Here is a 124,373-nt window from a genome sequence, read left to right on the forward strand (position 1 = left end):
CATCTCTGGAGGGCAAAGGTGGAATGGGGCAAGCTGTGCTCAGGGAATGCTGCCTTTTGCCATGGTCTGCCCAGGGATGCCAGGGAGCCACGTCTGACACGGTGCCCCATTTGTAGGTGGTTACAGACCAGCAAGATGCATCCAGCTGAAATGAGTATTATTTAACATGTTAGGAGCCTCACTCTCCTTTGAACTAGAGACAGACTTATGATGGATTTAGCTCACTAAGTAGAGGCTAGAGCTGTGCAGTTGGACACAGTCTTTCAGCCATATGGCTTTGATACTCGTAACATTCCTCAAATTAAGGTTCAAGGAAAACTTCAAAGTCTACTATTACTTGGTGAAATTAATACTATTAGTGGCATTGATCTGTGGACTTCAGTTGGATTCTCCACCTGAGAAGAATAAGGAATTAGTCTTTTGTAATGATGTATAGTCACAAATTAAAATCCTTAAGAGCTGCTGGGAATTTGGTCCATCTTATTCAGAGGGGAAAAAAAAAAAAAGAAGAGCACAAAATATGGATGACTTCAGAATTTTTCTGTCATTTCAGAAAATAAAGGAATAATTACCTTGTCTCTGGGAAGTTAAAACACATTCTTTTTTCCATTTTTGTTTTATTTTATATTTTTGTTAAAGATGTGAAGATTTTCTGTTATAGATTTAAAAAACCAGAAGTATGTCTAACCATGCCTTACTACATGTGCATGCAAAAGTACAAACACAAGGAAAAAGCAAATAATTAAAGGGATGTTATGATATGAAATTTGATTCTCATTTTAACCTAGGAAATAACCAGCAATAAGTTTAAAAGCAGAACAACTCCAGAATTATAGCAGTTTAGACTTCAAAAAGAAAATTAACTTGTAGATATCAGATTTGTCCATTTGGTCCCAATTTGTAACTGAGAGCAGTGCAAACTACAGCAGTAGTGACAAGTCAATTGGACTTCTAAAGAGCGTTTTGCTTCTTATTCAAAGACAGTCAAACCACAGAAATAAACCACTGTTTACAGCATAAACTTCAGCTTTTGTCTGTTGATGTTATTTCCACATATTTAGATTCTGAATTATATTTACCTTCTCAAAATAATGGGATAGAAAAAAATAAATGGAAAAGAACTAGTGTGCTGAGAAAAAGCAGATTGCCTCTGGATGATAAAGGATCTACTTAAATATTGTTTCAGTAGACCAACTGATATGTCTAGTAAAAACAGACAAGCTTTGATGCATACAAGCCTGTTTTCAGATCTAATAAAAGATATTGCCCCTCTTTACAAGTTCTGGCTTGCTTACTGCCTTATACCATTCTGGCTACAAAGACAGAGCTATTGCTCAAACATTATTACTACTGTGAACCTTCCAGCTGAAATAACACTACTGCAGCAAAAGTCCTACTATGAGTTACTTCACATTTATCCAATGTACTTTAATGTAATCTCCCAGAAAGGCTACAGGGCTACATAAAATACAGCATGGCATGCAGTTAATTTGCATTGTGTTCTGAAGTGACCTGTCACAAAGAGATAATGGAATAACAGTAGCAGTTATCAAAATTCAGTCTTTACAAATCATCCATGTAAACTGACATTTGCTTACTGTACCCCTTCAACAAATGAGAAATAATGGGGGTTTTTTTTGACAATGGGAATTGTTCTTGCAGGTGACTGGCAATAAAATATAGATAGTTGAGAAAAACTTCTGAACAAAGAAAAAAAGGGAAGAACGGAGTGAAAACCCATCACTAAAGGTTCCAAAATCCTACTAGTCTGCATGCTACTCTATGAAATCCCTCTTTAGACTGAAAAAAGAAAATCTTTAGTCACATGAAAGAAAAAAACCCTGGCTTTACAAAATTGCAAACTTCCTTTCTGTAAATATTTTTAGATTTAAGCCTTTCTCAGAAGCTATTTTTAAAGCTCAGATAAAACCATTGATACAAGATCTGAAATGGATCTCTGTTTTAGTTCAAATCATGTTAGCATGTTTGTTTCAAATTTGTAGTTTACTCTTAAATAATGCTTTCCTATTGTTCCTGATCACACCTTTTTTTTTTTCTTTTTCCATTCCAAAAGTGTAGTGATAACCCTTCTATCAGACTACCCTGTTTTGAAGTTTTGAAACTTCTCATGGTTTCTTAACGACGCTGGTTTCACGTGATCCCATTGCCTGCCTGTGCCTCTGCCTATCGCTTGCCCTTGATCCTTTCAGCCAATTTCAGTAAACCCTGAATGAGGAAAAAGGGCTTTCAAAGAGATACTAACTCCTACAAAATTTTAGGAAGACTGCTAGCAAGAGGAGGAAGAAATGCCAAAGAAATACCCACTGTTGGAAAGGGAAGTACAACTCAGTTATTATTCCTCCTGCTTGCTATTAGCTAATTAAGATCCTGACTAGCCCAGCATATTCAACATAAACCAGGCACTCCAGCACATGAGAGATGTAATTCAGGGTTGGAGGAAGATCAGGGTTGGAAGGGTGTAGAATGCTCAGCCTTGGGAAAACCAGCTGCTGCTGTTCTGCTGTGCCCATAGCAACGCTCGTGTTTACAAACCCTACTGAGGAGAAAATGGCCATCGTATAACGTGTGATGGATGGGGTTTGTGCACAACAGGCTCCCTCAAATCCCTACCCATGCAATGACAAACACTCTGTGTGCAGAGAGGCATGCAGAAAAACTGAGGAAATTGCAGTAGTTCACAAATCTACAGAATTTCTTGCTTTTTTTTTGGACAATGTCCTCATCTAGCATATTTAGGAACAACATTGATAAGTTTTAAGAACAGTTTCCCTTCTTCCCTCACTCTACTCTTAAGGCTGGAAGGAAGTCAAACTTCTTCAAGGTTCATGTGGATGAAGAGGACCATATGGTTGTCAAATCAATTTTTTGAACTCTGTCCAAGTCCTACAAGACGGATGCTTTTCACATGGACACCACATGGTTTATCTGAGGACAGCTAGGAATGAACTAGACAGGAAAAATATTTTGAATTTCTCCCTCTCCAAAAGATAGACGAGATACTCTTTTAGGCCTGTAAACAGACTTTTTGACAAATGGTCTCTGCAACATCTTCTGGCCATTTGGTAGGCACAGTGAGAATTTCTATTTGTGCTGTTCATTTAACCCATATGTGCACAACTAAATGAATAACATGAAAATGCCACACCATGATTCTCTTATCACAAGAATTGCTCTTAATCAGATACCATCCTTTCCTCAATGTGAGAGACCACGGGTCCACACAAAATCTTTTTCTTATAAAATTTCTGTGATTTCTACCTAAGCAACCATTCTCTTGTACCTGTAAGTATGGAGCACAAACTTACAGAGATTTAACTGCTGCTATGAGTCTTTCAAGAGTGACATTATGCCCACTCCAACATCACTGTTAATATCTCTTACAGTCAGAAAACAGAAGTTGAAAGATGGAAAGTTACCACTATGAAGAGGAGTCTTACACTGATGTGAGGAATGGTAATTAAAGCAGTCACCTCAGGAGAAACTAAAATGAAATGTTTGTACTTGACCTTTATTTGCAGCAGAAAAGAGATAGAGCATCACTCCAGAAGAGTATTTGTAACTTTTTGGTATGTCATTATCATGGGAATTTTTCCCCTAATTTTAAATGTTAAATTATATGTAGGGTAAGTACTGCCACACAACCTGTTGTTTCCTGAGCATTGGTGGACAGTGTGTGATGCAGCATCCAAGGGGCTGAACCAGGAGAAAAAAAATGATCTTTTGTGGGGCTGTGGAAAAATTCTGCTTTCTCTCACCTGTTATTCCTCCTTTTGCTACCCCACTGCAAAGCTCCACAGCTTTACTCTGCATCAGCAGCATTATAAGTTTCATTTTTGTCTACTCATAGAGCAGTGCAGCGTCAACCAGAGTTTAAGAACTGGGGATAAACACACCCATTAACAGAAATTTTCTAAATTCTGAGTAATTCCCTCACCAGAATGTTTTGTTTTTCATTTTCAGCTAGTTCACCACTGGTTTCACTTTTTGTTTAATGGGCTGGCTGCAGTGCTGGAGCAGGGAAGCCTGCAGGGAAATGTTTCCCTTCCCCACATTTTCACACTGAATTAAAGATGTCAGAAAAGCATTTCTAATCGTACCAACAATTTCTAGTCATACCAACAGATGTGTACAGCGGGGAATTAACCAGAATTCTGTCACAGTTCTCTGTGTGGATGCTTACTTTGGAGCACTTAGTGAGATTTGTGAATGCTTACTGACTTCTGTCTCCATCTCAGGGGTGTTCTTTAATCAGCAATTTATCTCACTTGTATCCTTGTTTCCACAGCTGCTGCACAAAGACAAACCAGTAACGTTTACTTGCAGTGTTGGGGTGTGTGAACCTTTTCAGGCAGAAGAGTGTAGCACAAGGTGAGCCACAGCAATGCCCCCTCAGAACAGCAGAAGCCTGAGCAAAGAGGGGCTGGCATGGATTCTTGTTTGGGGGAGCAGGAAGAATTCCCCAGCCAGAAGTCAGTGTGCAATTCGCTGGTTCAGGAACCACACACTGCCATTGCAGACCCAGTATCTTCTTTTATTTGGTGCCATAAATAGCTGTGTGCTTCAGCCTATTGTGACCTTTGATTAGCATGGCTTCAAGCAACTGCTGGTCTGTCGAGGCACTCCAGAATACACCCTTAAACCAGGCAGGAGGTCAAATATAAACACCATTAGTTTTGGGGGTTTTTCCCATGCAAATGCAAAATTCCTCTAGTATTGCTGTGCTCCTGCAAAACATACATAAAGTAGAATCTAAAAACCTGAAAAATACCACCAAAGGTCCCAGGGAGTTGAAGGTGAATCGGTTCTTCACCTGTTCCAAGCCAAAGGTTTCAATTAAAATAACCAAAACTTCCACTCTTTCTCTTGGCTGAAGGAATGCTTCTTCACAAGAGGGAATACTTGCCACAAGTTGTACCACCATTGTTTCCACAACTATTGTTCAGATCTTTTTCTTCTTGTTGTTGTAGACTGTTACGTGAACTGACAGTCAATTTCTTGGTGGACAGTTGCCCACATTATAAAAATCCACTGATGTGTTACTCTTGGGCTCTGCCAAAAAAAGCCACGGTAGTTAGAAGGAACACAGTATTTGGCCTGTCATTAAAACAAAGGTCTACTTAACAATAAGAAGAAATGACCATCAACAAACACAGCAGCTTATTTTTAAAGATAAGTAAGTGTCAAAATATAGACAACTACAATTGTTTGAGAGGTCTGTAGGTTATCATAAACAGTGAAGGGCTTGAGGGAGAATACTGTGGTGGGGCAAGGGAAGGTAAAAGCATTATAGGTGCAGTAATTTAAAATGCTTTCCCTGGTAAACCAACTGGATAAATGGGAAATAGGAGGAAAAGCTGAAAGTAGTTGATAAGGGACAAAAAAGGAAGCCACAATAACATGCCCAGAAGCATGAAAATCAGGGAGATGAAAGGGCTGTTTTGATATGATTACATGTATTTCTAACCCAAACACGAAAGGCTTACACTTGCAGACTTTCACCATGGTTATGGCTTGTTTTTATTGTTGACGAAAATGCACATAAAGCTATTCCTTCAGTAAACAAACTGTTGCATTTGTACAGTGATGAAGCAGCTGCATCCCTTGTTTTGTTTACTGAGTGGCTAACGCAGAAAAGTACTTCAGATTTCCTTCCCAAATAATACCATCTAATGATCAGCAAAAAAAATTAGTAACTCTGCTAAATTAGGAAATATCAGAAGTTATCACCACTTGGTTTTGAGCTCTAGCTTTTTACTGAAAAACACCCACCCAGTTCCAATGTTGTTCCAACTCCTGCAATGAGCAATCGTTCTTTTAGTCTTTTGTCGCTGCATGGTCCAAAAGATAAAACATTTTGCACAAGAGTTATGGTTGTTGGCCTGAGCCTCTTGAGCAAATTTCAACCCATGGAGCCTAAATTCCTCCTGTGTTTTCAGCTCAGTACCGTATCTTTCACTTCCTTCTCCAAAATTCTTGAATGATGTTGTTAAAATAATACTTTGACCTTGGAATACGGACTAACAAAACTTTAAACACCACTTCAGGTACTCCTGAAGTCCGAGTTCCCCATATCTGCCAAACTTCTGTCCTTCCACAACTTCTGTCCCTCCACAACGCATCCTTCCTCGTTTTTTCAGGTTTTAAATTCAGGTTTAAACTCCTCCGAGTCACTACACAAAGCACGTACATAGACTGGGGTTCTACTGATCTCACGCTGTGCCCAAGTAAATGCAGATGTGTCAAAAAAAAAGGAAAAAGAACCAAAGAACCACAGAATACTGAGAGTTGGAAGGGACCCATCGAGATCATCGCGTCCAGCTCCTGGCTCTGCGCAGGGCACGCCAGGAGTCACCGCACGTGCCTGAGCGCCTTGTCCAAACGCATCCCCAGCTCCGCCAGGCTCCGTGCTGTGACCGCTGCCCTGGGCAGCCTGTAAGAGGAACAAAAGCTCCGTTTGGCTTCTAAAAAGCGCCGGTGTCCCCGAACCGGGCGCCAGTTCTGCTGGCGGTGAGGGACGGAGCCGCCGCCGCCCGCACCCCCGGGGTCCCATCCCGCTCCCGTCCCGGCCCCATCCCGCTCCCGTCCCCAGCGCGGCGGGAGGCGGCCTCGCTGACGTCATCATCGTCACCGTCCTGACGTCATCATCCGGGCCCCCGCGCGCGCCCGGCGGCGCGGGCCACAATGGAGAGCGCGCGCGCGCCCAACCGACGCGAAACAGGCCCCGCGCGCGCCCGCGCGCCGCCGGCCGTGTGTGTGTCTGTGCGTGTGTGTCCCCCCCACAGTCCTTGTCCATCCCCTCACCGCCGCCCCCGCCCCGCACACCGACACACAGGGGAGCCGGCCGTGAGCGGCAGCCCCGGGCGGGCACACGGGCAGCGCGTCACCGCCGCGCTCGGGTGGCCGAACCGCCGCCGCCGCCGCCGCGCTGGGCCGGGCGCGGAAGGCGCTGCCGGCGCCGCCATCTTGCCCACGGGGCCCCGCCAGACGCGGCTGCGCCGCCGCCGCCGGGAGCGCGAGGAGCCGCCGCCGCAGCCTCCCTCCGCGCTGCCTCCCCCGCACCGCCGAGCCCTGAGCGCGGTGCTCCCGCCGCCCGGCCCGGCCCGGCCACCCCCGCCCGGCCGAGCCCCGGGCGCGCGTCCGCCCACCCCCCCCCCCCGCGTGCGCCCGGTGCCCGGACGGGGCGGAGCGGAGCGCGCAGGCCCCGGCCCAGCCCCAGCCCGAGCCCAGGCAGGGCCGCCGCCGCCGCCGCCGGGCAGCAGCTGGTGACGCAGGAAAAACGCCCCAGAGAGAGAGAAGCGCTCAGGGCCGGCACCCGGAGCGCGGGCAGCGGCGCTGGATTTGCCCTCCCGCTTCCCGCCGCAGCGCAACCGAGTGGGAACCGGGGAAAGCGGAGCCGCCCCCTCAGAGCCGCGGCCTGGCATGAGACCGTGCCCCGCCGGCCGCCGGGCATGAGGCAGCGCCCAGGAGGGCTCTGGGCCGCCGCAGCAGCCGCCGCGGGACGAGGGGAAGCGGTGCGGGGGTGAGTGCGGAGCGGTGCCCGGGCGGGGCCGGGCAGCTGTTTGCGCTCCCCGGGGATGGGGCTCCGCGGGCCGGGGCGCGGCGGGGGGGGAAGGACGGAGCTCCCCGGGACCCGCGGGGCGTAAGGCGGCGGCAGCGCCTCCCTCGCAGCCCCGGCGTGTCGGCCCTGCACCGCCGTGTTTTGGAGGGCGAGGGAAAATGGCTGACGGCTCCTCATCCCTGGCTGCCGGCGGGGGGGAGCGCCCGGCGCCCTCGGGGGGCTCTGGCCGCCCCGCCGGGGCCCCTCTGGCCGGCCCCCCCCGGTGAGGAGGGCCCGGTGCGTCCCCACAGCGCTGCACCGGCATCGCCTCCCCTGGTTCTCGCTTCCCTTCTGCCCGAACGCCATTACTGAGGTGGAGTGATTGGGGCCGCGTAGGCCCGGGCGACGCCTGGAAATCAGGCCCTGCCGAGGCGCTTTCCCGACGGTCTCAATGAAATCCACCAGCACCAGCTCGTTCACGCCCGCTGTAAACACTGTTAACACGTAGGCCACTCCTCTGGCCTCGGCTTCCAGCGGCCCGGCTTCCATGTACGAAAAACGTTCGTGGCTTTTTCATCTAATTCCTCTAGTTCACCGCGCTGCTTCTCCTCGGAGTTGTGTCTTAGGGCTTGTCTGTAGCGATTTATTTTAGGCAGTACAGCCCTCTCCCCTTGCCCGACGTGTGCGGCAGGGGTAGTTGCGTGTATTTTGGCCGTAGATACTCTCTGTTATTGTCTTCGAGAAAACGGGATTTCAGCAGTTGGATGGGTTGTTGGGGTTTTTGTGTGTTAGTTACCACCGTGTTAACATGTGCCGTCCCACTTCGTGCAGCTTTGTTTGTATACAGTGGGAGTAGCTTTTGAAAATTATTTGTTTTGTTAAGTGATTTTTTTTTTTCTTGTAGAAGCATCCAAAAATGTTGGGGTAGTTTTTAAGATGCCATATTTCATTGTCAGGTTGCTCTTTCAGAAGTCCAGTTAGGTATTTTGAAAATTTGCAGTAGCTTGCAACTGTACAGGAAAAAAAGAACCTTTCAGAAAAGAGTTGTTCTAATTAAATGTTCAAGGGACTCCCAGGCTCACTGCAGACATATTGTGTCTGTCTCAGCTGTCTTCATGTTATCAGTACAACTCGGTTTATACTCACAGTTCTGCAGTTGTGTTCATATAACTGGACGTTTGTATCAGTCCAAAGACCCTCTCAAGTCGCAGGCTCAAAGCCAGCACAAGGCCTGCTTTTGCTGACCTACTTGCAGAACTGGGGCCTGTATTTTTATAAAAAGTTGTTGAATTGGGATACTATTATGCATTCTTCAGTATACTTGTGGCAACACTTGCTATGACAGGCAGACCACGTAACCTGTGTTTTTCAGCAGCTTCTCAGATGAATGACAAATGGGTGGTAAAATTGTTACGTTTAGGAAGGGCTATTGATGGGTGTTTGGGGGATTGACCTTTATTGATTGTGAAATTGAAACAGTGTGCCTAGTAAGAAAGACTTAGCGGTGACTGAAAGCTGTAGGCAGCTAACTTTATTATTCATATTCTACTTGGAATTTTCTTTTTCATATTTTACTTGAGAAATTGTCAGGCCTCCCCACTGAAAATGTTGCTGATCAAGTTGCATATTTATTTCAGCAAAACCCAAGTCATACATGAGGGAGTTGGGGTTTTTTTTTTGTTTTGTTTTCTAAAATAATGCTTTTGATTCTTGGAGTTGAAATAATGTTTATTCTTTAAACCAGCAAAGTACAGTAGCTAATACCAAGAACATATATTGATTATTCTGTTGCAATACCCTGGGCAACAGTGATGCTTAATGATAGCTGTGTACAGAACCCAAAAACATAATCATAAAGCTGCAGTGGAAGAAACTCAAATTATCAGCATGTTTTTGGGGAGGGAATTAACCAGAAATAAATGTAAGATTGTACCATAGTAACTTTTCCCTCTCCAGTGGGTCTTGTACTTTACTTTTGTGTAGTTTGTCTTCAGGATGTTATGTTTGGGAAGCTTTTGTCTTAATCTTGCCTGGCTGCTGCTTCATGTCTTGCAGAATTTGCCCTTGTGGCAATTCCTCTGCCCATGGAATTGACAGGAAGACTACATCTGGAGGTGGTAATCAATAAAGACAGTGGTAGCAAAACTGTTTTCTGTCTCTGTGGAACACTGTCACCCTTACATAAACGTTCATATTCCCCACATTGTGGTGCATTTGTACTCAGAAACAGACCAGTGCAACTCCTCTGTGTTCTAAAGGCACATGTTTATGTTTATGCGTTTTATTAATATTATGAAATTCATAGTTGAGACACTCAAACTAAAATAGTGATTAGTGTCTGTTTTGTAAAATTAAATAGACTTCTAAGAAATAAAGGTACCTTTAATACCTTTGTTCCAAGACATCTTATATTTGAGATTAAAATTAGTTTAGGACCTTCCAGTATGAATACAGTCTTGGGTAGGAATGGATAGGAATTAATTTATTTATTATTTTGAACAATTCATTTTTAAATGGCTTTGAAGTTCTGTTTCTGTCAGGCGTGTATTGAAAGTATATTAAATTCCATGGAAAGTATTTCTGCCCTTCCTGTTCTGTTTTAGACAAGTTCAGAACTTATTTCAGATATTTTAATGGAAAGTACTTTTGTGTTGGGCAATACTCTGAGTGTAGAGATATATCTATATATATATGTATATAAATATATATGTACATGCGTGTGTATGTATTTACTCACTTTTTTTTTTTTTAAGAAATACTGTTTTATCTATTCTAAGAGATCAACAGTAAGTATATTTTGAAAACATTTGGATCAGGATAGCCTCATTTGTGAAGTAGATGAATTAAAGGCATCCCTTACTGTTTTTGACTTAAATCAGGATTTTTTTTGAAGGCAGTGCTAACCCTTCAAAACCCTTGAAGCTGTGGCACTTACTTTAATTCCTTCTCTTATAATCACAAGAGCCTTGCTTATCCAGCACTTGCAGAGACCACTGTGAAGTGGTTGTCTGAAGATGTAAGAAGCTTCGCTGGATTTTTCGTTCCTTTGAAAAGTTGTACATGTGAAGGCTTTTGTGTCCTGTAGACAGTTGTTTCCTGGATGGTAGCATTAATCGTAATCTGAACGCGTGGACATGGTTTCTCTTGTGCAGGTATCTTAAGTTTTTCTTACGTGGATGTGTCTTCCCTTCAACCTCTGTGTAGCTGCACCCAGTTTTATTATCTGGATCACCCCTGTTTAAAATCAGAATTCTAAATTTAAAGCTGTGCTTCAAGGTGTGTTTTGGGAACACAGCTTGGTAATGTCTGTCTTGCATTGTAGTCCTTGTCTTTTGCAAAGGTGGCAATGTTGTGTGCTGTTCCTGTAGACTTGTCTTATATCACGCATGATATCTGTGATCTGTAAACACACAACATTATTTTTTACATTACTAAACGTTGTTCTGGTATTCCATAGCAGAGGTGAAGGAGGGAAAGGTCTTCTATAAGCATGTACTTGCATGCAGTGAGACTTGAATTTTTCTACCTGGGAAGTTTGAGCTACTTCAGATTCACGTGTTAGAAAAACACAGTGACTTTTTACCATGTATTAAATCTAGGTTTTGTTCTGTTACTAATGTAGGAATGTCTGAAAGTTCTCCCACTGTTATTATGAAACTGTAATTCATTGTAAGTTCCCTTTTTAGAACAGTTATGTTGTATTGGCTGGCTCTCATATGCTTCAGGCTAGAACATGACTTGAGAATGGTTAACAGAGGTTTCTCCTGCCCTTGGTGATTTAGATATTTGGTTAGAGTCTTCAGTAGATAGGCAGGGCAGAAAGCTGTTCTGTCATGACTTTGCACCCTCAAAATGTCAACTGCTGCCTTTCTGATACATTACAGTGTCCACCTGAGCCCATCAGTGCATTGAGCACATTCTGTAGATCTGGGTTGGTAAAGTAATTTAAAATGAGGTGTTGGTAACCTTACAGGAGAGCTGTTAATAACTGTCTGCACTGTAGAGGATAGGAGGAAAGTAAATAAGGTCTTAGAGTAGCCAGTTGTGACTTAATATGAAATCTTTTTGCTTCTCTTTTGGTTTTTGTGTTTTTTTTCTTAAGGGAGCTTGACAGCACAACCAATTTCTTTTGCATTTTCTGTTGTGAATTTTCTAGTATTGGCTTTGTTTTATAAGAAGCCATTAGCTATTCATTTTATTTGAGAGTTGAATTCAGTCTGCTTATTATCAAGGCTTTTTGTTTGCCAGTTGTTGATGTGTTTTCAAATAAAAATTATAATGCTGGGGATGAAAACCACTGGGACACAGGTATGTTCCCAAGCTTGCTTTTTAAAAGAACATTGTTGATGTATAGTTTTCTTAAAGGATTAGTTATTATTCACTATGAGAATGATTACTTACTTTTGGTTAACCTTGTGTTAGTACACACAAGAAAAAAAAAGAGATGCATGAAATGAGATCCATGGCATGTTGGTTTAAGATCTAGGTGTATTTTGAACGCTGCTGTTATCAACTCTTTTTCATGAAGTCAAATTGAAGACTGTTTTAGAAGTAATGGATAACTATCAGAAATGTAACTGTGGGAAGCTTTTATTTGTAGCATCCTTGATCTACTTACAAAATCACTATGTAACCCTGTTTAGTAATTTGGTTTTCCTTAACACATGTAGCTGCCAACAGAAAAATACGATTTTCTTGTGTGTAGATCTTTGCATGAACATCTCAGCAAATCCTACTGTTTGGTAGTTAGCATTTAGCTGTGGATTCAGTCAGAAGAGGGGAATTCCACATTGCATCATTCCTTAGATATGTGCTTTTTTTCCAAATTCCGTTTTTAAGCTGAGACTCAAGACTGTGTTGAAGGCAAGACATCCTTGTTACATGAGTTTCCTCATGTCCTCTCTGCTATAAATTGCAAAAGACTTTTTTTTAACAGAAGTGTTCAAATGACTGCTTCAAAGTAATGAAAAGTTTGCAGAGAGAATTTCAGGGCTGTCTTTTCATTAAGCTTTCATGTAAAATACCCAAAACTCAAGTAATAGAAAATTGTCCCTAGAAGACCCTTTAAGAGAAGTAGGACTTTTTTGTAACAATTGAATGGCAACACGGAATGACAGAAAAACGTATGTTCCAAATTCCATAGAGTTCAATCCTTAAGTCATTTAATTGCTGCTTAACCTTTTCTCGAGCTTCAGCAGGACTGGGTATGGGAGGAGGAAAAGGTTTGATTTTGTGTTAGGGTGGTCTTAGCTGTAACAACATGATATGGTGAAAGAATGAAAAAAAGATTGTTTAGAAGTGCATTGAGTAAGAAAAATGAGCAGTGATGTGCATCAATTATGATCTCTCTGTTACCAGAGAGGCTTTTTTGGTTGGAGGGGAGTGTGCTTGGTGACACTGTGGTGTGGGATAGTGGGGACAGGCCCATGTTGGCTGTGGGTGGAACTTCAGTTTTCTTGTCCAGAAATAAATTTGACAGTGAGGGGAGGAAAAGTCTCTTTTTTAATATAAGATGAGAATGAACATTGTTGTCAAAACATACTGGCATCTTGGTAAATGAGCCTTGAGTCATCTGTGGTTTTTGTTTTTCTGTTGTTTTAGCAATAGAATACTTCAGTGTGTTTTTTAGTAAATTTCAACAGGACAAGTCCATGAATTTGAAAGTTAAATAAGAAAGATGTATCCATTTAACTTAATTTTTAGGTGAATAGGTTGGTGAAAGACTACAATTTTGATAAACTAAAACCTTAAACTATAGTTTAAACTAAATTTTAGACTTTGTAGATCTCTGATTTAGAAATAGAATGTTAATTGTTTGATGATTTCTGATGTTTCCTTTTAATGTGTTTTCCTGAATCCTTTAGCTGTGAGGATTCTTCTTTTTTTTTTTTTTTTTAATATTCAATTGTGACAAATTCTCTGGAGCTTGAAGATATAACTCAAGTGGCTGGTTCTACAGTTTCAGGCTCCAGTTTTGCACAGCCCTCCATATGTCTTGACCTGTCTTTCAGACAGTGTTTTATTAGCCACAGTGGGACCTTAAAATCCCATGTGCTTTTCCTTGAATGCTTATAATGGTGGGTGTGCACACACTCATGCAATGGGACTTTTTCTAGGATGATGTACTGACTTTTTTCCCTAGGTGAAGTGGTAATGTCAGATCTGTAAAGTGCCTGATAGCTCTCTTGCTGTGTTGGGATGTCTTCATGATAGTTTTGGTAATTAGGCTGGAACACAACCTGAAAATGCTTCCAGTTTGTGTTCTTGTAGCAGTTCAGCCAGGTTGCTGTGGGTGACAGTTTGTTACATGTCTAGTGAAGATGTAGCTGAAAATGTTAATTCCCCTTGTGCCATTTGGGAAGCCATTATTTTTTTTCTCTTTCCTTCCATGTATAGGAGTGGAAAAATGAGGGGTTTTTTTTGCTTGGTTTTTTGAATATGGGGATGGATGCAGCAAGGTGAGTTCAGTGGTACTGAAACCTTGCTATAACCTAATGTGTTTTCAGCCATGAAAAAACCCCAATCAGTCCCAGCCTCTGGTTAGCAGGTGTCTGACTGGAATTTTCTACGTACCTGCACCACTCTGAGATTTTTGACTAGATGAAGGAAGGTTTGGTAATTCATCCTGTCATGAATGTTCCTTTTATTTTCTATCACTTTCCTGATAATGATATGAATATTTAGGACCAGCAGAACTCTGGATATGCTGGTCCTAAATATTGCCTGGAGGCAGCTGGAGGAGGATAGTGGTTAGTTTAGTTTCATTGTTGGCAACTAGGGGCTGATGCAAGAGTTTAATTGGAGGTTCCAGTGCGCTGTGTTGGTTGATCCTTACATGGTACTTCAGAAGATCATCTTTTTCTGAAGTTGAAATTGTACCTCTACTCAATGCATTGTTTGTTTATATGTGTCACACTTACTCAGGTACAAGTATCACACTGAAGGCTGAGGTGTTGTGCAGGTTATGGGCTTTATCTAGGCCAGCAGTGAATAACAGTTGAGAGCAGAGAATCAAAATCTCTCCTGCTTCATGCTTTCAAGAATGTGCTTACACCGTGCTACACCTGAAATACAGTTTGAGGATTTGGCTGTGTTGATGAGTCATTGCAGTTCTTTGTGGGTGTGAAAATACAATAAATAAGTAGTAGGTCACACTTAAAATGAAGACTAACCCTTTAGTTCTACTTTAAGTTAGCCTGACAGCAAAATTTGCTTTAAATGTGAGTTTATCATCGTGTGTCATTTAAGTTCTGAATTGCAGCTGTCCACTAGAATTCTTTATTCCATGTGTTTGACATAATCATTTTCTCTAGTGTGTTTGATCAATTTAAATTCTTGTCTTAGAACTTCGTTCCAGAAATAGAGGGGAGAGGGAGAAGCCTGAGCAGCCATGTTGACATTTAAACAGTTCAGTTGTAACAATTTTACTTTGATAGGAATTGTGAAGACATTACTTTGGGGATACATTTCTGTAGGTATAAAAAACTTTGCCTCTTACGCAGGCTGTGGAAGTGTTTGTTTTCTCTTAAGATACTTCATGATTTTTGTGGTGATTTTCTCATAATAAAAAAAATTTGTTAACATTTTTGTAGTTTGCTCCTACTTGCCTGCTTGGTTACGTGTTAGTAATCTGCTTTCAAGGAGAGTTGTCTTGTCTGTACTGAATAGCTAATGTTCTGTTTCCCCAGACTTGGTGATGCTGGGTGTATACTTTGGAGACACTTTCTCAGCTAGAAGCAACTTTACAAACAACAGCTTGTCACAGGGTGCATGTAATCAGTTGGGTTTTTTCTTTGCCTTGCTGCATTTGTAGATATGAGATTGATGTTTGAGGTGCCTTGTTCTGGCGCAGATTCTTGATAAATGGAAGTGAAAAGTTTGTTTTTTCCATATTATTTCATCAAGACATGGGATTTGTATTTCAGGGTGGATTTCTCAACAGAACTAAAAGCTTATTTTTAAAAGTGCCTCTATTATTAGTTTTTTAGTCAAATTGTCAGATGGCTCAGTGAAGTTGCTTTAAAATTGTGTGTGGTTAAAAACAAATGATGTAAAGAGCCTTGAGAAAAGATTGAGGATCATGGTCTGTTATATTTTACCATTTAGGGTTATGGTAATGGATCCTGTGATCCAGCCTGGCATCGAAAACTTCCAAGAATGCGACATCCACAACCCTGGGCAACCTGTTTGAGTGTTTCACCACCTTAACAGTAAAGATTTTTTTCCTAACAGCTCATCTAAACCTGTCCTCTTTCAGCTTAAAGCCATTCCCCCTTGTCCTGTCTCTACATGCCCTTGTCATAAGTCCCTCTCCAGCTTTTTTCTAAGTCCCCTTTATGTATGGGAAGGTGCTCTAAGGTCTGCCTAGAGCCTTCTCTCGTCTGGGCTGAACAACCCCAGTTCTCTCAGCCTGTCTTCATGGCAGAGTTGCTCTGGCCCTCTGGTCCTTTTCCTGATCTCCTCTGGACCTGCTCCAGCAGGTCCATATCTTTCTTGTGCTGAGGACCCCAGGGCTGGACACAGCACTGTGGGTAGGATGTCACCAGAGCAGAGTAGGTGAACAGAATCCCCTCCTTCACCTGCTGCCTACACAGCTTTGAATGCAGCCCACGACATGTTTGGCTCTCTGGGCTGTGAGTACACATTGCCTGGGTCATGTTGAGCTTCTTGTCCCCCAACACACCCAACTCCTTGTCCTCAGAGCTGCTCATTTCATCCTTCACCTGGCCTGTTCTTGTGTTTGGGATTGCTCTGAACCATGTGTAGGACCTTGCGCTAGGTCTTGAACTTCAGGTTCCTCTGAGTTTACATAAACATGGAAAATGGAGAAAGTGGAGAATGAAGCTTGTCATTAAACTAGTGTTTCCCCCACACCCCCCATTTAATTAGGAACTATTACTCCCATTGGATCCTTGACTCATTCAGTCAGATAGACTGGATTGTCATTCAGTATTTTATCCTTGGAATTCTTTCTGTAAATGCATGTGTGACATCAGTCTAAATACTGAGTAGAATTATTCCTCTGTTAATACGCTTGATAGGTTCTTTAGGTTCTTTCCATTCTCATCCTGTACGTTACCCAAACATAATCAAAAAGCTTGCGTTGTCTTTTGTGTTGTTGATGAAGAACTGAGACATAGAGGCTGTAAACTTCAAACCTACCTCGTGTCATAACTTTTCAGTGGGTTTTTGTTAGATAGTCAGGTGTTACACAGTTTTGTTGGCTTAAGTTGCTGTTGTACGTCCTCACTCTTCCTCAGTTTTCTCTTTCTCTCAATACCCAGAAGAATGAGAGGAGGATGAAAAGGTTAATCTGAAGAAGACCTGTGTGTTTTCCAGCAATGAACAAGACACAGAATTAACTTTTTGGTAGGTCTATATAGCTGCCTTGTAAGCCAGAGATTTCCCTTTTATTTCTGGAGTTATATTTCTTTCCTTATGAAACTTAATTTAACTTCTGTGACAAATAAGGAACGGACAATTTTTCTTCCTGGTGCCTCAGTTGATTACTGTTTACCCAGGGGACTCAGTTTGATGGAAATGAAATTACAGTGGAAACCAGATTACTCTGAAAATTCCAATTAGGTAGGAGAAAAATGACAAATTGAGCCCTTGACAAATACAGAGAGCGTGTTGTGTCTGTCTCTCATGCAGACTCAAAATTTTGTTAAATGAAAACTTGTGAAAAAGTCACAAGATGCTGACTGTCACAGTGCATGCAGCTATTGTATTCAGCTACTCATGCTCTGTCATCTCTAGCTCCATTTTTTTTAACCTGAGTTTCCAGGTAATGTTTGAATTGTAGAGTTTTGCTTACAGTTTTATAACTCTGGCCTTTTTTTTTTTTTTTTCAGTCATCAGAAGTAAAATTTTTGCCACCTTTCTGTGTTTTGCAACTTCTGTATTAGTTGCTGTAGCTTTGTCTGCTTGTAGTGAGATTATTCAAAGTATTACTGCCAAATAATTTTCCTGACTCATTGCGATCTGCTGAGTATTTCACTGGCTTTATCATAATTTCCAGGACAGTTTGTTGTCTTCACTTTCTGAGACTTCTTGCACTTGGCATTATTTGCTGTGGCTGCTTAATATTTCTTTCATGACTGAACTTGTGCTGTTGGTGAACTGACATTCCTGGCATTTATCATCTACTAAAAAGCTTTTTCTGTGTGCGTTTTCCTGTGATATCCATTATGCTTGGGAAAAATTTTGGTCTTTCTGACTTTGCTATGTTGTAAAGATTCATTTGTGCTATAATGTATGTGAACCTTGGTTATATATTAGTTAAATATGTGCTAATTGTAATGATCTGTATTATTTGCTTCCCTTTCCCTGCTCTTCTAGGGTGTATTTCATGCGAGATTTGCAGTGATGCTGAAAGAGTTGGTTCTATTCGTGGTTATGTGTTCTTCCTGTTTCTCCTGCCATTGTTAGTGTTCATATGGCATGTGATGCAGCTGAAAACTAAAATGATTTTATTCCTCCAGTTACTTTTCAGCCAGATTGGCTTCTTGGTCTGGCTGGTGATGTGGTGATGCAAGGGCTAATTCCATAGTGGTGAAAAAGTGGTTAGGATGGAAGCCAGCAGGATCACCATCCTTCCCTTCTTGTCCAGTGGAGAGTTCCCTGATTTTGAGCTAAGGCTTGTCCACATGCAGAAGTACAGTGAGACTTACTTTCTAAATGTATCAGGCTACAATACTTCTACTGGTGGATGAGATTGCTGTTTCACACTGAGATTCCAACAATAGAAGCAGTAGAGATCCACACACACACACTGTGGTGGCAAAACCACCTTATTAGAGTTCTGTCACTCTCATGTGGTGCTGATTTAAGCACTATTCCTGAGAAGAACAGGTCCAATGTTCATCTTGTGTCTTCTGGCCTGTTAGTAGGTTCAGCTGAGAAGTGGGATCTTTGTTGTCTGTTTTGTGACTGAAGGGAGGGCTCTTTAGCAAGGGGGCTTATGGGTTTGGCAGTTTATGGGATTATTTCAGTGCAGGGAGAACAGCAGTAGTGTGTGTTGTGGATTTTTTTATTTTGTGTATGGTGGGTTGTGGTTTTTTTGAATGACTTTCTGGTTTTCAGATAGCTGCAACAGAGTTCTTAAACCCATCCTCAGTCCTTAGGATATGGTAGTAGTCGATTGTTTCCTCCTGCATTTCTCGGTAAAGAAGGTTATGACGTGCCTTTTGATAGGCTTTATGGATCCAGGAGTAGTGTGTTTCTGGTACAGTGGTGGCACTTCTTGGTTCAGTGGGGGGGAGTGGATATAGTGGAAATAATTCTTCTGTTTCCAGCCCTGCTTTGTTCTTAGTGTACTTTCTAGGGGCTTCTTGTTCCTTTCCAACCTCCTCTGCTATTTATCTTTTTGCTTTTATATTAAACCTCAGCCTTCATTGAGTTGGCAGAATGAACATAAAGACAAAAGACAAAACTTCTGTTCTGTTGCCACTTCTTGCTTCCCTGTAGAGAGACCAAGATTTTTAAGGGGAGTTGTTACGCAAGTTCTCTGGAGCAGGTAGCTAGTTTTCAGGGATTTCTGGAGCAGTCTGCTTAGGAGGATGGGCTTGTATGAATTGGGTTGGAATGGAGCATGTTTAAGGCAGACAATATTAAAAGAAATTAGCTATCATCTTGTAGCACCTCTAGGGAGCTTGTGCAAGCTTGATTTTTCAGACAAGTATCTTCTTACTGAAATGGTTGTAAGGCAGCAGAAAATGTCAAAATGTTTACTTGCAGTTATCTGGCATGGAACAGTACAAAATCGCCAGCCTGAGTAGGCAGTTGATATGTTGAAACTAGTTGGAAGTTTGGCTGAGTTTGTTAAACAGTTGTGAAGGAGCTTATTGAAACATGAATTTTAATGCTGGTATCACTTTCTTCTGTATTAGAGACATTTAAATGACACTTGACAATGTTGATGGTAGAGTTTGGGTTCCTGTGCTTAGTTTGTGCTGATTGAACATTACAGGAAAAGCAGAGCTAAAAAAAAAAGTGAAATTAAAACTAGTACAGTAATGGGAATGCTTGCATTTCAAAATATCTAGGTATTTCACAAAGTCATTTTTGTCACGATTCAAGAATGTAATCTGCTTCCAGCTTAATATCTGTTAGGTGCTGTATCGTGCTTTAATTATTTACAATTAACAAGCAGGAAGTTGGGTTGGTTTTATACTTTGTGTGAAAATTTCCATAATGTGTTGATAATGCCACAGAATATTAGACATAAAGACTACTACTAATTAATAATTAATTTTCTTTAGTGCAGTGTTTAACATAGTTTAGAGAAGCCATTAAGTTTTCGATAGGGAACATGAAGGGAGCCAGAGGGGCTGAGCCTGATTTTTGCAGGCCAGTTTTAAACTCCACTTTTCTACTGGAATCCTTACAGTCCAGTTGCAGTATTGGCTTCAGGTGCTGCACGCCACAGTGACACATCAGGGGCGTGTAGGTAACATGTAAAAATAACGTTGTAGTAACATCCGTAATTCACTGGCTGAATGACTTTAGCTAACATTTCAAATATTTATAGTCCTGAGTTTTGCAAAGCCTTAAGTGCAGTATATATACTATAAATAAGGCCATGTTTTAAAGCTGCAAGTGGGACAAATCTGCAAGATGCCATTATCCTTCCTTTCAGGTACTTGAGGAAGAATGAAGGTAGCAAAAGCCATTCAGCACTTACCAGTGGCCTGGTAGAATGCATGAACCTCATCAGAAATCACAGAAGCCACAATGTGTTTGTGTATCTCAGGAAGAAACTAAGGCTAGGGATGCCACTGAACATCAGTGAGGATTTGGACCTCAGTATGGTTCGGCGCCATCTTCCAAGGATAAAATGTTGAACGGTTATTTCCTTTTTTCCCGTCGGTTCCTCTCCTTCCTTCCATAGGAAGAATTGAAGTTGTGAACAGTATCAAATGGCTCTAGTACCTCAGGGGGAGTGTTTTGATTTAAACTTTCCTAGTTAACTTTTTTAGATTTTTGTCTGCACTTAGTATTATCTGTAATCCTGAGGCAGTTGGACGAGATGATCGTTGGAGGTCCCTTGCAGATGAACAAAATAATTCTATTCCTCAATATTCCTGTAATTGGAGGAGGAAGAAGATATCTCATAGTTTTAGCTTCATCAGTCCTGCCTATGAAATTGTGTTTAAAAAAACCCTGAGCTTTCTTCCTGAGGCCTGCAGCAAAAGAAGAAAACAACACCTAAGGAAATTTCAGAGGTTTATCTTCCGTTTATCCTCTGCTAGAGTTAGGGTACAAAAGTTCTTAACAGTTATTAAGGGTTTGAGCCCCACTCATGAAAAGAAGTGAGATACTCTGTGGATGTTTTTTGGAATTTACAAAACCCATATTCTTTAGTTAAAAGTAGGACCTGACTTAGACATTGTAGACTCTAATGCAACCTAAAATAACAATAAAACCTTGCTGCATAAATTGCAGAACTGAAGTTTGGGATGTGTGCTATCAGTGGCTTCACCACTACTCTCACAATATTTCATACAAACCTCAACATATTTACCAAGTTAAAGGTCCAAGGATTTGATCATGAAGAAAGGAGCCTTGAACACTGGTGCCGTTGCCCAGGGTTGGGCATTTACAACCTCCCTGGGCAACGTGTTCCAGTGTCTCACCATCCTCAAACTAAAAAATTTTCCCTAATATTTAACCTGAATTTCCCCTCCTTCAGTTCGTGCCTATTACTCCTTTTCCTGTCACTAGCATTCCTCTTGAAGAGTTGCTCTCCAGTTTCCCTGCAAGCTCCCTTCAGATACTGGAAAGTTGCTGTGAGGTCTCCACTCAACCTTCTGTTCTCCAGGCTGAACAGCCCCAACTTTCTCAGCCTGTCTTCATTAGGGAGATGCTCCAATGCTCTTACCAGCTTTGTGGCCTCCTCTGGACTTGCTCCAACAGTTCCATACCCTTGTATCGGGGACACCAGAACTGTACACAGCACTCCCAAGTGGGGTCTCACCAGAGCAGAGTAGAGGAGGAGAATCGAAAGATGTTAGAGACTACCTGAATTTCTGTACTGCATTTTAACATGCTTGTCTGATTAAATTTACAGGAAAAAAAATAAAGGTTTAAAAAAAATGAATCTTTAGTGAGCGAAACCAGAATTATTAACATGATTTTAACAAGTAGGAACATATTCCTAGCCAAACCCTTCACCTAGCAATTCACAATTTCATACTATTAATATATTACCAATTACACAGATAAACCCATAAAATTACTAATAAATCTTGCACATGGCACCCAAACTAATGGGGTGACAGTGAGAACACATCACAGAGTAATGTGGGGTATCTGGTAAGCTTGGCACAACAAAATGTGCACTAACACAGCCAAGTGTCACGTCATTTACCTAGAAAAAGGGGCATACTGAAAACTTTGTATATATTGGTGAACATGACAAAAAGCACAGTTTCTTTACAAAAGCAACTGCCAGTGAACACCACAATTGTATGTTTGCAGCAAGAGTAACTCTCAGCACTTCTGTCTTTTTAATAGAAACATATCATTTTGGTCACAGAACTGATAAGAAACTTGTGAATTACAGACTTTTACATCTAGAAAAAAAGTAAGTAGCCAAAAAGTTAACCCTCCTCACAAATTAGCTACCCCAGTGAGATGAGAACGCAGTGGGATGAATCAAATATCTGAGCCCATTATAGAACATGAGAGACCATCCATTGCCAAGGCAGCCTCGCTGTTCTGGGGTTTGCAACTATTTGTCTACTCCCTTGCAGTTAGGGAATAAAGATGTCCTTTTAAAGATTGCTGTTTCTATTCTCTTTGACTTTTGGGCTTGTCAAACAAGAAAAAGAACTGAGAAATCAGCAGACAGCAACACAATCTGTACTTTTAACTGGCACTTTTTCTTTCAAAAAAATCAGAACTGCCAGTCAGGCACACAAACAAAATCAGGAAGAGCAGGGAGAACCTACCTTTTCCTCCAGCTTTTTAGAAGAGGTACACCATTTCCTAGACATGACATAGTATCTCCTCCTTAGTTCTGAAGCCCCAAATTATAAATACAGTAAGGCATTATTTCGTGCTAGGAGCTTTTAAGCTGTAGACTTCAAGAACAGAACCAATACGTCTAAAATGTGTGTTTTGCAGGTCTTTTAGCTTGTGATGCAATAAAACATTTCTCGACTTCTTGAATTAGCGCACAGAGTAAGAAAAGCAGCTGATACCACTACCACCTATATATATAGATACACTTTCAATTAAAAGTAGTGTACATACAGAGAAACCATCTTTAAACATAACTCCTAAAGCACAAATGATAAAGAGTAACATACTCAGTAAAAGTGTTCTGTGTACCAAGTGAAAAGGGAGGATGCTGAATGCATTCCCAGAACACTGGGAATGTTTTGTGCACAAGTGTATTGGATGGTCAACTTCGCACCATAGCTTGCAGAGGTGTAATTTGGATGAATTTTGAATTGGATGAAGTAAGGTAGTTCTTTGATGTAAAGTGTTTCCTTTCTTAAAGTCTTTCGGGAAGTTATTCCATGTGGAAACATCTCTGCTGTGAGGACACACTGAGAGGGTTGGGGCTGTTCAGCCTGAAGAAGAGAAGGCTCTAGGGAGACCATAGAACCCCTTCTAGTATTGAGAGGGAGCTTGCAGGAAAGCTGGAGGGGGACTTAGAGCAAGGGCATGTAGTGATAGGACAAGGAGAATGGCTTTAAACTGAGAGTAGGCTTAGATTAGATGTTAGGAAGAAATGATTTCCTGTCGTGAAGCACTGGCACAGGCTGCCCAGAGAAGTTGTGGATGCCCCATCCCTGGAAGTGTTCAAGGCCAGGTTGGATCAGAGGAGCAAGCTGGTCTAGTGGAAGGTGTCCCTTCTATGGCAGGGGTTTGGAACTGGATGATCACTGCGGTCCGTTCCAACCCAAACCATTTTGAGATGTCAGCTTTGTTGCCTTGATGTGCAGAGCCAAATACTGTTGTAAGCCTTGGCCTGAATACAGTTTGTTCTGATCATAATTTCTTGGGCTCCCAGTTTGGAAGTTCACTTCTATGCTCTTACTCTTGCTTAAACTCATGTGAGTGCTGCATGTAGGAGCATGTTGTATGAGGTGAAGTTGGGTACTGTTAAGTAGATGTTGAGACTAAGCTTAGTCTCAACACCAAGTTTTGAAATTAAGAAGAAAAGAATCCTCAAAGAACTGAAGTATGTTTCAGAGCAATCTCCCTTTATTTTGTTATATGAATTTGAGGGCAAATAGAATTATATGTTTACATAGATGTTCTCAGTGTTCCAGAAACTTTTGCTCCCAGTTGTCTTAATTTCAGGTATATGATGTAGAACAATGACTGAAAAAAGTTACTTGAAGTAACATATTTTTCAGAGAGAATAGTTTTAGTTTGTAACCATTACAGTTACTCAAATTCTGTCTTGTACTGTGATGTTAAGACATTTATTGCTTTGAACTAATGTTGGAACCTGATGCAGTTGACTAAGTCTCATATACACTCATTTGTTTAGGAGGAGAAGGAATTCAAAGGGGGTTTTTTTTTGTAATAAGTGCTATTTGAGATAACATTTTCTGATTGCTGCTTATCAGGTATTTTTTAAATGTTGAAAGATACTTCTTGCTCTATTGAATAGTAGCTTAATGACAGGTTTTGCATTAATCATTGAATGCATGTCACTCTCAGTGCATGTCAGTGTTAATGAGCAAAATGCTGCGACCTCCAGTTCTCTATTCTGATTATGTTAATAATTTCCTCCTTTCTGAAAGATACAAGGCACAGGGAGGAAAGAAAATGGAAAATGTGTGGGGGTGTGTATAGATTGTAACTACTGAATTAGGTCAGTGTTACAGATTTGGGGGAGGTGTTTCTAGTTGAGAAATCCTTCTGGTTGAAATAAAGGAATGGGGTAGAAGTCTAGAATTTTTAAACTAGAATCATATCATAATCCTTGTGATGGTTCAGTACTTACTGAGGTTTTAAGAATGCAGTTCCTAGAATCCTGTATGAAACAAATCAATGATACCTTTCAGCCCCAAATTTGTATTGCTGCTGTTAAGCCTTTTTGCAGTACAGCGCTTGTGATGAAGGAGCAGCACATCTGTGAGCTCCCATTTCATGGGAACATCATTCTGTAAATAAATTGCTTTATGGTTGTTAGAAAGCTCTGTTGTTACATGTTAAGCAGACTCTTAACTCTGGCATTCATTGTTACGACATGGCAAAGTAGATTTTGTGACATATGTCGTCACTTGTATATAACCAGAATACTTTAGTTAAAGGAAAAATAGGTCTGTCCCCCTAGATAGGGCTTAAGTAATGCTCATGAATAATAAACTGTATTTTGAGGTCTGCCTCGTGTCATCTGGCACCTTGCATTTGCTTTTTGCTGAGACTGTATTATAAGTAACTAATTTAGGGAAAAGGGCTGTATGTATTGGGGTATTTCAGTTACTTTTGAAGAGGAGACTTGGAGAAACTCAAATGAAGGCCGTTCGAGAAGTCAGCTGTATTAGAAAATTGTGTTTGTTCCTTTATCATTATATGGTAACATGCCTCTGTGTTTGCTGTGACATGTTATCCTGTAACAGACTATTGTGTACATATTTGCTTCTTACTTACCACTTATCTAGGAACCTACCTCTGAGTTTTTTCCCCCCTGACTTTTGAAAAGGTTCTTGATTTCTCCCCAAAACAAAATTAACCTATTCTGCCACATAGGCATGAGGTTGCAGACTGTGGAAGCTGAGGTGAGGTTCAGGTGTGCAGCTGTAATGGGTGGTTGAGCCTGGAAGCAGAGACCGCTCCCTCCTGGAGGCCAGTGCCGTGCCTGGTGTCCTCCATCTGGGCAGCTGGGGCTCTGTTGGAATGCTGCTCCCACTGGATGGTGCCTTCTAAAGGGGGCCATATGGAGTCAAAAAGTCTATAGTTGCCTTTTTCTGGTGCTGCTGAAATTCCAAGGAGTCAGGTGGAGCAAAAGCTGGCTTTCACGTACAATTCGTTGGTGGATCAGGGTGACATAAGGAGATGGCAAAAACATGGCAAATAGGAATTTTTTCAGTTGGCATCAAAAGCAAATGTTAGTGGGATTCATTTGATTCAGTCTTCATAGCCTCATACACTGCTTGATTAGCAGTCACTTAACAGGGATCTATCTGCACCTTGACCCTGTGTCCATTCAAAGCTTTGGATAAAGGTGATAATTTTTTTTAATGTGGCTTGCTCCTGGGATGGGGCAACCCTGGATATATGGACAGACTGGGGAATGAGGTGCTGGAAGGCAGTGCTGCAGAAAGGGACCTGGGAGTCCTGGTCAGTGGTGTGATTCCTGGGGATGGTTCTGTGCAGGGCCAGGAGTGGAACTTGATGATCCTTGTGGGGCCCTTCCAGTTCAGCGTATTTTGTGATAGTGTGCTGAATCCAAAATCAGAAATAGTAGAAATGAGATGTATATAAAAACTAACATAGAGTATCCATTAGAATTCAGCTGGATACAGGTAATTTGAATTGTTTATATTGGGCTGTCTGTACACTTAAAACCAATTATGTCACTGCATCAGTTTACATTTGTTTATAACTTATCAAATTAATTATAAATAGGTATAAAGGCTATTCTTGAGCTGAGCCAAACTGTGCCTTGGTGCATTGTAACTCTAAAAAATTGAAATTGAATAGTCTGAATTAAAGAAGTGATGGGAATTCAAAATTTCATGGTTAATTAGTTCTAGAGAGACTAAAGCAGTGGTGTGTTCTCCGTGGGCTTGCAGTTTGCTGTTTTCTCTGAAACATAAATGGTAAATGAATGACTGAAAACAGGACTGGTAAACCACTTCCTTCTAATACTGTTTAAATTGCATGAATTGGATAATGATTGCATTTACAAAAGTATGTTTGTATATTCTGTAATTAAAAGGAAAATACCTGAACAAGAATATCCCTGCAACTGAGAACATGCAGATACTACAAGAAGCAGTCAGATGATGTATTGGAGATGGAGTGTTTTTAGTTAGCTGCAGCATAACTTGAAGTTACTATTGTCTGTCTGAGGACATCATACAAATTTGGAGGGAGAGGCGATGAACTCACTTAAGAAGTTTGCCTTGTCTAATGCACGTGGCTAAGACAAGTAAAACTGTGGAAGCCCTGCCATACGCTTTCCTGGGAATGTAATTTAAGTAATATGCATAGAGAATCATGATTAGACTCTTAAGCAAACAATCCCTAAATAAGAGGAAGAAAAAACCAGGTTAGTCCTTCATGTAAATGTTTTGTATTTACTAGTATCTACAAAATTCATAATATTTTTCTTAGATTTTGTTTCATTTTGTGAATTTGCAAGATTTTGAGTAGGTTGGCTATTTCAGTATTAGCTTTCTTGTATCTCCTGGTTAAATCGTGTTACTTGCCTTGAGCAGAATGGAATTTACAAGAATGCTTTGCCCACATCCTTCAGCTAAGCACAGAAACAAAATCTGAGGGTAAATTCACACTAATGTCAGTCAGTGTGATAGGAGAGCTGCAGTTTGTCCTGGCTTCCTGGCTGGCATTAGGGTGATACTCTCTGGCCTTGCAGTGCTCCTCTTCAGATAATTAAAGAAACTGAAAAATAATCAGTCTTTGTACATTTGGTGGGGTTTTGTTGTTGTTTCCTTTGGTACTCTGAACCAGCTCACTTCATGATAAGTCAGCCCAAAGCATTAGAGTACGGAAGAGATGAGATCAAGCAGCTTGTCCTTGGTGTCAGCTATTGTGGAACTGCAGCTGCTGGTGGACACTTCTGCCTGCAGTTTAAGCCAGCCTGGACCAGGATTGCTGTTGAAATGAGCTGTTTTACCCCTTCCCTGCTTCTATGCTACCTTACTCCTTGTGCCAGCACAAGTTTTTTATGTGGCTGTTTCATGAACCAGCCCTGTTAAGGAAGAATAGTGGCGATTAAAGAAGGTTTATTGTGGTGGTGATGGTGGTTGGCTTAGGGCTGCAGAAGAGTGCCGTGTACGTTGGCAGCAGTTTGATTTCACTGGTACCTCGGAATCTCCATCAGGTAGTGCAGGGGAACTGACTGCATTGAACTGCAGTAGACTGCAGTGTGTGTATGTGTATATATATGTGGCAGGAAACTTACTCTTGCTAGTACTTTCTACTTAGTGATCTTTATAAACATCAGTAGAAAACAAATACTCTGCAGGGCATTTAAAAAACCCACAAATTAAATACCAAATATATTAATTTTAAAAATTGCATTTCAAAAATCAGTGTCTTCCTAAAGAAAGTTTTGAGTTGGTAATGCATTTTTTCTGGACTTAGGCTTACTAAGCCCTATGAATATGAATTATGAAAGCTACAGATGGATTGCAGTTGAGTGTTTTGAAACAATACAGTTTTATTCAAAAGTGAACATTATTTTAGTGACATTATTAAAGATCTCCAAGTTTGTTGGTGCTGTTAATATTGGAGACTGGGCAGAGGAGTTGGAGTGTATTCAGTCAATTTTTATTGTATATGTAATGCTGTGCAAATTCACACAATATAAGAAAAGATTTTAAAGTGTTTTGGAGAAAGATAACAGCATTGAAACTTAACTTGAGATGAGACATCATAATAAAACACTTAGGAATATGCATAGTGTTACAACAGAGATTTCACTCCAGTTGTTAACTTGAGGTTTTGGTGATTGGATCAGGAACACAGCACTGCCAAATGCATCTTGCTGGAAGCTCATACAGCTCTTTCTATCACCTTACTTGTCTTTTTAACTTTTCTGAGAACTGTTTTTCTTTTATGTGGTGCTTGGAAGTCTGAGTTGCTCTGGGAAATTACGTTTCAGCTTCTGTGGTTATACAATGCTTGGTGGTATTGAGTGGAATTGCTGTTTTACTTAATGCAACTGTTTTTGTCTGTATATGATACAGTGAAGTTGAAACACAGTGAATATTGAACTGTTGGTATACCATTACAATTTCAACAAATCTGATGTCACAATTTTCTTCATATAATCTGCTAAACCACTTATTGGGGGTGGGATCGGCTTCATAGTGGGGCCAAAAGGCCAGTGGACCCAGGCTTTCATAGGCACGTGCTGGATAAAGGGAATACAGATCAAATTCCCTGGGTGAATACTGATGTGCTAATAGTTTGGCTGCAGGGTCTCTGTTAGCCTCAGCTGAGATAGAATCAGTCTCTTAATTCTGTCTGACATCTGCAGTTAAGACAGTGTCAGGTGGAAAGTATTGGAAAAGATTACAAATTTGGCTTTTTAGGCTCTTAATCAGGTCATTACTACATAGACCTTGAGCAGCACCATGAATTCAGATGGAGAATTTACTGTGGCAATTCAGACACAAAAGAGTCAGAGTAAACCGCTGCATGCATTTATTCTGAACACAGAGTAAATAGCCACCCATTTTGGATGTGTGTCTGTTTCTCAATGGTATAAAGATGATTATAAGTGTAATTTTTACTTAGAACATTAAAATCATGGTAAATATTTCAAATGTGACATGGTCAATTGTATTCAATAAAATGAAACACTAAGTATAATATAGAAGATTCTCTGTAGCAGTGTATTTGTTTCTGTAATGTTCTTTTCCCAGTGTGGATTGTGTTTCCATGCATGTATTAATACAGGATACTGTCCTTTTATTCCCCTCCAGGTTATGCAATGGTCTCTGCAAGATGTTATGTTCTTGAGTTGGAGCTTTTTAAGGCAAGCATATGCTGGTACTTCAACTTTACTAAGTGGACTATAATTTCTTCTCTTACATCAACTACATAAGCAGACAAAATTGCAAAGATCTGCCCTGTGTCGAGTATGACAGCCACGACTCGTGGCTCTCCGGTAGGAGGGAATGATAGCCAGGGCCAGGCTCCTGATGGACAGTCCCAGCCTCCCCTCCAGCAGAATCAGGTATGGTATTAACAATCAGTTCATCTAAAAATAAAGGAATTTGTTCTGTAGAAGTAGTGTTCCTGAATTATTTGAATTTGTGTATTTGTGGAGATCTCTAGTTAAGTTAGACATTTTTGTGTGTGTGTCTGGAAGTACAACAATATTTTGAGGGTTGAAGGCAATGCTATTGGCAAAGTAAATGTGGTTGGAGAGCACTGCATAGCAAAAAATGCTCCCTTTTCAGGCAGTGGCATAATTCTTTCAAGCATACCTATTTTGGATAAGAAGCCTTCTTGGAATAATACCAGAAGCTTCCTCAAAACCACATTGTAGACTTACCTGCCACAGATCGGTAAAATTGTGCTACATCTCTGAGTTCGGTTTCTGCTCAGTTCTGCAAAAGCACTTCTTGGATATAACAGCTTACCCAGGTATCAGCTCTTTCAGAGCAGCTGTGTCTGGGTCTCCGTTCATTGTACTAGACTTCCTGAACAGCTTCACATGTTTCTTGCTTTCAGAAGACAAGCAAAAGCTTTCATATACTACATCGCGGTGTAATGATTCTTTTTTGTTGGGGGGAAAAAATACCAGAGAAAATGCTTTTAAACAATACCATTTAAAGCCAAAACCATTTAAGAGAAGAGCCACACTTGGTCATTTAGTTCAGTATGAAGATGGTACTTTTTTAATACTAGAAGGTTTAGTGATTGCTGCTTCCTGCGAATGAGCTGTACTTTGAAATGTGTGGTGGGCTGACCCTGAACTGCCAAGGAAGTCTCCACTGTCGCTGACTCCCATTGCGTCAGTGGGATGGGGAAGAGAATTGGAAGAAAAAAGTGAGAAGCTGTTTGGGCTGAGATAAATGCAGTTTAATAAATGAAGGGGTAGGGGGAAACAAGTGATGCAAGTGCCATCACTCACTACCAGCTGATGGATGCCCAACTACTTCCCAAGCAACAGCTGCCTTGGGAAAAAAACCCCTGTTGTTTTATTGCCAAGTGTGATGCTCTGTGGCATGGAGTATCTTTTGGGTCATTTCAGGTCAGCTCTCCCGGCTGTGTCCCCTCCCAGCCTCTTGCCCTATTAACTGCTGGGGGCAAAGTGAGAATCACAGGATGGGTAAGGTTCTAAGGGACAGCTGGTGGTCATCTAATGCAGTTTCCCTGCTCAAGCAGGGTTCCCTAGACCACCTTAATGAGGATTGTGACCAGACAATCTCCAGAGAAGGAGACTCCACAATCTCTCAGGGCAATCAGTTCCAGTGCTTAATCAGCCTCACTGTTAAGTTCTTCCTCATGTTCAAGTGGAACTTCTGTGTTTCAGTTTTTGCTCGTTGTCTCTTGCCTGTTGCTGGGCATCACCAGGCAGAGCCTGGTCCATCCTCTTGACACCTTCCTGCAGGTATTGATGAGGTCCTCTCTAAGCCATCTCCAGGTTAAACAGGCCCAGCTCCCTCAGCCTTTCCTCAATGAGATGCTCCAGTTCCTTCATCATCTTTGCCACTCTCTGCTGGACCTGCTCCAGGAGTTCCATGTCTCTCCTGTACTTATGAGCCCCAAACTGGACACAGCACTCCAGGTGATCCTCACCAGGGCTGAGCAGAGCAGCAGGATCACGTCCCTGACCTGCTGGCAGTGCTCTTCCTAATGCACCCCAGGATCCCATTGGCCACTTGGCCACAGGGACACGGTGCTGGCTCAGGGACAGCTCATTGTCCACCAGGACCCCCAGGTCCTTCTCCCCAGAGGTGTTTCCCAGCAGGTCAGCCCCAGCCCATCCTGGTGCCTGGGGTTGTTTTTCCCCAGTGCAGGACCCTGCATTTGCCTTTGCTGGATTTCAGGAGGTTCTCTGCCCATCTCTCCATCCTGTCGAGGTCCTTCTGAAGGGCTGCACGGCTCTCTGGGGTGTTGGCCCCTCCTCCCAGCCTTGTGTTACCAGAGAACTTGCTGAGGAGGCATTTGCCCCTCACCCAGGTCATTGATGAATAAGGTAAACACTGCTGGGCCCAGTGTTGAACCTTGGGGGACAGCACTGGTGACAGGCCTCCAGCTGGACCCTGTGCCACTGATTACCAACCTCTGAGATCTGCCATTCAGCCAGTTCTCAATCCACCTCGCTGTCCACTCATCCCATCCACACTTCCTGAGTTTGTGAATGAGGATGCTGTGAGAGTGTGTCAGAGCCCTGCTGAAATCAAGGCAGACAACATCCCCTGCTCTCCCCTCATCCATCCAGGTAGTTCTTTCGGACTACTGAACTTGTTTCATCGTAGAAGGTAATCAGGGTGGCCAAGCATGATTTACCTTCAGTGAATCCATGCTGACCTCTCCTGATCATCATGTTGTCTTCCATGTGAGTGGAGGTGACCTCCAGAGTGAGTTGTTCTATCACCTTTCCAGGGGTTGAAGTGAGGCTGACTGTCCAGTAGTTCTCTGGGTCCTCCTTTTGCCCTTATTGAAGACTGGGGTGACATTTGCTTTCTTCCAGCCCTCAGGCACCTCTCTTGCCTCACTATGGTTCCAGCACTTCTCTCAGCACTTGTGGGTGCATCCCACCAGGGCCTGTGGATATGAAGTTTAATTACATGGTCTCTACCCAGTCTTCCCAACCAAAAGAAACTTCCTTCCTCTAGATCTCCTCCCCAGTCTCCTGGCTGAAGCAGCAACAGGACACATTTTCCCATGCATTTATTTTGGTTGTGATGTATTTGAAGAAGCCCTTGTTGTTAGCCTTGACATCCTTAGCCAGGTTTAATTCCAGGTGGGCCTTGGCCTTCCTCACTGCATTTCTTCATACTCTGACAACATCCCAGGTGGCTTTTCCTTGCTTCCAGCTCATGGTATCTCCTGCCTATGTCTGAGTTTTGACAGGAGTTACCAAAGAGAAAAACAGGCCTTGAATCTGTGCCTGTTAACCAACAGACAAAACACTGCTGTGTTACCAGTGCTGTTTTGGTCACAAATCCAAAACCCAGCACCCTACAGGCTGCTGTGAAGAAAATAACACTCCTTGCCAAGCAGATTTGGTACAACAGGTGAGAAACGTTCTTGAGGTTTTGTCTTCCTAAGTCTTGCTCTTCTAATTTGAGCCATTATTATTGTCAGTTCATACTATTTCTGTATATGAATAATAAGTGGCATCTGAAAAATGTGTTGTGTTTTGCATGGCCCATCAAAATGGATTTAAGAATCATGTTCTTCAAGGTTGATTAGTAGATGGTTATAGTAGTAGGTCACTCATTTTTAACAAACTCTTTAAGAAAATGTTTTCCATGATTGTTTTCTTCTGTGCTTTTGTTGAAAACTATGTCTCTAATAATCAACTTCTCTGGACAAGATTTGTAAAAACTGGAGCTTCAGTGTATTTTTTTCACAGTCTGGAAACATGGTCTGCCGACAGTAGAAGCTATTACCAAAAAAACCCCACTTCCCTCGCTGGGAAAGTAGCTTGATTTTTACACTGCCAACATAGAAAGAATGTAGCATATTTTATGCTCTGTTTTTTGTTAATAAATCTGAAATCAAATTATTTTATATTGATATGTACTTGAGATGATTCTTTGGCATACATTAGGAAGGAAAAATGCCAAAACAAGTGGCACACAAGTACAGGCAGTATTTAAAGTATTTTCCATCCCAATTTTAGACTTCTTCACCTGATTCTTCCAATGAGAACTCCCCAGCTACCCCGCCTGATGAGCAGGGCCAAGCTGATGCTCCACCCCAGCTTGAAGATGAGGAGCCTGCATTTCCACACACAGACCTGGCAAAGTTGGATGACATGATCAACAGGTATTTTCACACTTTTGACAAGGTGTAGATGATTTGTGCAAACATCTTGATAGTGGAATCAGAATTTTTGTATCTTTGTTTCACTGGACTTCTTGAAATGCTTTTTTTGTTGGGTTAAAGTTGTAAAGAGAAAGAGGCTTCAAGCAGAATGAGTTTTTGTTTGGGTTGGTCAGTGTAATACTCATCAGGGCATTTAAAAATCTGTTTCCCGAGCCTATATTAAAAGCATTACAATGGGGCAAGAGTTCTTGATTTTTCAGAAGCACAACTGAAATTGGGTTTGTTTGTTTCTGAATATAGGCCTCGATGGGTTGTTCCTGTATTGCCGAAGGGGGAATTAGAAGTTCTTCTAGAAGCTGCTATTGACCTAAGTAAAAAAGGTAAGCTGGAAGACATTTCATTATTGGATTGGTGTGTAATACTTTTTCGTCTTCTTTAGAATCCCTGGTGAAGGCTTAAAAATTGTTAATAATTTCTGTTATAGCCTTGGTTTTGAAGATTGTGTCAGAGTGCTATGCCAAATCTTCACAGATAAGAACCTTAAAAAAGCCATTAATGTAGTTAGAAATAGGTGCCTTAGCCCGAGTAGGGAAGTCGAATAAGCTCACAGACATAAAAATCCTGTCATTCCTGTCATACCTGTTTTCTGTATTCACTTTGATATCAGACCTAGTGGGTTTGGTCTTTATAGCAGATGCTAAAACTCAAAGAATTCTATTTGTTTTTAACTAAGTTTCTAGTCTAGTTTTCAAATGTCTTGCCATAAATTTTTCTTCAGATTTGCACACATATACTTCTAAGAGTATCAGAGAAAAATTAGCATTTTAAGCAGCATGGCTTAGACTAATAGTCCTACCAGTGCTTGCTGTGTCTGACTTGGGAGTAGGAGGGTTCCCTATCAGGACTGTGTATGTGTTTGTTGATTTGTACTGGTCAGATTGACAAGTTTGTCATCTGTTCTGGAAAGTTCTGTTCTCCTGGGAGGTTCCTTGTGCTTGAGTAATAGCGGAAGTTACATCAAAATAATTTTTTTGGATATCTGCACTTACGAGCTCGTTGTGTTTCAAATACAGTGTCATACAAAGTGCCTGCTCTTTCTTCTGCATAGGTGCTGGCCCAGGACAATTTCATTTCCATGTTAATAAATGTTATTCTTAGGCAGCTTTAAGACTAAAAAGATGATTGTGGTCCTGATATTCTGGGTTATCTTGATTGTTAAGTGTTTTTTGCTTTGGAGCACTCTGTGGAGAACCAAAAGTTAGGGTGCATCCTTGTGATCTGGCATAGGATAATGATATATTGTTGCCAACACTGATTTGTCAGCTGGAGTTGTGCTTGGAATTGGTGGCTTTGTGTGTAGCTTGGTCTGGCAGGAATCCTCAGGCAAGTGTAGGATGTTGAAGGGATCACATCTGTTCCGAAGCAAAAAAAAAAAGCCAGCTTTTCAAAAGAAAATGTAGCCACCTTTGTGTCTGCATTGTTGGAACAGTGCGGTAAAAAGGAATTATCTGCTTGTGATTTGTGAGAGAGGAGATGTATGTTCTGCCAGCTGTTAAGTCATCTTTAAAAAACCCCAAAAAACCCAAAACCTAAAAGCTGTCAGTGCAGTGAAGTAATAAGAGCAGAATGAGATTTTTAGCTACTCCTGACATCAATGTACTTCCCCAAAGCATCAGGCTTAGTTGAAAGTCCCCCCCCCAAAAAGCTTATTTTTCCTCTTGAAGTTGTGAAAAACAGTGGAAATGTATTCGTATGCTTTTGCACTTTGATTTTTAAGTTGGTGGTGTGCAATTCTGAAAAATACTTCTGCATTGCTACTTAATTATGTTTCCTCCTACCCTCTAGATGAATTCCCATGTGTGTATGCAAGGATTATTGAATAAGGAGAAAACAAGGAAAGCTCTTATAAGTAGTTGTTTAATGTGTTACCTTTACAGCTACATCCTAGTTTTCGGGGGTCTTTTTGCAACTTGAAGTTACATGATGGCTACCATGGTTCCTTTTAAATAACTTCCAGTTCCCAGGGAATATGATAGGGTGTAACTTGGTGTAACTGACACTGTTTTGGTAGATCAGAGCTTGGCAGACACTGTTTGAGAGTGGGGTATATATAGAGAAGTAATAGAAATGGTTCTGTTGTGTACATTTCTTAATAGATTAAACTGTGCTCCATTATGTCAGTAACATCCAGAATTGGACTCCTTGCTACCTGTCTATGGGAATTTTTCATATTCTGACAAGATCTGTTTCCAAAAGGAGGAACTGAAAGGATAAATTGAAAAATAACCAGCTTTTGAATTGCATAAACCCTGTATTTCTCACTGTATCTTATTTAAATTGTGAAGCAACAAAACCTAGAAAGACCCCACTACATGTTTTTGTCAAGCACCATTTTCTTGTGATGAGGGCTCTTAAATAGCTTTTATTCCTGACATGGCCAATGGCCATCAGCATTCTGGAGTGACTGCAGGGTAATGGCTTCTTTGTGACCCTCGCTATAAAATAAGAGTAGTATTTGCATCATCTTTAAATCTCTTCAGGGACTAAAATTGAAAGGGACATAACTGAACTAATTGAAGGTACATATGAGAACGAAGTGTCAGCATTACCACCTTCAAGTGAAAGGAGCAAATTTGACAGAGTAGTGTGAATCCTGTTAAGACTGTGACTTGCATTATTCCTGGCAGATGCATTCATTTATGGAAAATTCTCTTTTTATGTGTAGGCATCGATCCATTATTCTTTGTTAAACAATGAGCCATGCAACTATCAACAGATAGTCTGGAGTTACTTGCTAATAGAAGAAAACCTATTTGAAAAATAGCATTTAAGAGGTAGACTGATGTTTATCTTCACAATAATTCTTTAATACTTATGGAGTATTTTCAGTAATGAGATTTGCTCCAGAAATAAATGTCATAGTGAATTGGATGCTATAAATTTAAAAGATAAAAAAATGGTTTATTTTAGGGTTTTGGTTTTTTATAGGCAAGAATATTCTCCAGTCTTTATTTCAAAAGGATTTTATTGCTCCTAATATTTACACTTAGTTTTTAATATGCTGCCAGAACTTTCCAATGTGACACACACAAGCAAGATACAAGGCAACTTTGGAATTTATACCTTACTTAAACTGAAATGAGATTTCACTACACAATATAAACCTTCAGACTCGATCCCAAATCTGTGTTTTTGATGAATTGCACAGAGTGGGAAAGAGAGGTAGGCCCTAGTGACAAAAAAAATTAAATTTGTATGTGCATGGGCACATATGCATCCAAAAGTTAGGCAGCCCAGTAATGGGAGTTGTTTCCAGTACCCTCAAAGACCATTCCATTTCTCTCAAGATGATTTGTCTGCATTTCTATGGGACCACTACTGAGTTCCTTACTGAAGCTGTATCTTCTGCATTTTTTTGAAATGGTTATTTTTACCCCTCGTCACTCACTGGTTTTGCTGTTAGCAAGTAGATAAGAGAGAACATAAAGAAGAATGGAAGATAAAGATTGTATTTATTGTTATTTTTGCTAGTGTATCTATCAAAGCCTGTTGTAAACATGGGGGGAAAAAATGCAATCCAGATCACACATTTTTAAAAACAATTCAAAAATTGTATAAAGGAGTGTAATTTTTTGAGATGGCTTTACTAGAATATTAATCCATCAAGTTTTTTGTCCATTTAAGCTTATGTAAGTTTGTTTTCATCCAAGACTTGTTTAAAATCAATTCTGAAACTTTAAACAAAATACCTTTGAAGTCCAAATGTTGTGATTTAACCCCAGCCAGCAACTAAGGACCACACAGCTCAGTGCCCCTCTGCTGGGATGGGGGAGAGAATCAGAAGGGCATAAGTTAAAAAACTCGTGGGTTGGGATAAAGACAGTTGAACAGGTAAAGCAAAAGCCTTGTGTGCCAGCAGAGCAAGCCAAGGAATTCATGCACCCCTTCCCATGGGCAGGCAGGTGTTCAGCCATCCCCAGGACAGCAGGGCTCCATCACATGGTGGCTTGGGGAGACAAACAACTTCACTTCAAGTATCTCCCTCTTCCTTCTTTCCCCAGCTCTATAGGCTGATCATGACACCATATGGTCTGGGATACCCCTGTGGTTCTTTGGGCTCAGCTGTCCTGACTGTATCCCCTCCCAAATCGTTGTGCACCCCCAGCTTACTTCCTGGCAGGGTGGTGTGAGAAGCAGGAAAACCTCGGATCTGTAAGCGCTGCTCAGCAGTAAAAAAAAAACATCCCTGTGTTAACCAACACTGTTTCCAGCCCAAATCAAAACACAGCCCTGTATGAGCTACTGAGAAGAAACCAACACCAGCACACCAAATCTGCTTTCAGCATTTAAAATGTTCATGTAACAACTAATGAAATTCCATATCTAATACTTTGTTGTTCTTTCTTATTTTAAATAGGCCTTGATGTCAAAAGTGAAGCATGCCAGCGATTTTTTCGAGATGGGTTAACAATATCCTTCACAAAAATCCTTACAGACGAGGCAGTGAGCGGCTGGAAGTTTGAGATTCATGTGAGTTTTTGAAGTTGTGTTTCTGAAGAGCATAGTTATTTAAATAAGGAAGGAGTCTGCCTTTGTGATTAGGGGGAGACTGTAAAAGCTGGATCTAATCTTTGAAACTCAGTAGTGAGCTGTGAGAAAACTCTTGTATACATGGATCTGGATGGGCAGTGGGGAAACACCTTTCTGTCATTTTTTCGCTTTATTGCCTGCAGTGTTTTAGAAGGAAATAGAACATGAGAGATGATTTGAGGAGGACTGGAACCATGTATGTTCTGAGTCTGTCCCCTGCCACGTTCTTACTTGTTTTCTTTCTTAACAGAGATGTATTATTAACAACACTCATCGACTAGTGGAACTCTGTGTGGCCAAGCTGTCCCAAGATTGGTTTCCCCTTCTTGAACTTCTTGCCATGGCCTTAAATCCTCACTGCAAATTCCATCTATACAATGGTACTCGTCCCTCAGAAACAGTTCCTGCAGGAGTCCAGCTCGCTGAAGATGAGCTTTATGCCCGTCCTCCTGACCCACGATCACCAAAGGTATGAAAACCTTTTCAGACCAGTGTATTTTATTCTGTGCAGTGTTACATAATGACACAGGAGCTGTAGAGAAGTGTTTTTAGAGCATGGAGAAAAAGCCCTCTTCATTCTCTCTATCACTAAGGTGTTCTGCTGGTTATGACTCCTGATTAGAAACTCCTGCTTAGACTCCTGATTTCCCCTGGCTTAGAAGGGGAAATGTACATTTCCCTTTCTAACTCTTCCTGTCTTTGGTCCACTATCAGACTGTGTCATGTGTTTCTGTGGTAAGCTGGCACAACTCTGTTGGAATGCCATTCCTACTGTGTTAATTGGCTTGCTTGCATTTGCCAGTTGATGGATTTACCTTCTCACTTAACATGATTTTGTAGGCAACACATTTTGAGGAGGGGATTATGTGATAAAGTAGGAATTTTCTCTTCCTTACAGTTTCCAATGGTTGAAGAGATGTTTTTAATTGGACATGAGATACTACTGTCAGTGTGGTTTTTTTGGTGGGTTTGGTTTGGTTCTGGGGGGATGTTGAAGGTTTGGTTTTTTGTTTGTTTGGGTTTTTTTGTTGTTTGTTTTTGTTGTTGTGGTTTCTTGGGCTTTTGGTTTTGTTGTTGTTTTATTTTTTTAACTGGAAGTGAAGATTAGTAATCCATTCTGGTTCTTGAGTCTGAAGTTTTCAGAATTGATCTCCAAATAGTATTGATAAGACTTCAGGAGCTAACTGAATTATATATATACATATTTTCGTTTTTTTAAATTTTCTTTTTCTTTAGTAGAACTGCTGACTATTGACTTAAAAGAACTAAAGATAAAAAAAGGACTCCCCTTGCATTGCTAGTTGTGTTTAGAAGAATGTTACTTTGCATTCTTAATGCTTTTGTATTTGGCATTATTGCATCCAGAGCAAAGAAAAAAATACCAGAATTGTCAGACTTTCTGTAATAATATAGCAGCCAAAGCTGGACCTAAATTATAGTCAATTTTATTCCTATATATTTGATAAATTTCTTTGAGTAGCTCATTTACAGCACTGGCTCTTTGACATGATAACAGAAGAGATCTTGTTGCCTGTTTCTGAGTATTTCCTTAAAACTGAGTATGTAAGCTATTGTGTAAAGACTTTTTAAAAGCAAATTTTGTTATTAACAGGTACTTGAAAATATTTCTAGATGGTACATTGTAAATATCAGAAAATAACTTTGCTTTATTGCAGGGTTGGCTAGTAGATCTTATCAACAAGTTTGGCACATTAAATGGATTTCAGATCTTGCATGATCGATTCATGAGTGGATCAGCATTGAATGTTCAGATCATAGCAGCTCTCATCAAGTAAGTTTTTTTTCTAAATAATGATTTATGCATTTGGAAAAGTTGGACTCAGTATAAAATACTATGTTAGCACAAAGCTTGGACTGTCATTGAAGCACTTCCTTTCACTGCATCTCTTAGCTGGTTGTGTCTGCCTTCACCATTTCATGTGCTTCTAAGTAGATATGAGTTTCTTGAATTAATTACACCTTATTATATGCATGTCTACTGATTATGACACTTTCCCTTTTTTCTTTCTTTTTTAGGCCATTTGGACAATGTTTTGAATTTTTAACATTACATACAGTGAAGAAATACTTCCTTCCAATTATAGAAATGGTTCCACAGTTTTTAGAAAATTTAACAGATGATGAACTGAAAAAAGAAGCAAAGAATGAAGCCAAAAATGATGCTCTGTCAATGATAATCAAATCTCTAAAGAACTTAGCTTCAAGAGTTCCAGGACAAGAAGAAACTGTAAAAAATTTAGAAATATTTAGGTTAAAAATGATACTTAGGTAAGATGCTACTCCTAATATAATATGCCACTGGTGACATTTTTTTCCACACTTCTTACATTCAGTTTTTCTCACAGGTTGTTACAAATTTCCTCTTTCAATGGTAAAATGAATGCACTAAATGAAGTTAACAAAGTAATATCAAGTGTGTCATACTACACTCATCGACATGGTAATCCTGAAGAGGAAGAGTGGCTCACAGCTGAAAGAATGGCAGTAAGTGCTCCTTTTCAGTGAAGTTCATTGCATAGATTTTGTTTCTTCTTAGTACTCTAACTGGAGAAGTAGCTCTATATTGTGGATCCAGCACACACTGTTTATTTTCATATAGTGTTAGAAACATTAGGTATCATGTAGTGGTAATAAAGCATTTTAATAGTAGCCTTTCTGTGAAAAAATGCTGTATTTGTGTCAAAGCTGCTGTTGAGAATTACTTTTCAGTGCTGCTAAAAACATGACTCAAAAATAGATCCTTGAATAGTGTGGATTTTATGTAGTGATTTAAAAAACCCAGAGAAACCTAGATAAAACAAGTCTGATTCATTTGCAACTTCAGTGCCACAGTAACTAGAAATTTAATGGTCATTTAAATAAGGATTTAGTCTGGGTTTTGCGCTTCAGCTTTTTCTTACGAGAGTTCTAAGTGTCCACTCTGCTTCTCACATTTCAGAAACTGAAAGCTTTGGTACAGAAAGTTCTAGATACCACATTTTTGTTTTAATATTTTTGTATTTTGAATACTGTTTCTTGAATGTATGTATAGGGAACTATGAAAATGAGCAATTATAAAATTAAAATAAGAACTATTTTCTCTTAATCTTTGTGAAATCTAGTTGTGTTAAGTGATTTTTACATTGTTCTGCCCTATCTTTCTGACTGGCCACCTGTTGTGAAGTTTGTAATACAAAAGGACATCTGACAAGAAAGAATAACCGCAGTTTTGACTTTTTAAAGCAATAGGAGGAAATAGGTCTCTTTTTTACATGTTCCCTACAGTTTGGCATCTCATACAAGACCTGTGTTTTTAGTTGAAAACTTCTAGATTTCATTATTTCATGAGACCAGCTTGAATATTGTAAGTCTAATCAAGGACATAGTTGGAAATTATGATGCTGTGGATGTTTGTTTTCTCTTTTAGTGCTCAGAGCACATCCTGCTTTGCTTCACTTGGAACAAAGTGGTCTGACCGTGTCTGTGACACCACTGAGAAAATTGCATCTCCTTAAATATGGCTTGAATATTTGCCTCTGATTCAGTTAGAAGCATTTCAAAACCCCTATAAGTGGCAGTACTTAAATAATCTAATCTTCTTTATATTTCAGTCCTTTCTTAGGTCCTTTTTATGGAATATGCAGTAGGTGTACCAGCAAAGTTAGAATTGTCTTAAACAACTTGGTTTTGATACTTAATGACTGTGAATTGGAAGATAAAAATTTTGTTTCTTGAATAGAAGAGTTAACTCTTCTTCACACTGACTTCTTATGTTTGAAATTGTTTGAAAATTTTTATGCTCTGAGTTCATGATTTTAATATGTCTGAAAAAAAATTCCCCCTAAGATATTACAGTGAAGAGGATTCCAGTAATAATCCAATAATATATTGGATTATTTTAAATGGTGATTTTTTTTTTTTGAGAGGAAATTAAAGTTAGAGATAAAAACCTTCCTCTTGTGCTTCATCTTTTTTCATCTGTAACAGGTTAGATTTTTGTTTTGTAGTTTAAATATTAATGATGGCGCCTGAATAATTTGAGATGGCACTACTTTCTTTTTATATTCAGGAATGGATCCAGCAGAACAACATTTTATCAATTGTATTAAGAGATAGTCTTCATCAACCTCAATATGTAGAAAAACTAGAGAAAATCCTCCGGTTTGTCATCAAAGAGAAAGCTCTCACTTTGCAGGATCTTGACAACATTTGGGCTGCACAGGTAAATAATTCAGCTGCTTTTCTGCTGCTGCACAGGAGGCATCTCCTTGTATGTCATGTTTAGAAGAGAGCCTGGGCTGCTTCTGCTCTGTGTTAGACAAAGCTAAAGAAAAAATTTAGATTAAATGGTGTTCTTTTTTGGGGTCCTGGAGCTCAAAATTGTCATCTCAAATGTCTCCAGTGGAAGCTACATGTATATGTAAAGCCTAAGGGAACAGTTGAGAACACGGTGCAGAGATGATAATTTTTAAGTATTAAGGGACCTTCAACATTGAGCAAAGACATGATATGTGATAGCATAGTGTTTTAAAATGCATTAAGAAATACGTGTTGGTAGTCTCTGAGCTCCCCACAGTTGTGTAAGTTTTTCCTGGGCAGAGTGTGATTAGTAAGACTTATAATAATGGCTGTTCCAGAAGTTGTTTAACTGCAAGTTCTTTCCTTTGTGTTGCAATAATTACATTTGAAAAATCACAAATTGTGCAATATTGACTTTTTTACTTACATGACTGGCGGGGCTGGGCTTCCTAGTTGGGGGCTGCATGAGTTTAACACACAGAATGGGCAGCTGGAGAGACGAAATCATTAAGAATTACTGAGTATATAGCAAATAAAAAAGAATTAGGATAGAAACGTAAGTAATGGGTAGTGAAACTCTGATTGTACGAGTCCTGAGGCCAGTCTTTCAAGTGTGGGAAAGCTAACTTCCCAAGACAGGGAGGGAGGGCTGTACGGGTTTGGTCAGGCATAGAGTTTAATTTCTTCATAGTAGCTTCTGTAGTAACTACGTTATCTCACCCCATGGGTTTTCTCACTTTTTCCGGCCTGACTCTCTTCCCCCATCCCACTGTGGCGTGGAGAGTGAGTGAGCAGCTCTGTGGTGCTCAGTTGCCAGCTGGGTTATAGCAGGGCAAGGGCTAATAGGGGTTTGGGTGACACAGTTTACATGTGTTCATGCTGTTCTGAGACTGTAACAGTTTTGCTTAAGTGCACTTATCTTCAGGTTACATTTAAAACACTTGGGACTGCAGGTGATGTAGGGGAGGGTTGACTTGAGATCTCTGGTGTTGTAAATAACTTTATCATGCCCAGACTTCAATTCCAGCGTGGCAGTAACTGCACAGACTGAAAATCAATACAGTTTTTTCTTATTATCCCAAAGTCCTGTTAAGAAAATTTCATCATGTAGCACAGCAATACACTTAAATATTACTTGAATTAAGGTCTGGAATCATACTGTTGGTTTTCAGCTTGTGGTCTGTAGATCTTTCCAGACTGCAAGATACCTGGGGGGGGGAAGATCTTGAGAGGTCAGTTTGCTGTTAGTAGGCTTATTTGACCTATTTCAGAGCCTCACTTTTAATAGGAGGATAAAAAAATCTGAAATTTGGGGGAAAAAAGTATTCCAAGCAATTACCTTGCTCCTAGTGCTTGGAAATAGGATATATGGATAAGCTAGAGTAAGTCAAACTTTCTACCCTTCCAGAAAAATGTGAATATGTGATGCAACCCTTAAAAAATGGGTCCACCCCAACAGTTGAAAAAAAAATTAGGCATAAATAGGAGTAATTTCAGAAGAAATGTTCCATGTTCTTAAATACCCAACTTGCTCTGCTCACTTCTTAAGCTTTCAAGTAGGTGGCTACTGCACTGCTCCTGCTGTAGTTTTGTCCTGTACTTTTTTTGTGTGAAAGTAACTTACTCAGGTAGATGGTTTCACTGTGGCTTTAACCATGGGACTATAATGGACTAAAAATTGAAAAAACCAAAATCTGCTAATACAGAATGATTTTCACCTACTTCACTACTCCCTGTGTATAGTAGTTTTTAGAAGTTCTTATTAAATGACTGCTCCTAAGAGCAGCTGGGGCATGAAATTCAGTAGTGAGGAGTTGATTTACTGTGTAGTTTTATATAACAGGCTATTTTAGCTCAGCCTCAGTGCAGCAGTGGGGAGGTTTTGCTTTCAGGCTCGAGCACTTGTGTTTCTGCCTGGGTTTAGAGGGTGAGCATGCACCTAAGACTCTTAGTATTACTAAAGGTAATGTAATCATTCTGCTTTTGCCTTTAGAAGATGACCTAAGTTTTAATTTTCTGAAGTGTTTTCATGTCTTACAAAGCCAGTGCTCACAATTTAGGGGTGTATTTGATTCAAAGAATAATGTTGGAAGTCTCTAAATGCAAGCATTAAGTTGCAGCCTCTGGAGTTGCAGGGAAAGATCCAGCTGTACAAGACGCAAAATGGCAGAGGTTGAGGTCTCATGACTTACGTTCTGGGGTATTTAATTGGTACTTTACAGGCATTTCCCTGTTTCCACACAGCAAGCTGGCAGGTCACACACCAGGTTCCTTACCTCCTCCCACTGTCTGGTTCTGCTTCCCCAGACTCTTCAGTGCTTAAGGGCTTCCCTATATCTGTTAAAAACCTCCCAAACCAAGGTTGTTATATACTTTATTCTTGCTCTTCTTGCTCTCCCCAGGAGCTGGCCATACTTCTCCTTTTATTTGTTATATTATAGATACTCTTTCTGCCCTGCATGCTCTCAGTTTTTCTTTCTATCCAGGAAATGGTCTGGTAAGAGGAAAAAAATTACATTATGTTTTCCAAAGTCAAGTGGAAAAGGGGTTTTGTAATTCCTCCTCTTGCAATCTGACCCATAATGTGAAAACAAACATTACTACTTAAAATGACTTTTTTTTGAACAAAGATTTATGGCACCCTATAAAGAATTTAAGGCACAGCATGTAACAAAGCTATTAGTCTGATTTTGGTTTTTAGTTTTGGTTTTAAATTACTTACGGAAGTTTTTAGTAGGAATTGAATTTCAAAAGTGCTTATACATGTATTTTTAATAGTATACAAGATTAATTACATCAGAATATGTATTCTAGGTATATGTTTTGCTTTTTTTGTTCCTCACTTAGAGAAAAGTTTTCTGCAGTAAATCAGCTATTGATCTGCATAGTCCCAATTTTTTGGTTTTGAGTGCAGATGGAAAGTACAGGATGTGTTTTCCAGCCTGGGCAGAAAATTTTCTTCAAGCTCAGAGTTAAATGGAACTAACTTTTCCTCCCTTATTGTCTTCCTCCCTAAATGTCAAAATTGGGATGTACACAAACTCTCAGTTAAAACTGTGTCTAATATAAAACTTAGCATCTTGTTCTTAGTTGTTTCATTGGTGGGTTTGTAAGTTTAAAAGCTGCTGGACTTCAAAACGTTGTCTGGTAACAAGTTGTTTGTAATAGAAGGCTTTAGTTGTCTGTGAATCCACTAACACAAAGGAAGTACTTCAGCCTGAGAAATTGTGGAAATACTAAAAATTGGTTTACACCTTAAAATACCTCAGTGAAATTCAGAAGTGGATTTTGAGTAATTTCTTATTAAAAAAACCCCAAACCATAAAAAGCCACACGAAACATTAAAATACCAGTTTGTAAGTTACAATATCCTTTTAGATTTTATTATCAGCTATCCCAGCTTGATTTTGTAGCAGGAACAAAAAAATAAATATTTTGATGCTGCAGTATTTATGTTCTAAATAAATACTTGTGTGCTGACACACACAAGGCACACTTAAATACTTACACTTAAAAAGATAATCTAAATATTTTGAATTTCCAGTGAAGTATTCAGTGTGCTGTGCTGCTCCCACAGCATCAGATTTTCAGCTGGCCACCTCTAACAGTCTTCCTGTAAAAATGATGTAGAATGTCTTGCTGCTTGACTTAATATGAATTGTTGTTGGATTCTTATTTTTTCTTCCTGACAGGCAGGAAAACATGAAGCCATTGTAAAAAATGTACATGATCTCCTCGCAAAATTAGCTTGGGATTTCTCTCCTGAACAGCTTGATCACCTGTTTGATTGTTTTAAGGTAATTATGTGTTTTGACTGTATTCAGGAAATGGGCTGTGAGGAAGTGTGTAAATCTGTGGCTTTTTCAGTCTTACTTTCTACTTCTTTTAGATTTGCTCAGTTTCTCGGTGTTAAAAGACTTCTTAATGTGTAGCAGCAGTCTGTAATACTTAGTTCTAGAAAGGCTGTTCTTTAATGAGCGCTCCTTGCGAGATTTTCTGTTTACTTCCTGTCTAAAACAAAGGCTGCTTAAGTTTGTTTAGTAGTAGACAGTTTTGTTTTCTGGTTTGAACACTTCAGGATAATGCAGGTCTGTTGAAGCCTGTAGTACTAAAGTTACATTTAGCAGTGCCAGGAATATAGAATTTTCCAAATAAAATAAGTTATTTATCTTAAATACCTTTTTGCGTTTGTTCCAAATTAAGAAGTGTTGGTGATTTAGTAAATTATGTTTTTTCTCCTGGCACTAGAGTAGGTTTTGTTAGGTTTACTGGGCAGTGCTACTTTTGATGTTTTAAGTAGAGGAGATCAAGGACTTCCGTTCCCTGCTCCCCCAACTTCCTCTTTATCATGTAATAACTTCTCTCTGTTTAGCTTACATACGAAATGAAACAGTCTCAGGAAGATAAAGTTGAATGTTTATAAACACATAGTGATTTGTTTGAAATGACAAAACAACTAGTTTCTGAAAGTTTATGTTACTCACTGGCTTTTATGTATAGCATTTAACATTTGCAGCTTCCAATAGTGGTGCTCTCTGGCTTGTTTCACTGTTTCACTTTTAGGACATGGTCTGCTCTACTAGAAAATGCAAGCCAGCTTTGTAGACTCTTGTTTTCTTTTTCTAGATAAATGCATTATAGTCATATTTTGGTTTACATGCAACTTGTGCTTTGTTTTGTGTGGTCCTGCAGTTTGGTGAACGTGGGTCTAACGTTCTGTAGTTCAGATACTGAGCGTAGTGCTCATAAATTCTGTGTTTAAACTGCTGTGTCTGACCTTGAGAGTTGAATATGAAGTGATGTTATCTTGAATATATATTTCCTATATTGCTATATAGGAAAAGGTTAATTTAATGCAGGTGACTTGTTTCAGTCAGATTCAGAGGCATGAGTGATACTAAAGTTTTATTTACGTAGTGGTTATAAGTTACTTAAGAAATAATTTTAAGTGTAAGCACCAGAGTTTTGTGAAAGCATTTGAAAGAAACAGCTGAGTCCAGTCTGATTGTTGGTGAAATTGTCAGTGGTAATAATGTTAACTTTTACAAGCCCGTCTGTGATCTTTAAAACAAAGAGCCATCTTTTTTAAGCCTCAAGTTGAATAAGCTGTAGTTGTAAATACTAGAAGAGCTCTTCAGTTGTGTCTGGCTTATGTATTGCTCTAATTTGCTCTTTATTATTAATGACAGGAATTAATGTGGAAGTTCTTAATGTAGTTGCATCACTTCATTGTTGCATTGTTTGTTAACAGTGCAGGTTATGTGTGGAATTTTTAAAAAAAGGCTTCTATAATATTTTTTAAAATATTGTTGTAGGCAAGTTGGACGAATGCAAGCAAGAAACAGCGTGAGAAACTGCTTGAGTTAATTCGTCGCCTTGCAGAGGATGACAAGGATGGTGTGATGGCACACAAAGTGCTGAATCTTCTATGGAATTTGGCTCACAGTGATGATGTGCCAGTTGATATCATGGACCAGGCTCTTAGTGCCCATATTAAAATCTTAGATTACAGCTGTTCACAGGTGAGTAATCCAGTATGAAATCAGTCACTGAGTTTCCTTCCATTCCCCACGAAAACTTCAAGGTATTGGGTAATTTAACAAAAGTGTTACTTACATAAATTTGTATGGTTCTACCAACATCCTGGTACTTTTGAAATGTTACAGGACACAGTGACATACTGTAACTAGCACACCGGAAGAATTGGAAAAGAACCCTACCAAAATAAATAGGGAGAAAGGAAAAGCAGCGCCTCCCGCCCTTTGCTTTTTCCCAAACTCAATCATGTTAGTTTGTTTCAGTGGGTTTTGTTGAGTTTTTTTGTGCCAGTAAGTCCTTATCTATCTTGTACAATTTTAGAAAGGACCTAGCAAGATCCTTTTCAGATATTGGACATTCTCCTTCCCCACCCAAACTTCTGTGGAAGGCTGCCAGAGTAGTAATTTGTTATGGTATGAAATGAATTCATTTTCCATCTTGTTAAGTCAAGAAACAGTTTCTCATTGTTTCTTGATATTTTATAACAGAGAGTAGAAATAAATGAAAGAAGAGAGAGCAAATTATTTAAACACTTCTTAAATAAGTACTGAGTGCTTGAGTGCAGGGAGTTTTTAACACCCTGGTAGCATCTTTCAGCATGTAGTGCTGCTGCTCAGATGCTTGTTATGCTTTTATGCTTCAGAACTCAGGTGATCCAGTATTTGTTTGACTTTGTATGTTCTGTGTTGGAAACAAAGAAAGGGAATTCTGATAGCACTGCAGTATACTTGATTTTGATTATAAACTGCTGTTCTTCAAGGATCGAGATACACAAAAGATCCAGTGGATAGATCGTTTTATAGAAGAACTTCGCACAAATGACAAATGGGTCATTCCTGCACTGAAACAAATTAGAGAAATTTGCAGTTTGTTTGGTGAAGCACCACAGAACTTGAGGTAAGAATGGAATTGAGATAAAATTTTGTCTGTTAAAAGTTGGATGGGTTGGAATAATGCAAATGTAAGGTTTTTTTTACAAGAGGTCAGGAAACTAGGTAAAATCGTAACCTGCGTTGGAAGATGTTCTTTAGTTTCTTTTAGTGTGTTTAAATGATCTCCAAAAATTCAGACACCTAAGTTCAGTAAGAGAGTGTTAACTACTTCTTTGAACATGCTTTTAATAATTTTTATGACAGTAGTCTAGTAGAAAATCTGAGTTTCTTTTTCAGTTATTCATGGACTTCCCTGCCTAACAATGGAATTAGCTTACAAAGCATAAATATGTTTTACGTGCATATATGGCTGTATGCATGCACGTATGCACACAAACACACTCACCCATCCTTGTTCTTTGATGATAAATTCTTGCAGGTCATCTAGTTCATATGCTTGAAATCAAAGGTGACTTTATAGTCTGGGAGAATTTCTCTAGTGATTTTCTCTCCTGAACGGAATAGATTAGAAGTGTGTGAAATTTCTTTTATTGGGGTGAAGGGTTTTGTTTGTTTTGTGGGGGGTTCATTTGATGTTTGTTTTTAAAAGGAAGAAATAATGAGAAGTCATTATCAGTTTGGACTTGTTAAAGTATACATGATTATTTTAATTATTTTAAATGTCGTCTTAGTAAGAAATAGCTGAGACTGAGCCCCTTACAGTATTTGTATCCATGTCAGAATTTTTACAAACTCCTGAAAAATATTGTTGGCTTATCAGTGTTGCACAATTGCTTTGTTTTAATTCTTGTAAGCAGATAAAGTATTCAAATCAGTGTTGCTGTTACAGTCAGCTCACAAGAAGGATCAAATCAGGGAAAGCTGAGGAAAAGAAGCCACAGTTTGCACAACACTGTCTTCTTACTGATACCATTTTCAGGAGCTGTGATAAAACATTCCTGGCTTTTGGAGTTTCCTTTATTCATTTAGTTTGCAACATACTTCTCAAAATTTCAGTATATTTTAATCCTTTACAGTTTTACATTAATGATTGATTGAGGTTTATCCAACAAGGTCACAAAGTTACTTGCTAATTCGCAGAAAAATCTGTTTTCTGTGTCTTGGAATCCTTAACCTTTTTCATGCTGTAAGATCCAGGCAAATCAAGCTACCTGGTTATTCAAGTTGAATGCTTTTAGCACAGTGCCTTAACAAAGATGCTTTGCTTTGAGTAATTACTGAAGTAGAGCTCATTCAAGGCACTGATTTAGGTTTCTGCTCTGAAGTAATCTTGGGAGGAACCAAACTTCTTTTGATTGTGGAAGTGTAGGTTTCCCATATGGTCTGTATACAGTTAGATGGCTTGAATGTCTCTCCTCTTTTTTTGTCTGACCATCTCTTCTTCAGATTTCAGGGCAGTCTGCATTGCAGTATGTAATAGCACCTCATTTTTTATGCAGAATTTGAAAACAAGTATGGCAGGAAAGTAAACTTGGAATTGGAAGTTTTAATCAAGTAACTTAAAAAGACTTCCTCCTGTGGAGAGCCCTTTGTTAGCAAGATAACTGTTGAGGGAGTTGTTTTAGTCAGGTGGTATTACTGCCCAGGTGACTGGGAAACCTGCTGAGTGAAAACGTAATTTTGAAATTAGTGACTTTCCAGTCTCTGAATTTTCTCATAACTCTTAATATTGATACAATTTGGAAACTGCAATGCATGCATACAATACCTCTTACTGTCAGCTTACCTTATCTGACTAAAAACTTTAATTTCTACCATCCCTCTAGAATTTGGAGTGAAAATAGGTCCAAACCGATGTTTGTGACAATTGCCTCAAAAACATGTCACAGAGCACATATTCTTTACTCTACTCTTCTGAGGTGGGTCAGCTGATTGGCACTGGCGATGTTCAGTCCAGATCAGCAAACGCTGCTGATTCTTGGCAAAAATATGTATAAATTATCTTCTGCCATTGGCACTGTAGAAATTCTTTTGAGGGGGAGGTTTTAATTGTTGCTAGTTATTCATGCAGTTGAACAAAGTGATGAATTGGTTATACAATTGCTGTGGCAAAATTTATCTCCCTGACCACAAAGAAATGCTACATGTCAGGAACTTCAGCTTAACCAGAATTGCAACAGACAATAATATTTATGTAAGTACGAGGACTCTTATGGGTGCAAGGATGGTTATTAATACTTAGGAATAGTCAACTTCATTACTCAAAATACTGACCTTTAGTTTACAGATAATGAATCATCTTAATTCTGTCTGTGTTGGATGGTAGAGCCTCCTGTAGACCAATATCAAATGCTTAAGTTTGGCCTGTACCTACCTGAGTAGGACAAGATCAGTCTCTTAAATTACTTGCCCAGAAAAATTAACTGATCACTGAGAGTTCAGGGGTTTCATTAGTGCTTTAAGGCAACAACGATGCTTCAAGTCGCTTTTTAGCTGAAGTAGTAGAATTTGTGGGGATTGGTTGCTGCGATTTGGATTGTTAATCCAAATAATCTGCACTCTTTTAGTGGTACATAGCATTTATTCAGGTAGCACAACTGTCATCTTCAAAAGCTGAGTTACATGTGTAGTATTATATTGGGTGAGTTATATGTGCAGATAAATAATTCTTTTTAATCCATTTAAATTGTTTGGAATTTTGCCTTTGCCAGTTTACCAGTATTTTTCTAACAAATAAGCATTCTAGCTATGTTCTTTTTCATAATCCAGAATACTTTGTTATCCCTTTCAAAATGCTATTTTTTCTTTTTATACATTGACTTTTGGTATCCATTTAGAATAAACACAATGAAAATATGAGTTTTGGTGTTAACTTAATTTTTCAAGCTCCTCAGTTGCTGCACATTAGTGAGTGTCTAGTAACCAATGTGTAATAATTTTAACAGTTAAATGATTGTGTCCCAATGGCAACATCATATTAGTCTAACCTTAGATGCTTAAAGAAAATTTCAGTTGCATGTAGACTTTGCCTTAATACTAGAAAACATCAGATCAGCTTTTTTTTCCTGTGCTTAAAGACAATCATTTTGCCTTTAAGCCCATCCTAGCAGTGGATCAAAACAACATCGGAAGCGTTGCTCACGATCACTGTTATAACTCATAGCTCATAACTCTAGTTACTTCAATTATTAAGCTTTTAGAAGTCATTGCTAACCAAGATGAATCTGTGTGCAAATGTACTGTTTGTGCACATGATTGAGAAAGGAGAGAAGTAAAAAATACCTAGCATAAAACATTGTAGCCTTCTGCTGATAAAGCTTTGGTTTTGCTGTACTGTGTGAGATTGATACAAATGCATAATATTGTGAATATAAATACATGCTCCAGTGTCTTTGATTCCACAAAACACTCCATCTTGGTTCTGTTTGTGCCTTTAGTTGTTTGATAATACGTATTTCCCAAATAAACAGTGTTCTTATTTACCGTTACCCTTTGTGAATGCAGTTCCCTGTCTACAGGTAACATCTCGGGTAGCCACTAAAATAGACATCCAGTCTTTGCTAGATTTGCTGCAGTTTTATTCTGAGTAAGGAGGTTGGTGGAGATGGAATGAAACATAATTAGAAAGTTTCTTAAAGTGAAAACAGAGAATGTTCTGAATATATGAAGTCCTATATGTTTTCTTTTTTCATGCTTCCATCCATTTTGTTTTCTCTCTGACAAATGTCTGGGTATTTGGGTGTTTTTAACACTATTTGTGTTTGAAGTGCCCCTTTCAGACCATTTTAGAAAATTCTGCATGTTATGAAATTTAATCTTCTGAAACCCACAGTGCTTAGCAGGCCAAATTCTGTTGGTTGCAGATAACAAAGTTATTGCAGAGTGTTGATGGGTTCTGTCTTTTAAACCCAGATGGACACTGATCTTTGGCCAATGAATCAATTTATATGTTGCTGTTACATCTACAGTGAAATGAGGTTATCAGCTGCAGATCACTGTCAGCTGATGCTGGAACTGGGATTTCTTGCCTTCCCCACTGTTCTCTAAAGCTGTGGCAGTGCTGCGGAGTGCTGTAGGCCATGTGGTATGGAGTCCCTGCTTCCCAGGAAGGATGGGAATTCCTGCTTGTAATCCATTCAGCTAATTCTGAGGTCTACTTTTTTAAGTGTTGGAGGAAAGGAGAACAATCCTGAAATTAAATTTTTCTTTCTTTAGGGCAGGCTATGGGATCAGCTGAGTGGCAATGAGGAATGCTGCTCTTCCCCCTGACACCCACTTGTTTTCTTTTTTTCTCACTTTACCATAGAAGAGCAGCACTTGTTTGCCTGTTTTATGCAGTCAAGATCATTGCTCTGATCCACAGCTACAGCAGTTGAGACATTTTGAGAGTGTTCTGCAGAGGTGATAAGTCCCCAAGCTCTAGAATTTGATAGTGTTCTTGGCATGTGGGTCTTGGGCACAAGTTCTGTGTTTTCTTTTGCAGTTTACTTTTGTCATCTGAATATTTCTAGTGTTGTTTAAGAGCAGCATTTTTGGTCGGGTCTTGATAATAACTTAGTCTGATTATTTATTTGTGGTATTTCCTTTCTTGAACTTCTCTGGGGTTTTTTAGGTTGTATGCTGTGTGTAACAGCTTTTTTTGCTTGTACCAACATTTTTTCACATAGTTATTGTTAGAAAAAAATCAATTCTGTTTTTAGTTTTTTTAAGTACTGAAATAATTAGTGTGATTATTGGCTAGTGTACTTTCACTATGGTCTTGAGTTTTACTTGGTGTTTTAATGTTAAATATAGAAAAGAATATCAGATGGCTGTGGAAGAAACCACGGTTATGTGTATTGTAGTTACACTGTAGTTGAGGGTCTCTACTGTTCATTTTGGGCAGGTATTTATTTATCTTCTGTCTTGCTGCAGATACTCTCCTTCCAGCACACTGAGCTGCTCACATTGCTTTGATGTTTTCCATACATATTGTAACTGTGTAATCCTCATAAATTAGCTGCTTTTAGTAACTGGTAGGAACTGTTGATATGTCAGAAGATAGAAAAATATTGTCGGAAACTTAATCTGTGTTCTGTTCGAGATGTTGTAGGAAAATTTGGATCTTGCATCAAAGATGGGTTTCTGAAATTGATTTCTGAGCTATTTGGTGCAGAGCTTCTTTCTTTTCCTCTAACACTTTTATTTTAATTTCAGTCAAACTCAGCGAAGTCCCCACGTGTTTTACCGACATGACTTAATCAATCAACTTCAGCACAATCACGCCCTAGTTACACTGGTTGCAGAAAACCTCTCTGCCTATATGGAAAGCATGAGGCAGTATGCTAAAGGTGAGTTTCAACATCAAAGCTGCTTCATAGAGTGTATGAGAACTCCAGTCAAAAATGGAGCTAGAAGCAAATTTCCATAATAAAATAACTATTAAGTTTATTTGTTTAATTTTCAAGCATCTGTGGGGTTAATAGCCTTTGTGGTGACTGATTGGGTAAGAAAAGCTTAAAATACTTATTTTTTCTTTTTTATAATTGAAAATGTGTGTTTTGCAGCAGAATATGAGAACATGGCAGCCATTGTTTATCTGTGGATTGATAAAAATTATCTTGCCCTCCTTAGACTAGGGTAGTTATTTCTGTGGAAAGTCCTGGTAGTAAAACTTCTAGTTTTGAATTTTGAAGGCTTTTTAGAGAAGTTTTTTTATCACCTCAGTTTGCAGCCAGTATTTGGAATTTGTCAGGGAGAAGGACTTCAAACCACAGGGATACCATTTCTTTCTCCCATGTGACTCCCACTTCTGTTCAGGCTTTCTCACTGCGTTTGTTATTAGCAAAACTTGGGCAGCACATTGTGTTAGTATTTTTATATGTTTAGGCTAAATCCAGCCCTTTGCTGATGACTTTACCCTCTTACTCTGGATTAACTTTAAACTACTGGGATAGAAACATGGTAAGTGAAGGAGAATGGTGGACCATCCTTACACTGGACCACAGTTCTTTAAATATAAAATTTAGCCTACAGAAGTGAAAGGAGGAGATTGACACACCTTCTTTCCCACCACTGACTTTACTGACTGGAACTAGGGACTGTTCTACCCTGGCCTCATAACAGCCTGCCAACCTCTCTGTTGCATCTCAAAAATGACACTGTGTTCTGGAGGGATTCAATGTAGGTCGCTCAGAGAGAGCAGGATATTTGTATGTTGGAAAGCTTGTATCGGCCAGTGCATGGGAAAGTTGCCTTTTGGAATTTGTGTGTGTTGGAGTATTAAATATATGTATTCTACATAAAAGATATCCAAAATACGTCCTTGAGGACTCGTGTGAATAGTGCTGCTCTGTGAAGATGGTCATTTCAGCAAGGTGTAGGTCAGTGACAATATTCAGTTAAATTCAGATACTGCAGCTGTATTTCTCTGTTCAGGAATACATGGTGGGGGGTTACCTTAATGTAAGTTCCTTAACTAGTGATAGTGTTGCACTAATTAATGTTAAAATAATACCAAATTGTTGGTCTGTTCTCAAACTATACTGTCTTAGGCTTTGTCTTCACTGAAAGATGGAATAGAACAAGTCTTACGTCATGTAACTTCTGTAATCTCTTGGAGTGCTCTTTAAGTTTGCTAAAATGATGCAGAAATGAAATTTTAATTGTACTGAACATTACTTTTTAACTATATTGATGGTGTATAATCTATGATTCTATTCTTCTTTCTCTTGGGCTTTGGCCAGCTATGAAATCTGGGGTTTGACCTCAGGGTTAGGAAGGAAACAGAATCAACAGCTGTATTCTAATGCAATGCTGTCTTAGCATACACATACTATCAGTATAGGAACTGTTTGTCCTTAATTTTGATTATTTTTTGACTCTCAAGCCAAAAGGTCGTTTTTGAAAACATTGTTTACCTATCAAATTGTTGAGGGCAGAAGAATTAGGCTGATGTCTTGAATGATTCTTTTCTTTTGCCAAAAACCCACATCCCATTGCCCTGCCCCTCCCCAACTCTAGTAACTCAGTTAAGCAGTAATACAAACATCTTCAGTGCAAAGGAATTACAAGTGTGTAAAGGGTTTTAAATTTAATCTAATTACAAAGCAATTAAATTGCTCTTTCTTCATATGAAGCTACTGCAGAACTTCTCATTTGTATCAGAGTACAAAAACAGATTAATAATAGTGTGGGGTTTTTTATTAGGTGCTTTATTACATTATTAAGGGCAACCAGGAAATATTCCTCATGTTCCAGATATTGTGCTAAGACTATAATCCACAGTTCTTATGCACCAGCTCTTTAATTTTCAGTTTTATATGCTAAATAGAGCAGAACATAGGGTACTGTGAAATTTTGTCTTCTATGCCTTCATGGAGGGGGAGAAAATATGCCAAGGGGCCATATAAGTGAAAGGGGATAAATGAAAGGAGAAGAAAGAAGATTATGCATGTGAGGACAGAAAGATCTGGAAGCTGTAGAATTAAGCTTGGCTGGAGAAGGTGAATGAGACAGAGGGAGAAATTTCAAGGCAAATATCCAAACAGCACAGGTCAAACAAATGCCATAGAAATAAAAAATCCTGTTATCCACAGATATTCTTGGCAGTTAACCTTGCAATTACTATGTAATTTGGGTATTTTTAAATTATTATTGAATTTGCCATATTTTTGTTTCCCTTGAAGTCTTCCCTAGTTGCGTTCAGTGATGGAGAGCAGTGTTCCTATTCTCCTGCATTACTGCATTACTCACTAATGCATAGTGTTTTCTGGGATACTCCCCTTTATATATTTGCCTTCTTGAGGTTGAAGAGAAGCCTAATCGATGTTTCTGAATTTTTTCCCATGCTCTATGATTTGGCCTTCTACTAAACTCATCCTTTCCTCCAGCTCTGCAAAATCCTCCATGACATGAGACAACTGCTCTTGCATTTTGTAGTTCTGAAGGAGGTCACAGTTTCATATTTTTGATGATTTATCAAAGACCATTTGAAAATTTTAAAAGATTGCTATCAATTCTCCTTTATCTTCTGTTTTTCTGAAGCCTTAAAAAATCCAAAGTGTTAATGAAATGTAGTTATTTGTAGAAATAGTGCCATATAATAGTCTATGTGTGTTTATCACTAATTATACTTAAATGTTCAACCAGTTGTTCTCTGCTCCAGTATGTAAAAAGAATTTTTAAGGAGATCATGCTTTGACTTGATGTGGGATGCACAGAGTAGAAAATAAATCTGGGAGATGTAGAAAGAATGTGATCTAGAAAATATTTAGGAAAGTGGAATTTTTCTGGAGTTCAGAGTTTTTCAGATTTCTGAAGTACATCCACACTGCCTTTGTGCAGCTGCCTGGCTTTGAATACTTGAGTTCGCCTGTCATTGCCTCTATTGATGTTGTGTCTGTGAATTAAACTCCAGTCAGGAAGAAAAAGCAGAGATGGTCCCCACAGTGAAAATAAATGAACACCACCACCTCCCCCTCAACAAATCAAAATCAAACAAAAAACCCACCCAGAACACCCAACACTTCAAGTTTTATTTTCTCTGCAATATGCTTATCTACCCTAATTGGTTTTTTCTGCTGGAGCCACAGCATATTTTACTGGTTTTCTACTTCTAATTCTTAAAGAATTTTTGTTCAGATACTTTTATATTATTTCTTCAGATTTTTTTTTCACATTTCTCCTTTCGCTAATTGCCCATTTACGATTACTTCATGAAGGTTATATTTCAAAATTTTTAAGGATTTCTGATGAACATAATGTCTCCAGTTTTGCAGACATCAGTTAACTACTGGTCTGCTGTTTCCCCTCTTACTTGATTTTTAAGTTAATGTACCTTTTACACTTGGATATAGAGAGCAGGATTTATGACAATTATTTTTCTCTTTATTTTGAAACACAGATGCACTTTTATGTTCCCCTCTCCCTGATGTAATAGGGGGTACTGATTTTCAGCTCTGAAGATAAATTTTAGTATTAGTCCTGTCATGAGATAGTCTACCATGGCTGGGTCACCTTAGTTAAAGGCAATCTGTATGCCTTTGCAAATTAGAAATACAGCATTAATTAGTTCATAATGGAGCTGTCATAATGAATATGTGTGATGATGAAATACTGCTAGTACAGATGAAGGTAATGCAAGTGCAGATCTAGATTGTATCTTTTTAATTAAATCTAAACAACAAAACAGCCAACCAAACCCCAAGCAAAACCACGTTCCTATAAACAAAATTGCCGGTTTTTAAGAAAATACTGAGATTTGACAAAATGCAGGTAAAAGTTTGACTTCTTGCCTTGCTTTCAAGTTACTTCTTCCATTTCAAGCTTTTCACTATTACAGGCATTTGGGGCTTATATTTGGAAACTTGCAGTATATAAAGTTGTCTTATACTTTCTTGATCTGAGTGTTGTTGTGTACATAACTGTGTATAAAGGTGGTAAGGAAATGGAGTCATGATTTCCTCTGGAGAGGAAGAAAGCCTAAAAAATAGAAAAACGAAATTCGGGAAAAGATGCTGTGTGACAAAACGGAAGCATCGTCAGCAAAAAGCACTGGATAATTGAGTTATATGCATGGTATGCTTCTGTTTTCAACTGACTTCTGACTTCAAACTGACGACTTGAAATTAAGAAAAATTGATTTGATTTAGTAGAGTGCAAGTTCTTAATTGTTCAGTAACACTTTGATTATACTGAACAATAAGCACATGTATCTGCACATAATTGTTTGTTGATTTGATTATAGACCTCAGTAGTCTTTGCCTATGCCCAGCTTAGGAGGAGGCATTAACTGGTAGCTGACTGATATACCTCACTGAAAATGTACTGGGTTTGGATTATATTCAGAGTAACAAATCTTCAAGTACATCCTGTCTTCTGGAGTTAGCATCACTTTTCTGAATGTCTTGTCTAATAAAACTTTTGATTTGCAGAGCATGGTGAATATGATCCTCAAACTGTGAGACCAGGAAGCCGATACAGTCACGTGCAGGAAGTACAGGAGCGACTTAACTTCTTACGGTGAGTTTGAGCTTGAACATCGTTTAACTTCTGTAAGAATACTTCTCATACTTTGTAAAACAAGAAACCCTTTGCATTTCTTTCTCTTCTATAGCTGTAATTTGTTTTGTTAACTCTTCCAAAACTCAGATGCAAATACACGCTGAATGTTTTTGTTCTGGTTTGGTTTTTTTTCTGGAGGGCTTTTATGCTACTGTTGGAATATTCAAAAAAAGTTTATTAGGGCCTTTGGAATTCAAGGTTCTGATTCTGCACTTAGATTTGTATGGCTTTTTTCCTCTCTGTGTGCAGAGCCCTACTGACTTGAATACAGTGTGCACTGGATACAGTTACATTCCTATTTGCGTAACTTAGTTTAAAATTTAAAGTATTTCAAGTGGGGATGTGGCTGTGTGTCCTTGCTTGTATCACACCAGATTTAAATCCATGATCATAAACTGACATATACTTTTGTCAGTCACTGACGTTTTGTTGGCAGCAACTGAGCCCTAGAAAGAAAGTGCAATAAAAAAATTATTTGGATTATTTTGGCCAGCTCCTGTTTGAATAAAGTAAGAAAACAAAGGATCTCTGCTCAGCATAGAGCTGCAGAATGTTGGTGCTTTTTAGGATAAGTCTCAGCTTTTTCCTGCTTGGTTTTAACCTTTTTTTAGAGGAGTAAAAATACTTGAACCATCAAGTTCTGAACTATTTTTTCCTTGTTTGCTAAGGGAGATGTTATTTTACTTTTTAAAATTTAACAAGAATTTTCATTAATTAAACTAAAGTGTTAACTGTTTAATGAAATTACACAATACATATGGATAGCACACTTAATTTATCACTCCTGCATGTTAAGAATTGTAACTTCTTTAGACTTAAGTTCACTATTTGTTAATGTACAGAAATTTATGAAGTCCCACAGATGTCTAATGTAGAATATGTATGTAGCAATTTCTGAAAAGCAGTGCCGTAACTTAGTCCCTGATTTCTTTCACATAAAAAACATTTGGAATCAGAAAAATTATTTTAAAGAACTTTGATTATCATTTGTTCCTCCTGAAACATTCTTAGTGTTAGCTCTCAGAATTGAAGTTCTTAATAATTGTTTCATAATAATTGAACACAAATGAAAAACGTGCTTAAATAAAAGGAAAAATTTCCAGTTCATTGACTTCTGCTTCTGGCTGTGCTCCATGGCATTGATACCTTTTTTGCAATTTTGCTAAAGCAAGTGCTAAACCATAGTGAATGATTGCAAAATTAATTTATTCTCATATGTTGTCACTTGACTTTTAAACTAAATAGTTTACACTAGGAAATGTACATTTCTTTGTATATAAAATGTAAACAATGCTTGGTAGTTTTGTATAAGGCACTTTTTTACTGAATTGTGTTCTTTTTTTGTTTAGAATACAAGTTCTTGATCCATTCAAACTTACTAAGAAATCATGGTGCCAATTATGAGTGGACTGATGATATAAATAAAGTTTTCATACTTGTGATATATACATGTATAATGTGCATATCCACCTTTGTGCCTGTACTTTTTACTGAATTGTAACTCTGGATGTCTATTAGACAGTGCTGTTAATTGTCTCTTTGTTTTGCTCAAGATTTTTATTGAAGGATGGTCAGCTGTGGCTCTGTGCCCCTCAGGCGAAGCAAATATGGAAGTGTTTAGCTGAAAATGCGGTTTATCTTTGTGATCGCGAAGCCTGTTTTAAATGGTATTCCAAACTAATGGGGGATGAACCAGACTTAGACCCTGACATTAATAAGGACTTCTTTGAAAATAATGTGCTTCAGCTGGATCCTTCCCTATTAACAGAAAATGGAATGAAATGTTTTGAACGTTTCTTCAAAGCTGTGAACTGTCGAGAAGGAAAGCTAGTAGCAAAGAGACGAGCCTATATGATGGATGATCTGGAATTAATAGGACTAGACTACCTTTGGAGGGTGAGTTAATTGAAGGAAGCATCTGAAAGGTTAACTGCTAAGTCTGTTTTTAGGAATGTGTAATTTATTAGTAATGGACTGAAATTACAAAAATCTACTGCTTCAAACTAAATGCATGGCTTTTGATTCCACTGTCTTCCCAGCAAGTATGCAAGTTGGTAACTTTGCAGACTGATGTTTAACGGAAAGTTATTTGAAACATAAGTATTCTTTATGTATGCACATGAAATTAAAAATTTGCCTTTACTGTTGAAGAAGAAAAGGTCCTTCCAGGTGAATTATCTGTAGATTTATCTTTTTGTCCACACGCACATTATAATTAAACTTTGTTTCATGCACTTCATAAGATATTTCAGGGCATTCCTTCCAATGTGGTAAACTGGAGTGATTCTAGATCAGACCAAGTGATTGCTGGTCTGATTCTTCTTCTTATAACCACAACCTTTTGGCTAAACATGGTGGTTTTCTAGGATCTGTGGATTCCATATAACCACCGATTCTTTAGATATGAAATCTTCCTTTTCAGTCGGAAGGTTGAAGCTTTCTGAAGTTTGCCAGATCTATTGGTGAAAAACATCAGTATCTAAACTGTAGCTTAATTTTTTCAGACCTTTTCTAGTTCTCAAGAGCTGCATTAAGCCCACAGTGGTGCACTGTGACATGATTATAATGGCTGTGTGTTTGTAAAATGTATAGAGCAGCAGTCTTCAGTAATTTTGGTTGTGGCTTGTTGAAGGGTTAGGTATTTTAATCCTGTGATAATAGTTAAAACCAAAGTAGACCCTAGTTTTTATACAAATAAGTTCACACAGTGTTTGTGAACAGAGTCCCTGCAGAATGTTAGCATGTTCTAGTTTTGGGAATCAGCTTACTCTAATCAGCATGACAAAACTCAGGAAGCTTCAGCTCAGTACCCTGCAAGGGTTGTCTGTAAAACCTGCTGTCAGACCTGGTGACTAGTAATTAAAATTTAGATTCTCAGATTAGAAGCAGAATTCATTTGCTTGTCTCCCTTCCACCTCTTCACAGCCATTTAAATACTTAAATGTCTGGTGATGCAAATTGTTGAAGCATCTGAAGAAGTTGTTTTCTTACTCTCTGAAACAAGAGAAAATTTGAAATATTATGTGAACATGAATATATAAAAACTACTCTTACTATTTATAAAACATCTTTTTTGCCAATTCTGAACGTCAAAATTAGTTAATTTTTGCTCATTTAATCACCTTAAGTGTAAGTTGTATTGATTCTATTTTGTTACTAAGCATTTTAGTCCCTTTTACCTCATAAGATAATTAGACATACTATTGTGTTGAGATACTTATGTAGTAGTTTTGGTTTTCATTTTTATACCAGCAAGTTTTAAGATAAGCTAATGCTTTTTTTTAAATTTTGCTAGGTTGTGATTCAGGGAAATGATGACATTGCAAACAGAGCAATAGACCTTCTTAAAGAGATCTATACTAATCTTGGCCCAAGGTTACAAGTTAATCAGGTAAGAAAAAGCAACAAGAAATCTGGAATATAATAGAAAAATAGTCTTAAAAATCAGTTTGGTGATATTTTTATCATTGAAAGATTTGAAAACAGAAAATAGTTTCCATGTTTTGGAGGGTGAGTACAGCCATCAGATTCTGGGCAGATGCAGAACTAAAGTTTTTTCTCATATTTGCAGACTGAACTCTCATTAATTTTTCATAGTAAGTTCATCTGCTGTATTTGCTCTTTCTGCTCAGAAAACAGTTAATGCCATGTGAGGAAAGCCATTTGTTGCACTTTGAATTGTGGCACTTACTCATACTGGTATGTTCAGTGGCTGGGTCTGTGGGGTGTTGTCACAAGCTAACATCATCTCTTTTTTCTGTCGTGTCCCTTACAAAGGGTCACTGAGTTTCCATGTAATGGTCAAGCTGAAGTCTAGCAAATCAGATGTTATCTCCCTGCATTAATATTTGCTGGGAGCTGTGGTTCAGTGGACAGAGAAGAGATACTGGGTTTCTGTAAGGTATGGGGAAGGGATGTCATCCACAGGGTCCTTGACAGGCTGAGAAGTGGGCCCTTGAGAACCTTGTGAAGTTCAACAAAGCCCAGTGCAAGGTCCTGCAGCTGGGTTGGGACAATCCCTGGCACAAATACAGGCTGGGAAATTAACAGATTGAGAGCAGCCCTGCAGAGAAAGACTTAAGGTTATTGGTTGACATGAAGCCCAACATGCACTGGCAGCCCAGAAAGCCACCTGTTTCCTGGGCTCCATCAGCAGCGTGGACAGCAGGTCCAGGAAGGGGATTCTGCCCCTCTTCTCTGCTCTGGTGAGACCCCACCTGCAGTGCTGCATCCAACTTTGGGGTCCCCAACACAGGAAGGATATGGACCTACTGGAGTGAGTCCAGAGGAGGCCATGAAAATAATCAAGAGGCTGAAGCACTTCTGCTGTGTAGACATGGAGAAGACTTTGAGGAGACCATAGAGCAGTCTTCCAGTACTTAAAGGGGGCTGCAAGAAAGCTGGAGAGGGACTTTTGGCAAAGGCATGTAGTGACAGGACAAGGGGAAAGCTTTAAACTGAAAGAGGGTAGATTTCAAGTGGGTATTAGGAAGAAATTATTCCTATGAGGGTGTTGTGTCACTGGCACAGGTTGCCAGAGAAGCTGTGGGTGTCCCACCGCTGGAAGTGTTCAAGGCCAGGTTGGATGGGACTCTGAGCAGCCTGGTCTAGTGGAAGATGTCCGTGCCCATGGCATGGAGGTTGGAACTGGATGATCTTTAAGGCCCCTTCCAACCCAAACCATTCTGTAATTATGTGACTGCACAAATTTAGTGGAGGAATATTGTCCTTTGGACGATCTCCAGTTGATAACTTGCCAGATGTATTTCTTAAAATTCCGATATTCTACTTGTCTTCAAAAACACTTTCCTAATCTTCAGAGCTGCCAGCCTGCCAGATCCAGCACAGCTGCTCTAGGTGGTGAATTTACAGCCATTCAAGCTGTATCTTACTGCAGTGGCAGATGGCTGGAGGATTCTGTCTTGCTGTAGGTCTGGGCTTACTAAGCACACTTCGATCTGTCCATCTGCCCATGCTTAGCTCTGACACTTGCAGAAGTGTTGGATTTACATGCACACAAGAATTCTTTAACATAGTCTGAGAAAAAGAGAAAGTGAAAGTCCAGTTTAGTGTTCTCTGTCCAAACTTCCTCTTTTTCCATTTACTTACAGTATGGTTACAGCTGCTGATGTGAGATTGAAGTGCACACTAAATTACAACTATTTATTGGTAGGAGTTGCTGGAATAAAACAGCTTTATTGAGCTTTTTTTAACTTACCTATTTTGGTTTGGAGTTTTTTTTTCTTCTACCATTCAGTTATCCTTCTGAAAAACTGGATTTTAATATGTCTTGTAATTGCACCACTTTCTTAATGTAATTAGGTAGTGATTCATGAAGACTTCATTCAGTCCTGTTTCGATCGTCTAAAAGCCTCCTATGATACTTTATGTGTGTTGGATGGAGATAAAGACAGTATCAATTGTGCAAGACAAGAAGCAATAAGGATGGTGAGAGTGTTGACTGTTTTAAGAGAGTATATAAATGAATGTGACAGTGATTACCACGAAGAGAGAACTATTCTACCTATGTCAAGGTATGTGTGGAAAAGCAGTATTGTGATTTTGATTTCTGTTAAACTAAAATAGTATTAATATCCTCGGGATTTTTACATTCTAAACGGTTTCTATGCAGGAAATGGTTTCACTGTGTTTCAGAATTCCATTTTCTTTGCTAATATGTGAAACCCTATTTTAAAAAAAAGTATTTTGAAAGATCAGGCAAATACAGGTATATATGGAAGGGACAGCAGACCTAAGAATAAACTTGGTGTTTTTTTCTATAACAAGCACAACGTACCTTGAGGTTCAATTGTTTTGGATATAGTTCTTTATCTCAGATAATTACTTAAAAGCAGTACTGTTCTTTACATTAGCGTGGGCAAAACTTTTTTGTTTTTCATGGTCTTACTATACAAAAACATGTTGTAAATGTATATATTCACCTTCCAGAATTGTTTACAGAGATCATAATCGTACTTTGCAAGATTAAATTTTTAATTATCTCTAAGTGAAATATTCTCTAAGTTCCTCATAATAAAGTGAAGAAGAGAACTATGCTTTGAAATATATTTATTTTCTGTATACCTTCACTACTCTTATACTTGTCCTTGAGTGAAAACTTAAATCCTATCTCTCTCTATGGATTTATGATGCAGCTAACATATTTTTAAACATGGTGGATGTTTCTCGTCCACTTATTTTAAATGCACTTTTTGTCAAAAAAATTTAAGCAATTGTGGGTTTTTTATGGTGTGTCAGTAATTTGCAGTGTTCCTACAGCTTTTTTTATTGTATATATTGATTGATTAGTCCTAATGAAGTTCTCTTGTTGATTGTGGGTACATCTTTTTTTATATGGGCTGCTTGTTTGATTAGACTAATCTTTCACAGGCCTTGTTAGCAAGGAGCTTTATGAGGAGTTTTTGCCTTTTGTTGCATGGGATTAGTTTGTTGGGCTTATCTGGGCACATCTTTCCTAATGAGCTCCCTGCCATTGTGGGGAGTGTGATCACTGCTAATGTGAAACCGTTTCTTCCTTTTTTGACCACTTAAAATTTTTTTTAAAGGGTTGTGATTTTAAAACCTGGAATTCTGATATAAAACTCGTAACAGCTTTTGACAGAGGGTATTAAGGCTCGGTGACCTGATGGCTTTTCCTGATTTTGGTGTATTTAAAGCTGAGTTGCTTTGCTAAAAGAGCAAAGCATTGCCAGTCTGACTAAGCTTTGTGTGCACATTTTTATCAGGAAGTTACAAGACAGAGAAAAGATCTAAAATTTTATAAGAGTTCCTAAGCAGACTGTAAATTTGACGATATGAGTAATGCATTTGTTCTGAGTGTGGCTTCTTGAAAGATTCTGTGGATATCGTTGCCATAGTTGCTGGAGCTTTCACAAATCTTAACACTGGAAAATACCATGTAAAGATTTGATGTTGAAATACCTGCAACAAAAATTGCAGCAGGGAAAAGAATTTATTTCATGAGGCCAAAAGTAACTTTTGCTGGTTTGTTTATTTTTAGAGCTTTCCGTGGTAAACATATCACACTTGTAGTTCGTTTTCCAAACCAAGGCCGGCAGGTGGAAGATTTGGATATTTGGTCTCACACAAACGACACAATTGGCCAAGTGCGGCGTTGCATCCTCAATCGCATTAAAGCCAACAGTGCACACACAAAAGTAGAGCTGTTCATTGGGGGTGAGCTGGTAGACCCTGCAGATGACAGAAAATTAATTGGGCAGCTGAATCTCAAAGATAAAACGGTAAGTGTTGCAGGCTGGGTATTTACGTCAATTCAGATACTGTTTCCTTTTTGTAAATGCTTGAAAAATACCATGCATGGGATCATTTATTTTTATGAAATAGTTCCATTTTTCCTCCTTATATTATGCCATTAACATTGTATCAGATGCTTATTTGGTAAAGAATCTTAATTTTTGCAGAGTATTAAAACTATGATTGTGTTTTTCAGCTAATTACAGCTAAGCTTACACAGATAAATTCTAATATGCCCTCAAGTCCAGATAGTTCTTCTGACTCTTCAACTGGTTCTCCGGGCAACCATGGCAATCACTACAGTGATGGTCCAAATCCAGAAGTTGAAAGCTGTTTGCCTGGAGTGGTAAGCATTTTCTGAAATTAACAGTTCAAGCATGTTTTTTCTTACACTTTGTATTTGGCTGACAATTTTTATGGTTTTTTTAAATTTGCTTATTTTAAGATCATGTCACTGCATCCTCGATACATCTCTTTTCTTTGGCAAGTTGCAGACTTGGGCAGTAGTCTAAATATGCCACCTCTTAGAGATGGAGCTCGTGTTCTTATGAAGCTCATGCCACCAGGTAAAACTTTATCCTGTTCTTTATCTTGTAATATCCTGTATAATAATTTCTCACCTGATATATAAAAATGAAGATAGGGGAGTATTTTCTACTTTATGGTAATTTATTGGTACTGTAATTCATTACTGTTATCCTGATTAGGACTGTAAAAGATTTCCCAAGTAATTATTTCTTGTCTGCTCTATAAAGTTGCGTAGTTTGCAGTTGGTACCGGGGTTCAGTGCCACAGTGCAGTGAAAATGGGGAGAAGCATTGTATTTTAAAGTGGTTTTGTAGCACTGCTTTAATGGGATCAGTTTTGACAGTAGTAGTCATTGCAGAACACTTCATAGTCGATTTTGTCTGTAACTTTTTGCAACTATTCTGATACACTTAAAATTTTTCAGATATATAATTGTAAATAGTACTGACTTGTGGTGGAGTAGTTTTGCTGCAAAATGCTTATAAGTTGTGTTTTTATTGCAGATAACACTACAGTCGAGAAACTAAGAGCAATTTGTTTAGATCATGCAAAGCTTGGGGAAAGCAGCCTTAGTCCATCCCTAGATTCTCTATTCTTTGGTCCTTCTGCCTCACAAGTGCTGTACCTAACAGAGGTTTGTGATGCTTTGCCTGTTCTTTAAAAATCGTCAATTCTCTCTGTGGCAATCCTCTCTGTAACATTATGGAAGCCTAAGATCAAATTCTGGTTTGAAATGAACAATTGAAAATACTTAACAATTTACTGGAATAAACATATGTATGGCCAGTGCTGTCAAAGCATTGCATATGTAGTATTGCTACAAATTCTCGTGTTAAGTCATCTATATCCAAGCTGGTGCATTTCCATTAGTTAACTCTGTATTTTGTTCTACAGGTAGTTTATGCCTTGTTAATGCCTGCCAGTGCACCTCTGGGAGAAGATGCCAGTGATTTCCAATACAACTTCTTGAAAAGTGGTGGTTTGCCTCTTGTGTTGAGCATGCTGACCAGAAATAACTTCCTGCCAAATGCAGATATGGAAACTCGAAGGGGTGCCTACCTTAACGCTCTAAAAATAGCCAAATTATTGCTAACAGCAATTGGATATGGCCATGTTCGAGCTGTGGCAGAAGCTTGTCAGCCAGTTGTGGAAGGCACAAGTACAATTTCACCGGTAATATAAGTCTTCCTTGCAGCAATAGCAATGTGCTCCGTGTTTTATAATGTCTGCAGTAACATCTCTTTACTTTTCATTGACAGTCTATTCTTCGAGTGCGTTGCATGTCAAGAACTCAAAGTACTTTCAGATAATGTTGTCTTGCAATTCTAAAAAAGAGATCAACTTACTAAACAAAGCCTATTTCTTGGTGACTGTAAAACGTTAGGTGTGAGATGTACTTGCTCTGTATATGATTTTCAATGGTTCGCATGATTGTTAGTACAGGTAACTTCTCATTTTTAATTATATTTATCCTTCTGGACAAAATGTCCAGCACACAGCAGGATAAACGCATCATGTGGTGGGTGAGCAGCTGGTTCACAGGTCAGGCACAAGGGGTTATAGTGAAGGGCAGGGAGGCCCTGAAGAGAAACCTCAACAAATGAGAGGACTGGGCAATTACCAACCATATGAGGTTCAACAAGGGCTAGTGCCAGATCCTGCACCTGGGATGGGGCAACCCTGGATATGTGGACAGACTGAGGAATTTGGTGCTGGAAAACAGTGACACAGAAAGGGACATGGGTGTCCTGCTTGATGCCCAGTTGAATATGAGTCAGCAGTGCCTTGGCAGCCAGGAGGGACATCCGTGTCCTGAGGGACATCAGGCACAGCATCACCAGCTGGGCAAGGGAGGGGATTGTCCTGCTCTGCTCTGCTCTGCACTGGGGGGGGCTCACCTTGAGTGCTGGGGGCAGTTTTGAACACCACAATATAAGAAAGATACGAAGCTCTTAGAGAGCATGTAAGGGAGGGCAACGAAGATGGTGAAGGGCCTTGAGGGGAAGCTGTGTGAGGACCAGCTGAGGGCTCTTGGTGTGTTCAGCCTGGAGGAGGCTGAGGGGAGACCTCACTGCAGTTAACAATTTCCTGGTGAGGGGAAGAGGAAGGGCAGGCACTGATCTCTGCTCTGTGGTGACAGTGACAGGACCCAAGGGAATGGCCTGAGGTTGTGTTGGGGGAGGTTAGAAAAAAGTTCTTCCCCCAGAGGGTGGCTGGACATGGAACAGGCTCCCCAGGGCAGTGGTCACAGCACCAGGAGGTGTTTGGACAATACTCTCAGGCACATGGTGTGACTCCTGGGGATGGTTCTGTGCAGGGCCCAGAGTTGGACTGGATGATCCTTGTGAGTCCCTTCCAGCTCAGCATGTTCTGTGATAAATGTGAATCCCCCATTTGTGAGTTTCCATCCCAAGCAGTTTCTTGATCTATCAACCTGTACTCAGTAATACACAGAGTGCCCCACTTCAGAGCCCTTTGTTCCACAATATTGACTAAGATTCATCTCTGAAACAGAGAAGTACATTCCCCTTAAACATCAAAAATAAATACCTGTGCTGGTTAGCTGCATCTATTGGAAGATATATAATTAATTCTTTTTCAAGTAAATCATAACTCTTAATGATTACAAAGAAGTGAAGATCCCTTTTTATGTCTCATGTTACAGTATAATAGGAGTATACTAAGGCAGACATGTTTGCCACCCTGTATTTCATCTATTTTAAATGAGTAAATTTTACTGCCCTGCTTTCTTACAACACTTACGTAAAGTGCATCAGACATGACATCACTTGAGTCTTGAAGTATTGTTTGAAACAGACTTAGGCTGACCTCTTCAGAAGAGGCAACATTTGTCCACAATTGCTGACTTTCACTATTTAGAGTTGCAAACATCTGATTTAATAATAACGGATTTGTTGGAAAAAACATGGTTATTCTTGTTGTCACCATCATCCTCTTTGAAGGACTTCGGTATTTTTTATTCCTCTGGGATGCAGGTGAGATTTGTTAAAACCTTTCATTTCTCTCACCTAAAGCATAAGCCCCAAAGCGTAACTTTCTCTCTTGGCTTTCCATCAGTATTTAAGAAGAGGAGGCAGCCAAGGTTATGTGTCTGTATCTTTCAGTTATTGGTCTTCTGCTGTCAGTAATACCTTTAAAATTTTTACTTTCTTCCTTGTTTTCATAGAAGGTTTAATTAATAATGTTGTTAAATACAGTGTTATGGTACACAGAACCTGATTTGCCTCGTATATTGCTGTCGATCAGCTCCAGTAGCGTCCAATAGCTGATTGATTGTGGAAGCTCTGTTAGTCTTTAGTGGAGCTTCTGTAACTTTGCTCCCTGAATCAAGTGTCATAGTGAAGCTGACAAAACAAGGGATGTGCCCAGCACCAGACCTTACACAGGAACCTCACAGTGTCTTTTGGGCAGCATTTGAGATGGGCTTTTTGAATGAACTGGTACAGGAAAATGAAGAAACTCTTTTGTTTTAACTTGAAACCACAGCAAACCATCTTTTGTTTGTCTGTGACAAGGAAACAACCATTTCAGATTTGAACTGTCAAAACTACGAAGCTCTGGCAGACTAAGGAGAGAGGCAACTATGCTCAAACCAATACAGAAAAGATAAAAACTTGTCTTGCTGTTTCTGTTTTGAAACTGTTATCGAAAACAGGAGGGATAATTCCAAACAGAATTCTTCGAGAGTAAACTAACTCAAATGCTTAAAATGTACTCCAGTATAATAAAAACTTCAGCCGTGTTCTGTCTGGACACTATTATCTAATCCAGAGGGAGGCCCAGTGTATTGCCAAACCCTTTCTTTCCCACATCAACTGAAAGGCAAGGAGGCATTGTAACAGAAAAAAATTCTGTTTACTTGAAATAATCTGATCAATAAACAAGCCCCCAGACCTAATAAGTTTGGTGCAAGTGCCTTTCCTCTTAACTGCTTGTACTCTGTGATCCTACACTGCAGCATAGTGTCTTCAGATGTGATGGTATCTGTTTGAAAATGAGAAGGTTTATTTCTGTTGGCATTTGCACTAAGTAGTTTTCCTTCCAGCATCTTACCTACTTCTACCAAATCTTTCCTAGCTACTTTAGATCTTCATATCTTCTTGCTTTTTTTTCTCATGTAAAAGTAAGTATGAGAAATACTTTCTTCCAGATAAACCAGGCTACGCATGACCAGGCAGTGGTGCTACAAAATGCCCTACAAAACATTCCTAATCCAACTTCAGAATGCATGCTGAGAAATGTAGCAATACGTCTTGCACAGCAAATATCTGATGAGGTTGGTGAATTCCTTTCTGTATCACCTTTTTTTCCTTATAGCATCTTTTCTATATTTTTAATCCTTAAATTTAATGCTCTGTAAGACATGGATTTTTCCTTTTAAAATGTCGTGAAATGTTTTAGGTAGTCTTCATATGAAAGAGAAAAGTCTCAAATCATTGCCAGTGTATCTTTATATATTGAAGGTACATTAATGATTCAAATGAAAACCTCAGTAAGGCTAAAGAATGTGCTTTGCAAACGTAGTGGTCTTACCTGTGTGGTGTGGCCAAAGCTCATTTGGATCTGGAATCATGAGTCATGTTAGTGAACACATTAGTGAATTTGGCTGAATGCAGCAGGAGCTAAAATCACAACTGCTTGAACTTCCTCTTCCATGTGCATCAGGATCCCTCAGTTTCCAGAGTGGAAGCCATAAATACAGGTTTTCTGTACCATATAGCACATCTGCAAAACTATCTCCAAAATGTTTCTGAGGTGTCTAGATAGAAGATATTATTGTATTATCATCCTGGTGTTGACAAGTGCGCTGTCTCTTGAGAACCAAGGGCAATGTCTAAAGAAAGCACAATGTGCTGCACTGCAGGACTGAGCCATCTGCCTTCTGTCAGTGGTGGTTTTGCATCCATAGGTGTAAAATCAGCCAATTGAACTCTGATTTAATTAAATTTCTTCCATAGAAGAAATGTCTTTTGAGGTGAGATGTGAGGAAAGGTTTTTGAATTCTGCCTTTGTCTTTCTTAGAGGCCTGCTAATAAATACATACTATTTTTCTTTCACCAAGCACATCAAAGCAAACAAAATCTGAGTGTCTTTAACAATATTGCTGTGGAAGTTTTGTCTGTAGTTTTCTGAAATTATGAATACTGCTGTAGATCTAAATTTCTTACATATTGTAGTTTGCCTTTGAAAGGTTTTTTTTTTTTTTCCTTTTCATGTTTTGATGGTCAAAAACACTTTTCAACAGATCTCATAATTTTAAAAAAATTACTCTGACATAGTTTCCATAAGCCAGAGAGAAGACTTTAGCACACAGAGGAATCTTACACCTTTTTAAAAAATGTTGGTACTTAAAGTTTGAAACTACAATGAGATAAAAAAAACCCCATTATTTTTCTTGTGGCACTGTTGCTGTAAGGTTGCTTTGCTTGTAATAAAGATAAAATGTCTTTTATTTTTCTTCCAACTACTGTTGAAGTCCGTATCAGTACAAGAATGCACATTGTTCAGGTTTCCTGATGCAGATACCTCACTGGCTCAGCTTCTTAAAGTCCCGTTTTTTTATTGTCTGAGCTTTAGAAAAATGAAACTTGAAATCCTTGGGAACTGTCTGCCATCTGCTTTTAGAGATTGCCTATTTTTTGGACATTCTATTTTGAATATAGACTTCAGATAAGTTTTGTATTTTTTTTGAAAGTTGATGTGAACTATAAAGAATAGCAGTTGTAGTATGTTTTGTAATGTGTGTTTATCAGTGGAAACCATTGGATGTTAACTCAGACCATGCACAAAACACTGAAGAGGGACTCTGCATTCATAAGATACATGAGCTGTGTTCTTACTCATGTTCAAACCTCTGTATCTTGGACATGAAGCAATCCCTTTATATAATGATCACATACTTGATAAGCATCCGTTTTTCAAGCTGGCTATCAGCTAGCACAGCATGGGGAGAAACCCTAAAATAAGTTCAACTTTTTACATTGCTTAGGAGGCTGGCTGCCTTCCAGATGAATGCTTGGCGGTTTCTTGGGTTTTTTTCCTAAATAAAGAAAGTTTAGCATTGAAGTTGGTAGTTTCTGCTAAGCCTTAGAATCAGAGTTTACATTGCTTAAGAGGCTGGCTGCCTTCCAGATGAATGCTTCGCAGTTTCTTGGTTTTTTTTCCTAAATAAAGAAGGTTTTAGCATGAAGTTGGTAGTTTCTGCTAAGCCTTAGAATCAGAGTTGCATACATCCTACTTTAAAAAAATGAGATTTTACATGAGTGAAGTATAATTACTCTTCAAGATATGTCACCTGTTTTCTATTTAAGGAAAAATTCTTTGTTTTAACATTTTAAATCCTAAATTTTATATGAAATACATTTGTGGGAAATTAGAATCCATTGTAGTGTTATTTGCAGCTGCATTTTAATGCTGCTTTAGTTAATTTCTCTTTTTTTTTCAGGCTTCAAAATACATCCCTGACATCTGTGTTATCAGGGCAGTACAAAAAATTGTTTGGGCATCAGGTTGTGGGTCAGTTCAGCTGGTTTTCAGCTCAAATGAGGAAATTAGTAAAATCTATGAAAAGGTAAGAATTCCTGAACAACTACTTTCCTTGTGTAACTGTTTGTTTGTGTACCAAAGGGAATGTTGACCTGGTCAGGCTCACAGTGTGATGAGCTTTTAGGTGGATACAGTGATGTATTTCAGAACCTAGTACATGTCATTTTCATAACACAGCTTAATTTTCTATTCCAAATTCCTTTTCTCGGTAACTGTTGAATTGTAACTTGAATCTGGTGTCAGTTCAAAAATGCACCAGTTCTGTAACTGCTGTAACATGTTTTCATCCCAGTTAGTTCTGCATTTAAATAAGGAATAAGCATTTCCTGCAATGCTAATTTGTCCAGTCTTTAAACTTAAAAGGTCTGTTCTACAGAAGTGATTCAAGGCATATGTGCAGTCTAGAATGAGAAAGAAGAGCAAAGTGATGTGAGAAGCATTGGAAAAAACCATATAATTGCTAATTCTGTATAGCTTTTTTTCTTTTAATAATGGTTTCACATGTGGTTTACACAAATAGTTTGGAGTTGGGAGTTTTATATCAGTACATTATCACACACCTTGTGTTTAAGTAGTGTTGCTTACAGTTACAGGAAATAATAATCTGTATTTTGACAGTGATTTTAAAAAAGCATCTTCCTTTTTTTGTCTTACAAAATCAGGTTTAGTACTCATCAATACTTGCCTGAGAGAAAAAAAGAAAAGGAATATGTAGGGAGGCTTAATTCTTGGTGTATTCGCTGTTGTGCTTGAATGATCAATTGAAAGGATATTTACTTCAGCAAAATGCAACACCTCTCCATTAGCTTTCATAGTGTTTTAATGGCATCTGCTTCTATTGCTGTGAGCATGACTTCTTCATGAAATAAAGTTGGGATTGGGGGTTTTTTTAGCTGATACTTGCATATAAAACATGGTTTAGTTCATGTGACAGTCCAGGCACACAAAGATAAGTGCTTGTATCTATACATAGGATGCTTTAAGAGCAGTAGTGCACTAGAGAAAATATACCTAAAAGAGAGCATGCCTAAATGTACTTTTTAAACTTTTTTCTGGGTAATAATTATACATCTTAGTTCTGTAAAAATACTTTAAAATAATTGGAGTTTTAAAAAAGGTGAAATTTAAGCTGTGCATTATCAGTCATCCTTCAAAGAATTCTGTGGGTTTTTTGTTGTTTTTCTTTTTATTCTTACTGACACCTGTATGGACATTTGTAATAAATGGCAGCTGCATTTGGTTTATACTGTGCAAAAGGAAAATAAAATTTGAAGGGGAAAAATTGGAAATTCAAAAGAGGAAGGAATTGCAGAAATAAGCAGGGAAAATAAAGTACTCTTTGTTAATATAACATTAAAAGAGAGGAAAGTATCCTAGAAATAGAGGAATATCGTGGAAGAAAAGACACAGTTTAAGAGAACTGTATCTGGTTATAGATGAGAGGAAATAATTTTATGATGGCTTTATAAAGATTAAATATAATGATGTACAGACCCCCCAGCTCTGGGTGCCTGAGTGCAGGGAAGTACTTCATTGAGTATAAAATGTACTTTGCCTTTCTCCTGGATCCCTGCAGCTGGGCAGAAATAACTTCCCTTTCTAACCAGGGCTTCAGTGCAGAGCAGATGCAGTTCTGGGCTTGCTGAAGGCATTCTGCATTTGCTTTCTGATCTTGAGTTGTGTCAGAACTGCCACATCCTCCTGCTGCAGTGCAGTGACTGCCTCTGATTTTTCAGTTGTTGTGCATGGACAAAGTAGTGTTTGTTGCCAGAGTGAGGCATATTTTGGCCTGTTGACAATTAATTCTCTCCTCTGCGTTGTAATCCCTTCTTTCTGCCTAATTAATCTTGATACCTTTCCACATATAAAACAAATATTAAATGCCTCTAGTTAATGTTGCAAACCTGCACTCATGATTTATAAATGATGAATTGAGACCTGCGTGCATTCAGTTTCTTCAGAACTTCATGAAGGTAATTACTTCTAGATGGAGGAGAGGGCTTGCCTCTCCTTTTATTTTGAAAAAATGTACCAAAATCAACTCAATTGATTCAGGTGTTTAGTTGAAGAAGTAACCTAAGCACCAATTAGCAGTAATATTATTTTCTGTTTCAAAAATCACCACAGCAGCTGTGTTTAAAACTTAAACAGCTCTTTCATGTTTCTGAAAAATAGCAAAGTGATTAATAAATTCTAGCAGTATTAAAAAGCTTTTTGGTCAAATAAATTGTGAGTGTCAAAGCCTTGTAAAACTGGATTGATGAATTATACAGCACTGTGCCTTTCTCTGTTTGAGTAGTAAGAGTTTTCCAAGCTTTAAACTCCATGTTTTGACTAGTAAAGAAAAACAAAACAAAAAAAAATCCCAAACAAAAAAAACCCCAGATGCAAACCAAGAAAAAACTCCCAACAGTACTAACTGATGTAATTGTTGCCTATAAGCTTCCTATTTAACTTCTGTCTCCGTAAGTTCACGCTTGGAATCCTGCTTTGAGAAGCACAGTTCTGGAAGTTCGAGTCATCCCACATAGTGCTTTGGCTTGGATCTGAGTGGAGTGCGTAAATACTTGGCATTGATAATCACTTAGTATCACTAAGTCACTAATCACAAAGCTGTGGTTTGTGTTTGTTTTTAGCGATATACCTTGGAGCCAGTTGGGTTTCTTGGGATTGTTTGCTGTACCCACTTTGTGCGCTCTTGTTTGTTTTCACAGACAAATGCAGGAAATGAACCAGACATGGAAGATGAACAAGTTTGCTGTGAAGCACTGGAGGTGATGACCCTGTGTTTTGCTTTGATTCCAACGGCACTGGATGCACTCAGTAAAGAGAAGGCATGGCAGACGTTTATCATTGATTTACTATTGCACTGTCACAGCAAGTAAGTTTTGGTGTTGTTTTTTTATTTTCTTTTTTGTATCACATCTATTATTTGACAATTCAAAATGAGTATAAAGCCTAAATGCAGAGCAGTGGCTTCAGCCTGTCTGAAGTTGTCACGTGAAGCATTGGGGTGGATGTTTTCAGAAACCATCCAGGTGGAAATATGTTATATGTTATTAAACTTGGTTGCCGGTGCTTTATCTGTGACTAAAGAGTTAATTTTAATTTACTGTTGTTTCATGAATATTCCAACTTTTCATTGCGAGAGATCAGAAATTAGTAGTGTCTTCAGCCTTTTGGTACGTTTTAAAGGGATTCAGAATGTGGTGCTCTCAGATGAATGTGGTCAGAATTTGAGCACTGTGTTTTGGAGTTTTTGACTTTTCTAGATAAACAGGTTGAAAAGTCTTACATTTAGGAATATTTGCCGTACCGAAAGCATCAATGGTATCGTCAGAGCATCTCGTTACGGTGAACTCTTTGCACACACTGGTGAAACTGTGGAAGGTTACCAGAAATACCTCAAGCTTTATTAGTTTGCAGCCTGTGAAATAGGGTATTGAATTTTCAGTTTCACTGAAGCTTGCTTGTATCACACATTGTATGGAAAAATAATTTATATTGTCAGTACAAGAAACTAGCTCTGAGCTCTTTTCTCTCATATGCCTGTAAAACTTGTGATATGTATGATAATGTCACTTAGAATGGTGCAGCTGTTCATTGTTACATGATAGAATAGCATAAACATAAGTAGAAACAGAAGACTGCTTTGTAAATGAAGATGGTGAAGTTGAACTAAGGTGCTAAAAAGTTCCTCTTCTGGATTAATGTGGAAACAAATCAGTGTTTGTAATGCAGAGAAGGTTTAGCAAATACCAGACAGAACTGAATATCCTTCCATGACAATTGTTCTCTAATCTCCTACATTCAATCAGAGAACAATGTGAGCAAAAATATGCATGTGAGAAAATATTTTTGGTGCACCATAAAAGACAAGGAAGATGATCAAGTTCAGATCTCACAAATAGGATCTTTCTAGAAAAGATCAGATGGATTGTTTGTTTTTCAGAGTTTGAGATTGGGACTTCTGTTTCCTCAGAGCATAACCATGCTACCTCTAAATTGAGAAACAGAATGCAAAATTAATACTAAATGCTAGGGCAGTTTTTTTCCCCTCCAAGATAATTGATTTTGTAGTGGTGTCCCCTGAGTGCAAGATAATTGATTTTGTAGTGGTGTCTCCTTAGTTAAGAGGAGATAGCTGAACAGCTAATCCTAAATAATCCTGGAACCCAGAAGTAGTTTGCTGATTTCTGCAAAGTGTTTGGTGGCCACATGTATGTGGCCCAAATAAATAAAAATTTTTGTGCTGGTGTAAAGCAATGGCACTTATACCCACTGAAGAGACTGTTGTCTGTTAACTATACAGAAACCTGTGTCCTGGAGCACTCAATAGGGCAGGATTCAGGTTGGCAGCTCTAAGGGAGGTGCTTGACCTCCAGCTGTTCCACCTGCTGAGTGCAAGTTCATCATGCAGCTCATGTCCTGTGTGCCAGCTCTGTGCTGTCATCATGTGTCTAAAACAGCACAAGATGCCTGTGCTTAGGCAGCTGCATCCCTCTCATGATTCCTTAAGAGCTCTTAGATTGTTACAGCTTCACAAAAATATAATACTGGTGTTCAAACATTGCATGCTCCTCAGAAACATAACAGTGTAAGGCATGTGTTCGCTTGGTTACATTTCTCACATTAGGAGAATATCACCTGTATCTATTTCATTCTGCCTTTAAATGCACAGACTTGAGGAGTGTCTGTGTGATGTGTCCCAAGCAGCTGATGGATTGTATCTTAAAATAACTTTCTGTGAGATGTTCTACAAAAATGTCAGCTCAGCAGTCAGACCCCATAAAATGTCAATTATTGTTAAGAACAAAACAGACCAGCCCCTCCGCACGGTCTGCTGCAACTCAGAGCAGAGTAGGAGAACTTGGAAAGATCAGAGAAGGGTGACGAGGGAGATCAAAGCTCTGCAATGACTTCCATCTGAGGAACAGCTGAATAGCTGGGGGCACTTCATATTGGAGGAGAGATGAATGGTGGGAGGAGAATACCACAGAGACCCTTAAAATCAGAAGTAGCAAAGGGAGAACAAAGGAAGAACTGTGTTTCTTTGTGTAAGACCTTCTTGAGCATAACACTTAAGCAGTGCAACCCTTCAGTTTGGAAATGGTTTGAGGGGTTCTTTTGTGAACTTGTCCAGTGAGGGCTATGAAATACTCCTCTTGGTAGTCTTCCTGAACCACGGATTGTTAGAAGCTGAGAGAACATTCTGGAGAAGTGTCACTGCATGATTCCTTCTTCTTGTGCACTTTCCTTTGTGCATGGTACCAGAGATGGGGTGCTCAGCCAGGTGCATCTTTGCTCTGACCTCAAGGTCATCCTTATGTGGCTTTGAAACCACAGTTAACCACACATGAAAAAACTCTGAAGGGAATAGGATTCTTTGGTGTGCTTTCCACCCTGACTCCATGGACACAAAACAAAGACAACCACACCAAGCAGACTCTGCAAAACTCAGTTTTTCATATGCTGAGATACTTTGATAAAATCGTTCATTCAGCATTCATTTGTAGTCTCTTCCCACACAAACAGAGTTGTTCCTAACAGTTTTTACAAGGCATACTGCTCAGACAATCCTACTACTTAAAAGAACAGGATTTGGGATTTGCCTTAAGTATTTTTTTTTACTGAACCTTATCCATTCCCGCATTGCTCCAGTGATTAGATTAGATTCTGAGGTGGAAAATTTCCTTTAATTATAGCCACTTGAATTTTCAGGAGGGTCATCATCTCTCACGTCTTACTAATGATAAATTTTGATCACTTCAAACATACTCAGCAAACTGCTGCAGCGACACATAAAAGCAGTTTTACTGGAATAGTTCTGGTTTGTCTTACCAGGTACAACTGGTGCTTGATTAGAAAAAAAAAAAAGATTTGGGATTGCAAATGGTTGTGTTATGCAATATTTGCTGGCAGTTGCGAAGGTGTAGTGGTGTTAGGTGTTTCTAAGTTTCTTTTTCTTTAAATATTTGATTTGTGGAACAGGTTTTGTAATATAATTAATGCATCTGAAATTTCACTGCGAGGAGAAACAATATGATGGCTAGTGAATAATTAAACTATTCTCGTTTCTTACATTACTTTCAGTTTTAGAAAATGGCATTAAGCAGATAAACACAAATTTAATTAATGTCCTGTTTGGATAGGGAGATTGAATTTAATGTTTCTATTAAATTATTTCCAGAACTGTTCGTCAGATGGCACAGGAGCAATTCTTTTTAATGGCTACCAGGTGTTGCATGGGACAGAGACCTCTCCTTTTCTTCATTACCCTGCTGTTTACTGTTCTAGGGGTAAGTTTTCCGAGATAAAGTCTTCAATATGGGAGTGTCTGTAAAAAGTAATAGGGCAAAATACCTGCAAGAAAAGACGAATTGCTATTAACAACAGTCACTAAAATATAGATTCCTTCTGACCTACAGGCAAGCAGCACAGATGATTTCCATTTGAGCTAGATCAGGGGAAGAGGGACTCTCTTATATTTTCTGATAAGAACATGAACAAGAGGCTTTAATGTCTGCATTTGATCTTTGGTGATTGCTAACCTTTAAGTAAAAACATTAGCAGCTTAGAGAGATACCTACAGTTAGTGCCTTCTCCTACTGGTCCTGCCAGGGCTTTTCAGTTCCCCATGCTCATGCCTCTCTTGAATGTTTGATTGTAAGTTTTGATTTGGTTTTCTTTCTCCCATTCAGGTATAGAAATTGCTACTAAAATAGTTGAGAAGCCATTCATTAACAGCTAAATACTATTGTAAACTTCTAAAAGGTTAAAAATCACCTTACACTTGTTTTCTTTTATGTTTATTGTCAGATTTAGGGGAAATATGTTGGTGTTGCACTGTAAGTAGAAGCGTGTATAAATTCTCATTTGCTTTTGGTTTACACAGAGCACTGCAAGAGAGAGAGCTAAGCATTCTGGAGACTACTTCACCCTCTTAAGACATCTTCTTAACTATGCTTACAACAGTAATATTAATGTACCCAATGCTGAAGTTCTTCTCAATAATGAAATTGACTGGCTTAAGAGGATTAGGGTAAGTTTTGGGATCAGTTTATTCCTGATAATTAGGTTTTTGCTGCTTTATTGTAAAGTACAGTTCTGAGCTTGGTAAATATTTGCTGTTTGGAGTATCCTAACTTTCTCTTAAATGGCAGGATGAAGTAAAAAGAACAGGGGAGACAGGTGTTGAAGAAACTATCTTAGAGGGTCACCTTGGAGTAACAAAAGAGTTGTTAGCATTCCAGACACCTGAGAAGAAATACCACATTGGTTGTGAAAAAGGAGGTGCTAATCTCATTAAAGTAAGTTCAAGTTTTTTGACCTATGGAGGGGAATTTTTGTCTTTGTGAGGTTTTAGGGGTTTTTTTGGGGGGTGGATGTTTGGGGGGTTTTTGTTGTTTGTTTTTACCTGTAAATAAGTCAAAAGAAGCTTCACATCTTGTGATCTGTATCCATAAAAATACTTTTAATTGGAGTTTAATGTTTTCTTCAAAAATAATTTTTAAAATTCCATGTTTCATTCATAAAGTGTATTTAACATTCTCATTTTACTGTATTCCAGTATTTGACAAACATCACACAGAGATAGTGAGCTAGATACAGGGTAGTCCTGTACAGGACTGCTTTCCTTCATTACCCCTGTAATGTCTTTCCCGCACACGTTCTTAATTAGTGCTGTTAATGCTTAGGGCAGGTTTGAACAAATGCATCATATCTGAGCATCTCTTTAATCAGACTTGTTTTGTTTGTACCTCTGATATTATAGAACAGGAGTGTTGGTTTTTCAGCACTAATTGATAAAGACCTTTGTAGATAATACTGGTTTTGCAAAAGAAATTTTTTATCAATCAAGAACAGTACAGATTTATTTTTAACTTTAAGTGGGGAGGTGGTTTGCAGGGAACTACTTTAGAATGGAGTTCTTCTGTTCTAAATTTAAAAGCTCATTGTGGTGTTGGTCTCAATTTTTACTCTTACTTTGTTTTTAAGTACCCCTCTGGTTCTCAGACATTCATTTATGTAATAGCCCTTACTCTGTTGTAAAATAATTTCCATGGTAACAGGTGATTTATTGTCTTTTTTTTTCAGGAGTTGATAGATGATTTCATCTTTCCAGCATCCAATGTTTATCTACAATACATGAGAAATGGAGAATTGCCTGCTGAGCAGGCCATACCAGTCTGTAGTTCACCAGCTACTATTAATGCTGGCTTTGAGCTCCTAGTTGCACTAGCAGTTGGATGTGTGCGAAATCTCAAACAGATAGTAGACACGTTGACTGAAATGTATTACATAGGTACAGCAATCACTAGTATGTAATACTTTTAATTATCTATTTTCTACTCTTTAATGTATATGTCATGTATAGGTTTTGTTTATATTATCCAGTGAACCAAATGCTGGGGTTTTTAGTTCATGGTTTGTTTGTGGCTGCTTTTAATGTTGGAAAATCAGGCTGTCAGAATCTAGAAGAGTTTGCCAGTGTAGCCTTTGTTTTTCTTTATGCAGTGAATGTACCGACTTGCATTCCAAGGCACCATCCAAATTCCAGCCCCAGTCACTTGCACAGCCTGACCCTTCCTATCTCAGTCTCTGACTACTCCCCTTTGTCCATACCAGCTCCCAGGAACCTCATTCTATCTGTATCTTCTACTTCTGTCTCATCATTTCAGGCTCTTCCTAACCAATCCCAGAGCCTCACCAGGTATCTTCAGCTTAGTTTTAGTGCCAGTCTCTTGATTGCTCACCTGATTTGTCATCATTGTCCACACACAGGCACAGGTCCACTGTTCTGTTTCTCTTTTTAGTTCTGAACTCATTCTCTGCTTGTCATAGTCCTTTTTCAGGCTCCATTTTGGCCTTGTCTCTGCACAGCTCTGCGCTGAAAGAACTTTCTCCCTCTCAGCGGAGAAAGATTGTAGTGATTGCAGTCTGTTAGTGCTTCAAAACCCAATAGTCAAGTGAAACTTGGGCTAATTTTCAAAAGGATGGCAAAAGGCTCATCTTTAGCATAGATTGTTGTTATCACTAAAATCATGTAAGACTTTTTTAAAAATGAACAAGCAGGAGCATATTTTCTCCAGCTCTATATGGTATAGCAAAAATGTTTTGCTGTAATACTAGCAGGGAAAGGGAAAACAGAAAAAAACCACCACCACCAACCAAACAAAATCCAAACACCATCAAACCAAGAAAACCCAAGCTCATATGGTGAGAAAGGCAGGGAGAGTTGGAGTTGTTCAGCCTGGAGAAGAGAAGCCTCTGGGGGTACCTTATTGTGACCTTCATTACTTAAACATGGCTTATAAAAAAGCTGGAGGAAAACTTTTGTACCAGGGTCTGTAGTTATAGAGGACAAGAGGCAATGATTTTAAACTGAGAGTAGATTTAGACTGGACACAAGGAAGAAGTTCTTCACTATGAGAATGCTGAACAGGTTGCCCCATTGTGGATTCCCCGTCCCTGGAAGTGTTCAAGGCCAGGTTGGATGGGGCCCTGAGCAATCTGGTCTAGTGGAAGATGTCCTGACCCATGGGAGGGGGTTGGACTGGATGATCTTTAAAGGTCCTTCCAACCCAAACCATTGTGTGATTTAACAGAAGGTTTAAACTCACAGCATTTACCAAAACCATAAGCAATTAAAAATAGTATCCCAAGGTGGGAGTTGTCCACTACCTCTCCAAATGGCAGTGCTACTTGCTTGAATGGTGCTATCAGTGAGTCGTTTGAGGTTTTTCAATCTTCTTCTGTTTGGTTCCATCACAGATGAATAAATTAAAAGGATAGCTTTATGGTTTTCCCCTCTGCCTCATCCTTTCTTCTTCACTTTTTTTCTACTGGGAAGTAGTGTATTTCTTATCACCTCACATTTAGAAGGATTTCATGGCATTTCGTTCCACTCAAGTATTTGATAAGCACAGTAGAACACCAGATCTCTGTGGTATGTCAGACAGAAGAGAGAACACATGTATGAACTGTGCATGCTCTGTGATTCATATACCAAGTCTGCTTGTAAATATGCATGCTCTCTTATATCAGAACTTTTTGTGTTAAAACTGCAGAACAGCAGCTTAGCATAGGAAACCTGTGATTGTAAATGTTCTTGAAGAGATGTCAGGAAACCTGAGAGAGAAGACTCAGGAGGAAAAAATATATATCAAGTTATATAGATAGCATTTGCTAAAATTGTTTCCCATCCTGGCAAGTAGAAGTGGGGCTTAAGTGAAATAATGTAAATTTTTTAAGGATTATAAATTTTGGAGAGTATTATAATTTTTGAAAGGCTTATAAACTGGTTATATATTCTGTTTTCATTCAGCTGAATTGTTCAGCTAAGAAACTTGCTGGTATTGAGGAAAGACTTCTGTGTCACATATAAATAGACTAAATTTTTGTCTGGCCACCTCTTTAGTTATGCAGTGGAAGAAAATGTTACAACATTAAGACTACAGATAGAACTGTCCTTCATAGAAGTTGGGTTAATTTTAGCAATTAAGTTTTCTGATGGAACATTGTTTTTTATTAAATTGCAGTGTGATACAGACTAATAATAATTTTATGCAACTGCCCTTTGTACTGTATGAATGTCCTCTTTATTTTGTAACAAAACAGTTCTTTGACCACATTCTGCTGTTTTCTCTTAGCCTGTGAAGCGCTCACAGAATGGGAATATCTGCCACCTGTTGGGCCTCGACCGCCAAAGGGATTTGTGGGACTGAAAAATGCTGGTGCCACTTGTTACATGAATTCTGTCATTCAGCAGCTGTACATGATTCCAGCCATCAGGAATGGGATTCTTGCAATTGAAGGCACGGGCAGTGATGTAGATGATGATATGTCTGGGGATGAAAAGCAGGACAACGAGGTAAATTTAATTAGATAGAATTACCTAATCTTTAAATTGTAATTTTTTTTTTTTATGAAAAGGTCATAATAAAGTTCTGTTGCCAATCAATTACTTTGATTTCCACTGATATCCATGGGGAAAATAGGATAATCTTTCATACTTGAATAGGTTCACTGTCAGAGGGGCACTTGAGAAGATCCAGGTGGCAGTGTTTCCAGAATTCCTCCTTGTGGTTTTGTACTGGAGAGCACTGCACCTTATTTCTGCCACCACGACTCTGTTAATGCAAACAAAGACAGTATTTGGGTTTTCAGCTGAGAGTGTGAAACGCCTTAGATTGTCAAATTAAACAAAGGATGCAACTATGGGACAGCTACATATGAAAGTGAATTGCACAAATTTTCTTCTGCTTTTCAGAGCAATGTTGACCCACGAGATGATGTGTTTGGTTATCCACATCAGTATGAAGACAAACCAGCACTGAGCAAAACTGAAGACAGAAAAGAGTACAATATTGGTGTTTTGAGGCATCTCCAAGTAATTTTTGGTCATTTAGCAGCTTCCAGGCTACAGTACTATGTACCAAGAGGATTTTGGAAACAGTTTAGGTAAGTAGAAAATTGAGAATTGATGTTTGTTCACTGGACCACTAAGTACAACAAAACTAATCATAGCAGAATGGCAATGATGTAAAGTGTAAATTAGCAGAAGCTGTGCAACTTTATATGCTTTTTCACCATTCTGTAGAAGTCTATTAATACATTTAGGTTTACAGCAGGATGGTTATTTTGAATTTTAGCAGTTTTTGATAGTGAGACACTGAATTAAGTATGAAGTTATACACAAGACCATGTTTTTATACTTACCAGATAAGTGTCGGGGAAAGAACAACAGGGCGCATAGTACATCAAAAACGAGTAGTTTGGCTCTTTAAGGAGGAGGGATTAGTAGCTTGAATAATTTTTTTTTTTCTAAAAGAAATTATTGGTGAACAAAACAAAAAATATTTGACGAAATGTGCTTTCATTTTCAGACTTTGGGGTGAACCTGTAAATCTACGTGAACAACACGATGCTTTAGAATTTTTTAATTCCTTGGTGGACAGCTTAGATGAAGCTTTAAAAGCTTTGGGCCATCCAGCAATGTTAAGTAAAGTTTTAGGAGGGTCCTTTGCTGATCAGAAGATTTGTCAAGGATGCCCACATCGGTAAGTGTTGAAGATTTTAATCCTTTTTACAGAAAAACAACCCGTGTTTGTATCCCTATAAAAGTAATTAGAGTCAAAGAGTGGGTTTTTTAAGCGAATAGATTTTGCTACCTTATTTTTTTCTGCAGATGAACATTCGTTTGTCTACAGGCACTTAATCATTATTGCTTCGACTTACAGACTGTATGTGAAGCATTGTGTATTGATCAAGGCAGGAAAGAAAAAGCTTTTTCATGTTAAAAGTGAAAACAATTATAGGGGCCAAATGCAATGTAGAAAATTTTAATACCTGGCCAAAAATTGTTTCTGTCTTTGGTTTTCCATAGTGTGTGTTTAGAGCTGAGCCAAGTAGGAATCTTGAGTTCCAGTGAGTAAAACTGTTCATACTCACTATGAACATACTCACATACTCACTTACTTAACCTCTAATTAAGGACAGTGGTATAGGAGGTTCATCTTTGTCTTAAGGTTCCTGCTGTATTTGTAGTTAGCTTTAAATGTGAATACTGAAACTCAGCTTTGTAGAAGGTGTGTAAGAAACCACCCATGCCAAATCAGACTGCAGGTCTGTAGCTCACTGTTTTGATGATGGTTGTTAATGAAGGAATAGAACTAGGCATTGTAAAGTTGTAATTCCCTAGACTTTTTAATCTATCTCTCTTTTTGAGATGGATGGTTAAAATTGCATGCAAAATTCAGGATGGCCTAATGATCAACTTATGCTTTTTTACATCTGGCTTTGTTTTATTATTGTATTTAATTTCTGTCACTATCAGTTGGCCTTCCTACTGTTCATATCATGCGTGATTCTTTAACAATACAGATCTCTGTATGTTGCCATTGCAAATACTCTTTATTTTGAAAGCTGACCATTTCCTTTAGCCTTCAGTTAGCAATTAAAAGACAGGGAAAAATGATACAAAAGGATTTTATTGAGGTAATCTTTCAACTTCAATTGAGCTAATGTATGAATAAGAAGAATTTGTAAAGTGAACATCTTAAGTTTCGTGGGTTACAATGAGTGACTAGAAGTGCGTTGGAATACTGCAAGGTAAAATGATAGCACTGATTTTACTTTATATGCAATGGGTAATTAAATGGCAGATGCAGAGGAGAAGCAACATGAATTACCATTCATTCCTGATATTATGTACTATCCTGAAGTATTTTCTGTGTTTTTGGAGCTCTACTGGATTTGCGTAGTTGTGCTTATTAATAAAAATGTTACCCTGATTGTAGTTTAGGGAGGAGAAAACTCATGGTAACTAAACTGTGGATTTGTATATGGCAAATTAACAGCCTTTCTATATTTTGTAAGTTATTTAATGGATGAATGAATATTGCTGTTGGTTGAAGTGTTTCTAAATATTTATTTATTCAGTCTTTGAAGGCTTGATTGCATATCAGGAAAACAAGCCCTTCAGGGTTACACTGGAATAGATGCAGCTTTTTAAATTTATTCATCACTTCTTTATCTTTAAAAACAAAAAGTTGTTTCCAGGATGTATCAACTGGTTGTCTCTCAAGCATTGCTGGTTCATTGCTAGAGATTTGTCTGTGGATTATATTTAGAACACAGTGTGAAAGCCAGTCATAAACATGCAAAAAGATTTTATAAAGATGGTGGTTCAGAGATTTTTACATAGAAAATAAAAAGACTTTTTGTTTGGTCTTTTGCTGAATTGGCATCTGTTTTGAACTGTTGTCTTTAGGTGTGATACAGTATTTGTGTTTATCAGTCTAATTCCTGACCATAAAAATGTGGTGTGCAGCTACTGTAATGTAACTGTAGGAAAACTGCAATAAAAAAGAGTTCAGTTCTTGTACTGCTTACGCACTGTAGCACCTGTAAAACATAAGAAGTTGAACACGTTCCTACCTTTCTCGTACATTTACCTATTCATTCCTAGGTATGAATGTGAGGAATCCTTCACAACTCTGAATGTAGATATAAGGAATCACCAAAACCTTCTCGATTCTTTGGAACAGTACGTCAAAGGAGATTTATTGGAAGGTGCAAATGCATATCATTGTGAAAAATGCAACAAAAAGGTAATGCTTCCTTATATATTAAATTTGTGTGCAACTGTGATGTTACAGCTGTACTATGTTCAGCCTTAGTTCATGTTCAGGGAAGAAAAGTCATCTTTTCATTACTCAGTTTGGTATTTGGTGAGAGTAAATGAATGGAAATTTGAGAGCTGGTAACTGTTCACGTCCTTTTTTAGGTGGACACAGTGAAACGCTTGTTGATTAAGAAGTTGCCTCCAGTTCTTGCAATCCAGTTGAAACGATTTGATTATGACTGGGAAAGGGAATGTGCAATCAAATTCAATGATTATTTTGAATTTCCACGAGAACTGGACATGGAACCTTACACGGTGGCAGGTGTAGCAAAATTGGAAGGGGATGATGTGAATCCTGAAAATCAGATAATACAAAATGAGCAGTCAGAAAATGAACACTCTGGGAGCACAAAGTACAGACTTGTGGGTGTACTTGTGCACAGCGGCCAGGCCAGCGGTGGACATTACTACTCTTACATTATCCAGAGGAATGGTGGAGATGGTGAGAAGAATCGGTGGTACAAATTTGATGATGGAGATGTGACAGAGTGTAAAATGGATGACGATGAAGAAATGAAAAACCAGTGTTTTGGGGGAGAGTACATGGGCGAAGTGTTTGACCACATGATGAAGCGAATGTCCTACAGGCGCCAGAAGAGGTGGTGGAATGCTTACATTCTTTTTTATGAACGCATGGACACGATAGACAAAGACAATGAACTAATAAAATATATTTCAGAAATCGCTATCACCACTAAACCCCACCAGATTAAAATGCCCTCAGCCATTGAGCGAAGCGTGCGGAAGCAGAACGTGCAGTTCATGCACAATCGGATGCAGTACAGCCTGGAATATTTCCAGTTCATAAAGAAGTTGCTTACTTGTAATAGTGTCTACCTAAATCCTCCTCCAGGTTAGTATGGTAGTGTGATAATTATGGATTCATTTCTTGCAAGAAGAATTTTGGTTTGTGTGGCCAAGGATTTATCTAGCCAGTGAAAATTTGGTGTGTCCTGCTTTGAATACTCTTGTCCTTGTGGACTTTTGCAGTTGGACACCTGCTGTTCAGTTGTTCATCAGTGATAAACTTGCCAGCATATTTAGCACAAAATACTTTGATAAACTATCAGCTATTACTCAGTTGCTGTACTAAATCAAGTTAAAATGCTCAAGTTTGAGGCTCTTTTGTTGAAAACAGTTCTCAAAGATGAGATGCTGAATTTGTAAAAGTCAGACATATGTTAGCCTCCAGGTACCTGTATTAAAGCTTACATTTTCAAATGATACATTATAGAAGCTAGAGGCTATTTTGATCCAGTTTCTTCTAAAATTGGGACACCATGTCAGACAAAACAGTAATCTGAAATCAGTTAAATTATTAAAAGTTGCTTTTACTTTGTCTACATGTGAGTATTCTGATTTTTCTTTAGGACAAGATCATCTGTTGCCTGAAGCAGAAGAAATAACTATGATTAGTATTCAGCTTGCTGCTAGATTTCTCTTCACCACAGGATTTCATACAAAGAAAATAGTCCGTGGCCCTGCTAGTGATTGGTATTTTGTCTTTTAACAATAATTACAATTTTGGAAGTTTGATGTCTCTTGAAAGATCCCATTTAGATACATGGTGAAGGTGCACATGAAAAGGGGGAAAATTTGAGTAGAAGATACTGGGAAGAATTTGAGCCTTAAAATATCCTGCTGATCTGAACAGCTTCAAATTTAATTTTCCAACAGAGCTTAAATGTGTCTTTTTGTCTGTCTTTTAAAAAGAATGAAAGAATGGAAGCTGTCACTAGCACAGAACTAACAGGTTATGTTTTCTGACAAATTCAGAATGGTTTTTACATTGTTTGAATCATTCTTAACAAATCTCTTTACAGCCCATTGTTGCAGCGTATATTTGTATTCTGTTTGTGAAACATGTATATAGTGTCTGAGACACTGTTGGCAGGGTATTTTATGTACATTGCTACAGGGCCTGTAATTCAAATCCACACTGTGACAAACAGTCCTATCTTAAGGACCTTAAGCTGGGTTATTCTCTGCTGGGGAAAGGAGTGTGCCTTACTACTGGTCAAATTGGAGAGAAAATCTAGTATTCATGGCTGGTAGTTTACCAGCTAGTTACTAGTAAGTAGTTGTATAATACATGGCAAATTTGTACCCCCAGTAGCAACTTCCCGAGTAGCTTAAGTTACTCCTTTTATTTTAAGAGATCAAAAAGAGTTGAGATATTCCTGCTGGAAGGACAGAGTAATGCAAGACCCTCTCTGAAACATATTTTAGTCTTTGGGTATTGGTTTTTCATTTTGTGGGGTTTTTTAAGATCTGTGAATGGGACTATAAATTCTTGTTAGGTTACATATTTAATGATGTGTTGTATACACAGCTTATGAAATCCACCTGTGTTCTCTGCTGCTCACCCTCTTCCCCAGTTGCAGTACAGAGAGAATGGTGGCTGCAAAATAGGACCTGCTTTGAGGAGTAGTTTAGGGGGTGTAATGCCGTCTTAATTCTTACAGGTGATAGAAGTAAAATGCTACAGTTAAGTGTTAGGTTTTTAATTGAGGGTTATCTTCCATTTGTGATTGCTCGTAAGAGTATCACTATAAGAACTACAAATTATCTGATTAGAATCATTTTGTGAACAAAAATGTTTGCGGATCACCTGTAACACATATTTTCTTCAAACTCTGCAAAAGAGCATGTCTGCCAGAATTCACTAATGTCTGCATTTGGTCATAATGGTGTCACCTCCTGTTTCAGGTATGATGCCCTGTGCATCCTGCTCCGTCACAGCAAGAATGTACGCTTTTGGTTTGCACACAACGTCCTTTTTAATGTTTCAAACCGCTTCTCTGAGTATCTCCTGGAATGCCCCAGTGCAGAAGTGAGGGGTGCATTTGCAAAACTTATAGTATTTATTGCACATTTTTCATTGCAAGACGGACCATGTCAATCACCTTTTGCCTCTCCTGGACCTTCCAGTCAGGTATTTAATTTTCTAACGAAAAGCTTTTGAAACTTACTCTTTCTTCATCATAAGCATTTAGTGTAAAGTAAGCTCTGGAGTAGATGCATCAGTGTTGGCTGGAAAGCTGTACAGCCCATTTTGCACTACAAAACAGGATATAACTCAACCAGTTAGTGAGAGAGTTGCTGTCAGAGGGCTTCAGTTTCCCCTCATTTGTAAATCTCTGTGAAGGCTCAGTGGGAGCTTTGAGTAGGGAGTGTGAAACCTACAAAATAAAACCAGTGGCTATTTTAGTGAAGTAATGTGTAGGGAAGTGAACCCTTGTTTTTATTTAGAACTTCAAAACAAACAAACAAGCCCCCACAAACAGGCTGACGCTAACCTGAAAATCTGCAGGAGTTCAGTAAGTTTTAATCCCATGTATCTTGCAACAGTGAAATTGTCAAAAATTGTAACTTGGTGTAGGAGTAGACAGTGAATTGCCTGATTTTACACACCTAGAACTGACAAAAAAAAAGCCTATATGTTACTGTAATACTTGTGATAACAATGGCTTTGTTTGGACTCTATTAAAAAAGGTAACCTTTTCGAGCCTTTGCTTTGTCATGTTTTTAATGTCTGCAGTGAGGCACTTTTTGCTTACATGGTTTCACTCACCTTCTCAGAATGTTTCCATTACAGTGTCTGGCAAAAGAATTTGTGTAAAATTAAAGTTAACACAGGCTTAGGAAGTGTTTTGTATCACAAGGTATTTGAGATACACCTGTAGAGGTAATTTGGTTTTCTTAGTCTATAAAGTTAACAATGGAATTGCATGTGTGTTTCTTGAGCATTTAGGCCTGTCTGCTATTGGAAAAAAAAGCCCAGTTAGAAGTTTCTATAGCTGCCTAATTTCTTGGATTTACATGGTATTGAGTGATGGGAGTCTTACTCCCTGTCTGTCTTTTTCTCTGTGTGAGACCCAGAAGACTAACCAGCTGCTGGTACTTCAGAGCTTGTATGAATCTCATACCTTTTAACCAGTTCTGTTCTCTATCATAGTAAAAAGTATAAACTAAATAAAGATATGATAGGTTCAGTCACTAACAGTAGAATTTTTTTCTTTCTGTAGGCTTACGATAACTTAAGTTTAAGTGATCACTTACTGAGGGCGGTACTAAATCTTCTAAGAAGGGAAGTATCCGAACACGGGCGCCACTTGCAGCAGTATTTCAATCTGTTTGTGATGTATGCCAATCTAGGTAAGCAAATTGCTTTAACTGATGAAACTATAATAAACTGAGGCTTTATTAATGATCCAGTTGCAGAGGTAACAGCAGGAGAATCCAGTTTTCCATCCTTAGGCAGATTGTTATCATTACATGTCATATAAATGCTCCCTAGCATCTGTGTTCCTCCTCTTTGGAGTTTGGGGCTTCAGTCTCCCTATCATCCTTGGAAGATAAACATGAGAAGCTTGAAGCAGTAAGACAGTGTCCTGCTGATAGAGGGTGGGGGTGAAATTTTGTAAAATATTTGACCATTGCTGTTTATCAGCTCATGCAGGAAGTAGACAATTTTAAAGGAATTTAATTTCCTGTCTCTAAAATTAATCTAGACAATTGTGTTAATTTAATTACACCTGTAATGTCTGCTGCTTTCATATACTTTGCCTACCAAAGTATTATCTGTCTGGCAGGTTTCTGCCATGACCCCCAGAGTAGAATTAATGTTATTGCAGAAAAGAGAGATGCAATTCTTCTGCTCCAACTTCTCTTTTCTTCTTCATTAGCTTTTCATAGTCAGTGCAGTTCAGGCCTCTGAGTAGGAGAGCACTCAGAGACTAGATAGGAAAATACAATTTTATTTGTGGGTCTGATCATTGTCACAATCTACCCTGCAGAGATAAACCTGGAAATACTAATACAGTAAGCTGTTGTCCTTGTCTTACTACTGTTACCTGAAGGCTTCTGTATGGATGTAGAGTTCATTCATCAAAAACCACAATAGCATCATTCCTGCATTCTGTGAAAAAGATTAAATTGTCTGACATTTTGAGAAATCAAATAGTAAACTGTTCACATCAAAGCAAGTGAGAGATCAGTTCTACACAGGATGCCACTACAAAACTATCTAGCATAATCAGAAAAAATGCCATAAAAAAGGCACTTGCACTTCTTCTTATCAGAAAGATGGAAGGTAAGGTCCAGTTGTGTTTCAGAATAAGAAAAGACTTGGAAATATATGAAAAATTATTACTTTTAACCAAAATAAGAAACACAATGCAAGAAGGGACATAGTGAATTTCCTGGTAAGTACTTGTGTATTATGTGCAAGGTATTCTTGCAGTAAAACCAGGTGTAGGTTTGGATTTTTTGGTTGGTTGGGATTTTGGAGGTTTTCTTACTGATTTTGTAATGTAATTTGCATTTATTACATTGTATGCCACAGTTAGAAATGTCTTAAGTTTGTAATTGATGTATCTAGGACATGATAGAAAAATAACAAAATACACTGGGGGGGGCGGGGTGTGTTTTTCCTATCCTGGGCCTCACAACAAAAGGATTAATTCATTGTCCAAGAGACTTCTCTGAGGCTTTGCTATTAACACAGATGTTACTTGTGGGTTGCGTAAGTGCTAATGAGCACTGTGAAGAAAAGAAACTGTAGTAATATACAACTCCCCTTCAGTGTGATTTTTCAGCTGTATATAGTTTTGTTGTGCATCTTTATTGATTTGGTTATTTTTCCCCAGAAAGTATAAATGAGGCTTTAATAGAACTAAAAAGTTGCAAGTCATGTAAACTCTTGTTATTTTTCTTTTAAAAAAGTCTAAAAATAATGTATTTTTAGTGCCAGAAACAAGATTTTTTTTTTTCCCCTCCCTGCCCCATATAGGTGTAGCAGAGAAGACACAACTTCTGAAACTAAATGTTCCTGCAACCTTCATGCTGGTGGCTCTGGATGAAGGTCCAGGCCCTCCAATTAAATACCAGTATGCTGAGCTGGGGAAGCTGTACACTGTTGTGTCACAACTGATCCGCTGTTGCAATGTCTCATCACGGATGCAGTCTTCTATCAATGGTACAGTAAATTTTAAGTTTGCTTTAGATCCATTGACTATATCAGTAAACGTCTTTTTGTGCATGTTTAGCAATTATTTATAAAGTGGATTAGCTGGAAAAATGTTTTGCTTTTATGTGTAGCAGCATCTTTCATTTAAAGACACAAATCTGTTTGCCAGAAGCAAAACTGATCTGTTATACTAAAAAGACCAAGACAGAAATCTGTTCTGTATTTTATGCTGCTTGGCTTATTCCTTAAAAATACTGGGAAATATTTTGTGAAGTAGGAGGTTGCTCATTACAAAGTAGTAATGCTTTTAGAATAGTTTAAGCCCATTATAAAGAGTTGTCCAAAGATGTTTTTATCCTGAGTAGGCGATAAAAAAATAGACTACAGAAATAATATGTACAGGAAAACCACCATAGCAGGTTTTGAGATAACTAATAGTGCTTACCACTGAAGAGATGTTGCATTGTTTTAGGTAGCTCTTGATTATGATTTGGTGCTCATTTAAACTCAAGACAGCAAACAGAAGCCAGCGCTTCAATTTATAAAAGATAAAGAATCAGCTGGAAATTGATTAACCAGAGTGTAAAGCATTAACATTTCCAGTAGCTGAATAGAGTGGAGTTATTTTTGAGAAATGGTGACAGAATATTGGGCCATGTGGACTTTATAGCCTGTATCTGTACACGTTCCGCTAAGCATATTTTAGAAAACCTAATTAGAAATCTGTAGAGAAGCTATTTAATGGCAAACTCATTACAGCTTGATGTGTCAGGCTATAAAGTCAATAGGCTAGACTATGCTATAGTGAGATTAATGAACTGAAGATTTTACTGTGCTGTAATAAGCTTCAGAATCATGTGGCAGTTTTGCTTGGGGTTTTTTCCAGTGCATTACTTGAAGCTTAAACTGAAAAGATATTCTACCTGTGAAAAATAGTTGTATATTCACTGTAGTCATAATATTGTACTAAAAAAGATTACTTGTATGAACTTTACTTTGACTACTAATTATGATTACTGTTTGCATAATAAAGTTATTTTTTGCTTCAGCTTACTAAGCTGGAAAAGTTCTCCCTTGGACTTCTGGGCATCTTCAAACAATAACTCAAAACACTGCTAAATTTAGAAACATCAAGAGCAAATCAGCATTCTTTCACTACACAAAATGAAGCTGACTAAAAAGATATATTAATTACAAAAGTGTATTTATTCTCTGCATTCCAGAGATGCAGATGGGACCGTTTTAACATAGATATTCCTCTGAACACTTTTGCATTGTCTTGTGAAGTAAACAGACACTTAAAATATGACTTGGGCTGTGTTACACAAGCAGTGAAATAGATAAATTTGGGAGATAAGAGGATTTCTCTGAGGAATCTCAGTGATTTCTCCGCTTGCATATGAACATGTCTCCAGCTGTTCTGCTTTGATTGTCACTGCATAATCTTATCAGAGAGGGAGAAGTAGCTCTCTCAGGTAGCAAGTGTCAAGCTTCACAAACATAAAAATCAGTTATTTCATACCATTTTTTTTTCAAAGAAAGTCAGCTGTTAAGGGAGTGTTTGTGTTTTTTCTCCACCTATGTTTTTTGATAAGTTACACCAGTTTGTATTTTGAAGTGTCTACTTCAAAATACAAACTGATTTACAGAATTTACTGATTTACTGATTTACTGAATTTACTGAATTTACTGATTTACTGATTTACTGAATCATTTCAGCACTTTTTAATCTCTAACAACTGTTTGTTCCAGGTAATCCCCCACTTGCCAACCCTTATGGTGATCCTAATTTATCTCAGCCTATAATGGCACTTCAGCAGAACGTAGCAGACATTCTGTTTGTGAGAACTAGTTATGTAAAGAAAATTATTGAAGATTGCAGCAACTCTGAGGAGACCATCAAGTTGCTTCGTTTCTGCTGTTGGGAGAATCCTCAATTCTCTTCCACAGTCCTCAGTGAGCTACTTTGGCAGGTAAAAGTAAAAAGCTACGAGAAAGATGGGATTAAAAATGTGTATGATTCTGCATTTATATGTAAGAATGTTGTATTAAATACTGCACAGGTGCTTGATATATAAACTTTCCTCGAGATGGCATCCTCTGTCAGTCTTTACAGTCTTGGGTCTGTGCATCACATTGGAGTACTGCAGGAAGTGCTTTATGAGTTTAGGGAAGCAATCAACCTTTAACAAGTCAGGAATGATGTGTTAAGTGTGGAGAGTAGACCAAGGTGGTGGTTGTGTATTTCAACAGCATCTGTTAAAGCTTTCTGTCGTTATCCATAAAAGAGATTCGTAGATGGCATGGGAAGTTGAAATAATTTCCTAAAAACTCCCTTGTATTTATGTCAAGTATGTTCGTAAGGTTCTTTTTACAAGTCTGCAGAACATATTTGGCTTCAGACCCAGCAAATAATCTTTGATACTGTCTTATAGTTCCATTGTAATCTCTGTAAGGTCAGTTACACTTTTCCACTGCAAATAAAATTTTTTACTTCTGTTAGCCCATCTTTATATTTGCACATTTATTTTCATGTAACATCACATTTTTCTATGTCCCTTTGTTTGACACTTGAAAGGATCATAAAAATCACTTTACTGATATTTTGCTAGCCATGTATTTTACATTTTAGAATAACCTTTGAAGATAACCTGTGAACACTGCCTAAAAGCAATACCAGTGCATAATGCCATTTTGTATTTTGCTTTTCTGAAGGTATTTTTTAAGGTACTTTATTCAGCATGTCGTGCTTGGGGCTTCAGATGTGGGGCTTCCCTGTGTCACAAAGTCATAAAGAAACATTTTGGCTTTTACATAACCTACTATATTTCAAAACAAAACAAAATTGCAACCCGCAAAATTCCTGACACAACCAACACTTTCTAGAAAATAAGTATTGTAGCTTGAAATATCCTTTGAATTAGAGTAGACTTCAAATGAATTGTGTACTTGTATTTCACTGTGTAAGCTGCATGCCTCAAGGAATGCTTTCTTATGTTTTCTGCATTTTCACTTTTTAGGTTGCATATTCATATACATACGAGCTTCGACCTTATTTGGATCTGCTTCTGCAAATCCTGTTAATTGAGGACTCCTGGCAAACGCACAGGTCAGTATTTACATGTCTTTTTATAGTTCAATATTGTTCTGTGTAGATTGTTTTTCCAGTGGTTCTGTTGCTAATCCTTTCAACTGATCCTTTGATCTTTACATAGGTTTGTTTTAAATAGGTATTAAATCAAAATTCACATATAAAGCATTTTTTCATGGTTTTATCTGAAGTTCTGAGATAAGTACAATTTTTCACCTTCCTTACTATTGAGAAATTCGTTAAAAAGCCAGGACTTCTCACATACAAGAGCATGTGCTGTTTAGGTTAACCTCAGTGGTCTCCCTGTGAGATGCTCAGATTGATTCTTAGAAACATCCCCTTCAGGTGGGTCAGTGGCAGCCTGGGCTTGCTCAGGAGCACATCAGTTGTAGGAGTGGTACCAAGACATGCATAAAGTGTGGCAGAAAAGTATATTTCACACGTAAGTATTCTCTGTATGATCACATTTCAAGAGAATTGTAACTTCAGCATATTATGCATTAATTCAGTTTAAAACCTAATTTTTGTATGTCTACAAAATAAAGCTTTTGAAAGTTATCAATTTTTCAGAAGTTTATTATAGAAGTAGTAGGTGAGATAACACAAATGTCACCAATATGCTACCTGTCAGTGTTCCAGAATGTCACTGTTTCATAATAAGCAGTTATAGGTAGTATGGCATTTACTGAATCATTTCCAACTGTGTCTCATAGGACATTTCAAATACTTTAAGTGAGAGCACACTTGTTGGGTATGTGCAGTCCTGTCCTTAGCTGTGGAAGCAGGCTGCTCTTTTAGGATGTTACCAATTGCCTGGCCTTATTTTAGGAGGGACTCAAAGGAGATGGTGGTCTGGCTTAACCACACTCCAAAACATGGTGACTGAGTTGTAGGGATTTCTTAATTTTCTTTATGGGAATTGCTATGCATAAATAATGCAGTTATCTTATATTTTCTTCTGCATAAACAAATAATTCCATAAAATAAGTCCACAGAATGTTGGAGGATGGGCATAGTTTAATAGAAATAAAGTAAAATAATGGATTTTTAGGGTTGAACTGCAGGTGAGAAATCATGGAAGTGGTTGTTGGGGATAATGCTCTATTTGGAATAACAGGTTATGAAGGAGGTGGAATGTTGTGATATGGCTTCCCTGGAGAAGTACATCACTCCATGTTCCATTGCAGTGTCAGGAGTAGCACTGCTGTATGGAATTGTGTTAGGCTTCTGCAGAGGGTATTAAATGGCCAGCTCCAGTCATCCACTGACTTCTTGCTGCCACTTCTGGCTGTAGCTTGAAGTACTTGTCTCTGCCCTGTTCTTGGTTTTGCTGTGATCATCAGAGAGTTTTAATGATCTTTGTCTTTAAAAAACAAACAAACAAAACCCCACCAAACAGTGAAATTGTCCATGGTAAATGGTGTCCCGTAACTCCTGGGAAACAAGCCTGATCTGACCTTGGGCAGTGTGCATCCCTTGGGGCAACTTGTCTTCTGGTACTGCAGGATCACTGCTGCTGGCCCTTGGCTTCAGACCCACTCTCTTAAACTTCTCTTGATTTGACAAATTCAAGTGCCAAGTTTGGATGGTACAAGTACCATTAAATTAAATTAACTGAAGTAAAGCTCATCACTGCTTTACAGATGGAGCCTGGGCTGACTGCTGCCAGGGCTATGAGGAAAGAGGGCAGTTACTTTCCCTGTCATGAGTGTAGCTCTTTGAGACATCAGTATAATTTCTGTGCCTGACTTTTCCTCAAAGCCAAAAGTATGTCAGTTCTGGGTTTTTGCACAGTTTCAGGGTAGTAATTAATTCCTCTGTCCTGTTGAAGAGCAGAAAGCACAGAAACTGGGCTTAGTTCTAGGGAATGCCCAACTCCCTTATCCCCATGCACAAGTATGTACCATTCATTCCCCTTCAGAGGAGCTGCCTGTAAAGGGTGTCTTTGAGAAGCATAACCGAGTGTAAGTAATCATTCTGTTGTGGATTTAAGCGTTCCAATTCTGTAAGGACCTACTGGGTTAACAGGGCTGGTCTGTAAATGCAGTAGATACTTCAGTAATAAAAATGAAACTGTTAAAGTTGATTACTGTGACTAGAATTAATCATACTTGCATTTTTTATATATCTTGTTCAGTTATATTTTTAGCATGTTTGGTAATATTTGAACTAAGTTATATATATGTGACATGCCAGGTTAATTTTCTGATTTTAAAAAAACATCTTGACTAGCACCAGAAGTCAGAACATCAACTGTCCCTTTTATAATTACATTGTATATAGAGCCTTAATTCAAATCCTAAAACTCTTTAACACTTAAAGTTTTGTCGTTGTTTTGGTTTGTTTTTTTCTAGGATTCACAATGCACTTAAGGGAATCCCGGATGACAGGGATGGACTCTTCGACACCATTCAGCGCTCGAAGAATCATTATCAGAAAAGAGCTTACCAGTGTATAAAGTGCATGGTAGCTCTCTTCAGCAACTGCCCTGTAGCTTACCAGATCCTTCAGGTGATACATTTTATTCTGTTTCTTGCTGCTTTTCTCCCAGTTCTATGTTAAAAAAAACTAAAACCAAACCCCACCATTCTATAGTTTTTAACACCTTGATTAAATTACGCCTTCCAGGTACAACTCATTTGAACCTCCTGTATCAAAAGTTCATTATATGGGATTGAAAGTAGTTTGGTTAAATTCACACTCATTTGCAGCTGTGATGCAGCTGCAACTCTGCAGACTTCATTTCAAATTCAAAGTTTTCTTTGGGGAAAAAAGAAACAGCAGCTCTTTTAAACAGCAGCTGATAGGTTGGTGGTCTTTTCTCTGACAGCTGATGTATAGGAAAGGAAAAATACTTCTGTTTTCAACAATAGAGGAAATAATTGTGAATTGTTCATATTCCATCTGCAGAGCAATGGCGATTTGAAGAGAAAATGGACCTGGGCAGTGGAATGGCTTGGAGACGAGCTGGAGCGTAGACCATACACTGGCAATCCCCAATACACCTACAATAATTGGTCTCCACCAATACAGAGCAATGAAACATCAAATGGCTACTTCCTAGAGAGGTCACACAGTGCTAGAATGACTCTTGCAAAGGCTTGTGAACTCTGCCCAGAGGAGGTAAAGAATTAATTTGACTTTCAATTTAAAAATTGAGTCAAGTGCTCCTGTAAATAATTAGCCTTAGCAACAGTCTCCACTCATTAAAGAGATAAAACATTTCATAAGTATTTTATAAATATGGATTTATATTTTTATTTTTCAGTTTTTATTACTGTTCCCATAGGCATCTGTCACTTACAGAATTAGCAGTATAGAATTGAAATTGACCCTTTAAAGTAGATTGAACGGGTGTATATTTCCAGTAACACGTTGATAGAGGAAATTTTTATTCAGTACAATACAAGCTGTAGGTGACAGAGTGGGGTGGATTTTTTCTCTAAATGTCTAAAACATGACTGGCATGTCTGAAACAATCACTTCCACATAGGATTGGTTCTGGCTAGAGTAATTGTAATATGTTTTACCGAAGTAGATTAAATGGGTTTTTTCAAACTTTAGGAACCAGATGATCCTGATGCCCCAGATGAACATGAGTCTTCTCCACCTGAAGATGCCCCTCTGTATCCCCATTCACCTGGTTCCCAGTATCAACAGGTAAAAGCTCTGAGTTAAACTATTTATTCAGAGTTTCAGGTTTGCTTTTTCTAGCATTTATGGTGACCTAAATTATAGCATTTAGCCAGAAGCATGTTACTGTCAAATACCATATTTGGAGGAATAAAGGTACACCTCCATTTCACCAGGAGCAGTTTCACCATCAGAGCTTCAGGTGAGAACTTTAACAGATTAGGGATTAATCATCCACAGAAAGAGCAGAGAGATTGATGCAATCACAGCCTAGTGCATACTGAATTGGATTCTGTTGTATCTACTGGTATTGATAATATTTTGTGAGTTGCTTTCTTGTTTTCAAGTATAAGATCAAGTCTCAAGGCCTGAATTTGGATAACTGGAAGGCTTTTGGAAAAAAGCAGATGGCTTTGTTGCCATGTAACTCGTGCTATAAACACTGATCTCTAAATCTTAAGTACATATGAAATCCAGATTGGGTTTTTTTATGTTAAATGGCTGTTTTGTTAATGCTTTCTAGTGGAAAGCCAGATCTGGAAGAAATCATAACTAGGATCTTCTTATTGAATTGACTAAATTATTAGATCCCTCACTTAGTTGCCATTTTTTGTTCCAATTCATTTTGTATATTCCAAATCTGCTAATTTAATTTCCTTTCCTGCCCAAATCCATTTTCCCCTCCATCTTGCTTTCCTTACTTGATGTTCTCAGCAGAGCAGTTGGTAAGTCATGCAGATTTTCCCACGCCTTCCTGAACTCCCGAGCTCAGACACATTCCGTAACCTCACCATTGCCTTTGTCATGTGTTCACTTTCCTGCAAGAGATGGCATTTCTCACTAACACACACACAATCCTCATACTCTTAGTTTCTCCACAAATTCTGCAAAAAAGTGGATAAATGAGGTGTTTTCGTTTTGCCAGATCTGTGTGTGACTTTTTTAATTGGGGCAGAGCATTTGCAGAAAACTGCTGGTCTAGATTTCATTCAGTTCTGTAACAGTGAGGTTTCCCCTTTAAAAATTAAAGTATGCTGCATAAACACACGTTTGCTTTTTCCATTGTTTTAGGGAAAAAAATCAAGCTGGTTGAATCTGTTAATAAAATGTGTGCACGGTTTAATGTGACAGCACATAGGCAACTTCTCTTGGTCTCCTTTTTTCCTTTCTTGCTACTTTTGCTTTGCATGTAACTGTGATTCAAAAGATGAGACTACTGTTTCAACTGATCCTTCTATCTTTACAAGTTGAAAGTTCGTTTCCCTTGTGCGTAAATTGGCAAAGTAAGTGAAAGGTGTGAATCAGAGAACCAGCTGGGATGTGTGTTTATAGGGATGTAGGTACATGAGAAGTTGGTGTCCTTGAGGATACTTTGCAGTGGTCTGAGTGGAAAGGGGGAAAGCAGGAAGTCAGGAGGCAGCCCACAGGTTTAAATCCCTTTGAAATGTGTGTGCTTTGTTGCAGAATAACCACGTGCATGGACAGCCATATACGGGCCCGGCAGCACATCATATGAACAACCCTCAGCGAACTGGCCAACGAGCACAAGAAAACTACGAAGGCAGTGAAGAAGTTTCCCCGCCTCAGACAAAAGATTAGTGAAATGCACATAATCAATTAACTTGCTCCATCAAGACTGTGCACCCAGGCCTTACAGTCCAACCTTTCTCTGTGTCTGGCTAATATTTAAAACTAGAAAAACTATTCCTAATCAACATGGAGTGGAGAGTCTATTCACTGTCTTATCTGCAGAAAATTGCTGTCAATATATAACCCGCCTGCAGTGGAAAGTGTATAGTGTTTTGTAATAAATGGCCTGATGCTAATGTGTAAATGGCAAAGGTGTATATAGTATATTAATGTTTGACTGTTAATTCTTGAGCAAGAAGCATTTTTTTTGTCTTGATGAGACTCACAGATCTACAAAAACAAAAAAATAATTTCTTGATATATCTGCTGCGCTCTGCAACCAGTGTTGCCTGCCTCATGGCAGTTGGATCAACTCCTTTACGAAAAAGCCTATCCATGTCAACCACAAAAATAGTTTCATGTTAATTCTTTGCCACTGGAGTCGATTTTACTATGAGCAACATAATGGCTGGTAACCTTTTAATTATTTGGTTGATGTGGAAAATTGGTGATGTAACATTGTTTCTAGATCTTTTTTCATTGCCTTTTTCATTCTGGTATTAGGTTAATCACTTTGAAGCTATAGTTATGCTGTAACATTTAGCATGGCTTCACACCAAGTTAGTGTAGCCAATGAGGGGAAAAAAAAATAAAAACAAACGTGACAGCAGTTGTCCCAATGTGACAACTGTATTGCTCAGAACTTTTTCTTCTTACACCTAGACTATAAAATGGGGAGGGAAAATGTGACAAACAAGTGGTTTTCAGTTTCACATATGTTCCTCACATCTGATGTTTGACAGTTCTCTCTCTGGGTGGGATAAAGAACACTTAGTTTTCAGTAATAGGAATTTAAAAGATTTAAAACAAATATGCAAAAATTTGCTATGCCAGGATGCCTGGAGCATAATAGACTGTATTTGGTGTGCTTGTTTTGTTTCTTTGGTAGAGCTTATTAGATAAACTTCTAACACTTTCCTTCTACTGCATCCCAGTGAAGTGGAAGTCAACAAAATCACAGAGTACTTGTGAGTGCCACTGCACCAAGTTAACTTGCTGGTTTTCTGCTCGTTCACAGTTCTACTTGAAAGCGAGAATTGTCTTAGCTCTTTATCCATTATACAGAAAATCTTAACATTAGAAGCAGGGTTTAAATATAAAAGAAACTACTGGTTAGTCAAATACAATTCTGAGGTATCTCTATTCCAGAATAAACATTTGTTTAAAGACTTAAAGAAACACATCAGTAAATACTGTATTTAAATGAAAATTGGTAACTTGAATGTGTGTAATTTTTTTGGAACCTGTCTAAAAACCAAATACCCCTGCAAAACAGATACAGCCCACCCTATACTATTTAAATATTTTGCTGTTTTATTTTATAGAAATTATTTTGCTGAATTCACAAATAGAATTTGATTTAAGAAGAATGTTTTGTCCTGTGGTGTGTGTTGTTTTTTGGGGTTTTGTTTTTTAATGGACTGCACAGGAAGGTGAATTCTGTGCAGTGGCACTATGCTGAATTCTGGAACAACAGTCACATTGAGATTCTGTGCACAAAAAAAAAATTGGCCCTTAAGAATAAAATAATCAGGACAATTACACTGTAAAAGTTTCTTAATGTGATTTATCTTGTACTTTTTGTATGTTTTTATATATACATATATATATTTAAGAGCACAAGCTTGATGGTGTTTTTTACAAATGAGTTGATAGAAACAAAGCTGCTTATCAAATTAAAGGTCTGTAGTTTTGAAATGAACAATGGAAAATTCAGTCCAAGTGCATTCTTAGGCATTTAGTGTAACAAGGGAGGGACACAGAAGATTTTTGAATATGCTGTGTAGCAATGATCACTTTTATGCTTCCATGTTTTTCCTAGTGCTCAAGTTAATTCAGATTTTTTTCATAGTTTTTTAGTAATACCATTTTACCTGGATTTAGTAAATTTGGATAATGTGTTCCCATTTATGTTTGGGGATGCTTGTTGGAGGTTTTAACTAAAAAAATTCTACCCTGAGTTCTCAAGTTGAAATATTTATTTGGACCAGTAATTGTTACAAGCTATCTCAGAGGCAATTATTACGTATTTTGTACTATATAGGTAAAATATATAATGTGCTAGTTCAGCCTTGCCAAATGTGTTTGCTTTTAATAGTGCAATGATTGTAGAGACATGTCAAACCTGTGACACTTTAACCTGTGGCTTTCTCCAGCCATACCCACCCCTGCCCCAGAACTGGGAATGGCTGCAGTGGCAGTTGTTTTCCAGGCCGCAAATTGAGGATATTGTGCATCTTTGTGACATGAAGAAGGATAAACCCATATTGTTTGCTGCAGCTGTTGCTTTTTAAACAGGTAGCTCCAGTGTAAGGTGCAATGTTTTCTTCACTCTGGGCAAAACCATTTTGAATTGTACTTCTTAACAAATATTGTACAAGCAAAAAGTTTGATATGCACGTTTCTGTCGCAGCATTTTGGCAGGTGACTTTCAGGCGATGCACCTGGCAATACCTCGTTGGTGATGGCACACTTTAAAGCAGTAGCCCTCAAAGTGCCTAAAGATTTAATTCCCCCATCACTGATTTCAGTCCTGTTTTCTGTTTAGAACAGTTTCTAAGGAATCTCTGGTCTTCCATAAAATGAGCCAATAAATAGTAAAGCAATTCCTCATGTTCCTGGCGATGTAACGTGGAATACATAGAAACTGAAAATCCATAGGTGATGTTGAGTCGGGGTTAGCGTGTAGTTTGACCTTGGGGGAAATCCATAACCTTACTGAGCAGAATTTCTCCCTCTTGTGCATTTGGATTGTGGTTGTTTAGTGACTAAAATAAGCTTTTAACACTTGCTACTGTCAGTGTTAAAAATAGTACAGCCATATATGAAAAGACTTCAGTCACTGTTTGTGTATCAGTAAATGTACTATGTTTTGGTCACAGAGTTGGTCACCTGCACCTGTGTTACCCCTTTGACAAGAAGGAGATGGCTCAGGGTTCAGTCATAGCTTGTTTATCCTGCAGGACCTGAACTTGTGGGGATGGACAAGCAGAACAGGACTCTGCTTGACTCGGAATTTTTCACATTATTTTCCCTGCTGACTACCAGCTCTGAAAATTTGAGTTCTCTGTTTTTCAAGTTTGTGTATCTTGCTGAAATCAAGCCAGAAAGAAATTAAATTCCCCAATGACTTTTTTTCTTCTGAGTGAAACTTTAGACAACATGAGAGATTTGTGTTATCGTATTTGCTGTTAAGCCTTCTCAGCCACTCTGTTGTGCCTAGCTTGTGTGTTTTAGCATATGTATCATGAAAAAGCACTTATGGTTCCAAAACTTCCTGTATATTTCCTGAGATCCAGGAGAGAATGAGATTAGCCATTCTGCCAAAGCTAAAATGGGCAAAAATTGGCTGCTGTAGCAATTTACTTCATTTTTGGTTTCAATAAATTTTGTCTACCTCTTAAGTCTTTTGCCAGAAATGAATAGGCTGATAAACTGTGTCAGGGCAAAGTGGCTCCATGTTTTTGTTGGCATGAGTTCCAGTTACTGGGCATTGCAGGGAAGCTTTCAGTGCAATGGATTTAACTAAAAATGAAAGCTAAAGACTGACTTTATGAGTTAGAGGAAGAAGTGGCATGTTAGGAAATTTGCAGAGTAACCAATTAAGCGTTTAAATGTCTTAGTTAAACCTGGTTAGCCCACACTTTCAAATCCACATTGAAAGCAAATTCTTCTCCCCTGTGATGAAAGGCACACCTTAATTTTTGGTAGGGTTAGATGCTGATGCTAACCTCACATTTCTTAGGGCAGGTGTGGGAGTTTCCCCATTTGTGGCTCTGCTCCAGCACAGCATAATCAGGACAAACAGTAGTTTTGGCTCCCTGTCTTTCCATGCTCTCCATCATGTTCATGACACCACTTTCTCACAGCCATGAGGTCTTGGGAATAAAGTCTGCACCTGCCTTGCCTAGAGCCAGGCAAAAGAGGCGTTCTGGGAGCAGTAGGAAGTGTCTTGTACAAACTCTGTGCTGCACAGTGGTGCTGCAGTGGCAGAAAGCCAAGTGAAAGGATCCCAGCTGCTTCCTGCGGCAGGATTCCTGCTCCCCTTGCAGGTGGTCTGAGGAACATGACACCAAACCACTCTTAGAACTCAGTGCATTTTCTCCAGGCTGGCAGCTGGGATCAGAGTAATCTCTGTGTGCCCTCTGTGCCATTCCAGGGTGTCCCTGTCCCTGCCTTCCAGTGGTCTTTGGGGATTGCCGTGTCAGCACAGTCACTTGGCTGAGACTTGCCCTCCATTCCAGACTGGAGGAAGGGCTTTAACCCAACCCGAGCACTGTCACTTTTCACACTGTGGAACTTCCTACGGTTCATACCGTAAATTTCCTTTTATTTCTACGGTATAAAAGTCTGCCCTGGGCTGTTTTAAAGTGTCCAGTAACCATACCTGTGTCTTTTTTTACAAGAGCAAGTGCACAGCCCCACCCCTGCAGTGTCTGTTAGGGTCGGCTGTCCCTGGAAGTGTGTTGACAGAGATTCCAGCCATTAAATTCAGACATCCTCGTCCTGCGCTCTGATTTTCTAATGCAAGTTGTGGTGGGTCCATGGATTTTGGCAGCATTTGCACGAGTTCAGTTGATTTCAGCACTGTAAGAGTGGAAGTTGATGTGTGGTGGGGATCAAGCCAGCTCAGTCAGCAGGTGGCACAGAAGACAGCTCTTGTTTGCAGACAAATCAAAACAAGCACGGGGGAACCAGATTCTGAAGGAGGAAAACACTCCTGAATAAGGGCTAACTTCTCACCAGATTTTTAAATACCCAACTCTGTATTTTTTAGCTTTAGAACTTCTTGAAGCCACTTTTTGATAATAAAACTGACCTGCAGGCGTTTCCTTGGAAGAATTTAATATAGCCTTAAATCACATCAGCACAATTCTGAAATGACAGGGTCATTGTTCACTGGTCAAAATAATGTGCAAAAAATGTCTTCTACTAGTTTTTAACCATGAGAAAACCTTGAGTAATGAAAACAAGAGGAAAAAGGTTCTATGACTTCACCCACAATCTGACCATAGAAAAACATCCAGTGCAGGAAAATAAGATCATCCCCTTCTCTGTTTCTGTAGTATTTAAAATGTCTGATAATTTTCTTTCTTAATTTGCCACTGCTATTCCAGGGAGTTGGTGTATTTTGCCCAAAGTGGTGTGAGCTGCACAGTCTGCAGCTTCCGTGTGGGTTTGCAGTGACGTCCCCTTTAGTCTGTACCAGAGCAAAATCCTTAAATGTTTGTTTTTCCCCCATAAGCCATTCCCCAATCCACATTTCTGTTGTGGTGATGTGCTGTTCATGTTTTCAAACAATGCCCAGGGCTGGATGAATGCTTTCCAAGTGTGGTTTCACCTGAGCCATTAAGTGAGCAGTTCTGTTCCTTTGCTGTAGTGATACCTCTGTAGGTGCAGCTTTTAAAGGTATTGGCCTTTTTTTGTAGCTTTATTTATTGAAATGCTGCTCAGTTCTTGTCCCTTACTCTTAAATTCCTGTCCATCATTTCTTGTGATTCTTTCTTACAGAGTTTTTCACTCTGGATTGCAAGGATCATTTTTATAGTCAATATTTTTGTATTTTCTTGGAATCAAATCCCTTCACTTTCCATGATGGTTGTTTACCTCCTGTTTTTACCTACACCTGCTGTCTTGCTGTTTGCTACTGCAAGAAAACCCCCCAAAAAACCCCATGTTTGCCAGGCAGCCTGGAGCTTTTCACAGTGCAGTAGCAGCAGCCACAGCCTTGACCAGGTGGGCTTCGTCATCTCTTAAATCTTCTCATCATTTACATGGGATAGGAGAGTTTTGTGCTACTGATGGCAGTCTGGAATTCTAATAGCTTGTAGATTATTGGGTTTCATTGGTTGCTTGTTGTTTGGGGTATTTTTTCCCTTCATTTTCTATCTTGAACCATTATTCTACAGGTGAATAAAAACAGTAGGTTTTGCTGGAATCTACTCTGGAAAAGAAGGCTGATTGAAAACTTGGACACTTAATATACTTGATTGTATTTAAATATCTGGTAGGTGCTTTAAAGTCCTTGAAAGATCTTCTGGAAGGAAATTCCAAAGCTTAGAAATATGAAGATTAGTTCTTAGGACTTACTGATAACTCACCAATTTTATCTGCCTGCCCTGTGAGTGACTAAGGACTGGTGAAATAGCAGAAATGAGAATATTTTGCTGAAGGGAGAGGTCATGCTGTGTGAAATCCCTGGGGAACTGGAAATGGGCTTTGCCTGGCCCCACACACCCCTCTGGCAGCAGCTCGTGAGCCTTCCCGGTGTGACCTGTCCTGGCCCACAGGGGCCTCCCTGGGCACCAGGAACTGTTCCGAGCAGGAACTTCAGACTAAGTAGCATGTAAAGCATTTTCTATTCCTCTTCTTCTCTAAGATCTGTACCGAGTCTAATCCTCTGAGCAAATACAGACAGGGAGTGGGCTGAGCGAGGGCCTTCGCAAGCTGCTTCTGTGAATACTTTCTACCTCTTGTCGTTCATTGCCGGCGGCTCCGCCGGGAGCGGCTCCGGCCGTGGAGAGCTGCCCTGGGCCAGGCCGAGGTGCACAAATTCCTGGTGGGGCTGTTTGCTGGGCAGGCGTGGGCAGTCCCCGCCTCCCTGGGGATAAATGGAAGCGTTCGAGGTACCTATGTTTGCATCCAAGTGAAGGAACTGGCGTTTCTCAGGTGGCTCCGCGAGGACTCACAAACACTTTCTCAGCCTCTCGTGCTGCCTCCTGCGTGAAGCAGCATCAAATCCTCTCACAATTAATGTTCAAATAACGCAGCAACCGCAGGAAGGGACTTGGTTTTCCAGCTGTGTCAGTGAGGGTTTAGAAAGGGAGAGATGTGGGAATGTGAAAAGCCAGGATTCTGCAGATCAACCCAGGTGTTTATCTAGAACAAAGAAATGTTACTGATTGCTACTGTGGTTGTGTGTAAGACTGAAATGATGAAAGAGAACTGTAACCCTCCCACTCCGAGTCTGAGAGAGACCTGGCACTGGCTTTCTGAACACTTCTGCAACCTGAACCAAAAACCTGCTGTGGGAATGTAGACTTACCATAGAGCTGTGGAAGAAAACTTCAATCGTGTCACTTCTCTCGGTCTTCAGAGCAGTCAACATGGTTTTGATGTAGGTTTTAGATTATGTATATATAAATCTGATTGAAGTACCAACAGCAAACCATAAATAAAATGTGGACTTAATTGAAGAACGGGCTAGTGGAGGCCTCTTGTGTTGAATTTATTAAAATACAATATAATGAAGTTGTTGGAGGAGACTCTTTCTGGTGAAGACAGGGAAATAAAGCTGGGGCATCCTCCAGTTGAGCCAGGTTTGCTGCTGCCTTTGCACCTCCTGTAGCACCCACAGAGCAGCTGCAGTGGCTGGAAACGGGCTGGGACTGCTCCTGGCATCACCTCGTGCCTGTGAGGGCCAGAGGCTCTGGGAGTGGCAGCTGCCTCTCGGAGCGAGTGGCTGCCTGCTCCAGGGACAGGTGTCCTGTCACATTCCAGGCCAAGAGGAGCTGCTGCAGCTGTTGGGAAGCTGCTGTGACCCCTGTGCCTGCCACGTGCCCCTTGCTTTGCTCTGCCACAGCAAGGCCCATCACCCAAAGGAATGTGAGGTGGGTGTAATGGAGAGCTGCTGGAAACCTCTGGTTCCCCAAATTTGCTCTTGAAGATACACAAATGAAAGTGGAAAACAGTGGCAAATTGCTGGGAATTTGTGATACTAACATTGAATTTAAAAAAATTTCAGAAGACATCATGGAAGCAGGTGACACAAGAGGTTCCACCTTGGCATGAGGAAGAACTTCTTTACAGTGAAGGTGGCAGAGCTCTGGAACAGCTGCCCAGGGAGGGTGTGGAGTCTCCCTCTCTGGAGACATTCCAAACCCACCTGGACGTGTCCTTGTGTCACTGCTCCAGGTGACCCTGCCTTGGCAGGGGGTTGGACTGGGTGATCTCCAGAGGTCCCTCCAACCCAGACAATTCTGTAGTACCTGAGTTTATCCTTGGTCAGTTCAGTTGATGTCGCCCATCTGAGTGGACATGAGTGTGAATTCTCTGGACATCGACATGTTGGCAAAACATGAGACTTCAGGATACACTTTGGATGTATCCCAGCAGATCATTGCCAGGTGGGGGGGTGCTGTAAACTGGGAGAAGAAAGCTTTCGAAGAAGACAGCAAAAATGTAAAACAACTCCCACGAATGTTTCTGTTCTCACATTTCTGAGAATTTGTTAATGCCACAGGACAAAAAAAGCCATTTTTTAATTTAACTTCTGTGGAGGCTGTAATGATTTATTGATCACCCAACTCCCTGAAACCTTTTAGAATTTGGGCTCCTATGGTTTTTACATTAGCTGAAAATACAGCCCAAAGCATTTCCCTTGGATTTGATAGATACTTACCTGGTAACTTCAGCATAACAGCCAGGATCATTTTCTTGCTCCTGGAGTTTATTTCCCTCTCATCTTTTTGTGGAAACTCCCCAGAGGGGTTTGCTCTGGCCTCTTTCTACCTCACACTGTTTCCTTGCATCTCCCTCTGCAGTTCCTCCCTGCCTGCTCCGGTGTGTAGCACGTTGTGGATCCTCCTGCTCCCCCGTTCTGCTTTCTCAAGGCTGGGCAGTCAGGATGGGAGATGGAGCCCTGGGAAGCCCTGGGGCAGTGACCTCTCTGGGTGAAGTCCTGCTTCTCCTGTGGCTGGCTCAGTGCAAGGTTGAATTGTTTGGTCCGTGCAGCAGCTACGGAGGTGCTGGAAGGGGATAGTGATGTTAATGAGGGCTCTGTTACTGTGAAGGAATTTGTGATGCCTGTCGATGTTTAGGTAGCACTTGGTGCTCCTCAACACACCCTTTAAAAAGTATAAAGAAAATGCTGTTTGGTCTTTCAGTAGATGGAAATTTGAAGCCCTTCTAAAGGAAGACTTTAGTGCTTCTCTGGTACGTATATTTTTTTTTAATTTATTTTTTTCTTTTAGCAAAAAAAGGCTTATACTGGAAATAACCTGTGAGAATTCTGCAGGAACATTTAACACCTTTCTTTAAAAGAGTTTGTTTCATTTCAAGATTTCTGACGTCCTTGTAACTGTGCTAATCTTTATGTGAGGGGATTTAATAACAATAATGATAATTATTATCATAATTATTATTATATTACTAACAAGCATGGCTGTAGCTTTTTAAGTTTGACTGTATCTATAGTAGCTCATGTCTTCTGTGCAGTATTAGGCTTGGGAACTGAGATGCTCCTCCATGAAGTGAAGCATCCTGGATATGAGCCATATAAGCAAATCAACTGGGTATTCTGTCATGCTGCTAAAACAGTCAGTTTGAGCAGGAGGTTGCTGATTATGATACACAATTAAAGCATAATTACAACACATTACATAATTACTCCCACAGCAGGGTGGTTGGAACTAGATGATCTTTAAGGTCCCTTCAACCCCAAACCATCTTATGCTTCCATACAATGAGTTGTGGGGCAGCAGAAGTGCAAGGCCACAGAAGGAACCCCGTGCTTTCTTTTGAATGTGGTTTGCTTCATTTACATTTGTGCTTTTGTGTTGGAGCTGCCTCAGTCGAGCCAGGACACTCGCCCACCTCACAGCCAGGTTTGTGCTTTCCTGTGGTCAGCAGCCCCTCAGCTCCTGCTCCTCTGCAGTGTCCCTGTCCTGTTTATTTTCTGATTTCTCAGTGCAGATTCAGAGGGAGCCTCTGCCCTGCTCAGCTGAACCTCCTGCTTGATGCTTGGCCCACACAGAGGACAGGGACTGGCTTAACTTCAGCCCCATTTTTGTTTTCTGTTCACTGCTTTCACAGAGCCTCCCAGCCTGAAGTTAAGCTTGTTAGGAACAACACTTGTATATTTTTATGGGTATTTTTTTTTATTCTTATTGCATTGTTAGTTGTCTTAACTTCCCCTGTCAGGTAAACTGCTGGAGTTCACCTCTATTCTACAGCTTAAATTAGACCTTCGGTTTGGAAAATGTATTTCAGTTTACTTAAATTTTTCATTCAAGGTTGGTTTCTTTAGAGCCTCTCATTTTTATTTGCTTTATCTTACTCCCTCTTCCCTCATATTTTTCACAGATTTTTAGCACTGGAGGTGTTGGGGCTGGAGGAGCATTTTGCCCCTGGAGAATGTTTGTCTTGTGGTCATTTGCCAGTATCACTGCGGCTTTTTAAGTTCCGTGTTCATGTTGGTAACAGGAGACTGTACTGGAACAGTAATTGCAACTGGAGTTTGGTGAAGGGAGAAGAATCTTTGAAAGCCTCATACTACTGTGTGAATCTAGAGACTTCTGGCATTGCATTCTGTATGTTTGCATTAAATGTGTTTGTAGCTGCATTAAGCACTGTAATATGGCATTTATTTATTTGCAGTAATTTGTATTAATTATTCCCTACTCACAGGCTTGGTGCACTGACCCTGTGGCTGCGAACACCTGTGGGCACTGTCAGCACCTGGAACAGCAGCAGAGGCAGCCAAGGGTCAGTAACCACCTCCCCCTTCCCGAGAAAACAGATGGGGTCAACAGACCCAAACATGGTTGGAAACTGTCAGAGACTGAAATACGTGACAGAAACCATCTTTTTTAGGTGCAAACTGTTGTGGAACGTCAGCTGCTCTTCTGAGGGTGTTTGGGAGGAGTGTTACACTTTGGTCCCTGTCAGGAGAGCACAGAAGAGCTTCTGACCTCATGGCAAAAACAGATGTGAACTTCAGACTTTGCTGGAATTCGAGCAATAGGAACAGAAGCAAAACTTGCCACTGCTTTGCTTTGTGTCTCCCCAATGGGATGTGATGCCTTTCCTCAAGGTGTGATTTGGGTTTCTTAAAGCACCTTTCCCTCCCCAGACACACACAGCCAGCTGCAGTACTGGTTTTGTGGGTGGGTGTAGAAAGAACTTTTCCTGCTTTGCATTCCACTGGATTCCCATCAATGGAAGTCATACCCATCCATGGAAGTCTGGCCCTTGGCACAGACTCCTCCAGCACAGCCAGAGCTGCTGCAGATCCACAGGAGCCCTGGCTTTGCAAGTGCTCAAATGCAAAGCTGAGCCCCATCTGCTTTCATCGATTTTTCCCTCCAAAGGCCAGTTCAGAAAAGCTGTAAAGAAAGCCATTTTCCACTAAACCCCATGACTTTTCTCTCATCCCTCTACAAAATGTTGGCTTTTCACAGGACAGCTGTTCCTATGAGAACACAGCTTCCTAGTGGACATGAGTGCTGCTGCCCACATTACTGCAGCACCCTGGAATATCCCATCATGACCAACGTACAAAGCAGAGATTTTTGAAGCTGCTTGCCCTTCCATAACACAGATGAGGAGAGGGGGCAGTCTGTGTGATACCTCAAATTTCTGAGGCACCTTTCATTTGGTTGGAACCTGACAGTTCCAAAAGGAAGCCCAAACCTTGCAGTGAGAGCAGCTGAAATACTTAAGTTCTACAACTTTCAAGCTTATCCCCCAAAAGATAAAAATGGAAAACCATTGTTAGAGGTTATGAACTTAGAAAACTCAGCATACTTTCAGCCTGATTCCCAAATTAACCAGGTGACCAAGGTTAAAACCTTGATAGGTTTATCCTGCTTTGTCAGGCCTCAGCTTCCACACAACCAAGCCAACATGAACACCACACCAGGGTACAAGAGCAGCCACACCAGTGTTACCCCAGCCTGCAGGAAGGACCAGCTTACAGACTGCGAGTGCTGGCTCAGAGGATCCCTGCTCTTCAAGGCAAGGGGAAAAAATCCCGATCTCCACTCACAACTTCCTGTGTTGAACATTATCCCAGTTTTCTCCCCATTGCAGCGGCAGATACCACGACCTTCACACGAGCTCTGTTGTACAAATTTATTGTGTGGCGCCCAGGGTGGGAGCTCAGTTCTCCTTCTCCTGCACAGTCTTTGTGCCCCGCAGCCGCCCCGTGCGGCGCGCGGCGATGAGCCCGACCTTGCGTCCCGCGGGAGCGTCCCTGCGGATGGTCGAGGGCTTCCCGATGTGCTGGTGGTTGCCTCCTCCGAAGGGATGCTCCACAGGCTGGGCAGGAGGAAAGCAAGACAGCAATGTAACCACAGGAACTGATACTCAACAGAGTAAACTGATTTGAGAGGAAAAATGAGTAACTGCTTCACTTTTTACGCGGTGCAGCAACTATCAAGTGCTGCTAATTTACCCTGTGACTGCACATTTATCTGGGAAGGTTTCCTCCCAGTTATGTGCCACGCTTGTCCCCATATCCCACAAATCCTTTCTGAACTGTCAGAAGGGACAGGGGTGACCCCAATCACAAAGAGACTCACGTTCATGGCCACACCACGGACACGTGGCCAGCAGTTCCTCTTGGCCTTGTACTTGTGGTAGGCACGGCCGGCCTTCAGGATGGGCTTGTCAATACGGCCTCCACCAGCCACGATTCCTGCAGGGAATGGCAGGAATGGTGACACCCAAACAGAGCACAGGAGTACAAAGGAAAGCCAACACCAACAGTGAGACCAGAGCTGAGCTACAGCCTTCCTTTCGATCTACACACACAGGATTGAGCTTAACACTTTCTCAAGCACTGCCAGTTTTACTACTACAATTACCTGGGTAATATCACATTTTTCAACTGAAGTATGAATTGAAAGAGCTCACAGGAGTGTGAAGAACTTTGAGGACCTACTTGCTTCATGATTTACCGAGTGAACTTTACTGGAATAACACACCAGATCACTCACTTTGGTGTCCTCCATGCAGAGGCAGGTGAGTGTCACCAGCAGCCACCTCAGCTGCCAGTCAGGTGCACAACAAACCTGGTACAGCCTCTGCTTCTTGGCAGTGGCTTTGTCATTCCCTGTCAGACCTCCCCACCCACCTGACACCACCACCAGGCTCCCTCAGTGTACTGAAGGCAGGAAATCAAAATGGCATTTTCCATGTTAAGTCCTTCTCCAAGGACTGCAGATTTTACAGGCTGAGCAATTCCACTACAGCCTGAGGACAAGGAGCATCTACTTTTCTGTCCTCTCACTAGGTCAAATCACCTCCAAACTTAGGTTATCAACACCTAAAAGTAATGCAGGTGGGAAATACAAGTCAGGCACCTGAGCACAGACTGTCCTGGTGTGTAACCCCAAGGCCAGCCTGCACATGACACTACTTTCAAGATGATTATTAAAACTGGGGCCCTGTTTGGAAAATTCAGTGACAAGTCCACAGTGATTGCTGCTTACCCACAACAGCCCTGTTTGCAGAAGAAATGACTTTCTTGGAGCCGGAAGGCAGCTTCACTCTGGTTTTCTTGGTTTCGGGGTTGTGGGAGATGACGGTGGCGTAGTTCCCAGAGGCACGCGCCAGCTTCCCGCGGTCACCGGGCTTCTCCTCCAGGCAGCACACGATGGTGCCCTCGGGCATGGTGCCCACGGGCAGGACATTCCCAATGTTCAGCTGAGCTGCAAAGAGCAAGGAGAGCAGCCACAGCTTCACTCGGGCCCTGGGCCGGGGTTACAGCCCTACTGAACCTGGGACGGCGGCACCACAGACGCTGTGGCAGCAGGGTCCTGCAGTCCAGCACCCCAAACTCCAGGTGCTGGGACACCCAGTGCCCTGCCCCTGCCCCAGCCCAGCCCAGCCCCACCTTTCTTGCCGCAGTACACGAACTGCCCGGTGTGGATGCCCTCGGCGGCGATGAACAGCTCCGTGCGCTTCTTGAAGCGGTACGGGTCACGGAAGGCGATCTTGGCCAGCGGGGCGCCCCGGCCGGGGTCGTGGATGATGTCCTGTGGGAATGCAGAGCTGCTTTAGGGCGGGACACAGCCTCTGCCAGGGGTTCTGCAGGAATCCAAGAGCTAGGAGAACTGGGGATGGTTACTCTGGGCTGATTCTCACCAGGACACTTCTCAGGGGGATCTGGGTTTCCCCCAGCGTGAGCGAGCTGAAGATTCCCATTTGTAAGAATACAAGCTCCAGTACCTACATCACATCCCATCAGGGAACAAAGTCTTCCCTGTGAGGGTGGTGAGGCACTGGCACAGGTTACCCAGAGAAGCTGTGGAAGCCCCATCCCTGGAAGCGTTCACAGCCAGGCTGAACAGGGCTTTGAGCAACCTGGTCACATGGAAGGTGTTGAACTGCATGAGCTTTAAGGTCCCTTCCAACCCAAATCAATCACTGATCACAAAATAATGCCTGGTTAAGTGTGCTGCTTGTAGCTAATCCTGTCTGAACAATCTCACTCCTGACATTCTGCAGGTATCCATTTCTCCATTCAAAGGAATCCTCTTTCACTTTCCCAACCACCTTTGGGCAGAGACAGAGCTGGGCACAGGCAGTGACTTCTCTGTGTGTTTCCTCGGGATTGAGGCATTTCTAACCTTCTGAAATCAGGTACAACAAAATTACAGAAGCCCCTACATAAGGAACACAGACTTGTTGTTTCTTTTACACTTGGAGAAACATGTCCATTCTGTTCCTAAAGCACTCTGAGACTAAAATACCCAACTGTGTATTTACAGACTACAGACAAGTGACTGTGACACATCTCTAAGATCTGTCTATTTTCTAGGACAGCTCATAAGCTGTTGGTGTCCACTGCTTATGTTTTTCAACCCTGTTGGCCAAATCCCCTATGTATTACCCAAGTTCAAGTCAAACCTTGCTACCTACCTTTTATCATCAACTCAGCTATGGTGAGGGTGAAGAAAATCCTCTCTACAATGTGAACATGACCACGCTGTAAAATGCTGAAGGGCTGCTCCGAGCATCCAACCACTGGCACTGTTTGCATTCTGAAGTCCCTGACACCCAAAAAAGTACCTGCAGCACCCCTGAACCACCGTATCACACCCCAAATGCAGGAACTGCCTTGCTCCCACTGCTCAAGACTAAAATGATAGCTATCACTTGGCATTTTCAAAGATCTGATTTTTTTTTTTTTTAATATGCACTCAACTACATGGGAAACTGCCCAGCCACGTTTCCCCAAGTACAGGGAATTCTTAGGCAACATAAAACCAGGCTGGTACGGCTACACTTAGCAAAGCTCCACCAGAAAATCCAACTGCTAGCTAAAGGTGCCCTCTCTGTTGAGATGTTCTCACAAACCTGAAGAAGTTTAACTTTCCAAGGGATATGATTTATTTAAGAGCAGAGAAACCCAAATAAGGAACAGACGAGATAAGGGACAGCCGAAGGGCTTTGGGCGCTGCTGGCAGCCCAGGAGGAGCCCAGGAGGGTCGGGAACCCCGGGGACGAGGTGCCGAACGTCCCCCCCGAGCAAGCACCCGGAACCGCCCGTACCTTGACGATGCCCTTGATGTACCCGTGCCGCTCGGCGAAGTCCACGGCGCGGAGCTTGGCCGGGCCCTTCCTGTGCTTCACGTGGGCGCGGAACACGGAGCCCGCGCCTTTCCTCTGCCCGCGGATGACGCGACCCATGGCGCCCTGCGGGGACACGGGGACGGCTCAGCGACACCGGGGACACGCTCAGCGACAGCCGCGGCACCCCGGCCCTGCCCCGTCCCCGCCCTGCCCCTTCCCGCGGCCGCCGGGGCGCGGATGGCGGCGGATCGGGATCGGGATCGGAACCGCGGCCTCCCCGCTCCTACCTCGCTCCGGCCTGCCCCGGAAAGAAGGAAGCGCTGACGTCACCGGCGCGCCGAGGCTCTTCCGGCACAGTGACGTCACGCGGGAAGGGGCGGGGCCCCGCGGTGCCCGCCCATCTCCTTCGGCCCCGGCCCGGGACACCGGGAGAGCTCCGGGAATGCGGGAGAGCCCCGGGAATGCGGGAGAGCCCCGAGACACCGGGAGAGCCCCGAGACACCGGGAGAGCCCCGGGGCTGCGGGGGCACGGCCGGGAACGGGGGCAGAGGGGCAGCGTTCACAGCCAGGTTCCTGGGAGCTGGTATGGACAAGGGGGAGTAGTCAGAGATTGGGATAGGAAGGGTCAGGCTGTGCAAGTGACTGGGGCTGGAATTTGGATGGTGCCTTGGAATGCAAGTCGGTACATTCACTGCATAAAGAAAAACAAACAAAGGCTGCGCTGGCGAGCTTTTCTAGATTCTGACAGCCTGATTTTGCAACATTAAAAGCAGCGACAAACAAACCCCAGCCTGAAACACCCAGCATCTGGTTCAGGGGATAATAGAAACAAAACCTATACATTTTAGATAGATAGATAGATAGATAGATAGATAGATAGATAGATATGTAGAAAATAGATAATTATAAATATTACATAGTAGTGATTGCTGTCTCCGTGGCCGCGTGATCCCACGAGAAACCCCGCGGGGAACGGGGCTGTTTTACCCTCGCCCCAGACCCGCAGGTCCCGGTCCAGGCGGGAGCCGGGGCAGTGCCCGTCCCTGGACAGTGCTGGCAGTGCCCGTCCCGGGCAGTGCCCGTCCCTGGACAGTGCCCGTCCCTGGACAGTGCTGGCAGTGCCCGTCCCTGGGCAGTGCCCGTCCCTGGGCAGTGCTGGCAGTGCCCGTCCCGGGCAGTGCCCGTCCCTGGACAGTGCCCGTCCCTGGACAGTGCTGGCAGTGCCCGTCCCTGGGCAGTGCCCGTCCCTGGGCAGTGCTGGCAGTGCCTGTCCCGGGCAGTGCCCGTCCCTGGGCAGTGCCCGTCCCTGGACAGTGCCCGTCCCTGGACAGTGCTGGCAGTGCCCGTCCCTGGGCAGTGCTGGCAGTGCCTGTCCCGGGCAGTGCCCGTCCCTGGACAGTGCTGGCAGTGCCCGTCCCTGGGCAGTGCCCGTCCCTGGGCAGTGCTGGCAGTGCCCGTCCCGGGCAGTGCCCGTCCCTGGACAGTGCCCGTCCCTGGACAGTGCTGGCAGTGCCCGTCCCTGGGCAGTGCCCGTCCCTGGACAGTGCCCGTCCCGGGCAGTGCCCCCCCGGTGTCCCAGGACTGCTTCTCTGTGTCTCCAAACGCTGCTTGACACACTCCGAGGGGCCAGGGAGGAAGTGGGGCAGAGAGGGGCTCCGAGTTCACGGCTCTTCTTCTCCGGGGCTTTCTTTGCACAATCACAGATTGGATTATGCTGGGAAAAGACCTCTGAGATCATCGAGTCCATCTTATGATCAAACACCACTGTGTCAACCAGACCTTGGCACTGAGTGCCATGTCCAGGCTTTCCTTAAACACCTCCAGGGACGGTGACTGCACCACCTCCCTGGGCATCCCATTCCAATATCTAGTCATGCCTTCTGTGAAGAAATCCTTCCTAATGTCCAACCTAAACCTCTCCTGGAGCAGCTTTATGTCCTGTCCTCCTGTCACTGGTTACCTGGGAGAAGAGACAAACCCCCACCTGACTATGTCCTCCTGTCAGGGAGTTGTGGAGAGCAGTAAGGTCACCACCCCTGAGCCTCCTTTTCTCCAGGCTAAACCCCCCAACTCCCTCAGCCTCTCCTCATAGGACTCGTGCTCCAGACCCTTCCCCAGCTCTGCTGCCCTTCTCTGGGCTCAGTCCTGCCCCTCAGTGTCCCTCCTGAATTGAGAGGCCCAGAACTGGACACAGCACTCAAGGTGAGTGTGGTCTCACCACTGCCCAGTACAGGGGGAGAGGCATTTATTTTAAACCCCCTGGGGACTGACAGCCTGTTGTTTTGGGATCTCACATAAACAGCCAGAGACCCTGAGCCAAAAACTGCCATGCCAAATCCCTTCCTAATTAGCTGGACCAAAGATGCAGTTTGCAGGGTAAGGCTCCAGCCATCACAGATACAGCTGGATCTGTAATAATCAGACTGTATTGTGCAGTTTAAGAGCTGTAATTTTTGGGTGAAGAAGTAACTGAAGATAAAACCCCTGCAGTTGCTTTAAGCTGCATTTACCAGATTTTAATCAATATTAATTAGGGCATAATTGAGAAATACAGCAAAGCAGAGGTAATCGTCTCAGTGTTCCTAATCAACTTGCACTACACCCTGGAAGGGGAAATGAAAAGTGCCTTAACTTCTTTAACAGTGCACCAGGTTTTCTGCATCAGAGGCCACTCTTCCAGAACAGGTCACTGCTGATGACCCAATTCACTGAAGATGGACTATTTAACTTTATTTGACTCACTGGAAATGAGGAAAAGTTCATCAGACCCACACATGCCATTGCTCCTCACCTTCAGCTGAAGGACCTACGCATCCACCATGTCTTGGTAGATGAGCTTTCCCACCACAGCCTTCCCAGGACTAGTGGAATTCACCCTCTGGTAAGATGCAACAACCCTTGATGCCAAGGGCTCTGAGCCGGGATCCTTGTCGGATTCAGCCCGCACAGGTAAAGGGATTAGCACGACCAGGAGTCCACCCTGCCCATCTGCTGGAGGTCACCGTCCCTCACACACACAGTGTGACAGCTGCTCAGCCTGGGCCCCACGTGACAGCTCAGTGCAGGGTGGCAAACTGCCACTTACTTTGGTTTACACTGAGTTTATGTTCACACCGAGTGGGAACATCTCGAGACTTTGATTTATGGTTCCTGTGGCAGCAGGAGTCTGGTTAGTTTTTGCTACGAAATCTGTCAAGAGACAGATCTCTAAGGAACTACCTGAATTTCCAAATAATGCCCATAAACCCAGCAAATTACATTGGTAATTTCATGTTCTTTCATGTTCTTAGTAAGGACTTAGGAATCAATTCATAAGAAGTAGTTGTGTAATGATTTCCTACACTCACTGGTTTTATTATCCTGTATCAACTATACTTTGTTTTCATTTTATTGTTATTTAATTCATGGTGCAGTCTTCACACTGCTGTCATCATCTGTGAAGCTGCAGCCTCTTGGTTCTGTCATAGGCTTGGCCAGCTGCCTCCCTGCCCAGGTACTGCTGCAACACAGCAGGGTAAGGCTGGAACTGGGATCATCCTTAGCTGTTCATCCCTGTCAGTTTTTTGGGTGTCCTAAATATGGTTAGAAATGTCTGTTCCATAAGGGTGTGAAGAGTTCTGAGTTCACCATCACCACATCAGAGGCTGTTTCAGTCTTTCCTCCCAGCAGTGCTGAGTGGTTGTCACCTATTTGTGTCACCACAGGCTGTGTTTATGCACACCTCAGGATCAGAGCATGCTGCTGCCCAGGGCTCCAGTGCTGGTATCATCCCAGCTGACTCTTAAGTATTTTTCCATCAGAGAAAACCAGGAGGAGGCTGGGAATAGTATGCATCTAGGTCTCTATGCACTCAAGGTTCCTTAGGATGCGCACATGGATGCAAAATCCTGAAAGCCTCCAAGTATTCTAGACTTGATGGCATTTAGAAATCAGAGAAGACATGCAAATAGGTAACAGAACTTCATTAATGATGATGTAATTTTATAATTGATTTCTTCTTTTTTAAGAGACAACATTAGTTAACACTTTCATAACAACATTGCATTACCTGGCCCATCCAAGCACAGAGTGAGCTCAAAATAAGGTTAATTATTTACTTTAGCTGTGCCTTCAAAATTCATGGATCCAAAGAAATGCAAGCAAGTGGTTTACATTGGATGGCAATTTAAAAATACTGCCCAGGTTTGTCAGAACAGTGTGGCTGTGGGTTGTGCCCTAAGAATCTCAGTGACAAGGAAATACAAGTGTTGAACACTACCAGTGGTCTTTATTCTCTTAAACATTGAGGAGTGGAGGTGGTGCTGTGGTTTGAAAAGAGGCTGCCATTCCCTGGGCTGATGTTGTCTCCCAGATCTGATCTGTGGGATATTTCTCAGTGTGAGGAGGAGGTGGCAGTGCCAGAGCAGGACAAGCCCATGCTGGGTGAGCCATGGGGTACTGATGGCAGAACAAAAGCATCTCCCAGCAACACAGGTATTTCCTGGCACTGCCCCATCTGCACTGCTGTGCAGCAGCTGCTCTCGTGCAGCTTTGAGCCCTGAGATTTTTGCCTTCAGGACATCCTCTCTCACAGTTGTATCCTGCTTTTGGCAGAAATAGAGTTAATTTTCTTCCCAGTAGCTGGTATAGTGCTGTGTTTTGGATTCAGTATGAGAACAACTTTGACAGCAACAACTAAAAGATCAGTGTGTTAAGTAGTGCTTACTCTAAATCCAGGACTTTTCAGTGCCTCATGCTTGGCCAGTGAGGAGCTGTGAGGGAGCATGGCCAGGACAGCTGATCCAAGCTGGCCAAAGGGATATTCCATACCATAGAGTGTCATTCCCAGTATATGAACTGGGGGGAGCTGGCCAGGAGGGGCCGACCACTGCTCAGGGACAGGCTGGGCAGCCGTCAGCAGGTGGTGAGCTGTACTGTCACTTGTCTGTCGTGGGGTTTACTTCTATCTCTTTTTCCTATCATTATGATTATTATTACAATTATTATTTACTTTATTTCAACAATGGAACTGTTCTTATCTCAACCCATGAGTTTTACCTTTTTTCAATTCCCCTCCCCATCCCACAGAAGCGGGAGGTGGGCGAGTGAGCAAGCAGCTGCAGGTACTTAGTTGCCATCTGGGATTAAACAACAAGAAGCTGCTTTGCTGTAAGACATTACAGCTGTTACCAGTCTCGCTGCCTCTCTGCCAGGAGTTACAGCCTGTGAGAAGAGGAGCAGAGGCAGGGCCACTGTGCTGGAATTCTCTGGCCAAAGCCTATTTTTCTACCAGTACTCAGGCTGCACTGGAGCTGGGGGAATTTGCTTATTTCTCTGAGGGTTCTCCAAGCCTGGAGCAAGCACAGGATTGTCTGGATAACCCAGACACATCCTGCATGTGTGCACAGATCAGGGGTCTGGGGCTCTCAGGAAGCCTTGGCCTCACATGCCTCCCAGGCACAGGAATCCGGATGGAAGTCTGATGGTGCTAGGCAAAATAGGGTGTGCTTCCAAAGCATGGCTGCAGCACATCACAGCCTGAGATTTTGGCAGCAGCTTCGTCCTTTGGCTGCTTCAACTACAACACTGAGCTGAGCTGGCTGAGTCATGGCCCCACATCCTGATTCCAGGGCATCAACACTCAGCAGCGGGGAGGCACCCGCACTGCTGGGCAAGGCCAGGTCTTCTATCTCCACAGCTACTTCCATGGGACTGTGACTGCTGGAGCCCATCCTCACACATCTCCCCTGGCTGGCAAATTTGCTGGGATAATAGAGAAAGGATAAAAACTACTCCCCCGATTCTGGAAGGGCTTTGGCAGAGCCGTGGGTGCACTGCTGCAAATGCACGGTGGGAACAAGTCAAGGGTGTGTTGCCTTAATTAATCCTTTCGTGACAGTCACAAGCTAATTTGCTGAAGGTTAATTGCACTGTAAATAGCAAAAGGGGTGGTGTTCTGCTTGCAACAGATGGCAGCCACCAAGAAATTTTGATGAGACTGCTGTTTGGAAAGGGGGAAGAAACAGCAAGGTTTCTCCAGGACCCTGCCTTGAGAGGGAACTGAGAAGGGAAGCCCTTACCTCTGTGCATCTTTTGAAAGGGAAGGAAATAAAGGATGGCTGTAAGAGTCATACGAGTGTTTTCTCTCTGGGAATGGTATGCTACAAAAAAAATAATCCTGACCTCCTTTAGATGGGCACTTACCCCTGTTTATGGTCTTACTGACCTCTCAGGGGCTTTGCCTGGGATTAGGAACTGACATGTGGACTCCAGCCAAGCTGCAGCGTCAGAGTTCCAGTCTGCAAAAATAACACACCTGCTAATCCCAGCAAACACCCTCGGGGAGATCCTATTACTGCTGCTCCAGAGCAGGGCACAGGGGAGTCACCTGCTGCCACTGAGGCAAGGGAAGGGCCATACACAGGAGCTACTGTACACACTGCTAAAGGGGCAAAGCCTCGTCTCCTGCTCTGCATCCGGAAAAACTCCTTGGACTCCAAGGAAAGGTCCTGGGCCTGCAGCATCCTGTATCTAAAAGCAAAGGAGCCCTTTGTGAGGATGCCCTCGCAGCAGCCCCCCCATACCACCCTCAGCATCTTGGCAGGGCAAAGGCCACTTGTCTGCATTTGACGCTCCTGGCTTTCCAGAGAGAAAAATCCCTCTCCAGAGACACCACAGGCCTCCATTCCGCTGACTGCTCCCAAAATAAATATCTTGCTCTCTCCAGAGGAGAGGAATTTCTCCTGAAAGGATCAGCTTCTGTTTGCTGCCTTGAAATAAACAGTTTCCTTTGACTGTACAAGTTCCCTAGCCTGTCTCATTCCGAAACCCCAGAGGGAGTTCCAGGGAAATTACTTGAGCTTTCCCTTCTGCTCTTGCATGAAGCACATGAGGTCCCTGACCACGACAACCACTCCATCATAATTGCAGCTCTCCTTGAAACCTTCCCTGTAAATACAGCACGGGGTGACCTGGAAGGAAACCATGCTCTTTACAGGGTTTCCTCTGCTTGCAGATCGTAATTTGCAAGGCAAGAATTTAGGCAGAAGAGCCTTGCCAAGTCCCCAGTCTGCACGCTCAGGTTGTGTTCACTGTTGAGTTATTGTTTTCATGCATCTGCACAGGAGAAAGAGCCGGCACCCCCTGCCTTTGGTAATACCCCCGGAATTCCCTGGGCTTGCAGAGGTGTGGCAAAGACATTGCCCGGGGGCACAAGGGACCCCGGCTGTGCCAGGGCAGGATTTATCACAGAAGCACGGGATAAAATCGGAACAGTGTGCAGAGGGAAAAAGCCAATTAGGTGGCTCTGCCTTCGCCCCTGCAAGGGAGCTGCCTCCTGCGCAGCCCAGGCTCTCCAGCAGGGAATGGCTTCGCAGGCGTTTCCTGTTATTCGCCGGCTAATGACAGTCTGGGTTCCTCGGGAGAGGGGAGACCCGGAGCTGCAGAGGTGGAAAATCCCAATCAAAACAAAGCAATTTGCACTTCACAGACGGGTATAGCACTGCTCATTAATTAGGTTCTGGTGACCTCTAGAGGCCCTGAGCCCAAAGCACCTGATTTCTGCGGATCTTTCCTGAAACAATGAGCACGAGAATTCTGCTTTATTTTAGTTTCAA

At 40.3% G+C, this 124,373-nt stretch overlaps 2 protein-coding genes and 1 long non-coding RNA gene across 6 annotated transcripts; 1 reads left to right on the plus strand and 2 right to left on the minus strand.

Moving 5' to 3' along the window:
- Window positions 1-5,510: 5,510 nt before the first annotated feature.
- On the minus strand, window positions 5,511-6,936 carry LOC116440311. The gene is made up of 2 exons (XR_004238539.1): window positions 6,844-6,936; window positions 5,511-6,451 (listed from the first exon to the last, which is right to left on the minus strand). It is a non-coding gene; the product is annotated as an uncharacterized LOC116440311 (long non-coding RNA).
- A 286-nt stretch (window positions 6,937-7,222) lies between these two features.
- On the plus strand, window positions 7,223-108,674 carry USP9X (ubiquitin specific peptidase 9 X-linked). Of its 4 annotated transcripts, none has more exons than XM_032100941.1 (46): window positions 7,223-7,540; window positions 29,206-29,459; window positions 33,087-33,232; window positions 33,533-33,612; window positions 37,650-37,762; window positions 38,073-38,291; window positions 39,499-39,614; window positions 39,860-40,111; window positions 40,189-40,327; window positions 41,892-42,044; window positions 45,814-45,918; window positions 47,437-47,643; window positions 48,420-48,556; window positions 53,689-53,822; window positions 58,407-58,494; window positions 60,090-60,432; window positions 61,832-61,927; window positions 63,859-64,070; window positions 65,558-65,798; window positions 66,008-66,157; window positions 66,257-66,377; window positions 66,843-66,973; window positions 67,234-67,512; window positions 70,511-70,636; window positions 72,806-72,931; window positions 75,621-75,787; window positions 79,097-79,205; window positions 79,802-79,948; window positions 80,070-80,216; window positions 81,004-81,226; window positions 83,559-83,779; window positions 84,179-84,369; window positions 84,795-84,968; window positions 86,879-87,020; window positions 87,197-87,947; window positions 88,465-88,588; window positions 89,804-90,029; window positions 91,123-91,252; window positions 92,889-93,074; window positions 94,818-95,038; window positions 96,086-96,174; window positions 98,511-98,667; window positions 99,067-99,279; window positions 99,721-99,816; window positions 100,504-100,514; window positions 101,254-101,341. In XM_032100941.1, coding segments are annotated over exons 2-46 (7,536 nt in total). In that variant the 5' UTR covers window positions 7,223-7,540; window positions 29,206-29,363; the 3' UTR covers window positions 101,255-101,341. The 4 variants fall into 4 exon arrangements, with proteins under 4 accessions (XP_031956832.1, XP_031956833.1, XP_031956830.1 ...); XM_032100942.1 differs by having other exon boundaries at window positions 100,507-100,514; XM_032100939.1 differs by lacking the exon at window positions 100,504-100,514 and having other exon boundaries at window positions 7,224-7,540; window positions 101,254-108,674.
- Window positions 108,675-113,317: 4,643 nt separating this feature from the next.
- On the minus strand, window positions 113,318-117,154 carry RPL8 (ribosomal protein L8). Its single transcript, XM_032100943.1, has 6 exons — window positions 117,066-117,154; window positions 116,758-116,901; window positions 115,097-115,238; window positions 114,693-114,911; window positions 113,781-113,896; window positions 113,318-113,517 (listed from the first exon to the last, which is right to left on the minus strand). Exons 2-6 carry the CDS (start codon window positions 116,893-116,895, stop codon window positions 113,359-113,361), a joined length of 774 nt encoding a protein of 257 aa, XP_031956834.1. The 5' UTR covers window positions 116,896-116,901; window positions 117,066-117,154; the 3' UTR covers window positions 113,318-113,358.
- Between the last annotated feature and the right edge of the window lie 7,219 nt (window positions 117,155-124,373).

The sequence above is a fragment of the Corvus moneduloides genome, chromosome 2 (assembly GCF_009650955.1).
Source record: "Corvus moneduloides isolate bCorMon1 chromosome 2, bCorMon1.pri, whole genome shotgun sequence".
Taxonomy (NCBI): Eukaryota; Metazoa; Chordata; class Aves; order Passeriformes; family Corvidae; genus Corvus; species Corvus moneduloides.

Coding starts and splice junctions, on each gene's coding strand:
- USP9X (XM_032100939.1), top strand. CDS start 29,364: ATGACAGCCACGACTCGTGGCTCTCCGGTAGGAGGGAATGATAGCCAG. Junction 39,615..39,859: donor ATCATAGCAGCTCTCATCAA/GTAAGTTTTTTT, acceptor TTTCTTTTTTAG/GCCATTTGGACAATGTTTTG. Junction 42,045..45,813: donor ACAACATTTGGGCTGCACAG/GTAAATAATTCA, acceptor TCTTCCTGACAG/GCAGGAAAACATGAAGCCAT.
- RPL8 (XM_032100943.1), bottom strand. CDS start 116,895: ATGGGTCGCGTCATCCGCGGGCAGAGGAAAGGCGCGGGCTCCGTGTTC. Junction 115,239..116,757: donor ACATCAAGGGCATCGTCAAG/GTACGGGCGGTT, acceptor GCATTCCCACAG/GACATCATCCACGACCCCGG. Junction 113,518..113,780: donor TCCGTGGTGTGGCCATGAAC/GTGAGTCTCTTT, acceptor CCTCCTGCCCAG/CCTGTGGAGCATCCCTTCGG.